Genomic DNA, 144,179 nt, shown 5'->3' with positions numbered 1-144,179 from the left:
CATATAACCACTACCGAGAGGAGGGTATGTCTAATCGGGTGGAGGGAGGAGAGGCCACGGCGGTATATCTCTCATTAGAGAAAGAGACTGTGTGTGTATCTTTTGACCATTCGACCGTGCACCCCGGACGCACGCGCATTACCATAAGACTTATGTGTGTGTTTACGTGTATGTACGTGTCGGTCGGTAGTATAGACCGCTTCGGCTGGGTCCTCAGACAAGTACGGTTTTTTTTCTTTACGAACCAATACATACGTTGTATATGTATATTTGCACGCCGAGTGGCTTCTCTTTCCCTCCCCCCCCCCACCATCTGTCATCCGTTCACATGGTTTGCAGTGTATACATATATATATATTTATATATATATAAATATTTCGCCGATTTTATTTATGAACGTGTTTATTGTGTCCGCGCTCTCAACAGGTGAGGCCCCTGCAATTGGAACTGGTCCAAGTGGCTTTTACAGACTTCTAGTCGTCCCGATATCCGTTCGGACATTCCACGTACACTATACACACATAAACGCGCGCGTGTGCGCGAGCGTATAATATATATCTACCGGCCATGGTATAAGCATCACCTCTTCTACATAAAACGTTATATACCTATAATATTGGTATTTACCTCCACAATAAAATGGTATGTATGTGTGTGTGTGTGTGTGTGTGGGCGCGCGCGCACGCGCGCGTTTGTAAAACCCATTCATCCGCGCGATTTCTTCGATAGTTTTTTTCCGCTCAACCGCGTGTTTTTCGGGGATGACTCACTGTAGAGCGTACACCAAAGGTCAATAACTCGTGCATGTGGGGAAGTGGTGACAGAGACGTTCGGTGGCGAATTGGCGAGTGATTGGGTAGCGGCGGGGGAGTGGGCTGGAGGGAACGAGTTGACCTTAAACCTCCTCTGCAACGGCAGCGGTCAAGCGAGCCAAGGGTCTAACCTGTTTGTGCGACGCGTTTCGTATTTTTCTCTGGAAGAAGAAGAAGACAAAAATTATGAAAAAAAATCACCGCTGGCCAAAACGAATTATAAAGTATTATATAAACATCAGCAGGGCCACCTGCGAAGATGAATACGGTGGTGATGGACCGCGGACTGTGCAGACGACGACGATTCGACCAGCTGACGTTTACGCACAGAGGACACGATAACTGCGCGAGAACGGTCGATGGATCGGCACGGCACTGTGCAAGTCGGTTGCGTGAGAAAAATGGGTTGAACACACTCCACAGAACGAGTGATGAAAAAACATAATACGCAAAACTTTATGCATTTAACATATTATTATACGCCATTCGTTTAATAAATGTCGCATTGACCCGTTATGACTTTAGAGGAGGGGACACGATACTAGTTTTATTGCACACACGCATACATTATTTATTTATTTTATCATAATATTATCATTTTAATATCATATCGTAACGTCATCCACGTATAACCTATCTGACGTTGAAGCGTGGTCATGATTGTTTTTATTATAATTACTTCAGTGCAGCGCCAAAGTTCATCAAAAACTAAAAAAGACATACTATTCTTATTTATATTTTTCATACAGTATAATATACTAACCTACGATAATCGCGCATTTTATGCGTAAATATGAAAAAATAAATTTTTAACGACATCAATTTAGCCATCATTTGAACGATCTGGCAGATTCTCCACGGCAGCTGTTTTGATAATATTTTAATGTATTGGGTACCTAACCATATAATATTTCACGGTATAAATCCATTTATAATGGCACATGCAACACTGTTTGGATTTGCATGCTGTGCATTATTTTACGTACATGCACCTGCATGAACACTAATTAAACATTTTCGAATATTACTTTTACTTTTCGAAGTTTTAAAACTATCCAAAACATGCGAAAACTAAAGTTGTAGATTATTATATGCACTGTGAGTCTGTAAAGGAATATTGTTGATGCACTAATGACTGCGCGTTGTCTGAATCGTCTTCAAACGTCTGTGGTCGAAACATGTTGAATTTAAAAGGACACCATGTCCGCATTTATTGCTTGCTGCTTGTAGAACATCAACATAGGTAGAACATTTACCATTAGCATTTCAGTTTTAGTTTCGATAGTCTTAATAGTATTAGAGGCAATAACGATCTATTATTGAATATGTATAACTAAGTATATTATGTATATACATCGATAATTTAATGATAACATATTTTTTAGAGCTTTTTAAGCTTTTTAACTTTTTCAAATTGTCAGAATAAAATAACAATAATAAAAAAAAATATAATAAATCAATCTAGTTATTTTGTTTCATCAATTTCATCAATTGATGAAATTTAGAAAAGAAATTAAGAATTACTAAAAGATATTTGTTTTTTGTTTATTGACTTGTAAATTCTTTAGAAATGAATTTTCTATTACTTAAACAAACTTATTAGGTCGGTACCTAATTAAATTACTGTATAAATATGTTTTTCTTATTAACATTTTGACCCTGAATTATTTTTATATTCGATTTGCCAAATAAATACATAAAATGTATTAGAATAAGGAAAACTAAAGAAGGATAAATAACAATATCTAACACCTGAAAAAGTGATTGTTGTGTAAGAAATAGACATCAAGTATGTGGAGCTGCTTCAAAGATACTGGATACCTACCACGTATTAATACAAAATATAATTACTTCAAACTTCAACACACAATTGTAAGAATAATTTCAAATACTCTATACCTACCTAGTTTAACAGAAACAGGACAATCTACAGTGACTTCTAAATTTATACTATCAAAAACTACCAAAAATTACAACAAAATATTAACAAATCAATAAAGTTTCAAATCGGTTTATTATTTACTTAATTTTATTTAGTGCCATATATTAATGCAATTATATAATAATTACTTATGATTCTCTTATAATACGGCCCGTATTAATCTCTTCTATGGAAATGCGGTTTATGGGTTGTCTACCCGATTCATAATATTATAATAACATTTTTATTCTTGCTCTCTCCTCCAACCGTGGTGGATTATAATTTATGATGATGCGACTGTTCAGAAATTGTGTACGTGAATTAATGTGTATAATATTATTGTCCACCACGCCGTTCCCACGTTAGAAAATATCGTATTATTAAAGCTATCGATGGTACTGATTATTTTATATTTTCAACGCCGATACATAACTATTTACTATACATTATATTCCCACGCGCTAGGAAACCCAAGATTTTGGCTCAATCGAGACAATTTGTCAATCGGTTATTTGATTATATTATACACCTTATCACGGCGACCTTCTCCTCCGTTTGCATACATGTTTCCGGGATGAATCATGTAGCCTGAGTGGGGATGATAATGATGTATGGTGGAGTGACAAGGGAGACGACAACGTGGACACGGGTAAACGCGAAATCATCGATTTTATCATTTATTTATATTTTTTCTTAATGTACAAAAAAAAAATGGACTTGTATTGAACAAAAACTAAAATACGTATATTTTGACGAAATGCCAACAATTTATAATTATTACGATAACGCACTTCCACCACATATAGTGGTGTATTAATATATTACGATAGCCTTGAACGGACATGCATTGAGTCGGCATTATATTATAAATATATTTATGGCGGTGTAAGTATATTCGACGGTAAAATATTATATATTTTTTTTATATAAATGCATATAATATACAATAAACTATATACCTGCATAATATTATTTAACATACACATAACGGAGACCGCCAGAGAAGTCTATAATGATAACTGATAGATACACTGTTATCTGCACGACGATACGATTTTAAGCCTGTGCCCTATGCCTGTACCCTACACCCTATACACACAAATATATATATTTTTTTTTTTTTTTTTTTATAAATTATGGCGTTTATTGAGAATTTACAATCTGTACATTATATACAATAAGTAAATATGATATAAGAATAAAATAAAGACTTTGAGTGACATGAAGGAAGACTCGCAGTCGAGTCACCTTTTACAATGAGTTTAAAATATTTTTTTTATGACTTATATAAGTGTATTTTAATGGTTAAGCAGGTCTCTGCACCAGTTGCGTTTGAGACGTCTTGTGGGGTTGTCTGGAAGAGTTTTTGAGGCCAGTTGAGAGATGAGGTGGTTGTGGTTCATGAGGAGTTTCCCATGAAATCTTTTGTAGAAATTGGTGGCTGTGTCGTGGACAGTTTTGATTTGGAGGTCATCGTGGAGTAATTTGTTCGTTACGTACCATGGAGCTTTGGCAATATATATATTTATATAATATAGTATATACGTATTCCTCCACGTACACGGTGTAGGTAACAGTATTAATGCGTCAGGAAGTTCGGCCAAAATTTATTTTTTTCTAAAAAGAGTAGATACGGTAAAAAGCTATACTACTTAATTGTTTTTATGAAGTTCCTTAATCCGTATACTTGTAAACTTATTAGAGAGTACCTATATACGAGGTATATAATTGTCACTATACCATACTAATGATATGTTTTCAAAATATCAATCGTGTCGAAGGACTAATCAAATAGTAGGCAAGTACCATATAAATTTATCCGATATTATAACCTGCCTTATTGAGAAAAAGCAGGTTTAATTTTGTACAACTATAGGTACCTATCTCATTATTAAAAAAAAATTTAAAAAAAATAGTTGTTATGGCTTATTATTGATAGAATTATTATAATTTTTAATTTGCTGTGTATAATTCTATAATACATTACATATTTAATTTAACAATTGCGTGTCTTTGTTATTTTATATTTAAGTTATTTTGTCTAAAAATGACTATTTAATGTTGACTGTTGTTGGTTCCCTTTATAGTTTATAGTCTCATAGATAACACATGCATTTTTGTTTTAAGACAATACCCTAGTGCTAAAATATAAAAAGATTTTGTAATTTGTTTACGAAACAGGTAGATAAAATGCCGACTGCCCTCTCGGTATTTAAATTCAGGTGTATCGGTGTATGTCAATTGCGCCAGAAATCACAGGCAAGGAAAAAAATAATTTGGGATTCTAAAAGGTAATACATCGACTGCGCTGGACGATATTGAGGTCCAAAAAAGATTATGCCATTATATATTAATTACACCGGCCATATTGCGCTGGAGTACAAATAATTGTTTGATATCAATATCGATATTTTATAATTTGTAAAAATGTACTTTAATATTTTACGATTTTGTATTGTTAAAGTTCAATTACAATTTTTTCTGTTTTTGATAGTGACTTATAATGTTAACGTAAACACGCCTTATTAAAATTACATATATAAAAATAATTATATTTTTCTGATGCAATCGATGTGCACCTAATTAGTTTGTGATAAATCCGCCGGTGAAAAAGATGTATAGATTTCAGGTAATCTAGAAAAATTGGCACAATTGACGAACATCGCTAGATTTGACAATCTTTTTCACAGAACAACGTGAAAATTTTCCATCTATGCCAACTGGTACCTATTTGATATAAATGTTAGACAAAACGTATAAATACGTTCAAATATGTTGATCTGATTTCCATAGTAACTTATCCAATTGCTGTGTAGCGGGATATAAACTTGTCCATCGTGGCATCGTCGCCAGACGGGAAAATTTACCTATATTTATCTTTCCTCTGAACGGAAAAAGATAATTTTTTAATGGATTAAAATTAAACTTTCAGTGCAAATGTGACAACAAATTATTTTACCTTATTATGTAGTTGGTGTGAAATATTCGTATTTTTATGCAATAAATAAAACTGTTTGGTAGCACTTTTAAAATTAAAATTGTTGTAAACTTTGAGTAGTGTTATTAATAATAGTTGGCGCGTTTTAGAAATTTATGCTCGAAGCAAAGAGGATTTCAGCTGCAGGAAATTCTCAAGGTAATTTTTTGGCAACCTCAACTGTAATAAAAATTGATCGTAATGTACTTAAAAGTTCCTTTTTAATTAGATTGTGCATTGATGCGAAATACAAACTCTACATTATTCAAACAGGGCGCAGAATGGTGGCTAAAATATTCCTCATGTACCATAATATTGCATTAAACCTAAACTATTCGTCTGCAAGTTTAAACATTATAAATATGTAAACGTGCTTTTTTAAATTTTAAACATGACAGTTTTAACCCATAGACAATCATTTTTCTTAATGTTTTTATTGTAAATAATTTATAGCTCCCCGTTAGGGATTGAATTTCCAAAAATCCTTTATTAACGGATACCTATGTTATAATAGCTATCTGCATTCTAAATTTAAGATCCAAGGTTAAAAAACCTAGAGGTTTGAAATGTGCGCTGATAGGATGATGATAGATCAGTCACGTTATCTTTTACATAAATAGCATAGATATAGATGAAAATTACGTTACTTATTGACTTATATATATGTTTTATTCAACCCCCGTGTAATATTGTCGCATGTATTTATTTAAATTATTTGAATGGTGTATTATTATTACTATTATACTCGTCGATTCTGGAGCTTAAGATTTTTTTCCTTATTTTATTTGCCGACAGTTCAAAAAATAAAATGAAAACTGGCTATTTAAACGTTTACGAGTTAAAGGAGTAATCAACAATGATATAAATTATACCTGTATAAATGGCTGTACAATAGTCTATATCGAGCGTTATATTATATTTTATTGTTGGGTGTTTCCAACCCTTCTTCGCCGGGTCATTGTGTGTATTAAAAATAAATAATAATTTCCATATTCTCTTCCTTAATATTTCTTTAACAAAATATGTAAATATCAATTATATAATGTATATTATGGTTGATTTCATAAAGTTTATTAATCATATTTCGTATTTCCCGTATACCTTTTCATATATATAATATATTGTATGACTAAATTACCACCCACTAATTCAATCATGGCAAACAGTTATAGTAATAATCATTATTTAGTATTATAATACAACATTGACTAAGCAATATTCTAATTATTTGATTTTAATACCAAATGCAATAAAATACATTATATAACGACTAAACGTCTTCAACGTGTAATTCCTGTTTTACGTTGTCATTTTTAAAATATTCATCCTAGTCCAAATGTAAATAATAACATCATCTTTTACCAGTTTCTCACTAATCGAATGTTAATTTACATAAACGCGAATCCGCTTTTACGTGTTTCACTGAAAGAATAATGGCCGCAAAAGTGGTCAATTAACTTTTTATTCGCAATATACATATACGCATGCTAATATCACCCGAACAGCAGTCGTATATACTTACAATGTATTATTAATTGTGAATTAATTTAACTTGTGGAATAGTCTTTTTCTATTCGACGCTACAAAGGAGCAAAAAAGCTCTCTAGTCCGGTTTTTTTTTCATTTTCCATTTACAATAATTTATTATTGTAATGTATTATGAAATCAAACAAGTTTTTAAAAATAAATTAAAACAATAAATATTTTAACATTAAAACCTAAACCTTATTTTATAGTTAAAATAGTATAATACCTTTTATACATTACCTATAATATTTTATCTCAGTATGAATGGTAAAAAAAAAATCTCCTTATTTTATCCGACGCTACGATAGCAATATAGACGTATTAGTGTGTTACTGACCTACGTGTTACTTAAATAGCAAAAGTAATGATTGTGCGATAATATCAGTGAATTTCTCATGAACATCATATAGTCTACTGGTCCGTGAAGATAACCACACAAATTCAAAATCTTAACATATCATATAATATATAGTTTTGGCCTATACAACGATTTTTCTGACCGTTATAGCTCCCTTAGCAACCAAACTAACAAAAAAATAACAGATATAATCGATATTCAGTATACGATTATACTATATTATACTATATTATACGATATTATTTTTAGTTAACGGTTTAAGATGTCTCTTAAATCGTATACCTTGAACCGTGGTTAGGTATATCAATAAATCGTTGTGTAGGTTTATAAGATTATATTGATTATTTTCATTAACGATTTCGCACGTCTAGCCAATAACAGAGATCACCTGCAAAATCATATGCAACGAGCATATGAATTTTCTTGCACTGAAAAATATTTTTTTTTTAATTCAAGTTCTCCCAATAATTAGTACTTACAGTAAAATGGAATTAGGTACTTAAAATCACTGAATGGAATATTACATCCACAAGAGTTTATCGCGGCTATAGGTATTATATTTTTTTTGAAACCTGACAGTCTTGTCATTTTTGACGCTTCCGAAGTACACAGAGCAGTTAACAAGAAAGTAAACAATGCTAAAATAATTAAATAATAAAAATATAAAAAGTATAGAACATAATATAAAACTCAATAATCACACTGTGCAACTCAGTACGCAGATTCTTACTAAAACTGCAGCATAGAACCTGAAATCCTTGGTTGGATTTAAGGAAGTTGGGCAACTTGTAAAATATTGTGCACATTTTGAAGTTTATATGTAAACACAAATTAAAGACTTGTAATACAAACACACCCTTCAATTAAAGAATAAACATAAACGAATTTCGATAGCCAATTTTTTGTTTACTATTATATAGAATTGATCAATTTTTTTTTTTTACTTCCCTAAGGGATCTTTGATTTAACAACCAGAGATCTTTATATAAATACAATACTTAAGGTTGTTGAATTATAGCGTATACATGATTATCAGCTAATAATATATAATATATTTAGGGTTATACCTTTAAATACAGTATTATAGGAAGTGGATCTACATCCTTTCATTAGCCTAAGTTACTTAAAATAAGTCGTATGACTTCAAGCGTTTGAGGCATCTCATATCTTGAGAGTGGTTAAGAATATGTTTAATATGTTATAAAACGTAAAGTGGTTATTTATCACTAACAAAGCAGTATAAGAAGAAATTTTTAAGTTTTTTACGAAGAGTGAATAAATGCTTGTTTTTCATCTAACTACATCATAAACAACGAAATGTTTGTTTTATCCAGTAGTTTGATGTTCGGATTTGTCCGATCGATTTTGATATATGAAAATCATTTGTAGATTGGTTTTTATAGAACTTTCAAATATTACAAGCTGTAAAACCATTTTAAAAAAAAAATTTAATATTCTCCCAAAAATATATATTGATTTGAAAATTTTGATAACTGATAAGCAATTAACTTACAAAGAAATTTGTATTTTTCACATTTATTGGAGTTACAATAATGAGTTGCACACAAAATTTAAAATTCCTGCTCAAAAACTCGATGGTGACAAAATGGCCATGTTTCAAAGATGTTAGACTTTATTTAAACTTGTGCTGATAATTAAAAACGGCTCAACATACAGATTACGAATATACAGCTTACTTAATGTAATGTTTGATAAAACTTCTGAGTTTAATCGCTCGTTTAAGTCTCTCAATAATGTAGATATTATATTGCATTGCTGCAACCGATGTTCCAGATTATAGAATGGAGTACAAAATATAGTATAATATAGCAGCTGACTATATAAAATATTCGATATTCGATGGCTATAGTAGCGATAACTGTTATAAGTTTAAAAATAACAAATTATTATAACACTTGAACTGAGTAATTACCTATATTGTCTATCTAAAAATTGTTTCCGTTACCTTGAATTTTTTAGCAAGCTCGTATATCATATGCTACCTTAACGTAAACACATCACAACCCCCTGCATCACCTGTAATTTGATGTGCAGATAAAATGTAGCTCTATTTTAACATCGTTTTTATATTTTTTTTCTTCGGTGTTAGAAATACTTAATAATACTGCAAGCTAATGTCAAACATAATATTGTGTTGCAGCTGTAAGTTAAATATTTATGTAGGCTCTATAATTATAACTGTAATAATTATATATGGTTTGTTAGGTGAGTCACAATAAAAAAAAAAATCAATAATAAATAGTCACATATTAACCACTTTACTAGAATATAGTTTTGTACGAAGTATACTATAGTATAGCTAGTATGCAGTATTGTAAGTTAGGTTAAACTCCATTGTTACTATCAAAATTCAAAAACCAAATCCCTATAACACTGGGGCCATAAAGTATAGTTACTATAAATATATAACTACATAAAACAATATATTCCAATAGAAATAAATGTATTCATGAGTGTTTAGTAATTTAAAATTGTTTTTCTTCATGAATAAGTCACAGAACAAAATATAAGATTGTCAATAGTAGACCTAAAAATCAGCAACAATATACTAAGAAAATATTACTAGAAAACCCGTTTTAATTTATCTTCTAATCATATTGCGCACATAAATATTATGTGGAGTGACTTTAATCTCAGTACGTCCATAATAAACAACATTTACGAATTTTTGAAACAGTATCAACTTTCGACGATGATGAGTCACGCGCGTACCTTAGATTATTATAATATACATATATATATATTATATTATATGTCTATATAGTATCACACTACCACCGCGACGACGTATAAATTATAATAAAACCAACCGACTGCAGCCTATACACGAGCGCACGACTACCATTAGAATTCCATGACATTGAGTCGGTGTCGCACAAATTCACACACACACACACGTTTACAACCAATGACCGGTTGAACGTTTGCCAAAGCGAAGTCTGCAGCGTATAGAGGTACGTGTGCGTTGATAACGATCGTACGAGACCGGCGTATGGTTTAATAATAATAATAATAATCTTCGCGGGCCAATAGGATTTTACGACTTAAACTGCAGTATACCTACTAGTATATTATTATTATATACAATATATTCATGTACATTTTATATTGTATCTAGCCTTTTCGCGGGCGACGAACAAAATATAGGGGTCGGACCCGGTCGAATGAGTATTGAGTTTCGTCGCGCCCAACAGGTTTCGCGCAGGAAATTAGTGCGTGTGCGTTCGTAGTACGTCGTTTTTTATGCATACGGTTTAAAATATCTTGTCGCCAATGATACTTGGATAACACGACGTTTGAGAATACGAAAACGATTTCGAGTGACAAATGCCCATCGTGTCCCCAGCGAGTATTGACATCGACGACGAAGACGATTGACTCCGACACTCCGCCATCACCATTTATCATAAAATATTATTTTTTTACTTAGATTTTAACATTAAAATTATAAAATCTCAACACTTAAATATCATAATCAATACATATAATAATATGTGTTTTCCCGTATTCTGTTTCAAAAAATATTCGATAAAAATAATTTACTAACTGATACAACTTTCCTGGTACCCTAAAATAAGTTGTACTATTTATATAGACAGCCTCGACGACCATAGACCTACGCTTAGAAGCGTTGATCACTTTGAAAATCTATAGTCAATTATTTATGATATTATAATATATAACCTGACTCAAAGTCGTTGATTTTTGACTTTGCCTAATCAAAAATTAATCACCAACCCACCCAACCTTGATTTTTAGACGTTCGTCTGGTTGTACACAAAATACGAATATCGCTTTAATAACAGCTTCTATATAGCTACAGCGGCTATTAATATTATAATTTTATGCGTGTCGGACAATAATTATTACGAAACCGCCGACCGGATGGGACGTCATTACAATAATATTATTATTATTATTATTATTATTATAACCTGTTGTCCGCTAGATATATACTTTATACACTGTATTAGATATCATGTTAAACTCAGATGTTTGGTTTTCATTAATGCAACAAAGCTTACTGCAGATTATAACGCACATACGTCGACGTCTGTCAGCGGACTCACATTTTACCACGAATAATATTATTATTTAATAAGATGTCGCAATACATACATGTATGATCTATGCCGATCGAATATTTATGCGTCGCACGTGTGATGAATGCAGTGTGTTCATTTTAATGGCAAACACGGCACATCGTCGACGTTTTGACAACTTTTGATTTATCAGACGCAAAATTATTACGTTCATAGTCTGATAAATACAAAATAAAATATCGTTTTTATTTAAAAACATTTAAATTTAAATTAAGGGTGTGTGAAAATGCAAGACAAGTACCTCTCGAAATGTGTATTTCACTTTTTTATTTTATTTCATTTATAAACCTATGGAGGGATTAAATGTTTGAAAAACAAGGGTAGAATAAAATATCAGGAATGCATATTTAGTATAGATATATATTATAATTTATTATTAATTAGTATGCCAGCAAATATTAAAAAAAAAAATTCGAAGAGTTATAGGTCTGGTCAAAATGTAAAACACTAAGAATTTAAGACTTTTCAAATTAATAACGAGTGTTTTTATTAAAATAACTAGTTGAACCTCTGCAATTCGTATCCCGTTAAAAATTCTACCTCTTGTATGTCTCAAACTGTGTGTTAAATTCTTAAATTCTTTATTTTTGGTATTATTTATTATTATTATTATTATTATTATTATTATTCATTATTTATCACTTTTTAACTTAGCATATCTCCTGCCCATAGTTCTAATATATCTGTGTATCAAATTTCGTAGCAATCGGTCTAGCCGTTTGGGAATGCATTAAGGACAAACTGCAGACAGACTGAAATCCATATTTTTGTATATAAATAATCACTCTGTGAACATATCATTTATATACACGTATTCATGTGTGCCTTTATCGAATAAGTAACTCGAGTGTTTAACCTTTAATTTTCGGTATACTATATAAATGTAAAACCACAGTGACTTATCCATAGCTCATAAGTTATGTTATATAATAATTAAATTGCCTATATTGTCTGTTAGTAAGATAAATATTTTTTTCAACTCAACTATAGCCCTTAATGTTATTAAACATAATATACATAATATTCACCGACCACATTATCTTTAATAATTATATTGTACTTGCGATATATGGTTCCTATATTATGATCGTTATTGTCTGGTTCTATGCAAAATCCCGCCATTATACCATCGATTTCGTCAGTATCGACTCCATAAGTGAACGTAATTGTTTTAAGACTTAGAAGAATAAAAGATATTTCATAAAATATGTGATTAAATATATTTCAAATAAAATTAACTTTAACTTTTTACGATAAATATGAGTAGTAATTAATTGCAATATTAAACTACGAACCTACACAAATGTGTAGGTTTATTTTTAAGATTTTAAAATGGTTTAAAATTATGTTTTTATTGAAAACGTAATCATGTTTGTATACAGATTTAATTTTAACAATAAAAAGTTGTAAAAATTATAAAAAAAGATCCAGGTTTTTAGAGGTTCCGAAAAAACCTGCACATTTGTGTAGGATCGTTTTAAAACTGATCACTGTATGATTTTAGATTAGTTTTTAATTAGGCATTCGCTAACCTACACAAATGTGTGTATTCGTCGTGAAAGGGCTATACTAGTCAAATCGTTATACCAACCTTATCCCTTAGGGTCTAGACCATAATCGTAAAATGAGGTCTGACAGAATCAATGAAATTCTGTAAAAATATATCACATATAAAGTAAAATGAGAAAAAAAATTCGACCTATAGTAAAAAGCAAGCTTAACTAGTTACAAAATCAAACTCAATTCTGACGATTAAGAATAACTATTTAAAAAATACATTGATACTACTGCAATTAAACTAAAAAATGTACCTAATCATTTTTTAAATTGTTCAATGATTTTATCACATTTTTCAATTTCAGTTACATAATTAAGTAATTACTCACTATAAATATATATATAATATAATTTTTTAAATTCTTGAATATAATGTGGTATTTTTAATATACTTACCAGTTACCGTTTTATTTATATTATAATATTTTGTGCTTTGAAATGAAATGATATGTTGTTAAAATGTTATAATCCGATGCGATTATTTTCAATTATTTTATTATTAACGACAATTCAATATTTTTTCAATATTACAATAGAACATATGACGTGATATTTGTAATTATTTATTTTATATACTTTTGTATTGTATATATTATGTAGAATGTGTATTCAAACGATTATAATATTATACTGTTGCAACAATTTTATATTTTTATATTAATATACTTTCGATGTCTGTACTACTAACTTACGGATATTTTGCTGCAACATGATATATACAGTGTCATTATGACGGCATATCAGTCGCTGCAGGGGTGAGATTTAATAAGTCTCTTTTTCGAGCATGACTTTCATAAAAAATGTTTATTTGTTAGTTAAGTCCATCAAATACTTGCTTCATGATAGACGTAAACAATTCGCTTTTATTATAAAATATTTTAATTAAAATAGTGAATTGAAAAAATAAAATAATATTATTTAAATGGTTATACGATTTTTACTATGAATGCATAGGCGCAAACGACCAGGGTAAATCAACTTATTTCTAGCAAGCTAGTTGAGAACATATTTCTAAGTTTGTCGTCTTATTGCGTCATATATTTGTTATATGTATGTATATATATTTATATATATTTGTATACATGTAATATCCAATGAGTATGATAATTAAAAATACCACATTCGAAATTAGTTTTTAGCCTCTGACCGTGCAGTCGGTATTTTTTACGACATCCGTCACTGTGTATATTTGAGCTAATCGAGTTAAATTAATCAAAATTAATTTAAATTAATCGAAATTAATTTAAATTAACCGAAATTAATTTAAATTAACCCAATTGAGTGTTTCTATACGATTATAAGGAAATAGTTTTTACTAATTTATATATTATTCGTAAGATTGGATACTTTTGTTTACAATATTACAATACTATACATATACATGTAACATGTTATACCTGATGTCATAACACAGCAGATTCTTATTATGTTTAACGTCGCTATCTCAAATTTTTCGTTATATCGAATTACATTAAATTCCTCTTGAAATTATATCATTACACACAATAGAATTTTGCTCTCGATAATTCAAAATGAAATTAGTCGTTTTTCGTTATCTTGAGTACAAAAATAATATTTTTATAACGTTAAGAATAGAAAATTGTCGAATCAGAAACGATCGAAATTCCAGTGTTAATGAAGACGAAACATAAGATGAGGAGTAAGTCATTTTTAAAGTTAGACTTTAATAAGCTAAACATGCATTAAAAACATTAAGGAATTTTGTTGAGACTACAGGTATGAAAGATAAGGCTTTTTCTGCATTATCTAATTTGAAAGACGTCATGATAGACAGAAATAATATTAAGCAATACAATTTAATGACAGATTTTTTTTTAAATTTTTATTCAGTTATTCAGTAATCTTAATTATTTCATTATTTTAATTATTCAAATTATGTATTTTAAGCATTCGTATTATTTATTATTCATATTATATATATATATATATATATATATATATATATATATATATTTTAATAAAAATCGATGCCTTGAACTTTTTCCTGTTCATAATAAACATAATGAAAATCTACTGTATCATGTTTTTAAGGAGCAAGAATATAATTTCTTAAATGAAAAAAAAAACAGGATCTAAATAGAACAGAATTTGGTAACAATGATATTATATCAAATTGATGAAAATCCATGTTTCGTGAATAGTTAAAATATGGTATGATGGTTAAAAAAAAAAATTGAACTTATGAATCAATTATTCTAGGTCACGTATTAACGTGACATCGTTATTACTCAGCTAGTAATTTTATTTTCTATCATCAATCACGAACTTGGTTAAATTCATAATATTTGCTTAACAATATTCAATGTCAAACGTCACCTTAATGGAAAAGATAATGGTTGTCATAAATACGCATGTAATAATACCTATATAATATTCTATGCTATATACATACGCACATATATGTATTACATGCGAAAGGTATACATTATTGTAAATTTTATGAACAGTGCAAATATTAATGTCAGAATAATAGACGCAAATAATAAAATATTGTTATAACTAGTCATCTAGGAAGTTATCTAAGTAAGTCATTAAATTGTATGATCGTTTTGAGTTTATGTTTTGTAATGATATGCTCACACATCATGATTGTATGTTGTTTAAATACTCAATAAAATAAATAACAGTCAAGTTGTCGCACGCAGATAACAATTAAAATCCAACAAAAAAAAACACCATTGTCCACTGATGAAAGGAACGATTTGTATTATTTAATCACATGGGAACTTATACGTAGTTGTGACTATCTGGCACAACACGTGTGAGCTATTTCGTGTGCCACCAGAGCAGGGGATGGTCCAATGAGGATCTCTGTTGCCAAAGACAATGCTAAGTCTTTGGAAACGCAGAGGCCTTTGGGGGAGCCACCTACAACCCTGGCTGGCTGGACCACGTCGTCTCCTTCTATCAGTGCATGAGCACCACTCTCAAGTGCATGAGCACCACTCTACAGTGCATGAGCACCACCCAAAACTAAAACAACCTCAAGAGTGCAGGAGCACCTAAAAACTTTTCAACACCAGACATTGCGAGCGACAGCTGGACCGTTTCTTTTTTAAAATCGAAATTTAACAGTGTTGTTTTTCTTTAATCTGAGTGTTTAATAAAAAACCTTTATTTATTTTATTACGTCAACTGCATATCAAAGACAGCTGCGAATAAGGTAAGGTGCATGCGCATCTATATTCATATATTTATATAATTTCATATATTATATTGTATTTATTAAATTTTTATAATTTAATAATTAATATTTTATTACTACGGTGTACTTGATCGTTCTCGAATCACGACCTCGAGAACCCTCCGACGATTAGGAGGAAGGTAATAGCGCAATCTTAATATTTATATCTAGTAATATATAACTATTGGCAGGAGCCTTAGTTATATAACAGTTATATTTAACTTAATTATTTTAGTCAAATTATTACTCATTCTAGAGTTTTATTTTTATTTATTTTAATTTCTTTTCTTTTATTTTTGCGTTATTACAAAGTGGCGCCCAACATAAGTTCAGTTTATTTAGATAAATAAACTGAGAATTGATCAAGTACACTTCATATAAAATAAACAATATTATTTTATACATCATATCACTTTACACTAGTAAAAAAAAAAAAAAAAAAGGCATATATAAATAATATATTGCTAATTAAAAACGGGATATAATTAAATTAAATTATAAGGAAATTTTATTTTATCCTTTATTTTAACCCGTAAATAAAACAAGAAAATTTTTTTTGTAAATCTTAGAAGATTCACAATTAATATTAAAAACCAAAACAAGGATATTTATATGTGCCTGCGTATATATATATATATGTATACTTTATAACCAGAATACATAATATTAATACTGAATATTCTAACATATTTTTAATTATTTAATAATTGAAATAATTACTGAATATCAGAGAAATACATATACTATTATTATTTAGAATATTACGTTGATAATACACATATAATTTATATATATTATAAAAGTAACAGCAAATACTTTAGTACTAAGGTAATACATATTTGTCTTTATTACGGTTTTTGCTTTTACCATATAAAAAATATTTATATATATATATATTTATATATTCAATAATAATAATAATAAAAAACAAACATAATAAATATAAAAAATAATTGTTTGTCACGATTAAATATTATTGCAGAACACAATATATCCACAAAAATTTTTTTTAAATTAAAAAAAAAAAAAAAAAAATTTATTAAAATATTGTTTCTTAGAAAACAAATTAATATAATAAAATAAGAAATAAAAAAAAAAAACCACCAAACTGACACATGCAAAATTTAGAAAAAAATCAGTTAGATAATAATTATAAATTCCCAGACATAGATTTTAATAAAATCTCAACAGGGTGGATTAACAAACTTAACAAAGAAAAATTAATAACAGAATTGTCAAGAAGACAATTATTAACATCTGGTCTAGTTCCAGACTTAAAAAGTAGGCTCCATAAATATCTAAAAGGAGAATCTACCCCTGACGATTTCGAAAAACAAATAGATAACATAAAATTTATTTCAGAACCAATTACTAATTCTGTCAATAACACAATAAAAAACAATATGACTGACAACAAAAAACCATATTTCAAACCAACAAATTTCTCAGGTTCCATTTCAGAAAATATTGATTCGTTTTTAAAAAAATATAACAGAGCAGCCATCATAAATGGTTGGTCTGAATCTGAAAAGGTTCAATATATCCCTGTATTCTTAGAAGGCTCCGCTCTTACATTTTATGACAATATTGTAGATAGCGGAGAAGATATTAAATGGCCTGACTTAGAAAAGAAACTTAGATTAGAATTTGAACCAATAGCTCAAACGGACATGCTCCGTCTAATGTTGGAAAAACGCAAACAATTACCGGATGAACCTACAGTATCATATATTAACGAAGCTGAATCTTTATGTAGGCGTATTGATAATAATATGTCTCAAGAAGAGATGGTTCGTAATATCATGAAAGGCTTAAACCCCTCCATAGCACGATATATAGGAATAATGGGCAACCAAAATTTATCAGAATTAAAAAACAATGTACGTAAATATGAAATGATCGAATTCATGATCGCAGGTGAAACACCTAAATCTTCATTTGATTTCGAAACAGAAATAATAAAATCAAAAATTCAACAAATAAACACTAATAAAAATAGTAAAGAAAATGAAATTGACAAATTACGTGATGAAATAAAAGACATGAAAGCTATGTTTAGCCAACTCTTAAAAGATAATAATAATGATATACGTCAGAATAATATAGAACAAAAAGATCCCTATAAACTTAATAAACAATTAAATCAAAATGACTTTAACAACCAACAGTGGCAGACGCAAATGCCGCAAACTTATAACTCACCATATAACAATTGGAACGCAGGTCCAACACATTATAACCAACCATATTTTCCACAAAATCCGATAAATAATAATATGCAACAAACAAATCAATCCGCATATAAAAATAAAGTCCCTAATACTCAAAGAAAAAAATGCTCTTTTTGCTCTAAAACTAATCATTCAGAAGAAAAATGCTTTTTCAAAAATAAATCAAGCTTAACCACTTGTCAAATTTGTAATAAATTCGGACACACGGCCAATAATTGTAATTTGTACGTTAACAAGCCAAAAAACTAAATATAAGGTTAAACACAGCTGATAATTGTTCACCTTCCATTACAGCATCACCTATACAAAAAATTAATAAAATTAACTCTACACCCGACGCACTCTTTATTGAAGCTAAATTCAATAATACTATCTTACCAATAACAATTGACACGGGCGCAAACATATGCTGTATTAGACAAGAACTATTACCTAATAATTATACTATAACACCTACCACAGTACAACTATCAGGACCGGACAATAAACCGTTATGCGTAACGGGTATAAGTAAAATAAAAATCCAAATTGAAAATAATTACTTCGATATAAACACCCATGTAGTAAAAAATTTATCTAGCACAATTATACTCGGGAATGATTTTCTAATAAAAAACAATGCTCTAATTGATTTTAAAGACAACATCATTATCTTAAACAATAATATAAATGTCCAACTAAAAATAAATAATACAAACGCGTTAAATTGTATAAATAATACAAACAATATTAAGGAAATAAAAGGTAGCATATTTAACTGCCCAGACAACTTTGCAATAGCTCACTATACATCTTCAGATCTAAAAATGAACAAAGGCATAACAAACCTAATATACAAAGTGTATGGTAATACTAGACCACAACTTTCATTACAAAAAATAAATGTAGGAAACACCATACCCACAAATAATAATAATAAAACTATATTTCATCTAATAACAAAAGAATTACATTATAATAGACCTAAATACGAAGATCTAAAAGCCTCTATCCATAACCTAAAACTTCAAGCTATGAAATTAAATATTTTAAAAATTGCTATGCCCACTTTTGATTCAGAACCACACAAATTTAACTGGTCAATAGTAAAACAACTAATATATTCAGAATTTCAAAATACCAATATTGAAATACATATATATTATAAAGATAAAAAAAACGTAACACACAAATCAAAAGAATTCACTGACATAATTAATAACATCCATACATACTGTAACAATAATGATAATGATAATGATAATGATAATAAAACCAAAATAAAAATAATTGACACACAAACACAGCATATTATAACCAAAAGTCAAGCCTATAATATATTTTCTAAATACAAACCGGGAGAAAACGTTCTCAGCGATGGGAATTGTGGGCTCTATGCCATTTGTAATGCATTAAATGACAATAAAAAAAATAAAATAACTTCAATTTTAGAGCTATTAGAATTGTTAGGGTTGAACGAATTACCAAACCATTGGTGGTCTGACGAAGAGTTAGCCGCAATAGCACATTATTACAACCATGACACTTACATATATAACGATAACAATAATACGGGTATAACATACGGGGACGGCAATAGATCGCCTATAGTATTATATAATGTAAACAAAAATACTCATTGGATCCCAGGCACACTTACAACAACAAAATCAAATAAAATCCCTAGCAACATTATTCACATACGAGAAACACCAAAAATTAACTTACAAACACACAATTTAAATATCAAGGACACGAGAAACGGTGACATAGACACAATTAATAATATACAAATAATACAAAACGAAAACTATATGAAAAAGAATAATGAAATAAAAATGACCACTAAAAAAACGAGTTCCTTGCAGCATCTAAACATGGCATCTAGTAACGATAACGACAAACAAACGCATCCCAATACATTATTATACACTAAAGTACCACCACATGCTGAATCAATAGAAATCACTGATAATAAAGAAACCGATTTCCAAACAAAAAATATTACAGCCACAGATCTAATAAACAAGGTCACAAAACAATTTCTAACAGATTCTGAAGGCACACCCTTCTCAATTTCACACAAATTAAGCATAATAGAACACAACAAAACTATTCAGCTGTTAACTGAATACATACACATTTTCACAACGGATACTTCTAATATAAAAGCTGCCAATGTAAAACCTTGCGAGATTAAAATGAAACCAAATTACAAAGAACCAAAATTTAATGCACCCCATAGAGTATCACCACAGCAGAGACAAGAATTAGAAACTCAAATTAATAAACTAATAAAAGCAAACATAGTAAAACCAGTAAGTTCAAAATTTGCCGCACCGGCATTCCTTGTAAAGAAAAAAGAAATAGGCTCATATCGCTTAGTAGTATCTTACAAAGAACTTAATGACAGAGTAGAATGTGATCAATACCCAATACCTCGTACTGCAGACTTGTTCAGAGCTTTAGAAGGATCAAAATACTTTAGCTCTCTCGACTTAAACAGTGGATTTTTTCAAATTTCGGTTGCAGAAAAAGATCAATTTAAATTAGCGTTCACCTCCGCATTAGGATTATTAACTTTCACAAGACTTCCACAAGGTTTTAAAAATAGTAGTGCAATATTTCAGAGAGAATTAAATAAGGCATTTTCAAATATATTATACAAATCAATTATAATTTACATTGATGATTTAGTATCCTATGGAAATAATTTTGAACAAGCAATAATTAATTTACGGAAGGCATTTGAAATTATTGATAAAATGAATTTTTCTCTAAAAACAAAAAAATGTAATTTCTTTTTTGATAAAATAGAACTATTAGGCCATAAAATATCAACCACTGGCATACAACCTTTAGACACAAACACTAAAGCAATTATTGAATTTAAACGACCTAAAACAATAAAAGACGTTAGATCATTTATCGGCATGTGTTCATACTATAGGAAACATATCAAAGACTTTGCCAAAATTGCACACCCACTTAGTGAATTAATAAAAACAGGAACAAATAAAATAACATGGCTTGACCAACATGAGGAATCATTTAATAAATTAAAAAAATGTTTAATATCAGAACCATTACTAATACACTTTGATGATAATAAACACGTATATTTGACAATAGATGCGTCTATAATGGGTTTAGGCGCATGTATTGAGCAACCCGACGACACGAATACACTACACCCCGTAGGATATGCATCTAGAAAACTCCTAGACTCAGAAAAAACTTATTCTTCCACCACTCTTGAATTACTTGGACTTTGTTTTGGTATTCAATATTTTCGAGAATATTTATGGGGACGTAAATTTACTGTATTTTGTGACAATATAAGTTTACAATATTATAACAGTTTAAAAATACCCTCCGCTAGGATAGCCAGATTAACATTAAAATTATTAGATTTTGATTTTGAAATAATATATAAAAAGGGTAAAGAAAATAAAGTCGCTGATTCACTTTCACGAAATGCAATTAACAATATTAAAAGCATAAATATATTTAACGACAATATCGATTTATTGACCAATTTACACGACATAAAAATACAACAAAAAATGACCAATTTTGCAACAATATAATAAAAGCATTAAAAAATGAAGAAGTACCCACCAACATAAAAAGAAAATCTGGGTTATTCTCGAACGTTACACACCACCTGATGCATAACAAACATAATAAACAATACAAATCTAAAAATTCAGAACATAAAATAATTGAATTGAAAAAACAAAACAAAAATAATAAAGCACCAATAATTATTTACAATAGAAGACTCTCAGTATAAAAAAAAAAAAAAAAAGGACAAAGATAATTATACTTCTCTTAACAAAAAAAATAAAAATAAAAACTAAATAAATAACCAATGTTAAGTTAGAAAGTTAAGTTAATGTGCTAATATGTCTGTACAAAAAAAAATACTGTCAAAAAATAATTTAAGTTAAGCCAATATGTTAATATATATGTACACAAAAAAAAAAAATATATACTGTAAAAAAAAAGAATAATTAAAGTTAAGTTAATATGTTAATATGTCTGTAAAAAAAAAAAAAAAAAAAAACATAAGTTAAGTCAAATCGATAAGTCATAATTGTTTGTACAACAATGCAAAAAAAAAATACTGTAAAAATAATTTAAGTTAAGTCAATATGTTAATATATATGTACACAAAAAAAAATATATACTGTAAAAAAAAAAAATAATTAAAGTTAAGTTAATATGCTAATATGTCTGTATAAAAAAAAAAAATACTGTAAAAAAATAATTTAAGTTAAGTCAATATGTTAATATATATGTACACAAAGAAAAAAAAAAAATATACTGTAAAAAAAAAAATAGTTAAAGTTAAGTTAATATGTTAATATGTCTGTAAAAAAAAAAAAAATACTGTAAAAAATAATATAAGTTAAGTCAATATGTTAATATATATGTACACAAAAAAAAAATATATATATACTGTAAAAAATAATTAAAGTCAAGTTAATATGTTAATATGTCTGTACATCAATGCAAAAAAAAAATACTGTAAAAATAATTTAAGTTAAAAATAATTAAATTATATACGTAAGACAACAAATGTTAAAGCAAATAAGTGCACAGAATAAGTAATAAAATATCTAGAGTAATTAACCCAATCTAAACCTATATGTAAGAATATGAATGTTAAAGCAAGTAAAAAAAAAAAAAATAATGTGAAACACTAACACACTCTAAATAAGAACATTTCCAATGTATACAAAACAATAAACTAAGTTATGATTGCTGTTACATCATCATCAAAAAAAAAAAAAAAAAAACCAACTGTAAAAAAAGAAATATAGTCATAACCTTAGTTAAGTTTATATAATTTAATTTATAATAATCCTCTGTGTACTATTGCATAATAAAAAAAAAAAAAAAAATTAACCTAAGTTAAGTTAATATAAGTATAAAAAATAAATAAATAAATAAAATATTTATTTATTCAAAAAACAGTCAAAAATAAATAACACTAAAATAAACAAATAAACAACAAATAAAATAATAAAATACTATATAAAAAAAAAGGGGGGGAAGTTTAAATAAGACAAACCCTATAGAGATAAAAAAAAAATTAATTAAGTACAAAATACAATTAAGTAGTTATAAGTCAAACATTACCAACTCTAGCTAATAGTTAATAAGAAATAATATGTAAAATTAGAAACTAAGCAAACAATATGTCATTACATACAAAAATGTTAAAACTTAATAAATTGTAAAGTAATCATTATCATCCACCAGTTAGGAATCTTAAATCTAAAAATAAAATAGTAACATTAATACAAATAGAGCAACAATGGAATAGGAGTGGAAGAAGACTCAAGCTTCAGTCCTGCACACATACTATTCCTATATTATATGTAAGCTCAAATCATATTACACTCGACCCTTCAATTTTGTATAAAAAAAATTACCCGGTTACATTGTATTCAAACTTTTAGAACTTTCAGCTTTCAACTTTCAACTTTCAACTTAAAACTTTCTCAACGTCACACTTGATGTATCACGCTGACACTCACCTGTGAGTGGTATTGTGAGGGCACAATACAAAAAAGCGTAGGGTGGATGTAATGATATGCTCACACATCATGATTGTATGTTGTTTAAATACTCAATAAAATAAATAACAGTCAAGTTGTCGCACGCAGATAACAATTAAAATCCAACAAAAAAAAACACCATTGTCCACTGATGAAAGGAACGATTTGTATTATTTAATCACATGGGAACTTATACGTAGTTGTGACTATCTGGCACAACACGTGTGAGCTATTTCGTGTGCCACCAGAGCAGGGGATGGTCCAATGAGGATCTCTGTTGCCAAAGACAATGCTAAGTCTTTGGAAACGCAGAGGCCTTTGGGGGAGCCACCTACAACCCTGGCTGGCTGGACCACGTCGTCTCCTTCTATCAGTGCATGAGCACCACTCTCAAGTGCATGAGCACCACTCTACAGTGCATGAGCACCACCCAAAACTAAAACAACCTCAAGAGTGCAGGAGCACCTAAAAACTTTTCAACACCAGACATTGCGAGCGACAGCTGGACCGTTTCTTTTTTAAAATCGAAATTTAACAGTGTTGTTTTTCTTTAATCTGAGTGTTTAATAAAAAACCTTTATTTATTTTATTACGTCAACTGCATATCAAAGACAGCTGCGAATAAGGTAAGGTGCATGCGCATCTATATTCATATATTTATATAATTTCATATATTATATTGTATTTATTAAATTTTTATAATTTAATAATTAATATTTTATTACTACGGTGTACTTGATCGTTCTCGAATCACGACCTCGAGAACCCTCCGACGATTAGGAGGAAGGTAATAGCGCAATCTTAATATTTATATCTAGTAATATATAACTATTGGCAGGAGCCTTAGTTATATAACAGTTATATTTAACTTAATTATTTTAGTCAAATTATTACTCATTCTAGAGTTTTATTTTTATTTATTATAATTTCTTTTCTTTTATTTTTGCGTTATTACAGTTTATAATTTAAAAAACAAATTTAATATTCGGCTCTGAACAAAGGTTAAAATTAAAATTAATTAATTTTGACGTTTGACAATTAATTAATTTTATTATTATTGTATACGATTGTTGCGTAAATGATTTCCAATATTATACGAGATGGTTGGTGGTATGCTATAGCCACGGGAGGTCGGATATACGTGGTCACAGAAGAAAATTATTATCCATCTTCATCCGATTACTCGGATATTATAATTTGAATACCTAATTTTTATAATAATAATAATAATTTGGAATTGGAATTGTGGAATACAAATCTAATGCCGACGGTTTACCATATACGACGCGAGCGTATTTCCAATTACGTCACGGAATTCAAATACCTTTGTGTATATGATATCACTATGTATTTAGTACGCAACTATCGAAGTAAATTGTTTTAATCTTCAAATTGAATACCTATATGAATAATTTTTTTGGGAAACACATTTTTTTTATATAGATAGACAATGAGACATTTTTAGTAATTGCGTCGCTTGCGAAAATATAAATATTCACCTCGGCGAACTGTAAAACCGGATTTTTATCAAAGGTGATTAAATATTTTTATACATGTAGTCTATAGGCTACTGGAGGAGGCTATAGGTCGTTTATTGTATACCTATTAAGACTATTTCACCCAGACACTGTATTATTGTTTTATTAGTGTTGTAAATTAATTATCAACTGGTTTTTTAGTTCAAAAAACCAATAAAATTATACACGAAATTATATTGACGATAAAGCGAACAAATATGTGCCGCATGTAAATAATGTTTAGGAATAATATCCATAATATTCTATGTGTAAATTCCATAACTCATGCTCGACGATTTATCGGACTTTCGTAAGAAAAGTACGCGAAATGCCGAGGATACACGCGAATAGTATTGATATAAATTAATATTATACCACCATGGGGTCAGTAATATCACATATTATATAATTATAATTACTCGTATATAATTTATATAATCTGTGGTAATATAGTCTGGTGAAAATGTTCCATGTATCTATAACAATTGTTATTAATTTATTAATATTATAACGATATTATAATGAAAAAAGGTGTGTACGAAGTAACGTATATTATGTAGAGCAAGGGTGACCAACTTTTGGCTCGCGTCTTATTTGAAAAAAAACTAATATTTACTTATTAACGATAAAATTATAAAATGTATTTTGGCTCTTGATATCATTGTACTTATCTATCTACTATCTATATGGACGCATTCATGTTGGCCACCCCTGATATAGAGTAAACTTAAGTTACAACTGCAGTCTTCATTAAAATATATATTAATATATAGATAGACAGCTGTAATAGAGGTACAGGTGATAAAATGTAATATTGTGTTAGTTTTAAAACAATTATGGTGAATTATTATATATTTGACATAGCGTATATTATTATTGAAAATATACAAATTTGTGATATAAATATTACAATATTGCGTATAAAAATATATAATATAGAACATAATATTATGATGGTGTTACGCTAAACCACTGGATGATCCATAATTTTGTCGTTGAAAAAATTTTTGATTCTATTCCAAATTTTAAACGAACGCATGGTAACTGCTGTTATATTATAATAAACGGTTATGCAAATTTACGCTTTAATAAAAACGATTCGCAATTAAAAGACGGCAAACGCGCAGAAAAAGTTAGAAGAAGAAGATGAAGAACAATTTAGTAAAACGCGTTGTCGCTGGTTTGACGTATTGGCAACTATGATGGTCTGTAGGGGATAGGAGAAAAAAATCTGAATCCAATGCCAAATGCACATGGCATAATAATATATGATTATACGACTGCTAGTTTACTATAATAATATAGGTTTGTATAATCGTATTAGTACCGCTCCGTCTAGGAACGACAAGTAGGAACGTATATATTAGTATGATTATTATTATGGCAAAAGTGAAATTTTGTGTCGTATTAAATTACTGTTGACAAGCAATTAACAATAATACGCACTATATTTCATTGCTATTGACCTCGTAGAACATAATGTATATATAGTATAACAGACATATTTTCTTAACCAATTTACATTAGAAATGAAGATTTCCAAGAGAGACGAACAAAACGACCAAAACTAGTTATGATATTCTACTCTTAAGTCACCGTTAGGTATAGCCGTATAGCTATAAGTACCTATACCTATGTACGTTTACGAATATAAATATTACTGACGTTAATTTTTTGTCACAAGTGCGTTAAAAACTGCGTTTGTAGTAATAGTTTGTATAATATAATGTTGTACCGAATTCTTGAAACAAGTGTGTTCGCACTTCCAACATAAAAACATTGGTTCAATTGTATTCAAACGATTAATAATAATAAACTACATTCTAAAAGTTTTTAGCTGTTTCGTGTTAATTTAAATTTGTTTGTCGGCCATAAACTATATTATATTTAATTATATACATAAACCTACAACCTACTGAGCTAAAATTGTTTACTTGCATAAAAATTATATTTCCATAGCATATTATTATGATAAAACTAAACAATTCGATAAAAATAGTTTCAGAGTTTTGTTAAAAATAATAAAACTAATTGATTAAAAAACTGCAAGCTAGACCAATAAAAAATATTCTTCAGTCGCAGGACCTATCACTACTCCGTGGTTAAATAAAACTATTAAAATACAAATTAAGTATATTCCTACGGCGCAGGCATAAGCTAAAATATAATAATTAAATTAATTTATCTAAATTAAATATTTTATAAACTAAATATTATTATAATAGCTAATAATAAGAGTTTAATATTTTTAAATAATGGACTATGGTAACTATAATAATAATATGGTGAAATAGTATAATCATTATTATGAGACCAATATATTGTATTGTAATAAAAAAAAAAATAATAATGTAACCATTATAAAAAAACAATAATATTCTAAGAAAGGGTTATTCACTATGTTAAAAACTAACAGATTAGTGAGTATTAGTAAGTAAAAGTGAATGGGCAGGTGGCGAAAAGGAATAGAAAGTGAGGAATGAGGAAAGGTAAATTAAATATATTATTTTGTTTGTTCAAATAATATAATCATTTAACCATCATAATCAGTTATTATATTTTTGATTTGATACTTTAAAGTTTAAATACTATCAATGCATAAAATAGATATCCACTACAATTTTTAGTTAATTTAATGCTTTTTTATAACGTTCTTGTGGAAAAATCGGTTATCAAACGTCTTATAAAATCGCGGTAGAAAGATTAGAAATGTAAAATATAATTTAACATTTGTTTTAAATGTTTTTATTTTCTATTTTGCAATTATTTCAATAATAAACGATTGTAGATGTACGATGCACCTACACTACAATATTATAACCGTATAAACCTTATTTTTTCATAAAGTTTTCTACAGTGTACTGAATTACCAATTTACCATTATAGTAAAATAAAGCATTGAGTAATACATTAATATGTACACTGCATCTAGCATTATACACCTACAATAATATAACACAAATTGATTTTTATATATTCTCACCCACTCACCCATATTATGTATCTGTACATTTTTCAATATCCGATTATCATTTTAATCTTTATCTGTCGAATTCCCTGCACTAATTAATTTATCTTTATTTATAATATTGCGTTAAAACTATAATAATTTCTAATGCCAATCCCGATGCGTATACACAATATATGTAGCTTCTCCACGTGTATACTGTAGTAGTATAAAACTATGCAAATAATATATTTCATAAACCAATTGAGATCGCAACGGGCAGCGACAGCGTTGGTGAAATTTAATGATTTGTTTATTTCAAATGTCACACTCCAGGGGAATTAGCAATTAAGAATTCAGTGATAAATCGTTTACAACATTTAGCTGCGATGAATGATGATGATGTGCAAAATGGATTTAGTAAATCAGTCAGTGTAATAGATAATAGGTATGTCGTACTATACCCGTACTTATATTGTTTCGCTTACGACGGGCTAATCATCGTTTCTTCGCGTTAATAATAAATAATATGAATAAAATATAATAACTCTTACATAACACAATATTCACTCTATCCATAGGAATATTCTTCATTACAGCCGTAACCATTATTTTTGCATAAGTTTTTTTTATGTTTAAAACTTCATTGCATTAATTATGACTATTAATTTATACATAGCTACAGGTAGCCGCGTATAATATTATTGACTGTGGTCTGCGTATGAACAATTTTACAATAAAATGTCTTATCATTAACATAACACTATCTGTAGCTAACCACTGTAATAAACCTCGATATTTCGTAAAGTCTATACTATAAAAATATTAATAACGAGTACCTTACCTGAGTTACCTGATCCGTAATGCGTAGGATGGATTTTCGTATTACTGTAAATCACAAAGCGTTATATTATAATACCTATATTGACAACGCCAGTTTCGTTTCCCCATAGTAACTATTAGACGCATTTTTTAGTGCCTACTGGTCGTAATAATAATATAATAGTCATCTCTTTCCGCGCTTGGCAATCGTGAACGAATGAAAAACGCTTGTATAATATTATGTAAGCTATTTATTATTATTATATTATTGTCTAACTCCCCGCCGCAGCTGTGATAATTTTTGATATTAAAATCTGCAGCGATCATTATTTTAGTAGTTTGTAGGTAGATAATGCTTTTTTTGTTTAATATTATGACACGGTACTACGGACACTACGGTAGTCGCGACACCTGGCGAAAGTCGTAGTGATAGTAGTGATAGTACCATATTATGTTATTGTAAAATGATGATAAATTATCTGGTAAATAGTATTGACCAGTAATTTTTACATGACTTTGTATCCATCATGCACATGGATTTCTGACAGACGAAAATATGGTTTAAAATACGATAGTCAACAATAATTCGTTAACATAATTCATTCGTGTGTTTAATATATTTACGTAATATCTTGCCTCTCGCACATCGCGATAAAGACAGTTAATTATACGTATAATATACATAACAGTTGGGGTATTATATATATAATAATATATTATACAAATGCCACCGAAATGATTTCAATACAATTACAACCATAAAATCGATACGAAGGGAACATTATATTATAACTGAATATAAATTAATTACAAACAAATTTACTATACAAATTATAAAATAAATAGAACTCGTGAACTCGTCGATGGTAGGTAGTAAAACAATAATTATAATAATAATAAATCGTATAGGTATACTATAACAATTATAATCATAATATATGTATATACTGTTTAATTTATTTCTATCCCTCCCTTTAGGTAAGTACGCCCCCAATCGAGATCCAATCCGCAGACGTTGTACAATGTCTACTTGTAAAATAAATGTGAACAAATAATATATATATTAAATAATCTATATAAGGCTCTAAAATACAACATACAATTATAGAAGTTTAGAACTGACTGACTCTCTCCCTTCACAAAAGACGGAATTACGAGATGATATTATCATGGTTTGTAGTATTCACATAATATTATTGCGGACGCAAGCGTACATCTTATCACGACAATTTATATATCTTTTACCGAGATCGAAAAATATCCAAACCTCACCTGCAACATAGTAATAAATACATAATATGCCAAACTACATTCTGCACTTATCAATTTATTATTATATAAGACGCAAACATGACATTGAAGAATAACTTCATTGTATATATAAACACGCACTCGCCAGCGTCGAATAGTTGAATTTCTTTGCACAATTCGCAACCAATAAAATTAAAATCTGAGTACAATATTTATGATATCAACCGTATAATATATATGATTAAAATATTTGCTTCTTTATCATGCGTTTGTATCTGCTATCTACTTCTAACTGTGGTGAATGTGAAAAAATAAAATAGACAATATTATGATAATTATATGTGTGCGATTGATCGCGATTTTTCGCTGAAATCGTACTGCAGAAATCGTGAAAAAATCGCAATGGCAGTCGTCCAATATTTATAATATCATATCAGATATGGACAACAGACGATCGGATAAAACGATATTGTAATAATTATTTTGTATACATTGAGGTTGTCCTCTGAGAGACGGTCGCAATCCGGAGACGCGTCTACAGCTCAACGGACGAAACCGATGTACGAGAATACAACCCTCTCCTCCACCACCCACTTCATATTATCATTCGAATTAACATGCGTCCAACATGGACGTGGCAAGATTTTCAACAAAGATAGCAGTAATACATCTTTCGTTATTATTCGTTCGCAGTGGTCACTGATCGAAAGCAGTCAGTATACACTTGCACACGTCGAGGATTTAATACGTAGTTGCAGACTGCAGTTACCGTTTTAAATTTTAAATAATATAAAATTAAGTTTTCTGAGACAATTTGATTACAAAATATATGGTGTAATGAATCATGCCCATTCCGCCATCACAACTCTATATAACAAATATATATGTTTGTTTGTACATACAGCCATACAGGGGAAGACGGGACACTTAATAAGTTAAATTCCCTATATTTAATAAAGTTTTTATTTTATCAAAAAGGAGAGTTATAGTATAAAGTTAATATAAAAATCATAATTAATATATTTGTTTATAAAACATTTAGTTTAGTATACCAGGTAGTAGGTAGTAGGTAGGTACCTATATTCATTGAACAAAATAAGCATTAAGTATATTTTAAAACTTCAAAAAAACAAATTATGACAAGAGTCATGGTTCTTGTCGACTTGTCTTATTAACAATAAGTTTTAATTGTATTTAACATGTCTATTATTTTAAAATTAAAATAAACTCTACTAAAGTCACATTAATCGAAACCTAACAAAACTAACCATTAAAAGTTATACGTATGTATATTAGTAATTAAGAATAAACAATTATTTAATTACTTATATTTATTATTTGATGTTCGAAAAATATTACATCACATATTGGCGTTAAATACAACAGACCCGTGTCTGTGCATCGTGCACATTATCGTGAATTATTTATTGATATGAAAAATGTCATTGTAGTGTGATCAACAAACTAAATTTCTTGTTTAAAAATTTTTTTATAAAACCTAATAGCTTCAGTGATACAACGATATCCCATCTTACCTCTTTTCCTCGTCTAAACCAGGTTTCTCCTATACCTATATATATTATGCCCATATGCCCAAATAGGAGGGCTGGGGGCTGGGGGTATTAGCACCCCAATTTTAAAATTAGCACCCTAAAATAATGTATCAAAAACTTCTTCTCTCAAAAAAAAAAAAAAAACTAAAATGACAAAATGCATAGTATAAGCATCCTTAGTTTTTTTTATTAAAATTGCACCTATGATTATGCCCTTCTCAAAATGTTTGAATCTTTTAATAATTTAAATCTTTGACAAAAAATTAAATCCCTCTAACCTAGTACTAAGTGGTGTACCTATACTTATATTATTTTTAAAATGAACAATAATTTTGGTTACTAATTTTTAAATAGTATATATAACCAAATAAGAATTTTAGTCACAGAATGACTGAAAAGAGAACTTTTCAGTTTATAAGATGACAAAAATTGGTCTTTTGAGACAAAACAAAATTTTTTAAAGAAAATAGGTACAATAGAGAGACTATAATATATGAGTAGTTGAGAGGTAAACTTGTAACACTCAATGAACTATCACGATACTGCATTTCCTGTACCTATATAAAGAAGATAAGTAACTGTCCTATATAAATAATATAACTATATGCGTTACCTATTAAATTGTGCCCTGGGCTTGGGGAAAAAATAATTATGAAATACGCAACCGGCTGCCGGCTGAACATGCGTATTATAATAATAATAATATATACTGTATATGCATGAACATAATATTTTATAGGTTGTTGTAGTTACAGCGACCCAAATTTCTCAAAAATTAGCACGTGATCGTATTCTACGTCATATATTATTATTATTTAATTGTAGTTGTAGTGTATTACCCATAATTCCGATCGAACATATATAGCTTGAAACTATTTAGCGAGTGTTATATAATTCCGTTAATATTACGACGACGTCGTTATAATATGGGTTCAACAATAAAATCGAACATAATCATAATAATATGTAACGTTCACATAATAACATCGGTCGACCACAATCGAGTAATCGACAAATATTATTATACATATAGGCGTACGCGATTTCGTGTACGTTATTTTTGCACTTTGTAGATGAAAGTAGTATAGATAATAATATTTTCGTGATTTTTTTACTGTAGCTAGGCACCTATAATACAGTAAGTATAATATTACACCTTTTATCAAGTTTGTAATAACCATAACGCTTGTTCATCAAGACACATTCGGTTTTGAACTTTATTTCGACCCCATAATAATTGAGTTCCCCGTGTGTTAAGTTTCTTTTCGAGTACCTACAAATCGATATTTCTCCTGTACCGTAAAATTATCTGAATTCCACCGACTTCAGTTTATTTTTCAAAAATTTAAGATAATAATATTAAGATGTCCATGATTTAAGAAGTTAATACTATGTATTATGTATATATTATCTAAACGATACTATTAATATAGATTCTAAAATTCAGACAATCCATTTAGTAAGTTCAAGGTATTTACGAGTATTTTCAAGTTAAAAAAGTTCAAGCTAACCAAGTTCGACTGTATTTTGTGATCGCTGCAGTCTTAGAAATGCGAAGAACTATTTACGAATTCGTATTGGTACTTATATTATTACTCGAGCAATGCAAAGGTAAGTTTAGACGGGTTTTCAATCGATTTTCCTCAATATTATTAATACGTTTAGAAATAATCTAAATAATAAAAATGAAATTACGTTATTTATTGGTACGAGTATGACTCAACTGATTTGACTAATTTTTTCAAATATTCCAAATGAGGTTTTTACGGGAAAAAATAAGCTGCCGAAAAAATTGGAAGATTTGGTGAAAATTGAAAGGCCTAACCCGCATAGATTTTTCCAAGGTTAATAGACTCGACCAATACTGGATCTTTTTCAATACAGAGTACCTATACAAAGTAATTCCATTAATTGCATATTACATTAACATAGGTAATATAATTAAATTATCTCAAATATGGTTTAAACATTTTTCTTACAAATATATTTATGAAAAAAAAAAAAACAAATCATCTGGGCCGGGCAACGACAGATGGGACAACAGCAAAATATAATATTGTTTTTATAATAACTATTATATATTTATAACATTATATACGTTTATAAATACACCACTACTGCACGTGCGACGTGCAACACGTTTCAAGTTTCTATACGAGTTTTCGTGCAAATAGCAATTGTTTATTTACAAACTATACTATTGTATAGGTAATTGTAGGTATATAATTATTATATTTCCACTGAAAACTGTCTGTCGGTGTGTTGAGTAAGTGACATTCTTTTAACGTTACCATAATATAATATTACGTAGTCTTAGGTTCGTAATATTATGAGCAATGGGTAAGTACCTATATATAGGTACAAAGTATAATGCATTAAATTTACTCAATGGAACTTTAATGCAATTATAATTGTGGAATGTGGATATTGCGTTTATTATAAATTATCATTATTTATAACGAGCTAAATAGTTTTGGCATAAATTAAAATTTTTAAATTTATAATAGTTACTAGTAGTAACTATAGATTGCAGCTTACAATTTGATACATAGTTTTTAAAAGTAATAAATCTGTGGTATTTTCCAGTTTTTATAATAATTTAGTAAAAACTAAAACTAATGACCTATAATAAACTGTCGATGGGAGAACGAAAATGTTTTTATGACATCAGTTTTTGATAAACCACAAAACCATCATTTTTTCGTACGTCGTCGTAATTTAGAAGAAATGAAGAACAACTGTATATACTCATTAATTTCAACCAAATATCCATGTTAAAATTTTTTACACAAATTGAAATATTAAGCTATTTATGAGATTTTCAAATGTTTTAATTTTAGATTCTTAGTGGAGCTCTACATTTATTGATTTTACAATAATTTTTACATTAACCCAAAGGTAATAATGGACCAACAGCCACCTGATTTTCATTCAGAAAAGTTGACATTTCATTTCAATCTCTCAAATCCAATGTCAAATATTTTTTGAAACAATTATTACAACATACTGTTGGACAAATACCGAAAATTCAACGATATATAGCCGTATATTATAAAACAAAATAAAATGTTTGCCGGCGTACAGATCTGGCATTAAACGTCAATTTCAAACGATGTTGCTGTGACTTCTCCGAAATATGTCATCTGCAAGATGTGTACGATTGAGGGCAATAACTTACTGATAAGATTATTCGATTATTGCGGCAAGCACCACAAAATATCAGAATTCGGAATATTCACCAAAAAAATGAATTCATCCACGTTCACGTTCTTCGAAAGGATAAATGTATTATTATTCATTGGATGATTCATTTAATTTAAAATTTTTTTTTTTATAAAATGAAAATATCATTATATTATTATATAAATTATAATTATAATCAATATATTTTAAACATATATTTATTAAATGGTAAATAAATTGAGCGTCTTAAAAATTGTTCAAATTCAAATAAACGTTGTTCGTGTTCTAAAAAAAAAACGAGTGACGTTCTCACTAAACACAAACGATAACGTGTGATCGTGTATTCATAAGCGACGTTCTTTCTAGACACTGCAAATGACGTTTGTTTCTTTGTACAGTGCGAATGCGATACCCTGCAATTTCCGTGTTCCGTACTTTTTTTTTGTTTTTATATTAATTTGTTTCGACTCCTTGAGCAACAGTAATTCATGATTTATAATAAAGTTTTCCGTCGAGCGCCGGCCATTGCAGATCTCAAAAGAATTCATGAAGATAATATGGCGTGATATTAACGCGGAGAAAACAATCGATGACCACTGCAGTTTTGTACCTTCGAGACCGAAAACCTATTGCGATTAACCACGTTTGCTAGTGACCCGATTCCTCGATGACTGCGGTCCATATACTACGTTGCTGATTTTTCTCACCGGACAATATAATACCAATAAAACATGACTGACGCTGAAATGTTATTTTTGTGCCTGTCGCAATTGTTTACTATAAGTCTTTAAAATCAGATTCACAGCTACGTGGTGTCTCGTGCCGTGGTAACTATGTGATTATAAATTATAATATAGGTAACCACATTTGTTTAAAAGTTTAGCTATTTTTTTTTATTATTAATAAATAAAGTTTAAAAGTTTAGCTGTATTCAATTCTTGGTACACTCGGTTACAACATGATTATTATACGATACCAAATAAGTAGCATTCAATCACAATATAACATGACACACGACTTATATAATAGCTTGAAATGTACTTTAAGTTAACTATGTATTTATGACACGGGAAACAATATTATAATTATAATAAATTATCACTGCTAAATGATTTAAGTATGTAAGGATTGACAGTATAAATTATACGTACAATACATACAATACATACATATTATAGAAGGTATAGTGCATTATTATTATATAAACTCTTCAAGTATTGAAACTGTGAAATTCCATGTAATTAAAGATTAAAATTGTGTCCCTTCCTAAATAAATATGAGTAAGATATAACATATTTTGTCATTTTTGAACCATTTGGCATTCATTCATATTATGTGAATCGTGTATTTTGGATTATACCATTAAACATTAAGTGTAGAATATTATCAAAAATATGAATAAATAAGCACCTGCACATACCACAACAGATAAGAGTGCAACATTGTGTTGGGCCCCCAATCAAATTTAAGTATTATTGACTTCAATTTAACTATATAATTTAATTTCAGTTAAATGTAGTTATATCGTAAACAAAATGTAAATATAATTTAATATGACTTTAGACAACAATTTTATTTATATCAAAAAAAAAAAAAAAAAAACAAATATATTATGTGCAAAATTTTATTTGTACCTAATTCTATTTGAATGAAATAAACGATAAACATCCACAAATGATAATAGAGTTCATTAAACGGATGGTGAACACAACAGAAACAATGAGAAAAAACTTAAACTCAATGGCATATATTATTATCGTTACCTGTTTGATATGTTTTTATAACATCAACAATGTGCGTTACAATAATTATGTCAATTGTCAACAATATTATTCGAATCAAGTCATTACTGCAACAAGTGTAATTCAATATTATTATGACCCACGTGATTAGACTCGAGGATATTGCCTACAACTCATCTTGTACGAGTACGTTGCATATATGACCTTCAACGAGGGACAGTACCAATACATCACTTGAATTTTGCGAATGTCGTCAAACAACGATGGCGGTCGGCACGACGGTCGGATTTCACCTAAACAGCACTTATTATAATATTATCATTATTCCGTTTCTCGTAAATGCAAAGATGACCGAATAAAGACGACTGCATAATAGGATCAATCGTTCTCCATCGTCAAACGGAGTAATGCTCGCTGATGGCGCGTTAATGGCTAAAGCAGCCCGAATTAAATGTATATAGACTTACATAATAATAATTATCCACCGTATACGACAGTGCATATAAGGTCTGTATGTTTTTACTTTTTACAGCTAAAGTCAAGTTTTACGTTCGTGCTAACTGCTAAGTATCTAAAACCAAATTCGCTATGACAAGTTTCAGACTACAATATAATATTAGTAAATCTATAGTGAGAGTGCCGATAGACTGCAATATAGTTGACAGCTGAAACGCAACATTCTTCTGCATGCAGATAGGGGCGAATACAGTCACGAAACCACCTGAAACACTTCTTTATAAACATAATATTATGCGTTACTCCGATGTGGCTTCAGACTTTACTTTACAACTTTGATCTACGTGGAAACTTACGAATTTAAGGTAAGAACTCAAATTATATTTTTGTTATTGCGTATTTATGATCGACTGAGATCATTTTACTAATGCTCAATGGTTCTATGCTATTTAAAAAAAAAGTTTTTAATGCATTATTGTTTATTCTTATTTTTTCAACAAAGAATAAATATCTTCATATTTTCAATCAAAAAACACTCCGAACCTATATCCAGTTGTTGCTTTTAGTATTTATTGCATTGAAATTTTTTGGTCCATGTGGCACGTAAAAGTATAGCTCGGCTAAAAAAAAAATTTCATAGCTATATATGTAAGATCAATTATCGTGAAGTAGCATTTATAAATATTCAATAAATGTTATCGAGAAACTATCACCTTTTTGCTTTCGAATTTAATTTCAGAGAATTATTATTATTACTATTATTCGCATAATGTTATTATTACATAAACATCTTATAGAACTATAAAAGTAACACGTATGACGTATGTATTAGTTGTATAGTTGTATTATATTTTCGTTCATTGAATAGACGATTTTTACTAACCAATATTATTACGACAATGATTTATTTCATGTTTATGTACCTATAATAGATACCACAATAAACCTATTATATTATATTTGCATAATGTATGCTGTCTTATTAAATTATCCATTTAATTAATTTAATAATTCATTAGATTTAACTGGAACAAAAGGGATTTCAAATTTTTTTTTAAATTCGTATTCATTTGATCATTTCATTCTCCAAATGTATACGTTACAATTTATAACATACCTACACGTGTTTATTCATTTAATTGAATAATTATTTTTCGATTTAACGCATTGTATAGTCTCTCTATATAGGTATTTACTATTTCGAATTTACTATATTTCAACAATAAGTATCGATTCATATAATAGTCATGTAGATCGTAGGACATAGGTGTACTTTAACCTGTGACTTATAACAATGATAAATACCAAAATACATAAACTATGGTCTATATATAGCATAAGGAATTCTTTGGATACTTATAAATGCTTTATTATGTTTGATAATTACAGTAATTTTTTGCAACATAAAACACTGCAAGGTAAAGGGAATATAATTATTAGAATAAACCGTGTGATTAGTATTTCACGTAAGGTTGACGTGTGATACTTTGTAGTTTGTACTACAGTGCATTTGTTTCGAAGTAACAATAATCTCATACAAAATGTATTATTGGAGAAAACAATAATTTTAAGTTTTTTTCCATTTCAGTTGTATATATACGCACCATGTATTTATTATTTTAATTATACACGACTTAAGCGCTGAAAGTGAACAACACGCGCCTATTATTGGTACATTTTAGATAAATTTATTTTTAAGTTTATGTTTGTATAGGTATAAAACTACAGTAATTAATTTTTTTTAACTCGAATGTATATTAATACAATTTATGTTTTAGTTTAATTCGGAAGAAATTCTTACTGTATATTTTATCAAAGGTCATTAGCGTGCAATATATGAGCGTCGTGACATCAGGAAATAATACAAAATTGAAATTTGTAAAAATCAAAAATCATTAAAAGAGTCACCCTGCAGACACTTCACCGGTCCGCGCTTCTATAAATTCGAATACAACTGCAGGTGGAGTATAATCGTTGAAATCGTTAAACCGTCAGCGAATATAATATTATATGATGAGATGGACAGTCGTGTTCGCAGACGAAAAATGTCTCGTAACGCGGATTATAATATGGGTAGGTATAAACACCTATATAAAAACCCACGGTCGCGTTTTCATAACTACAATAATTACTTATAATGCAGATAATAGCGTAATGTCGTTAATCTATCGAATTTGATGGACCGCGGAAAAATTGCGAATATTCGCCGAGAGCGGCGCGTGACTTACGTACAGAATACCTACAATACTGCACGCGCTTAATGCAATAAGGCGCTTTCCGCGGTGGGAGTTGTGCAAGAGTAGGAGAAACGGACGATAGGGCGTTAGGGGGAGAGAAAGAACGCGCGAGTGAGCGAGTGAGAGGAGAGTGGGAGAGACCGATGACCACGCGAGCACGCCGTGCGCGGACGGGGCAACAACAGCAGCCCGAGCAGCAGCGGCAGCAACCGCGGCGGCTGTAGCAGTAGGGTCGTCGAGAGAACACGACACGGACGAGCGCGACGCCCGGGGGACCTCACATCGATATATCATTGTACCGGCGGCACGGTCAGTAGCCATCGCGAGTTGACGACGAGTGGTGCTCGTCGAATCCCCGACTATAGATTTACAGGCAATTTATCAAACATAGCGATTGCCGACAATAATAATTATATATTAATACTTCGCATACACTAGAGCACCAAATTTAAACCGACGAAATACGTGAATATTTAAGTGTCCGAAGAACAGTGAAAGCGGTCCACACGGTGCGTACAACAGTCATATCGCGTTGTTCGTGAATTTTTTTTTTTAATAATTTGAAATTTTTACGTTTGGTCTTTCTGGATTACCCTCGACCGTGCAGAGCGTAACACAGACAACGGTCGCGCGACCGCGACAAAGCGCTGAAGTTTTTTTTTGTTTTAAAGCGTCATCTTAAGTCCTCGTCGAAACTTTCCTTCGTTCACCGTCCTGTGTTTTGTTTTTCGAGTCAACGACGGTTCCTGTCGTTTCGGATTTCGTTCCTGTTTCACCGCGGCCACAGTGAAACGAGTAAGTACCATTTTATATCCACAATCCGCTGCAGCGCACAAACGCGATCCGAAATGTTTTTAATAGCATTTTCCTGTGTAGTGTTTTGAGTGCAGTCGGAACAGTCAGTATATTTTTTATAATTTAGTATTGATACACATATATATGTTTGTGATATCGTCTGTACGAGCGAAATCGAAACCGATCGCAATATAATATTATACGACGTACCTACATATATTATTATTATACTAGTTTTCAGACGAGTTTTACGTAACGACTGTGTGGCGCAAAAGTTGTTGTTTCGAACGTATATAGAAAGGCGCGCGCAATGATTTTTTTCCCCGTACGTGAAATATGAAAGTGAATTTACACGTGTACGCCGTATACGTAAGCGCCGCCCGACAAGCAACGCGGTCGCTCATCTTGCACACGACTTTTTCCTCTAACCTCCGGGCCGCCCTAGGAAACGTACATGGCGTAAAATATTAATGACAAAGTTTTATAGGACCGAATTACTCTACCAAAGTTGTGTGTGCACGAGATCTATGCTGATAAAATATGTTTTGGTGTTTTACGAAAATCGTTTTTTTTTTTTGGACTTTTAGCGAAGAAATAGGCGTTAAACCGTAGGGATTTCATTGGGCAAAAACGTATCTGTCGGAGATTCATTGACAAACGTTATTTGAAGGGTGATAAAAAAATAAGCTACTTTAGATTCACCTTATGGTTATGATTTTATAGATCCAAATGAGCTAGAACTATAATTCACAAAGTATAAAAACCATCACAATCCTTTACATTTTACTATTTTAGCAAAACTATGGAAAACCACGTCGGGTGGTGAATAATTGTTTACTCTGATAGATCGCGACAAGACTATAATCAACAGTGTTAGTAATAATATCATAAAATAAATATCGAAATATTAAATAACCAACTAGGCGCCCGGTGTGTGTCAATATATAGGTATTAGGTATATATACTGTTGAACGTGTCGACAAAACCATTCGGAAGAAAGTAAACATGGTGGGCGAACAAGGAAATAATAATATATACGATAAATATACAGTGTGGGAGAAAATGTATCAACGGTCATTGTGGTCGGACAAAGCGGAGAAATCATATTTGTATTTGGTAAAAAATTATAATGATAATAATAATAATATTTCGTAACGACTATAGCTACTAAAAACGATAATGCCACGAGTGCCGTTCAATAAAAATAAAGAATAATGACAACTGAAAACGTCGCCACCGTATGTGGAACCAACGCCGGAATTTGTCATTAATTTCAGTTACGCACGTTTAAGTCTAATCTCGCGACGATATAACAATAATTATTATAACATAATATTATTATGGGAGATGTAATTACCTACGCAATTCTGCTTAGTCTTCAGACGTTATCAGTTAGAAACATTTAGGGGCTTCGCGGTTATTGTGATTATTTTACCCTGCGATAAGACGCGATAAAAAACACTTTTTTTCGGAGATGATTCGTGGATAAGTATATATCTGCAGGATTTGCCACTTGGTGCTGCGGCGTTTAATGGGCAACCGAATTTCTCGGACCATATATAATATTAACCTGCAGGTCTTCAGATCTTTTATATCGGTGGATTGAATTTTACGCGACGACTCGTATTATAATTATATAGTACCTACGGCAATTATATCATTTGCATACACACGTAGGTATATGTATATAATATAATATATAGACATACGTCACACGCACGAAAACGGCCGGTGAAAACGTCTTATCGGGAAAGTCGCATATATATACGGTTTATTCGGCAGCTATATCGAAATCGGATCGGACACAAATTTAATTATCTCCACCGAACTGTAGTTGTTACTTTAATGCGCGTTTAAGCCACCGTCGCGCACCGAGGGAAAGTAAATCGGAATTATAATAATAATATATAAAAGTGGATTTTAGGTGGATACCTAGCTATAGTGTTCGAATTTATCACATGCGCGAACGTCATTTCCTCGAAAGAAAAAACAAACAAACAATAAGTAGAAAAAAGCAAATAATTCATTTTTTGCGTATGAACTAGGTACTTATAATATACTACCTATCTATAACATTATAATATTATGCGGATTGCACATAATCACCGTCACGTCGTAGTTTTAACGGTTGATCGCCGATCCGCGGTCATCCGGATTGAGTCGCACACCGTATTACGCACCTATATACATTGCATTATTGTTATTATTATTATTATTATAATTTTCTGGTTAATGGTGTAAAAAAGCGAACGGCGCTGCGCGTCAGTTGCGGACGCGTGGCGTGTTATGAAATCGCTGCTGCAGGAGCATAGATAGAATTTTAAAAAACTGTTCGTTCTACGTCGCCGTGTCCGAAAATTTCGCAACTCTCAATGCAGGAAGTCCCGGCGTGGAAGTGTGTTCAAAATATTATTATACTTTAGGTCCGTATAACGGACGGGAGTAAAGGGAGGGGAGGGCGGTCAGCGATCACGACGATGACCGTTCACCTTGATCCAAATAAAGTAATCGGACTGCTGCGGACATATTAATATATAGGTGGTTTAATATACCAGTATAGTATATAATATAATATTATGTGATAAATATGTAGGTTTACTCAGACATTCCTGTATATTATTGCCGTGTGCTAACGATTTCGCAATAGATTTGGTGTTGTGTCCGACGAATTATTATGCGATAATTGTTTGGTCGCCGGTTATATATATATATACGCTATTATTGTGTCTGAAAAATAATCGAAAAATAATATATAATATCCGTTTATATATAAATAATGCCCATGTCTATAATATACATTTTTGTCGATCTGTCAATACGCATGTACCGGGCCAACTGTTTTGACACACCATGTAAAATCCATTACCATTATTATTATACTTTTAAAGTTATGGAATATTATATAATTTACGTTTGCAGCCGCGCAACATCATTGCTTGTTGCGGTTTATATTGTATCGTATATAACATAACATTCACGCGTTTATAATAATCTTAACTGTATTGTAGAGTTGTGTACGCTGAACAAAACGGACATGCACGGTTAGCGTGCAATAATTTTACATTTTATTTCTAAAAAAAATTTTCGAAATTAATTTCTCATAATTCGTTCGGCTTACAACTCTCGATTACAAAACTGCAGAACCATGTAGGTCCGTCCCTGGCACTGTCCTCGGTAAATTAACGTAAAAACTAAAAATCACACACGAAAAATACATTATTATATATTTATATCATATTATATCATATTATATCATAGCTTTTATACAGTCAAATCGAAATAATTATAATAGGTAGTAGGTACCTAATATAATATGTCAATCCGGACGAACGCTTAAAATATTATTACCGTCAGACTACGTGACGACGGCGGATATAATGATTATGTGCTTACACAATGCGATTATTATTATTATCATTATTACCATTGTATAATATGATATATATCTGTGCACAGTCGTCGCTTGGACTTAACGAGAGCGGCCCCGGCCCGTTACCTACACGCTCACAATTATCTATGAATTATTATTATATATAAATTTGTCGCGAAGGATTGTCGACTGCACGGAGCCGAACGCTGTCGTAATTTACAACCCAAATACCTAGCCAACCTTAGACCGCTGCCGCAGCGGATAAATACCGAATATCCTCCCGGGGGTCATTCGAGTGTTACGATACCAAAACCAAAGGTTAGCTTGCCAAGCGCATTTACGCGGATCGACAGCGTTGTTATGTGATCAGCTGTTGCTGCTATACACAGGCAATCGCATATGGTTCCAGCACGCAGACGAGTAGTAAACGCCGAAAATTAAGTAATATTTAGTAATTATCACATGATTATAATAATATACGGCGTGATCCCCATTGCAACCCACTATTAAATACATTTGAATTCTTACGTATACTGGTTTAACGTTTTTAATTTCAAACAAACTCGTGTAAAACTTTTACACGTCTCCAGACATTTTGCAATTTTTTTACATCTTTGTTCACAGTACAAACCTTACTTTGCAATAACATAAGACTATAGGAAAGTTGTCTGCCCTAAGAGCAAAAATATATAAAACTTTTATTTCGAATCTTTGTTGTTATTCAGCATTTCGTTATTTGTCTATTGCATCGTTAAATAAAGTTTTGAAATGGCATTTGTCTTATTTTTTAGAGCATTAAAATCCGTGCCCTAATTATTATATAATGTTATATTATTATTTATTATTACATCGTGATGTCCGTGGCACGCGCCATGTTACAACTGTAGACAACGCGGTGAACCTTTTTATTTTATTTTGTCACGTTACTATTAAATGTTTACTTTTTATCTCATTGCACATAATATATGGTACTACTTAAAAGAAATTTAAAACTTTTGGGTAAATTCAATCGTTTAATGGTAATAAAATGAAATAAAAACGGTTTTTAGTAAGTTGCAAGTGCATACAACTAAAAACAGTATGAACTGCTTAAATATTTTATTTTTATATTTACATCAAAATTATCATAAATCAAGTTGAAAATTCGGACTTTTCCAACAAACATAATAATTGAGGGTGACAACAGTAACGACTGCATAAATGTATAATGTATAAATGCCGGAATCACATTTTGTAACCTCTATAAACATTTAAAAAATTAAATTTCATAACTTTTTTAAATATCGCTAACCTATTATAATTATTATAATACACCGTGATGATAGTGTAATCTATTTATTATGTCGTGAGCTTTGGCGAGGATAAAGTGGGCAAAAATGTTGTTTGCGCCACCGCCGCGGCCCGCGGGTGTGGATTTAATAATGTGTGTCAACCACAATGATGTCCGGTGGCGGTGGTTTCTAATAATAATAGCATTGTGCACTGGCGGATCTGTATTACTTCATAATTATATTATTTATATTATTATTTTATTTTTACGTACTCTTGTGACCGCGTCCGAGATAGCCCGCAGAGTTGCGCAGGTTACGAGTCAGCGGCTGCAATGCACACAGACGGATATCGGCGCGGATGTCCAACGATGCAATTGTTTTTTTTTTAAATTGTTTTCAATACAAATAATGTTTTTATAACGAAACTAATTATATTGTTTGTCAACCACTTGATCATTCATACAATATCAAACGCAACAGCGAAATCAAAACTAAAGATAACTAATTATTTGCTGGAGATATAACTATTATAATATAATATATTATAAATTGTACTATTTACATTGATCTTCAGACAATAATAGTTAGTATACAGTCAAATACTACACAGCTGGTTACACCACGATTGATTTTATTTTCATCTGGATTCTGACAATTTGCAGTTTACAAACATATAATAAGAAAAGTGGATTTCAGAGATTTTCTAAACTTATTCTAAATACCTACTATATTCGTTACGTTTTTTTTTTCCATCAGTCAATCAGTATTTATAAAATTATACTAGGAAGATGAGTAATCTTTTGAGAATTGTGTATATAATATTGTGTAATAGCTAGATGAGTATTTGTATGATATAGTCTACATCATTAAGTTTATATACATAGTACACCACAGTATTTTAATTTTACTTCTGCTCCTCTAAAATAACAAATTTTAAATAATTGCTTTTAAATAATTATTGATTAAATCCAATTTTCAACTTTTTATATATTTTTTTAAACGTTAGAACTATTTGAAAATGTTTTTTATTAAAAAAGTTTATTTTTGTATACCTAAATATAAAAAATTATAGCAATCAAAATAATAGTGAATCATTTTAAAACTGTACAATTATTAATAGATGGCAAAACAATATTTCGTCATACTAATATTACAGGTAAGGTACCTATAATATAATGAAGAGCTAAGGCAAAAACCGAAATCAAATTTATTAACATAGTGCCATCTACGGATAATCGTTGGATCGTGATCAAAGCAAAATATGTATCACCATATATAGTATAATAAAAACTTTGTTTACCTATATATTTTTTTATGTCGTTAATCCAATATCACAAATGGTTTTTCACGGATCAAATCGTACACTTCATAATTCATAATATATTCTCCAACCAGTCATTAATAAATATAGGTCTGTATAATAATATGCAACAGCTGAGTGTAAAACAATAATAAATAATTTATTATGGCTGTTCGAAAAATCATTTATAAGTAGAAGTACTTTCTAATACAATTTATATAAAAGTTATATACTATATAGCTATTATCCGACGCGGTACAACTGGTTTTGCGGCCGTTTCCAACATAGGTACTATAATCATCGCGTTAAATAATAATCAGCTGACGGTCAACAAATACACATATGACATGTATACACTTTGTTTTGCTGCGCTCGTGTTTATAATAATATTAGCACAACATCGTTACCGTTTTTTTTTCTAACTGCTGTAATCCAAGCGTATAAACTGGGTACTATTGTGTTGTCGAATTTATTATATTATATTTATTATAAAAAAACACGGTGTGTCCTATACCAGATCCCTACATATCTCACGTGTATTAAAAGTTCTAAAACCCTCGATGGCCAAGGCACCGTGAGTCAAACATATGATAATAATATTATAATGCGCATATAATACGGTGTCTATATGCTTATATAGCGTAGTTATATGTGTATAGTTACTGTTGCGGTGTTGTGTAACGATAGCGTTGTAAGGGTCAGTGTTTTATCGGCATTTTCAGTCGAGGGGAACGGTTTACTTTTTTATTTTCCCCGTTCGTGTATGTCCGTCCGTTTAACCTTGCCGACGAAAGCCGAACAATGTACAATACAACGGCGGTGCCGCAGTTGTGTACAACAATAATATTATTGTGTGCGAACTCGACCGGTAGCTTGTGTACCGATATAATTACAGGGCAATTAATAGCCGTATCATGCCTAAGAATGGTTTTGTATTTACCATAGAGTATAATATAGATACGAGCGTTGTGCGAAAGGTCTGTGGCCACCTTGTCCTTGTGGGAAACGACCTTAGGCCGGCGCGACTGCTGCCAGGAGCTATATGGCGTTTCACGGTTGATAATACGATATCCTTTGTATTGTCCGCCGAAATAATAACAACAGCGATAATATAATGATAATAATATGACATTTCGCGGCTAGAGTTGTGTAGTTGTACAAAGCGAAAATGGGCCGCCGACCTCGCAGCCCATGAGACGCGTATAATACCCCCACGTCGAACTGCAAAACACAATACAGTAGGTATATTATTTAATGTATACATACTATCGAGCTTATATACTTTGATTGCTGGAGTCGACGTATAATTTCAACTGTCAGCTGCAGTTACATCAACAATAATAATGTAGGATATTATTCGTCTTGTCCCGCGACTCGATGACTCCTGTGTCGGATTTCGTCACCTATAGCTAGGTCGTAGTCGTCCATCTGAATTTGTGATTTTCGTGATCCCCCCTCCCATGCAGTTCGTGGTTTATTATAATACATAACATGTATAATTTATGCATGCTGTACGCGCAGATAAATCTTTATGATTAATACCTACATACCATGTAATTATATAGTCTATATATAACGGAGGGTCGTATAAATTGTCGTGGAGTCGGCACAGCAGTATATATATTGTACTTATAAACCACGCAACGTATGTTATATATAGGTATATGCACAGCGTTAATCAAATAAATATACATACCTATATACTTCAGTAATGGTATGTGCAATGTGTATAATGATATATATATATATCTAAATATGCACTCGGGACTGTAAAAAATTAAGCAAACGCACAACGTTCTTGCTACGACCACCACCACGGTTCGCACAAACAGTTACAGTTTAAGCGAGGACCATATAGGTACGAATGGTACAATGACAGTAAATCCGACCGCAGAACGGACCGCAGAAATGGAATTATGAATTTCAAATATCTATTCAGCCTAGACAGGCTTTCTGTATGCGCGCATTTTGTTTCATTTTGTATGTCGAGATTACCTATCAATGATTTTCAGTTATAAATCGTTGTCAATTTAAAGCTTATAACATTATGTTGTAATACGACGCTATAATAGAACACCGCCTGATCATGTTATTTTTATAAATACAACTCACTCGCTCATATTTCGCTCATTTGTTTTCCATAAAAAAAATAGAGACTTGTATAAGTCGTCGGTGAGAGACCGCAGATATTTATTGCGGACGAGAACTGAAATACTAAAATTCATCGAGAAGATAGTGTCTGATTATAATGAACATTGTCTTGATTGTTGTTTTTTTGTATTCACACGCATTTTAAGATTTTACAAGCAAATTTGAATCTCCGCGCGCGTGGCTTTCACCTCGACCATCGAAGACGCGCGAGAAACGCAAAACTGCACTTTTGCGTATATCTACACATCTAACGTCCATCGAAGCGATTTGACAGGAGTATTTTACGTAGTGCCTAATAACATTATTACAACGTTTACAATAACGTTCTGGAATATGATCATCTGTTGCAGCATCATTGCGCGATCCGATCGAAAACGATTTCGGATATAGCATGATAAAGAAGTATATATATTATACACATTATTATAATATTGCGCTACTGCGTGCTGCAATTATTTTAGTTTATTGGCGCCAAGATTCAACGTGCACTAATTATATTTACCGCACTTATTGCAGCTGAAAGGCGTTTTTCACTCCGGACATCCTACATGCACTCGCGCTCATAATATTTAGATCACTAATTATAATGTTATATTTACAAACGAAAAAACTGCGCGTTCGACCACGGTGTATGTTAAAATGTTATGTTTTACACATTAATAATTATTAAGAACGTGAATAATATTGTATACGGTGTTCTGCGCATGCGTATTCAGAGAACGCACAATGATATAATATCGACTGTGATGACGACACTTAATTATAGGTTCAACTTATACAGTTTCAACCGTGCGGATTTCGATTTCAACCGCTATACGTATTTTCTCTTTAAAGTAATAAAAAAAAAAAAAAACAATCACCAATCGAATATAATGAAGTGTCGTCTGAACTTTGAAACAAGAATTGTCTTCCAGTTTTCATTACCGGTTACCATTTCAGTACGTTTTTTTTTTCGTTTATTAACAAATCCAGTTTTGAGCGTTTGTCACGAAAGAGAATTTCTACGAAATGTTCGTCGAGATATCAGATATGTTTCGCGGTATAATAAATGTATACAAATCGTGGTGTATAAATTCCGCGCCACAACGATCTCATTACGCATGGCGATTGACGACGACCATTACGAAGAATCTTCTACCTCTGTCGGGTCCTATACACATCTCGTAATATGCATGAAAAGTGGTTAATTTTACGCGGGCCCTCTCCGACATAATCCACTCGTTCTTCTGGACCGAGCCCGAAAAACAAACAGAGATAAATATCGTCGCATACGTCTGTACACGTATTATAAGTGTATACAACAGGGGTGTGTTTGTGGTTATTTTTCAAAGTCTTAACTTCTTCAGTACCAAATACAGTAAGTGATTTGCTGTTGAAAATCCGAATTCATGTAGGTACCAACTTTTTTGTCCCCATATCACGTTGGATCGCGGGAGATAAAAAAGATTTCGAGAACTCGATATTGTTTGAGTACCCTTTTTTTTCAAAAATTGTTTGCCGTACAACTATTATCGATATAATTGTGTCTTTCCAGCAATTCCTAGCAATTCGTTTTGTTGTCGCTCAGTCATCTATTATTTTAAGCAGTGGAAACGGCAACGCCCGCGTGTCACAATTCTCGAACGCTTCTAATAATTCTTTATTTAGCTCGGTGCTGGCTGTAGCCTCAGTCTTCGGCGGCGCGGCGGTGGTGAAACTACAAGAAAACGGCTCACTGATGCTTCTGCTGTTGCCTGTTGGTACATTATAATACGCATTACAGTATAATTCATTCGCTGCAGTGAGAAAAACGGACGACTTGCATGAGAAAGACAAGAGCATAAAAATAATAGGCGTTATGTACATGTAAACGCACATAAACACGAGTGTAGTACGTTTTATAACAATATCCGGACACGACGACGAGACCGACCGGTTTGCCGCGATGGTTTTCAGATATGTATTGTAACAATGTCCCAGATGAAATGCTTCTCGGCCAGTTTTGCACGATCGATGGGGTTGTGACATGTTTTCCGCAGTGGGTTTCTCATCGCGAACAGCCGACGCCCCCGAAACTGAAAACAATCGACCCGTCATGGTGCATGTTATTATTATTGGGTACCTATATTAATAACGGCCGTCGTCGTCCGGGAAGAAATTCTATACCGTCGCCGGCGTGGGTCAAATAGTTACGAAATCGGAAGTGCCACGCACATTTCTCTATTCGCGGTATGGCTGCAGCGTCGTGTGCAGTGCGCATATACGTGTGTGTGTGTGTGTCCATACCTATAGTTAAAGATATATATCGCGGTGCGGTGGGACGACCTTGAAGGCGATCGTGATGGTCAAAAGCGTGTGTGCCCTCCAGACGGCTATAACGCTGCTGCTATAATACGATATTATGTTATTGTATTATTATATAGCGGCTAGAAAGTAAAAACGTCGACAACTGTATATAATATACATTTCTCGCGTATACAGGAATAAGCGCGCGCCACGGCAGGCTAAGGCGTCGACGGCGCGAGAGAGTGAAAGCAACAGGTGGACGGACGAAAAAAACGCACGCGCCACATATTATATTATGGTCATGACTGTTGTGATTATTCGTGTGTACAACTGATATTATAATAATAATGTAATTATAATATCGCGTCTTATATGCCAGCTATTATATAGGTATATAAGCTATATACACGCATATATTATATACTGGCTGCTGCAGTTGTAAATGGTATTGTGTATAAATTATATCAACACAAAGATAAAGTTGACGACACGGAGTTTGTGTAATACGGTTTTCGAATTCGTGAGCCGCTGGTGGTGTGTGTGTCGGCTTAAAGGGCGTCGCCGCAACGCGTTGAAGTGTAATACGTGAGCAGCAGGCTATTATATAGGTACGCGTATACCTATTCGTGTCTCGCCACCGATTTTCGAGCCTTTCTGTCGGCCGTAGCGTTATATACTATTATTATTGTTGTTGGTGGTGTTGTTTTATATCACAAACCTCATCTATATACCTAGTACACAGTCGATCAGTCGGAAAAACGAATTATTTTTTGTCCTTCCCCCACGATTTTTCGTTCATTCATGTCAATTTCTCTTCGTGGTCCGTCCAAATTCAATCGACGCCGTATCGATACGATTAGATTACAGAGAGAGAGATCGTTTATCCGTATCACACGTGCAGTCCGCGCGTTGAAATTATATCGCATTATTATCCAATCGTACAAAAAAAATATAACAATAATGTCATTTCGTCATCTTTTTTGTATGGCACTTGATCAGCAACGCACACTCTACCACGCTGTCAGAGATTCATACCATGGCATCCATACGATATAATATATTATTAAATAAAATATTGGTGGCAGTAGGTACTGTTTAGTTTATCAAAAAAAATAAAAATAAAACGTTATACCAATTGTTTTTTTACGTAGTAACACACTATTCGTATGTCGAATTGACGCTGCACGACTAAAATAAATCTCTTATATACCTATTTATATATTGTATAGGACTTACCACTTACATAATATACATATTGTACACTTACGCTTCATACATATAATACATCGATACATTTTTATTTATATGAAACAAATCAAAACAACTTCTTCGAATAATCGTATGGATATATTTGCGCGTAATATATGTTCATAAAATACAAGCATTGCATGCGTTGATATAATATCTGCAAAGCTAAATTTCTTTTTTAATAATAATTACAATTTATTGGCCACGATTATTTCATTTTGAATAATAAAATTTTAATTGTCTACCCAGACCAGTTCGATATTTTCCATCTCCACCTTTTAAAGCAAAATTTGACATTACAAATACAATAACTCTTCGTCTTTACCGATATTTATATAATTTTTCTAACATTCTAACTTCAACTTTTTTTTTACATTTTACTCCACTCAAAGGAAACGCATGATGACATAATGATGCTTTAGTGACGTGCCAGTGAAATTTTGAAATTTTGAAATTACGGTCGTCTTCTTTATATGCACCAATGAATAATGATAATAAGTCGATTATACAGCGATTGATAATACGTTGCAATACTTGCATTTTAATAACGTAATAATAATAATTGACGAGCGAATCACCTCGCATGCGATTCCTTGACCAATTTGATAATATAGTTAAACATTAAGCAACACATAACCACGCGTATTTATAGTAGGTACCTACTTTATATTTATATATAATATGTATATTGTATATATAGGTAATCGTTAGTAGTACACACGCACTGGCCGTTAATCGTTATTTTTTGTTCATTTATTCATCTCTTTCGTGATGATAATTGCGGCTACATCACGAAAGGATTTCTTTAGATTCGACTATTGCCAATCAGACGTTTTTTTATATACTAACACAATAATAATGGCTATAAACTAATTAGTATCGACTTAAAAAAAAAAAATGTTAATATAATTTATCGAATTTCGTACGTTGTGAATGCAATACTACATTAGGTACTACACTTAAAAAAACGCACACACAACTTTCACGTTTTATACAACCTACAGTAGGGATAGATAATATAATAAAAGTAAAACTCTGCGATCCATTTTTGTGTAAAAACAAACTGCCTGATTTAATTAGAAAGTTTAAGTGGGTAATGCAGGATCTATGCGATTTGAATATTATTACATTTTTTTACCAATTTATTAATTACGCTGATTCTGACCGTCACCGTCACAAAAATATAATAAACTATAAGGTAATAAACTTTTACTATGTAAAATCACGACAAAACCTGCCGTAGTTTTCGATGGCTGCAATAAATTAACTTGTAACATTACACATGAGAGTTATTCGCGATTTGTTTTTTTGACATTATTTAGTTAATTTTTATTACAATGAATACGATACGCAGTAAAATCATATTATTATAACGATAATTTCAAATGATACTTACCTAGTCATTTGTTTTAATATGTAATAACGTGTCTTAAAATGTGTTACATCGAAACGAACAATCACAATATGTAATGTTTGCGGTCAATCGGTGAAAGATTTCCATTGTTTGGAATATAAATCACTGTAAATTGAAAATCATTTTTTACTTTTGCTAAACAGTAAACACGATTAATCAGCCGGTAATAATATTTTCACCATTTGCCAATGAAACACATTTTTCCGGCCATTGCAGTCGTAATTGTTGGTCTATAAATACTTATATATAATATTCACATGTATATATAAATACCGCTGATCTACAACACTATTGTTACTGCTAATGAAAGCATTCATCATCCGAAAACGTATACAATGAGACCGGAGGTGATTAAGTAATTTATAAATTACTTTTAATAAATATATATAATACGGGAGGAAAATTATAATTGGAGCTCACGGACACTAGGTCACCGTCTATAGTTAATGTGCATGATGATGAAGTCTGAAATGGAAATCTAACCACCTTTTGTGTGCTCCGACGCTGAAACAGTTTCGTAAAACCTCATGGAAAACGTATTATTATTATTTTAATGTCGATATTCGTGGGGTATTAATATAATAACCACACCGATGTCGTTTTTACATTTGGAATGAGATACGACGCACAAGAATCTGTATGTAAATATTTTGAGATGATTGCGTGTTTACAGGTTGTCTATTATGATTGTCCTCGTATATCTAGCTAGTATAACCACTTAATAAATCCCCGTTTACGGCAAATCGTCAAATCCAACAATATTATAACATATACCATCTGCTATATTACACTCATGTCTAAAGTTGTACCGAAGTTTTTTCGGGCTATATCAACATTTAAGAAACGTGAAACAAATACATATTTATAAAAAATTACTTTTTTTTAAATTTGGAACAGCAGGAGAGAACAACCTGCAAAAAAAATTCATATCATACAAAAAATACTTGAGACGTTGGAGGATCACCGCAATAATATAAATACAAAATTTTGAAATTAACAATAACAATCATGCAACATCATACAGCAGCTGGTAGACCACGTGCGGGCACAAACATGTGAATTTACAGGATATAATAATATATATAATAGTATGTGTAAGTACAGGCGGTACAGCATCAGTGGGCACGCAATTTGTCCGCCGATTGATCGTTGCATATACGGCGATGTAAAAACCATAATTTCTTTCGTGAAGATACTTAACATACATATACGTGTATTATAAACCATGTCGTGAGTATAATATTGCGTGTGTCGTATGTACAAACGTTTAAGTCACCGTGCGCGGCTGCTGCAGACATCGGAGACGGAAGGTCGAGCGGACCGGCGGACGAACAGTGCGACGCACGGGATCCCGATAAAAACGTGTTAAACGAAAAATACACGTCTGCGGGCTTGGACCTAGTCCAAAATAATAATATTACAACGTCGGCAGAACGTCGTTTATAATATTATTGTGTATACAGGTAGGTTTTGTACTTTTTCGTTTTGGTTCTGTGCCAGCAGTGGCAGCAGCAGAGCAAACAGACAACGGTGACGCGATGTATACGAATACCGGTGCCGCTGCTGTATTATATTATTATATTATATGTATCGAGTCACACGGTCGTCGATTTTGACTACCGAATTCGTACCTATACATAATATAATAGTGGATATTAATAAAATAATCGTTAAGTTATGATTATATAAGGTCTCGCACCGGCCGTGAATCTCGCCGAGTTCGTTGCATCTATATAGAATCACTGGCGACTAGCATGAGTAGCATGCGTCCAAGTATATCAGTATAATAGGCATTGTACATGAATATCTGCGCCAGAAATGTGTGCTTTCGGCGATCGCGTCCGAACACTGTATATACGTATTTGTAACTTGCAGAAACCAACTAGAAGTTCGATATCGGACGTTTCCCCCCGCCATGTGATGTGATGGACGATATCCACGCCGCATTGCGATTTCCATAAAAAATCAAACGAAAAATTGAGAAAACTATCGGTCAGTCATTATAGGCACTGAACCAGCAAATATAAAAAAATAAATAAATAAAACATCATGTAAGTAGGAGGTAGATGATACTTGAAGAAATTACTAACGGGTCCCATGCACCATGCACTGACGGGTTTAACGGTGAGTGTGTCACGCGTTTCACTATAGAATATAATGGGTTCAAGTTAAGAAATGTCAGATATTATGTGTTTATACGATGATTATAATTATATAGGTATTGAACTATGTTATCATTAGGTATTATTTATTACGTCACACAATCAATGTGATGCGTGTGTGTGTGTGTGTGTGTGCTGTATGATAAAATTGTAATAATTATATACGTGCACCCTTGAAACGTGTATGCATTTGTGTGTGAAGACTGGACTGAAGATCCTATTATATATTATGCCATGATGTGTGTTCGAAAAATTATGAAGTACCTAACCCGAAGCCTATATACCTATGTGTGTAATAATTTATAATGTATAAAGAGCATATTATCTGTTCATTGTCCTTTACGAGTCATTGTTTCCATATCATATTATTATTATGTTTATCGAGCACACGCACACAGAGCGGTAGCAGGTTTTAAAACGAAAACAGTATATGTATATAATGTGCGTGAATACTACAAAGCATATTTGAATTTGATACGCTTTAATAATAATAATAATAACAGCCCGTTCTCATAATTACTGATTTTTCTTACAAGGCGAACACTTTTCGAAACGTCTTTGCCGAGTATATTTATAGTATTAACCATATAAGGTGAGTACGCGGGAGGCGGGTAGTAAGGATTTCTGATCGTTTTACGTAGATAAATATATAGTAATGCTCTAATATGTGTATTTGGAACGCCGTGGTTTATTGTCAAAAATCGAACAATAACATTATTATTATGACATATTTTCATAGTTATACATAATTATTTATTGCCGGTAATCGTTAGTGCATAATATTATATTCAATATTTACCGACAATATTTTTTGTACATACATAATGTTATAGTAAGTATATGGACATATGGTATGGTATCGTCGTGACATATAAATTAAGAAAGATAAATCATTGCCATAGTACATTATTGTGTTATCATAGTAAAACAGTATACTGTAAACATCATAACATATAATAATTTATTGTTGTGTTGTGATGTTTACAGTGATTTCAACTATTGCAATCGCATGTTTTTCCGAGTTACTTGACATTCATCGAGGTTTTAGTTACCATAATTAAAATTAGGAATATACATAGGATGCAAAGTTAATCGTCCTTTCCTAGTCCAATTTTTACTAGTCCAACGCGCATTTACCGTATTCATCTTTATATTGTAAACATAACATTTCGTTTTATTCACGATAAAATCATCAATTTTATAATCTCGAACTTGTGAAGAATCATTAGACATTTGGCCATGTTCGAATTTATTCACTCGTTGTTTTATTGGTCTCTCGTATATAATATATGAACTCCATCGAATATCATATAATATATATAATACGCAGATAATCCAAAAATCGGATTGTCTGTATACACGAATGCAACATTCACGCCCACTGCAGATCAGTCAACATGTCAAACCAAAATACGCTTTTCAACATCCGAAAAGCGAAAGTATACGACACCTTGTGTACAGAACGTTATATTAACAATAATAATTACACCTATCGAGTCAGCAAGAATAAAAGGATATCTATAGCGAATGGAAACGTTAAAACGTATATCCGCGTGTGTGTGCACGAAGCGTGGAATATAATATTCATCCATATTTATATGATTACGATTATACGCCTTGTTATACTTATGTGTGTGTATGTGTGTGTGTGTGTGTGTGTGTGTGTGTGTGTGTGTGTGTGTGTGTGTGTGTGTGTGTGTGCATAAATATATATATATATACTCGTATATATACACACCTTTACTGGTGATAGGACGTACGCGAAACTCTTCTTCCGGTTGTAATAATAATAATATGTTTTTGCCACATACATTTTATATAATATCATAAACAATACAGATGCAAACGCGTGAGTAGAGATACGGTAGTCGCATATAGCGATAATACCTACGTTATTAAATTATACTCAAACCCGTGCAAATTACACACGGAAAAATGTATGTTATCGTTCAATTATAACGCACATAATATTGTATATTGTAGGTGCAGGTAGGTCGTATAGGTATAAGTACATGGTAATATATAAAACGTATTACTATTGCACCACGTTATATACCTGAGACCTAACTATGTATACGCCACCATGTGTTATAATAGTAATTATAATAATAATATAAAGCTACATTTACGCGCCTATCGTCTTTATATATAATACACTAAACAGTGCCATATCGTACACTTACTTCCGCGTGACGTGTGCAACAGCTGCTGCTGTGAATTATTACATGTCGAAGTTATATTATATGTTAAGTTAAAATATAAGCTCGCAATAGGTGTACAATTGACGCGCAACGTGTGTATATAAGCGTGTAACAGTCACGTTTAGTTACTAATCATATTGAAATATAATAACCTTAATATTTCGTTTGTAATTATTTCAGCCTGGCGACGACAACGGTGCCCGTTTATCCCGGATGACCGGCGACCACAGAAGACGTCTGTAACGCGCCGTCAACCCACAACACCCACCACCGCGGGTCAGGCCTCGAATTGTCGCCATGGTAATATTATCGACATGGAGTTTCATCAGCATCATAGCGTTCGCGTCTCAAATATTTGCCAACACGGTAATTATTATTTATTACAAAAACGTAATGTAAAAAGTATAGATTATTAATTAGGAATGCTATAATATATTATTACTCGTAATAGTAGGTATGTCTTTGTAATATTATTAGATGTTGGATTTACTATTTCGCGAACGGTTATATATTATGATATTGTTTTCAGTATAGTATTTTTTCATATTTTATTCTATCGTTATTATGCGTATGGTCAAATCAAGAAGTCTCTGCACCGTTTTATTTTCAGTCGCCAGAATGGTTGTCGGATATTATGTAACGGTTGACATTTTTCTACAGTTTAAAATGGCGGATCTTCAGATGTCTGTTATAATAATCTGTGAAATATTTTTGAAATTTGATTTGAATGTTGGTTGATCGACGTTTGTGATTTTCCCTAAGATTCCTAAACAATCATTTCATTAGTATTGTTGGTTGTGATTAAAAATACGGATATCATTATTTAGCACACAATTTTACAGTTTTGGACAGTCGCATGACTTGTCGGTATTTTAAACTTTTTAATACATAAGCATCTTAAATTGTGTATAATATACATTAATATCCCTTATTATATTTACTTACGAATATAATATGCAACCGAGAAAAAACTTTTTTTTTAAATCCATAAACATTTTTACATGATCTCATAACTACTGTCTACTAACCTGCAGAGTGACAAAGTATAATATATTATACACGTGCGTAGTCGATCACAATTCACAAGGGGCGTCGGTGGTCGTCTCCTTTGTCCCTTCTTCGCAGGTTACATAGTTAACGTATATTATGTGTTGCGTGTACCTATTATATACTAGTTGGACCAAAGCGACAACCCATATAGTTAGTTCGTACTACAAAAATTGGTTCATATCGCGCCGCAGGTGTCTTTAGCTATATAATGTAATATTATTATATTAATTGTACAATGTGCATCGTAAAACAACGCTTTTTTTACTATATAATTATAATATAACGCCACTACCGCCTCCCGTGATATTATGGAGTGTGTGTGTACAATGTGCGTGCGCCGCCGATCGGGTTTTTAAATGGTTTTTTACGCAAGTGTCAATATCAATAGTGAACTACTTTGGGATAGGTACTCATGATAACAATATTATCATTATGCGCACGCGTGGCGGAATAATACCACAGGTATACATAATACATACAACCATTATACACATAAATTGTAAAACGATGTAATCGCAACCGATTCGATCGAGATATCTTATTATAATGCATTAATGCATATACCTAACACATAATATTATCATAATATTATAAATAGGTATGGCCGGTATGGGTATAAAACACACGACGTCGAAAATGAAACTGGGCTCGCCGCGTAGATACCTGGTCGTTGTAAGCGGGCAGGGCGATTGCGTCAAACCCCGCGCATTTATCGCGTACACCATAATAATAATAATATATAATACGCGTATATATTATATATTGTGTATAATATATAACATTATACACCTTTAGGTACCTATACACCTGCAGCGGTCGTGACTCGCGAGTTCGTAGTATATATCATATTGGCGAAAACGAAAAAAAAACCAATTCCAATCTAATAACTATATAATAACAATAATATATCATTTTGTGTTTTATGTATTGCAGTACACCCACGTGTCAGTAGGTAAAATTATTATGTTGCCAAACGTCCACCCGCCAGTCCCGATCGGGACACGCGACACGCGAACAATAACAATTCGAAACGAAACAAAATTCCAACGTTGCGGTAAATATTCGTCGATCGTTTTGTCACGATTGACGGCCTCCCGTGGCACTGCCACCGCATTGACACCATCTAGGTCGATTGCTTTATTGTTTCAAGGATTGTGTGCGCACGCCGCGTTATCGTCATTCGATTATGTTATTGATTGTACATATAAAGGTATACTAAACCTGCTATTGTAGTTTTTACCGGCATGACAGCGTTTACGTTATTAAAAAAAAATTATTTTCTATTTCGTTTATCGTACATTATCGGCAACAGCCACCAAAAGGTCGACTACGGCTGGGGTGTGTCTTATTATTAATAATTGGCATTGTTTTAGAATTTAGATCGATTCAGGTAATCGGGTTTATGTAAAATATGTGCCTAAGTAGATACCTTAAGTATATATACACCGATTGGCTAACAAAAACCAACCTATATACGTCGAACTACATAATAATAATATGTATACACTCGATTCCGCTTAATAAGAGACAACGGTTAATAAGGACGATCGTTTAATCGGGACAATTCTTCAATTTTATTACAAAAACAAATATATACTTGTAGTGAAAACGTTTGCCCCTTATTTCGGGCACGAATCCGGATAATCGGGACATATTATTCATCCCATTATTCTGTACAGCATATATACTTTTTTATGAGATATATTTTTTTTAAATAAGATAAAAGAAATAAAAAAATATTCTAATAAGTATGTACGAATTTTCATCAATAATTATTCTATAGGTACCATAATTTTTCTTGTACTAACAAATACTTTATATAATATGTATGAATACATCAATTTGTAATCAGTAATCACTAATTTGTAACAGTATAAATCAGTTTTCCAACAAATTTGTATGTTATTTTTTTATTCGGTTCATTGGGACAACCACTTAATTGCGACATAATAACACAAACCAATGTGTCCCAATAAAGCGGAGTCGACTGTATGCCACATTGCCACGGTGGTGTCTCTCTCACTATCTCTGTTTCAAAGTGTGTAAAACGTTAAATGTTTTCAAAATAATGCTAACATTTCGGTAGTTTTCTCTTTTTCATTTATTTAACTTTTAACGTATCAGTTTTAAATCACAAGAACAATTTAAATAATTAATTTATAATAATATAACGTTTCAACCTCAAATTAAATTTGTTTTAATGTAATATTCTACACGGAAGATGATTCATGATAATTTTATTGAAGGCCTTGTTTGGTTACGATTCACGATTATTATCTATAAAATTAATCCATAAAAGAATAAAAAAACAAATAATTACAATCGCGACGTATATTTTATTATCCCACAATGTGGCGATATATGTTACTTAAGAGTTGTGTACACGCGTGATATTATAATATATGATTGCTTCCATCGACCAGTGAGTAAGTGAGTAAGTACCTAATCGTTTTATAACTTCTACGTCGATCGTAAGACAATGAGAGTGTTTAATAGCAATACATGGATTTCCATAAAATTGGTCGATGTATTATCGACTAGTAATATTAATATTTTTTTTAAATTCGTGGTGCCAAGCTTTCACCAAACGGTTAATAATCCGAATCGTTATCATATATACTTCCCGACAACGTGGGTGAGTTTGCGCTTTCTGCGGTGTCGTTGGCGCAATATACGCAGCTGAATGCAATAAAAGACATGCACACGCTAATCAGAGACGCTTCTCAAGGCAGACGGAAATCCTTGCGGTCACGATACGAGTCGGGGTCCTGGTGCAGTTATCAGCTCTTCTGGAGCGGGCTATACACGATATTATAATAAATTCATTATATTATCTTGTCAGTTTTTGTAAGTCCTTGGGATCCCGCCGCTCCGTAGTATATGTATAGTGCCTACATCCTAAGACATATACACGCATGCGCGTGCGCGCTTGCTGCTATAGACTTATTAATAATTATCATAGAAACGGACACGGGACGCGACGTCAGCCACAGCTGGCATCTATACGTAGTGGTTCTCGACCTTCTATACGGGACTACGAGGTCGGTCTCTGCGTTTTCGGCCGTAATCCGTCACTCCACTGCGGCTAAACGAAATAATGCTTCCTCTCATTGTCCTGGTTTTTTGTGTTATCGTGATAACAAATAATAATATTATTATTCCGTGTAGTTTGTCGACCGTATAATGCGACGGTGGCAACAGATATCCACCCCAAACAATAGGCTGCCATTGGGGCTAACGAACCTATATATATATATCGTTACATACGCATATATATATGCAGCATTGACGATGACGCATTGTACATACGCGTGTGTGTGTGTGTGCATGGTTTCGTGTACTCTAGATACGTCTCTGCCTATAGAAGACGTTAGGTAATAATATATATTTTAATGACATGTTATTGTACGCGCGGTCCGAATGTTTGATGTCACATTGTCCGAACGGCACGGCTGCCGGTGGCTTTTATTGAGAGACTCGTCGTGATATGTACCTTATATTATATGCTCCGTATACCTACTATACAAACGGAAAACTCGATCATATGGTATTGAGTTTATCGATTTCCATACGGCCGTGAACTCGTGCACCGTCACTGAGTTACCTATATAGGCTATAATATAGTCCATATTTTTTGCAAAACATCTTAATACATTTTTATAACGAGATAATATTATTAATTGTAACAGGCGATTCGAGGAGGAGGCAATATGGGTGCTCCAGAGCCGGATTGGGTAGTCTCAGCCCTTTGAGAAATATTTTTCTATCAGCCCGTTATTTGCTATAGTCAGTGGCGAAACGAACCTAAAATAACCCATAAGCAAACTTACAATTTAAACACCTACCCACCCAACCACCGAATTACCCGCTATAGGTATCTATTATATATTATAGCCACGGCACCCACCCACCCCCAAACCTTAAAAAATCAAGAAGCAATCGCTTCTCAAAGACTACGGTCGTTTCGCCACTGGCTATAGTAGCTCATGTTGGACAAATTTTTAATATCAATAAATAATAATAATGATCTTATCACGTTAGCTGACTGTATACTATTATATAGCTGTCGTTAAAATCGTAACTTATTGGGCATTGTGGCAAATTTATTATACCAGTCCAAAATGTTAGCGGCCCTTTGAGATTTTCTCGAATGCTTGACTGGCCTTTCCGGGCCTGGGGTACTCTGACAATCCCCGTGATCAAGTATAACCGTAATAAAATAAATTATCTAATACAATATAAGATATTTAAAGTAAAAAAGTAAAGCCAATAAATTTTGAGTACCCCTTGTTAAAATTTTCTGGATCCACGTCTGTATGAATTATACTTTATAGAGTTGACTAATTCTAGAGTTGCGACCGAGAACTTTTTTCTACAAGAAATAAAAAAAGTTCGTTTACCACGCATACATATGCGCTATAGGCCTACACTCACAGAATTAGTGATTTTTACATTTGTTTCTCTTTATTCGAATAGAATGTATTAATTACTATATTTTGTAATGATATTATCTCCGCCTAACGTTACGCAATCGCTGTTTCACATCGTGCGGCTAGATATTTTTTAACACTTTAGATTGCACTGATATTGGTTAGGGTGCCTACGTGTTCTCGTGTTGAGTCAATCGTGTACGAGACAAACCAAACGTCTGGCATTCTGGCTAGAACACACGTGTTATATTTAATATTAAACGTGCAAATATCTATCGGGGGTTTCAAATTTTGACCATCAATCGATCGATACACCGGACCATCATGATCTATGCGTATACCTATACTTGCTAATCGCGAGATGGTATTACTATAGCGTACGTGATTCCGGTCGAAACGAGTACATTCACTAACGAGAGATTAAAATATATCAATACTATTCTTATGTAAATAATAAACATTATATTTTTTGATTTCAGTTACACGAGCATATGGACGTAGATGGCCTGAGGACCTTATTTCACGTGGAACACCATTCAGAAGGTACAATACTATCTCTTATATTAAAATACTATATCTAGACTTTATTTCAATTGACACTGATCGTAAAACATTATAGCCTACGTTGGGTGAATATTAATATATAATATATTATTTAGCTGATATGATGTTATCAGCATACTTACTATAATACACACTATTTGCAATAGACAGTATAGGCAGTGTAATAGGTAGTACGTACTAGGTTTATTAATTATTACTATTCCAATGGTATTATGCACGCGTGGAGATGTTAATCGTCGAATGTTTTCGGGAGCATATTAGTTTTGTTTTTCATAAAATATTATGAATTTAAAATACGCTACTCTGGTTTACACTGTCTAGTCGGGGTGGATATTAACGCAAAGCCGCAATACTACGGTATATTAAAGCTCTGAGCTAATACCGAGTAGATCGTTATAACTACTATTCAGAGACACTATTACTAATACAAGAAATTTCCGACTGTAACATATTTTTACTAAACAGCAACACCAATATCCACACGGCACATTTTTATTTTATTCTAATTACTACGAGATGTGGGTAAACTGGCAAACGACGCGAATCGATCATCCCACTTCATCTTGTTACGCAGTTATAAAGTACCTACCAGTCTATAACCCGTTATTGTAAGTCATTCTCATTATGTACTCTTCGCACAGATGATATCAAAATATCACCAATGTTTTTGTCTTATGGTTTTCTATTCCTGTAGATTTTTTCGTGATTTTTATTACAAGTACAGAGTTATTCTTTATTTAAACGATATCAAATACTAACATAAATTAATAAATATATCGATAGGTATGCAATTACTATAATATACCTATTTAACTAAATTGTATTATTACTTAACTATGCAATTGACCATCGTACAAACTATGTACCTATCGTTGAATCATACAATATATGAATGTAATAAAGCACTTTTCACCACCATCATACTGGAGGCCGTATATTAACAATTAAGGCCGAAAAATCGATAAATTTATTTATATTTATTTATCACAAGAACTCATTAGTTAGCTTATAGTGTGTGCAACATAAATTTAAAATATAAAATTATCATAAATCTTATCTCCATCCAAAATTAAGACGCTAATTATTGCCAGACGTTTAATCAACGCATAGTGTATAAATTGCATGATAATCAAATTGATAAAAGTTTAAGTGTTAATATCTATTGTTTTGTTCACAGTTCCTGTTTACGAGGTGATCAGTCTGCACTCGGTTGTCAAACGGAATGCGGACGGAGCGCACAAGGTTCGACTGAAGGCGTTCGGAGAACATCACGACTTGCAGTTAGAGCCGTCGGATCGTCTTTTTACGGGCGACAAGTTGCGTGCCTGGACGGCACATCATAATGCAACCACGGACACGGTGCACTACACCGAACTACCAAACGACGTAAGCCCTGAAAAATATTTTATAAAATATTAATTAATTTTTTTTTTTTTTTTTTGCTTTACCTATATTATACTATATTCTCATTGATGCGTCAAGTACCTGCTGGCATCTAAATGTGCTAATTGTGCTCCATAAAGTATTTCTAATAAACGGCAAAAAATAAAATAAAACTTTCATGGGTACTATTCCATAAAATAACTAGAAACAAACAGCATGATTATGATGCGATATAAATGACAAATTAGACACGAGTTTTTTTTAACTTTTTAAATTCCCTGACATCGATGATCGATCGTGTATTAAATCGGCTATAGCATAATAAATATTATACAGTGACTGATTCCTAGTACTTGGTAGAAAATGTAATGTAGCCGGTGTTTGGTATATTATCTCTGATAAATGCGATAAAAATAATTGATATTATTATATCATAGAATACTCACTATAATAAAAAAAAGAATAAAATAAATATATTCAACCATACCATAAAAACACTATAATATGACGGAGAGTAACGAGAAAGGCATTCTGCAGTATAATATACGAGTTATGTTTTAGATTTTGGCGAATATGTTATTTTCCTCTTTTTTTAATAGACGATTTGTATTCCAAAAATGTATCACGATGCATTTTAATATTTTATTGTATTGATTACTATTTACGATTTGACGTCTAAAAACGTACCTAATACCTATGCGTATATAAAGTATTATCTACGTCATCGTCGTAATTTTACGGGTTTAACGGTTGTACAATAATTATACACCTTACTGATTATCATACTTTCATACTGAAAAATAATTTTTAAAACGAAAACCTAATTTCAACTTACTTTAATTCCTCTACTTTAATTATGACATCATATTCATAGATAATATAACGAATAATTTAAACTTTAAAGAATGTTTAGCGAGTTCAGCAGATTAGTTTCAACGTTTCTGCATATATCTTAATTTCACTAAATTCGTAATATTTTTATTCAATCGATGATTTTTGACGATGGTCCTTTACATATTTTAAATTTTTTACGTGTACGAATAATAATAACATAACATTTATTATTTTGATGAACAAACTAGGTTATACGAATCTAGAAATGGTGTATAATGTGCATAGGTAGTGGAAACTATATCATGTAATGCCATTTAAAATTCAAAGTAATATTAATGTTAATTTAAATGTTTTAACGAATTTTAAATGATCACATTTGCATACATTCCTGATGGATATTTTACATTTATTACCGATGATATAATTCATTGATTATTTTATTTATAATTACTAATTAGTAGACAGCAAGTATCATAATTAAGTCGATAAAAAACGTTAAATTAAGTCGTTTTAAAAACTATATAAAAAACAAAAATATTACATTTTTCTAATCCTAATGTTTTTTAAATATTTGTTATTGATAAAAATAGCTGCGTTTATAATAATATTATTCATGTGCCTATTCATGTATGCCAAATGATTTCCACATCGTCAATGGTATTATAGAAAATCATAAGAATATAAAGCATGATTTATTCAATATCTTCGGTTGGAAAAAAATATTAGGTACATTAATATCTTATATACACTAATAATAATGTATTCACTATGGTGTAGAGATATGCTTTATTTCATTATTTGGATGAATATGTGTGGAGGAAGGGGAAATTTATTTATACAAGAAAATTGGAGTATATATGATGCCCTAGCTGATTGCATAAGTGTTTTGTTTGCATAATTGTTATTTTTATAATTGTTGAGCTATAATTGTTAAGCTACAAAAAGGTAATACAAAATAAAATAAATTGCCCTAGAAAAATACAGCCATAAATATATAAAAACATAATTTTTGGCGGTCGTTAACCTCAAAATTATCATATTGTCCGAGTGTAAGGTAAGAAAAAATTAAGCCATAGAAGAACTGACCCCATCCCCTTTACATCAACATATGTGTTCGTTCGTGGAAACACAATATAAAATATAACATAGTATATAATGTAATAGTGAGAAGGATATAGTACGAATTATTTTTGTTTTTTGAATAACCTGGTTATTCAAAGGTTATACTGTTAATACAGTCGTCTCTACTTTATAGAGACAGTGCCTGCCACCTGGGATACATTGGTTTGTGTTATTTTGTCCCAATTAAGAGGTTGTCCTAATAAATTGAATAAAATAAGGACATGCAAATTTGTTGAAAAATTATATTAATGTATAGATAAATATTACATAAACTATTTATTAATACAAAAAAAAATATTGTATACCAACACCAATTATTTATAAAAATATGTAAATAGATCTTAATAAAATATTTTTTTATTTTATTGTTTTTTTTTTTATCTTATTTAAAAAAAAGTATATAGGTATGGTATAAAATAGGATGAATATTGAATATGTCCCGATTATCCGGATTCGTGGCCCAAATAAGCGGTGAACGTTTACACTACAACTATATATTTGCTTTCGTAATTAAAGAATTGTCCCGATTAAGCTGTTGTCTTTATTAACCAGTGTCTCTAATAAGCGGAATCGGCTGTAATAAATTATTGTTAAATTATTTAATATTATTATTATTTAATTGATAATACAATTTTTAAATTGAATTTCAAAATAAACAAACTCATTGTTACTTTCTCCCAATTTTATTATACCTATTCGTTGCAATGATAATATATATGTCAGGACATTTTTTTCAAAGTTCAAACCGGTTTCCAACTTTTTGCTCATAAACGATAACGCTTATCGTCAGTTTCCTGTTTTTACCCTAACAAAAACCTAGCGTGGGTAACGGTTGTATGTGAGCGTGTATATACTATATAGTATTGTAGTACCTATTATGTTAGTACTCGTATATACAATTCATGTTTATTCGTTGTGTTATTTACGCATTGTGATGTCACTCGTCGAGGTTACTATTCAATAATAATAATGGAAACGTTAGATAATGAATTAAGACATATACATGGCAAGATAATAAATGAATAAAACATTGACAATACCTATATATACGCGTTACGGCCGTTTACCATTCTAAAATAAAATAAAATTACACAGGTGATTATTTTATAGCGTTGAACTCATTGATTCATTGACAAACATTGTCTTGGTCAACTTTTATTTTTTTTTTTTTATATATTTTTTTTTAGAATAATTAATAAAAGCCTATATAACCTAATATAACAATAATTTAATATTTAAGTACAAATAATTTTATATTTTATCTGATATTTATATTTTTATAAATTTCGAGTTTCAAAATGATCATATAAAAGTTCAATAATAATTGTGCTTTAGGATATAATGATATAAAGTAAACACTTAAAATTGTATAAAAACTCAAATATTTTATGGGATTTAGTGGAATGATGAGTATTTTTAAGAAAACAATAATTTATTTTTGGTGAGGTAGGTATAGATAATAATACGAATATATAAAACACATTTTTATTTTATAATAACGCTAATATGGCAATCTTTGTAAATAAAAAAAAAAAGTGGATAATCCGGGGGTAAAAGTGTACCAATTTTTCTGCGTACACTTTACAGTAAGGCATTAAACCCACAATATTTAAAATGAAAAAAAAATAATAATGATCCGATTTTAATAAATTTATACTCTCCTCCTCGAATACACAGTGATTTTGGCAACGTTTCAAATATTCAAATCTCATATTATAACGATGACAAGTATTAGCTGCATGTATAAGTGTGCTTGACAATTAGCTAGTTTTTGCATTAGTTAGATATTTTTTTCTTTCGCCAGCTGCAGACCAGCTTGACAGCCGACAGGTATTATGAATTATTATTATATGCGACTATGTGTTAAGAACCGCAAAAGATTTTTCAACTCTGGATTTCTGCGTAAGTCTTAAAATTGATTACGAGAATTTTCAGTTATTATAATGGAGTTTGTAGAGATTTTTTTATATTATATTTATATAAATTTAAAAAAGGTACAAATGTTCGCGGAATTTTTTCTTTACTTAAAATTTAGGTGTTAACATTTTTAACTTAACATTATTGGTTAGTAAAATATTTTTCTACAAACTTTGAATTATAAAATATATTTGGTGTTATTTTATCTTGAATCAATATTCAATTGTCAATTGTTATATCGAGATTTTTCGCACAAATAACATAATATATTTATATTTCATATCCTAGAAGACATGCATAATACTAATTCTTAGTATACCAACGTCCTACATAGCCACATAGGTATCGTGAAAACTGTTTAACCTAAGATTACATGATGTCGATCTTATTGTCAACGTCTAGTTATCGTGTCTGTTATACCAAAACAACTTCAGCATTATTAGGTACTAAAGGTAGACCTATTATAGCTCCGCCAAGACTTGTTTTAACTCGTAAAAAATATATAGAGCTATAAAATATAAATTATAACATATATGTTTTACTTATACATATATACACATAATATGCATAATGAATACGTTGTACGAAACGTTAGGACTGTTATGAGTCAATGAAATTGTTTTTTTTTTTTTAATACTTAATCCAGTTAATCCGCGCACATTCATCTATGCGCGCGTTGTACAAAATAATACATAAATATATTGGTCTATCCTATTATACAATAACCGATATGAATATTCAAATAAAAATTGTTATTGTGTATATGTATGGACGTGTATTATTATTATTATATAGTTCCTGCACACTTGCATATTTCACACACAAGCGTGTTATATAATAATAAACACCCACACATGAGTCTATCACTCCCGATGAGGTGTGGTACCTACAGTATTTTCAACGGCCAATACGCATTTTAAGTATACACGATTTAATATATACACCTATATATTATCATTATATACCAACTAAACATGTGATTTCTCCCGTCTCTGTGAAATGATTACTAATAAAATTACCGAATAAAACCAACAGGCTCATTTTGCGCACACTATGCACACGTATGATACATAATACTATAATATTCCATTTTTCTATCGTTAATAATGTGTGATAACTGATAATAATATGATATATAAATGCGTATCCCGTACAAAGAGCTCGCGTATATGGATAATAATATAATGGAAACGTACAAAATACGACGTGTACCTACCGTACCTACATGCTACATATTACATATAACATCATTATGTAACTGCCAGCCGCCCAGGGTTCAAACCGATCGAGTTGTTTTCATTCATATATTTGTTACTCACATAAAAATACCTATTAAAGCATTATAGTTGGTCAAGAAAACGAATTGGAGAGAAAGAACTCGCTTAAAACGACTTAACGTCGTAATGTTTACTTATATACATGTGTTTCAGATGCGGTACCTTACATATATATATTATTAATCTAAAACCCCTGTCGTATGGAGTTGTGGTTAATACGATTTATATGATTGGTTCAAACTGCACGTGTACATGTGATTAGGATTTGCCACTAAGAACCCCCGAGTGGTCACCCATCCAGGAAGTAGTGATCCCGGCCGGTATCGGTAGTCAGAACACTTTTTTGATCTGAAGTATACGTTAAGCTACATCACATATTAACTATTAACATTATACTAGAAAAAGTCGAATAACAGGATGCGAGTTTAAATATAATTAACATTTTGAAATTCGACATATTAATATGTTTGTACAATTTGTAAATAATCACATAATTCATAATTAGTTAATTACCAACCTCTTATGGACGATGAATACGGATCCTGATGATCTATATAAAATATAGGTACACATATACACATAGAATTATGCATTATACCTAATTTATAATTTCCGTTTAAATATTATGATCAAATTTTATACATTACATAATTCGATGTGCCATTTTGCGTGAAATAGGTTAACTAGCATAAATCAATGAAACTTGCATCAATAAATTGTATTTCCAAAAAAAAAAATAAAAAAATACTTCACCACGGCCAATTATTATGTCGTTAATACACGAGTGTACACTTATATTATTATAATACCATATAATAATATTATATGTACAAAAGTAGAACCATAACTATGATAGCTTGCAACTTCGCGTTATAGTGTCAATAATACCGTTAGAGCTTTAGTTTTAGGAGGCCTATACGAGGACGTAGCTAGGTGACACACACCTTTCACCACTCCTTTTCATGTACCTATATTAATTATTTTTAAATAACAGTGACAAAAAAATTAAAAAATTCTTATTGATTAAATCAATTTTCTATTTTTCTCATTATCTATTACGTATTCCTAGGGCCAAGAAACTATATTTTAACAGCTTTTAACATTCCTTGTGAAAAAATTTAAAAAATATAGCAAAACTTATTACATAGAAATACTTACATAGTTACATCTATAGAGATTGTTTTCATTAAATTAAAAATCAAATGTAATATTTTGAACGATAATATATCAATGCATAGTATTATTCTGATATTATAAGCTTCCAATGATTCATATAATATGACGAATATTTTAAAAATCTATTTGTTAGGTTAGGTTTTATTTAGGTTCTATTATTTTCCTAACCATATAATACAACGATATCTTTGTGAAGAGAACAAAATACATTATAGGTACGCGTATATCTTTCTACGATATTTTGATTCCTTTACGTTATTTCATCGTTGAATATTCTATTCTATGTATTATATAATTATCATTCATATGCACCCATAATATGATAGTTATTTTTTAACGAGTTTTTTCGTTTGCCTTTTGCAGGAACACATCGGAGTGCCGTATCAGGACGTTGGTAAACGGGCGGCGGTCATATTACACAACGACCACGAGGACGGAACGATTCTTATGGTAAGTCTGTCGCGTCTCACTAAGTGACAAGGCCATGTCAAAACTATAATATGACAACGTTATAATAATAGTAGATAATATAATATAATATATATATAAAAATATAATGGACCAAAAGACGAGTAGTCGTAATCAATGTAAACCCAATGACCGCTATAACGCTACGTTGACAAACATGATGGTTAATGCGACATGCGTCTTCCTTTAATGTGTAATAACTATTGTATATGATTAAGTTTAGGGGAATAAATAACGCATATCTTAAATATTGTATAATATATTATATATTATGCGCAACGAGGCGACGAAATAAGGTCGCTTGGACGTATATAAATAGACGTACATAAACATAGTGGAACGGTTTTTTTTTAACTTAGTCTTCTTCTTTGATTAATGAATTGGCACGAACACCGCGCACTACAGCAGTTGCAATATTGGGTCATTGAACAATATACATAATTGAAAAAAATTATTATTATTACTATCATTATATTCTTCGGGAGCTGTTGCACAACCAGATTTCGATTATAACAATATAAAAATATAAATGGAACAACGAAACAATAATAAACGAATAACTACAATAATGTGATGGTATATAATATATCTATAACGCCATCATATTAATTCATAGATGATCAGACCTGTGAAACCGCCACCGGGACTGATTAGGAATCGCGATGGATCCCACGACAGAGAAGTATCGCGTCGTATTGTTGTAAATCGCCTGCAAATATCGAACATGGGCGCGACAGATAATATAATAATATTACGGATTGTTCACATCGTACGGTGGATTGGAGTGATTGGACACGGAATTCGTTCCGGTTACGCGTGGTATCTGACCCCTAGACGAGGTTACATAATATTATGTCTAATACCGTAGTCGTTTACAGATCTGATTGCATGATTGCAGGAGTACAGACAGATGATGTAAATTGATTAAAAAATCAAAATAATAATTAATACATAATATTGTATTACATAGTAGTATTAGTAGTAGTTAATAGTTATACATATACCTGCAGCTTAGATATGATGTATAAATACATTTTATACCTAATATATAATATTATTCATATGTCAAAAAGAATGTTATATAAGTATACGTACTTGTGTACGCACACACAATATACATAATATTGGTGTCATTCAAGTACGTTCGTCGAAAAGTTTGCAATTTGTATTTATATTATAATGCGCCGGCTCAAGGTTTGAACAGAAAACAATAATGTTCAGATGCAGAGTCTACTATTCTGCCGCCCATCCTAAGCGTATATTACACGAGGTTACCTACATACGTATACCTATTGCATTATATATACATATATACATATATACATATACATATATATATATATATATATAGTGTTATATAATATAATTAAACATAATATATATAATAGGACGTGTGTCCAAATGCTGTATTTAGATTTTCTTAGAAATTAGTTGTTAAGCATAATAATTATGTCAAACGTCGACTGTGTCTCATCGGCGTATAGATCTGTAGATTTTAGGTATACTTATACTAGTTGGAATACTATACTTGTTGGTATACGAATTTACAATCGGTAATTCATCAATGTTGATCTGAGAGCTCTACAGAAAATACAAAATTAAAATTAAATTTAAATGTAATAATAATATTATTTATGTTTAGGTATAGCGTATAGATATATTATGTGCAGAAAATTGTTTTGAATTCCAACCTATTGTTTTACATATATGTTCTTAGTGTTCTTACCTATACTGTAAACGAATATCATATAATATGGTGGAATAATAATAAATATTAAATATAATAAGACTGCTTAAATACGATAACATAATCGTTATAATACTTAGTATATAACACTATAACTAGATATAATAATATTATTATAAATTACAATCTATATCAGAAAACAACAATAAAGTGAGAGGAAGACTTTAACGCACGGACTGACGTAATAATGCCGAGGATAATTTTGGATCTAATACAATATTATATATTCCTAATATAAAACAATGGAGAAATTAATCGAAAAATCTAAAACCAATATGGACATGTGTGCGTTTTCTAAGTCAACGGGATATCGATTTCTACAAATGTAAAATTCAAACTTTTATTCGGTAATCTGTGATATCTATAATAACCAATATATTATATCTAATATTTTTGAAACATTTTTATTGAGCGGAGGAATCCTAACTATAATAATTACTTAACTATATATTTATAAACATGTAGAAGCCAAAATCGTTTGTTGGTATAATGATATTCCTCAAACACGAAAATACTCGTAACTTTAGAGCGTGTATTTAATATAAATATAAATATATTTAATATTAATTTATTATTTATATTTATTAATATATTAAAATACATACATGGATTTTTTTTTAAGTATACGTATTATGGATAGGTATCGATAATTATACTATGCATAAAATACATTTGGCAATAAAGATATTATTAAGACTTAGACATTAGGCATCATCATATTAAATACATTTACTTCGTATTGAATGGTTCATACACTATTTAACAGACTCTACTTCTAAAATGTTTCTATACAGGTATACATTGTAAACACTAAGGAATCTAAATTATTGTATCAGATAACACACATTACACAGTCATAATTTTAATTTATTTTTTGCATAGTTTTAGCAAAAAATCTAAGTTACTATTAATTATACCTAACATGATTTTATTAAATTTTAAATTAAGTCTAAGTGGGTTTCTTTTCATGAAACCACCAATGCACCAACAATAAATAAACTGTATTAATACTAGTCCAGTAAAAATGTTAACCTTGAAACATATACCTAATAGATAACATTAAAAAAAAAATCATTTTAATATTGTTTTATATTATTATATTCCCACGGAAACTTAACAAAACAACCTACTCTTTCTTTTCTTGTGAAAACCATTATTGTAATGAAACTATATATTATCATAATCATAACGTTTTGTTCAAATATTTTGGCCATAGAAATAAAACGTTTGATTAATATTTATTAACGAGCGCCTACCTACCTATACATGAGTGTTACCTTTTGCATGCGGTGTATAAATAATATTATGTACCTATTGTACCTATATTATAACTAGGTATATACAATAATTTAAATAACAGTAATGAAGAATGATTATGATAACTTATACTGTAGGTATTATATTGTCAATATTTGTAAAACAACTTATTTATACTGCCGCACGCCGCATGAGAAATATTATAATTAGTTTTAATTAAATAATATAATAAATATTTCGATTTTATAACCAGTTTTGGGTGCGCCTATTAGGCAATAATATATATCTTGTAATTTTCATCAGATAACAATTTGTTTACAAAACGCAAGCGTTTGAATTTGTTAACACCTGCAGCGAATCCATTATGTTTTATTATTACTTATAAATATACTAGTGTATGCAGTCAATAACGACGATGCGCCGCTAGTTGTTTTAAAAAAAATTAATAAAAATTATCGATCTCGAATATCCGTATGACACATTTATCGAACGGTGATATATATTTTTTAGGTTGTTTTTCGTCCTTAAACGTCTAAAATGTTTATTTATAACCTGCGTGCCATACAAAAATGGCTGCAACGGTAGATACAATATACGTAACAGGTACAGCAATCAATAATAGTTTATGACCACGGGTAGTTCACAAGTTCCAAAAAAAAAAAAACGCAAACTTGTATGATTGAAATCATATAACGAATATAATACATCTGATAGATAGATTCAGGCAGAAATAAAAATAAAAAATACTTTTGAATGATTTGTTTAAATATTATATTGTCTAAATAAAGGTTTTGGAAAATGTTATGAATCTCTGCGCCCTCAATGACTACTTCTATTATTGATATACTACTAATCATAAGCTCTACAGGTCATAGTGGCGTAGTGGCTCTTGGCTTCCAAAGAAATTCTTCCCAATTCATCGCAGAACATTTCTCAGTTCCATACATTCGTTTATTTTCGATCTTTCTTTACTTCATCTATCCATATCTAGCCTTCCGGTTACTTCCATTCTTGCAAGCATTAAGCGTTTGGGAATTTTTCTTTCTACGTGATCAAACCATATATTATGATCTTGCATAATTTTGTGTATTTCCCTATTAATTCATTTTCTAAAATCTGCTCCAAATGTGTAGTGCAGGCGTCGACAACCCGCGGCCCTCGGAACTTTTTGCTACGGTCCTCCAAAGACATTTCACGGTGTTTAAAATTTCAATTTTATAGCTTAAATTGTTATAAGTAATATTTAATCATGACTATATTATGTAACAATGCGAGAACAAAGCTATGAGTGATATCGTAATCTAATTGTATATAATGTATATATCGTCGATTACGACAAATACGTATCCGGAAATGGCTTTAGTGCAGTTCGTTTCGAAACATTCCAACGTGAAGTTTAAATTTCAACCGTTTTATAATAACCTATCAATTCAATGTCAAAAAAACGTAAAATTAGTGATGAAAATCGTACATTCAACGAATCATGGATGGATTTGTATTTTTTTTATCAAAAATAAAGGTAAACTGTTATGTTTAATTTTCAAAGAACCATTTTATCTGTAAAAGAGTATACCTAATGTTAAACATCACTATGAAACAGAACAAAAATTGCTTTTAAAGAAAGTTATGACCTAAAAATATTTTATTAAGTCTTCCTGAAATATATTTTAAAGGGATTAAAAGTTTTCCTAAAAAAAAATATGTTTACTGCTTTCGGTAGCACATATATTTGTGAGCAGACATCCTCAATACTTAAATTTCGAAAAATTAAATATTGTTCACGATTAAGCGATAAACACTTGAATGCTGTTTTAAGGATATCCTGCAACATCAAATATAAAAGCGGATAAAAACGAATTGGCGGGAAAAATTCATCCTCAAAAATCACACTAGTAACTTAATATTGATACATTAAAATGTACTCAAGAATTGACACTGTAGTGATTAGCAGGTGATCTACTAATCTGATAAGTTAGGAATTTGCAGTCTACTGATTTATACTCACTGATTTAGTGATATATTCTGAATTATATCTATGGCACATTGGCTCCTGTCTATAATATTTTAACAGTTTTAAATGTTTTATTGATCATGTTTCAATTCTATATAAAAATAACAGCGGATAAATATTTTTTAATAATTATGTTGTAATATTTAAATCGAAATGATTTGATTTGAATTCTTTTAAAAAATGTGCCAATCAAAACCGGTCCTAACTCCTAATGCTTATGCAATACATATACGTTTTTTCATATTGAAATATAAATTATTTTTTTAATTAAGGGCGTAAAAATTTCAATATAGATAAATACCACCCTCTGTAGGGCTATATTGTGTACATGGAAACTCCTGCACAGTGATACGCAGTGGGGTGGTGAACGACGTTTACCTAATGCAACTGTTTAGCCCTAGAACAAATATTGAAAATTTGCAGTATACAGAAAATTATACTTTTATGGGGGGGAGGTCATTGCATAAATAATTTGCTTTGGTTTGAAAGATGTTCACCACGCCACTATATATGCGATGATATTTCATTTATTATTATATCACAACCCAAAGGCCAAAGTTAAATATTTTATACGTATTATAATCGGTCTCATGACTGTGAGGGGGGTTGTGGTGTTTAGGTGTTCGTTATTGCAGTAAGACGGTTTGCCGCTTGCTTGTTTGTTCACGAGACACGGGCGCTTATTATTCAAAACAATACCCAGTTAGTAGTTACTATATAATAATTTATACTTTATATACTAATTACATTAAATATATCATAGCGATAGTGTATTCCATATACAGCGTCAAGTTTATTAAAGGACATACCTAACTATACATGCACATCACTAACGTGTATATATTTGCTTATGTTAAACGGCGGAAACTTCGTTGTTAAATATAATATTATGTATAATATTGTGAAATACGATGATAGCCAACAGTAGATCGTTATTTATGCGTTTAACACTCGATCATTATTTTGTGTTTCCAATAAATAAATATTTTTATAATGTTATTATTTGGCTTACAAAGTTACAACTATCTACTCATTCTCGAGTCTCGACACACGCCAAGTCCAGTGTTCTTACTAATATTAATGCAAACAAATCTCGCACGGTTGTTATGAATGATGATTTTTTTATGACTCTGCAGATGATGAATTTCGAAGAATTAGACAGGAGATATCTGTCACAAAATTTTGATGCAATATATTTTACTTATATTTATGACTTATGTGTCCTAAATACTCATCATCAATAATTCTCATTTGTTTGAAACGCTTTCATAAACATATTTAACTCCAAAGTTAATAACACAAACAATTTACATTGAAAAAAGTATAATGCTCAAAAAATACCATCATAAAAATAATCAAAAAATGCATTATATAAGAGATATCGAAACATATTTTCAAAACAAAACTATTGACAACTGATATGAGTGTTTGCAGTTGCAATGATTGTATATTTTATGTTACATAATATCAAATTATAATATGTGTTTTATGTAAAGGTTTATACATCTACGAATTTTTACTTTATTTTAAAACTCCGATATCAAATTAAATTAAATTATGTTGTAACCAAATCACATTTTCAAAAAAAAAAAAATTTAACCACAACATAAGTAATAGTAGTTGATATTCTAAATTATACCTACTCTGAAATGATTTTTGTGATTCTACAAGATCGTGTATAGGCAATATTTACATAAAAACTGCAGTTCACTTAGTAATATAGCATCAACGTAATATACCAATAATAATATCTAGTAGGTATATATTATATGAAATACACCAATAGTGTCCACCGGACGCATATCATTATTACCTACCATACCTGATGCAGATGATACATGCAGGTACGCAAGGAAACGCAAGACTATGGTCTTTTTGTTTCTACTCCTTTTTTTTTCGTTTCTTGGCTTCGGCTCAAAAATTAATTTTTTTTTTCGACATTAGAACGAACGCTTAGCATCCGTCCGTGTTTTTTTTTTTTCTAGCCATCGATACACATGTATATTACGTGTATATATAACATGTTTATTTTACGTTTCTTTCATTGCTCAAAATTAAAATAGTATATGTTATAAAAATGTACATAACCCTACCTTTTTCTACCCATCGTCTTACCCGATTTTATTAATTTTTTATGTTTTCTTGTTAACACTCGGTCGTCTTCGTCGGTTATCTGCACTACTCAAACGAATTATTTTACGACACGTTTGCAATGTTAATATTACCGACCAGACGCCATAGAATAAAATTACGTTATGGCCATATTAAGAGGCAGATACCAACAAAACGTTTACACGGTGCACATAATTACGTGTTTACTTTTGTCGTTTAGTTATGCATTTTTGTTTTTTGTTTATCTTTTAAACTGTGGAATATTGCGGGACGTGTCTTTTATACATTGAAACCATCATATTATTATTAGGTAGGTAGGCATATTATTATTTACTTTACCTTGTGCCATTGACATCGCCCAAAACCTAATGGAACCTACAATAATCTATGCACGCACACAATATGTTATATTGTATTCAATGGAATTTAATTCAGAAAAGAAATCATTTTTTTTTTTTTTATTCAGAACTCTGCCTATTGTTGTTTAATAGTACTGCAATGCCAAGCCTTATAAGACACGTCATTATTATTAATATCGTACTTTAAATGTGCTTCGACGCTTATAATAATTATTAAAGAAGTTATTAATTTATACTAGTATTTCACAAACGCAATAAAACTAATAGTATTTTTGATGTATATAATATATATCTACGAATTTATATTAATTTTAATGAACTTCGAATATATATAACAACATAGTTTGCCAAAAACCACTAGCTAGGAAACTTCGTTAATATGCTTTAATTCGCTATAAAATTGTCTGATTAAAACATGTAAGTACTTATAGTAAGATGTTTTATGATCTTAGAATCGAGTTTAGGTACCTATATCTTATTGATTTTAAATTCATAATGTATTAGGTAACTACCAATTCGTTTACATTTTTATTTACTTACCCGACACACGCATATGAGATTTGCATTATTATTATTTAACCTATGAAATTATAATTCGATTTTTGTCGATTGCGATATTATATGTACTTTGTCGAGATGTGCAATGTATGTGTAAACATATCCGAACTATTACCCGTTACCGAAGTCTTGCATAATATACGATTGCCGTGTCAAAATCACTGATTTTTAAAAAAAAATTAAGAAATGATATCTTATCCAGGCCCCCCACAAGGTCAGAAGAACCAGTGGTAAGATGATTGGACTTCCGAGGGGCTCGGCGTTCATGCAAATAATTACTTCAACATATCTGTACTAGAAAAATGTTTTGATATTAATTGTTATTTAAGAGGGGCAGTATTAATAATGATACATACGTCCATATACATAAAGAGTTATCGAACAGGAACTCGGGGTAAACGTTAGATCGTTAGAAGATACCTATAGTCGGTTTTATAACTATAGATACAGAGATATTCTTTTACACGTTCGACGCTGCAGAGGATGTCGTCGCGGCTGTAAGATATGTCATCCACGCTAGTATATGCGTTGCACTAAATTATTTTTACAGAGGTTTGGGACGCAAAGCAACTTTCGCGGAATCGTTAGATACGGTGCGATGAGGGCGAGAAAAATAAAATCACCAAATACGTGTTTCCGCCATAAACCAATATATATTATCGTACATACGTGAATCTAAATAACATAATAATATATTATTACGGTTTGTCGCGTGAAAAAATATTAAATTATGTCTATTTGTCTGCGCAGCAACCGGTTTCCACGTCATGAGTCATGACAGTCTCCCCATAATATAATCCAGGATAGTCGAATTGCACTTATTACCTACAAACAAATGGTCGAATTGCACTTGGGTTTAAAAAAGGTAATGGTCGAACTGCACTCGGGTAAAAAACAGGTAGACCAAGTGCGGTTCGACCACTACCTGTTTTTTACCCGAGTGCAGTTCGACCATTACCTTTTTTAAATCCAAGTGCAATTCGACTAAAATAAGTGCAATTCGACCATACCCATGTAATCGTATCCTGCAATGCCAAACTTTGTCGTATTATATATACTTATTACATACCGCGGTATATAAATAATATTAAACTGCATATGGCAATAAGTATTGGGTTTAATCAACCGAGTAGACTAATTTTTTGAAAAGCGTTAATCGGATTAAATCTCACGTCCCATTCGTTTTCTACAGGAAGGTACCATCGGGGATCATTTGGTGGTGAAACCCGTCCCAACCGTGTACAGGAAACACGTACAGTCCACCACCCCAGACGACGAGATGTTCTTGGATCAAGAGTCCCGAGACGGCGAAAACGAGGTGTCCGACCAGGGTTTTCCGCTCAAGTCACAAAAATACGTGGCACATCACAAGCACGTAGTGTACAGGAGGAATCCCGAAACTGACCGGACAGTGGGAGATTATGGTAAGATGACGCCCCGGTACCGACACATAATATATTAAAACCATTATTTGTAACAAATTGTATTGTCGGAAATTCGAAATCCTTTCGTTTTCAGCGCTAATGGAACCGGACGCGTTGCCGAGGAGTAGGAGGAAAAGATCGATCTCCAAGCGGGAAGCGCCATACGCCATTTACCCGGAAATAATGGTCATCGTCGACTATGACGGTTACAGGTACACGCGCCGTCGTATAATTTAGATTTAACGGATCACGACGATGATAATAAAATATATTGAACACGATTTAACGCTACACGATATGCTAACATAATAATGTTTATTCATACATAATAGCTTTGTAGCACATTTTAATAATAATAAATAAAAAACATTTTTCGATTTGTATATACAGGTTGCACGGGGGAGACAACGTACAAATTAAACGTTACTTTGTGTCATTCTGGAACGGCGTAGACCTGAGGTACAGACTACTGAAGGGCCCGAAAATACGTATAAGCATCGCGGGCATCATTATATCGCGGGTAAACAAAGTATAAGTATTAAAGACATAAAAATAATAATAATAATTTTAACGCGCAACGAGGACAGTCATCAAAGCGCCGGCATGCCGACGCTCTCGTCGGTTTCGATTCCGATTTCTTCGAAAAGAGCTTTCTTTGGTTTCGGGCAGTTCTCCAAGATCGAGTCCAATATGTCCATGCACATGCGTTTGCGTTTCCTGTATTCTTTGGTGACCATTTCGTATTTCTTCTTCACTTGTTCTTTATCCTTTGATGACACTACGTCGCCACTTGTTTTCGAAATTTGATTCAATTGCGATTTTAGTTCGGATACGGTTTTTTCCATTTCGGCCACTTTTTGCTTTACTTCCTCGGTGCTGTAGGTGCCCTGGAGCGCTTTCACTTCAACCTCGGATTCTTTGTACTTGCGCTCGACTTCGCGCAACGCCTCGTTAGTTTTCACCAACTCCTCATCAATCGACTGAATTTCATTTTGGTCTTCCACCGTCGAGTCCGGTTGAACTACACAGTAAATCTTCTGCTTGCCATTCATCTTCATGAAGATCTTGTTCTCCTTTACCAACTGATCGAGAGCTTTTTCCACGGCCGACTTTCCGATACCATTACGCTGTAGATTTGAAAACACATCGTTGCTACTGAACGGTCTGTTGACTTTCACCATGAACTCATAAACGCTTTTCTTTTCCGATCCCATGTTTGCTGCTGCAAAAAAAAAACAATCTATTAAAAAATCTATTCATAAAATGCGATTTTTAGGCGAGAGATGCAACACCGTATTTGGAGAGGAATAGAGTCGGTAGAGACGCCATTGACTCGGCGGCTGCACTCACGGATATGGGTAAATACCTGTTCAAAGAACGAAGACTGCCAGTATACGATATCGCCGTAGCCGTCACCAAGTAAGCTGGTTCTGAATCTGAATAGTCTATGAATTCATAAAGAAAAAAAAAAAACATTAAATACAAATCAGTTTTTATTTTTTAACATCTCGAGTAAAAATAGATTTATTGCTTTTACTCCGAGACCCTACAAATTGATATTTGTGTGATAATATAATATGGGACATTATAACCGACAACCAATGCATTTAGGTACGACATGTGCAGACGTCGAAAAGGAGGCCGTTGCACAAAAGGAACGGCTGGTATGTGGTAAATAAAAATAAGAGGGGAAAAGTGCTTGGTAGGGTGATAAGGGAGAATTTGTACATACTGCAAATTGTCGGCCTAAGAACGACACTTATACTAAACATCCTTCTGGGTTCGATGGGGATAGAGTATGTTATTATTGTGGTACTTATTGACGGAGCTTCTAACGTGTGTAGATGGTAGATAATTAATACTCAATACTATAATCTATATAACTATCTATTATATAATTAAACTGTAAAAATATATCATGTGTTATATAATACTTATACAATATACAAAATATCATATTTAAACCACTTCGTATTAGCGGACCGAGAGAGACGTGATTGAGTCCAGAGCAATGTAATAAATGACAATTCAGTACGGACTAAATAGCATATATAATGTTTCATTTTCAGATTAGACATGTGCAGGCGACAATACCCACACGATACATGCAACAGGGGTACCGCAGGTATGTCCCTGAAAATCCAAAACATAACAGTGCACTTGTAATTTGTTCGGCCCCCGGATATCATTTCGTTTCTCGCTCAAATAAATCGCACTTACAATTAAACATTGTATTATTATTATTTTTTTTTTTGTTTTTTTGGCAAACAAAGGTTGCAGCAATCTTGATTCATTCACTGTCTGGCACTGAAATTCTGAAATTACCTGGAAATTATGTATTTAAGGTCACCATTATATCTTCTTTTACACTGTTATATATATATTATCATAAAAATTGTCACGTGTCTATTTTTAAACACTATCAGCAGAAAAAGCTGTGAAATGTTTTTTTTAGCATTTCATGACAGACATACACACACCAAACACACAGCGCGCGCTATCACTCGTATACACTGGACACACGCAAACTCGTGACATGTGGTTATACTGGTGCGAAACTGGTTAGCTATTAATGGGTTATGCAAAGCTTTCTTTACGGTGATTTTTTCCTGAATAATAAAAATCAAATATAATTACTTATATTTGTGTATGCTTTTCTAACAAATATTCTATGAGTACATGCATGTATATAATATAAATTATATAAATAAATATATTATAAACTTATATCAGCTGCTCTGAACCGGTGTATCTAACATTATATACAAGGTAAAATGTTTAACAACATTACACGCTTTCCACTCGAGTGTGTTGGATTAACAGTTATATATAGTTGCACTTCATCGACGGACTGTCCGCCGGTAAAAATTGCTACCTAATTAATAATAGTAATAATATTTTTTTTTCACAACACTTGCGTTTGGGTATTGATTGGGAAAAAACGAAACGACTTTTTTTTTGTTCAAAAAACAATCGCGTTTGCTAATCTCCGTGTTCACTTGTATATAGGATTTGCGTACGTAGGCGGTGCTTGTGTAGTGAACAAACGTCTCGAGAAAGTCAATAGCGTCGCGATCATCGAGGACACTGGTGGCTTTTCGGGCATCATCGTAGCGGCGCACGAAGTCGGTCATCTGTAAGTCCAATCGCCACCATCAACCAAAATATATGATAAGCCACAAGATTTGTAAATCGCTGCAGGTTTTATTCTTAGCAGTGGCGCACAAGTCTTGCGTGTTTGACCGCGATTAGTAACCATGTGTGTGTGTGCATATCGTTTTAGGTTGGGTGCGGTTCACGACGGTTCGCCACCGCCGACCTACCTGGGCGGACCAGGAGCGGAGAAATGTCGCTGGGAAGACGGATACATCATGAGCGATCTGCGGCACACGGAAAAAGGATTCCGGTGGTCACCGTGCAGCGTGTCATCTTTCCATCATTTCTTAAAGTTTGTACAACATATTCTATAGTCGATAAATTAAGTCTATTATGGGACATGATGGATGCTTGTAAATAATTATATTATGTTCGGTCTAAGACGCCAATGTGGGGTAAAGTGACTTAAACGCTCCGGGAAATGTCCCTGCGTCACTTGGAAGTAACGAAACCGTTGCCCGGCTGACTGTTGACGTCATTGATTATAAGCTATTGATCATGAACCGAATAGACATATAATGATATATATTGACAGTGAATTAAATATTTAAATAATAATAAAATAATTTTTCCGTAGTGGTGACACGGCTACGTGTCTGTTCAATTCGCCGCACGAAGACGAGTCACTACCAAGGATGTTGCCAGGAAAACTGTTGACTCTGGACGCCCAGTGCAGAAAAGACCGAGGGACCAGCGCCTGTTTCGTGAGTTATAACATCAAACGCATTGTATTGATATCATAAAAAAATAACATTTATATTTTGTTTGTCTTGCAGAAAGATGATCGGGTGTGCGCTCAGCTGTTCTGCTTTGACGCAGGTTCGGGTTACTGCGTGGCGTACAGACCCGCGGCCGAAGGATCACCTTGCGGAGATGGACAAGTGAGTGCTTAAACCAACGTTTGAATAAAAATGTTTTTTTTTGTACCTATTCGTATCGGAAATTGTACAAGAAAGGGGGGAGACGTGCGTGAATATTTGAGCAGATAATTAACACATAATATCATTATTAGGCGGTTTTCTGATAACATAAACACACTATGATTGGTATGTAATACTCATAGAATAATAGGCTATGAATTATAGACTCAAAAACTAGTCAGCTAATTTTGACGATAAACTTAGTGATTATCCAATATCCATAGAGATAAGTACCGTGGAAGTTTAGTTTGAACCACGTTCTATATGAAATAATTGTAATGTATAATGTTGCTACTGTTATAAGTTTTGGTTGATGTTGATGAATCGAAACTTATTCATTCGGTAAATTCAAATCAAAAAATTAATCATTGTCGTCACTCTGTTGAAACTTGTAGCATTGCACCAACGGCAAGTGCATAACGGAACACGAGAACATAATACCGGACTTTTCGCAAAACACGCCAGCTTATCTGCGCCGGTTGGGAGACGAAGGAGAAGCGACTCAAGACTGGCCGCAGTTTTTGACTCCTAACGTCACGACACAGAGGTAAAATCAAAAACAAAAACGCACTGGTTGCAAACAACTCGTAGGTACGACGATTCCGGTGACAGTCGTAGTGTATAATCGATCGTCTTTAATAATATCCCATATATAAGACGCACGATCGACGACGATCAGTGAAAGTGTGTGTTGTCTATACCAGCGTTTCCCAACCTTTTTGCAATGGCGACCCATAAATTTAATCTTTATTAGGTACGCGACCCCCTCCCCTTAAAAAAAAATATGCCTTAAATAAATAAGATTTTTAGTATAATCCATTTTATCATTGAGTTTTTTTATAAAATACAATAAGAATACAATATACTGAATAATAATAACTTAATTAATAAATAAATAAAATAAATAATACAAAAATACAAAAATTAGTATAATAGAAAATTTAGTGTGAACATCGACTAGTCACTAGTCATTAGCACATTTACCGATAAGATAAAAAAAATTCCATAATCATAATAACTTTACGTCATTTATTCTACAATACTAGTTATTTAAACTATTTATCAATTTACGACTAAAATAACTGTAATCGTAACCGCGAGTCGCGACCCATCAAAAAAATGCGACCCATGGTTTGGGAAACGCTGGTCTATACTATGATATACTGTAATTAGATCAGGGGTGGGCAAACTTATTTAACGGAGGGCCAACAAGTAAGCCCATCCCCGATTTAGATTGTTCGTTACTTTTACATTGGTGCCGGTATCGATGCGACGACAATATTATTATTTTTGTATACCTGAAAATAACACTGATGTGCTGCAGTATAGATACAAGGCATCTTGTACTTGGATGTTTTTTTTAAATCGATTAAGTATTTCTTGATTCGTTGACTCAGATTCTTAAACAACACGAAAAAAATGTATTTTTATTATGTTGAGCTAACAGTTCAAGTTTTTTTTAAATCAAAAACAACAAAAACATGCAACTGTTACTAACGTATTTATATCTATACAGGTGCAATAAAAACGCACAAGGGATGATAAATTTATGTTATTAACAGGTAATAATATAATTTGTCGTTGCAACGTACCCATAGCGGTACGCACTACGCACACGCTTGTGATGTATTTGTTTATAAATTTATAATATGCGGTGTTAATATATAAAATGCGTGTTTTCGACTAAAAATCGATATGGCAGTTGAGATATTAGTATACCGTAGATAAGTAAAATTCGTCAAATAATATTGTGATAGGTGTAGATTTTAAAGAAATGTCGATAACATTTACAACTTACATTTTTTTTTAGAAAAATATGATCTTAAGGGTGTCAGTGCCAGTTTTTCCAATGTTCCGCAATATTCCAAAACATTTGGAAATTATATTTAATATTTTAGTTACCTACTACTTTAATTGTAACACTTAATCCATTAATCCGCTTCCAATACCTATTTAAAAGGGAAGGGGGTTGTACAATGATTATACCAACGAAAATGACTTCACTGCAGGAAAAACCTCTCATTGATATATCGAACTTTGATCACTTTTTTTAAATCTAATTTTTTCAGGTCTGATCAAAGCCTATATTTTCATTTTACTTTAATTAGTGCTAAAAAATACGTTTGAAGAAGAATAAATATTATGCATTATTCATATGTAGGTATATTTTAATTTCTATAATAAATTATAATTTTGAAGATTTAGATATGTACCAACCTGATAAATGTTATCTTATTTTAAATAAAAAATAAATAAATCCGATTTCATAATGATTGAAAATGGTCGTGAGAGTTTTTCCTGTAAGACATGTTTTTTTACTAAATGACATAACGGCTCAGACGCCCTTAAGCGACGGTAAATCAAACATTTAAAAACTGATAAGCTATAGATTGGGTATGAATTGAACGTGAAATCACAAATCCAGGGCTTTGGCCTTTTCGAATAAACCTATATTTTTTCAAGATGAACTCATAAGTCAGAATCTTAGAGTCAGCCACTGATTTTCGGTCGAAAACGCGCGTTTGGTACATATTTTTTTGTTTGTGATGAATGTTGTATGTGTATCATATTTGTATATTATTTACTGTATAACTACACCATAATTTCACATATTATATAATAATATATTTTATATTACATATAATACATACAGGGTGTAAAACCATATATGTCCAATGGACATTGTCCATGGATCTAACACAGGGAAATATAAATACACTATAGTAGCCCACCCTAATGCCCTATAATAATATTATCAAACCTATATAATATATATTATTAAAGTACTAATGACTATAGATACTAGATATGTACGCACTTACTCCAATATTAGGTTATTTTATTTAGGCAATCTGAGTTGGATATGGTCTTAGGTCAGATGTCAGAGATGAACAACTACAACTGGTGGCATGCGTACCACTTTTATTTGGTCATTGCTTCATTTTCAAATATATAATATACAAAGTTTAAAAATTAAAATTGCTTCAAAGAATGTCGGAGAAATATTTATCTGCTGTATTTTAATACTACGTTTTTCGTATAAAACGTAAATATTTATTTTTATCTATTATTGAGCTGCAACTAAATTACTAAATGTATTCATAAATATCACGATAAGTAATAGTTTTTATTTTATTGTTTCAATATTCAATACCATTCTACTATCCATTATGACGTCACGATGTCATAGTTTTATTATTAATATTTGATTTGTAGTGCTTAAAAAATGTCAGTAAAATATTTACTCTGCTGGCTAGCTAGACTTTAAATTTTAAGTTGCCTATCCTTGCTACAGTTTTACAAGTATATAAGACTTTAAAATCCAAAATAAATTTCAGAACTTTACAGATTTTGGTTTTAGATTTTCAAAATCAATATTATGATTTCAAATTGTAATTATCGTGTATATGTGTATAATAAAATGTAATATTAAAATAGTCAATAATGTATCATTATATTTACATAAACTGTGTTTTTAAATGTACAATTATAAGACAATACTAGCTGTATTACCCGGCGTTTTCTGTGGATTAATAAGACCTGCAAGTAGCATCAGAATAGAAGCAGGACTTGTATTCAAAATAAAAATCCAGAATTTGAAAAAAAAAACTATTAATTTTTACATAAACTGAAATCTGTAGATTTTTTTTAATGGAAATTTTAACTTTGATTTTTCGTAACTCATTTTTTTTTTTTTTAACACTCCCCCAAGATTATATCCCAACGGCGATTATGTATTATAATATGTTATCATTATTGTACAAATTTTCCTTCTACCCCCTCCTTCTGTATTACAATAGCAATGAAGAATGAACCATATATATATTATATATATAGGGATCGCTAAACATATTAAATTTAATATTAGAAAATTTGGCGGCGTTTTAGGTCAGTGTGGAATGACTATTGGAGGACAACCCAAAAGACTATTGCCACCACCACTAGTACTAGTAACAATCAGCACCCCCGACCGCAAAACATGTACGCTCCAAACCCTTACCAACAACCTCCACAGATAACCAAGACTAACGGCGACGTTCATGACGCGCGATTACCTACATACAAACAACTACTACTACAACAACAACAACTACAACAACAACAACAACCCCAAACTAAACAACAACTATCACTAGGTAACGGCGACAAAAACGAAGACCCGTTGGCCGCGTTGCTTAAAAACAAATACTACCACTCGGGGCCGCAAGAGTTGAAAACCGTCGATCGACCTCAGTCGTCGTCCAACAGTAACGGCGGCGGCCCGTACGGTAAGTGATCGAGTTTGCGTGAAAGCGCTGCAAAACAAATTGGGGGGGGCCCACCCACACATCACATTCGATCACAATATCATCATCATCATCATTTCATTGTTATTTTTTTATCTTTTTTTTTATTGATCTTTATATATATAACTCGGCAGCAAGGGCCATTAGTTAATCTCTTAAGTACTAATTATTGTTATTTATATCATTGCGCATACAACAACAACGAAAAAATAATAATAATTATGTACTGGCTGGAACGAAACCACTTCACTATCTGTCTTTATTTACGCCGATGATCTTCATCGTCTAATATAATATCACACTCGTGTACACTCATACATTATATAATAACAATATAATATTATAACATTATTATAAAACGGAACACTGCACGGACGACGACTGCGTACCTACACGTCGTAGTCATGTCGCACGTGTATCATATAGACGGTACAGGTATTGTATATTGTATGGTACACACAACATTACAATAATTTAATGCGTACGCGTATATAACATTATATTATTTATCGTAATAATGAATGCATCGTATAATATCATATACACGGGCTGCAGGCATGGGCGGATAGGCCATTTTTGGCTCACCGGAAAATGTTAAATAGGGGCCTCCACGTGAATACAATTTAATAATATATGATATTAAAGGGCCCCATGACCGAAATACGAAGGGGGGCCAACCGGAAAATGGCCGATTGCCCGGTAGGCCTATAAGCCTATGGCTGCTGCAGGGTGGTCCGGATTCCGCGTTACAAAAACATGTTCGGACGGATACAGCTATATGACGTGCGGGATATTCCACTAGCTCGGTGTACACCCGTAGAGGAGTAAATTACCATACACCATATTATAAGTATTCCGAAATCGAGTCGACTCCCTACAAAGATGGCGCAAGACGCGGGCGATCCAATATTTTATTATTAAATTACGATACAGTAAAACCTCTCTATAACGGACCCTCCATTAAACGGAAAATGTCAATAGTCCCAGAGCAAATAGTATATATAATTTCTACCTCTCTATGACGGAAAACGCTTTGTAACGGAAAAATGTTTGGTTCCAAGCGATTCCGTTGTAGAGGTTTCACTGTATATAAATATGCCCGAAAGTCGTATGGGTATGCCTACCTAACAAAACTCCGTAAAATATTTTGTCAACGACATCTTTACACGTTGTTCGTCTATATGCATTTACAAGCCGCTTGCACGGTGGCAACCATACAATCATTCCGCTATATAAACACTACTTATGCTAGTCACGAGGCGCTCCATTTTTCTCTTGTCCTTGTATTATATAGACGCGATCTTTTTTCTCGATCGACCAATCCTCCCTCGGGTTGTACACATAGAGAGGAAAGAAATTAATAACTCATTAGTCATTATATACTATACTTTAGAAAAAAATTGAAGAAAACGAAAATTCTATGTATTATTGTAATATGCCGTGAAAAAAGATTGCGCCCTATGCCGTTGCTAACAGTTCGGAGTAATACCGCAATGTCCGCAATGTTACACCTCGAACGTTTAACCAAATCAAATTATATGAATAAAAAAACAACTAATTGCGGGTAAAGTATACTCGAATAACACACGCTTCTTGCACTCACGCTAATCCCGCCGCAGTGATGATGACGACGTCATTATTATCACTTATCGACCGCTCATCGTCCATCAACCGCCTGTGATGACTAAAAGCTGGCACAATCTCGCATACATCATTAACACAGCTTGAGTAGCATAGTTTAACATTATACTGCGCGCTTATTGCATGCCTAACGTAATACATAACATTATGCATTAATATTAATTATTAATTCATTATTATACCTAACCTAACCGTTAAATTTTACAGGGCGATTATTTAAGAATGTGGAACATTGGAACCCTTACCACCCCGATTAATTTTCGTTTAGATCTGAATGGAATATTTATGTTTTATAAATAGTTACCAAAAATAAAACGTATAATCAGCCAATAGATGCCCACTTAAACCTTCACAGTACATTTTTACAGTTTTGACGAGACAATCATACCTAGCTGATTACAACTTTTTTTTTGGATAAGTTTTAGAAGGCAGATTGTCTTTTGTTCACAAAGCAAAATATCACACTGTATACCTAATTCCCCATTGTTTATTATTATTAAGAATGTTTCTTTGAATAAAATAAGAAATTGAACATTTTAGGGGTATACAGACCTGAGCAATTAAATACTAATTACTATAACATCAGCAGTTTATCAAAGCCCAAAATCTATCTGAGAATGAAATTGAAAAATCGCCCTGCGTTATCTTCACCATACTTAATAAATAATATTAATAAACATGATTGGAACCAAACACTTGTTACCTCGAAAAATATAGATGATTTTGGAAGTATTCTGCGTATACAAATCCTAATTTGAAATGATTAGAAAACAATATTTTTTTAAATATCTAATTAAATATTATCATATTTTTTAACGTTATCGTTTGAGTTGATTACTTTTTTTGAAAGACAGTATACATTTTTCACTTAATATTTAAAGCAGAACGTTTTTCAAAGAATAAATAATTGTGCTTAAAGTTCAGGCGACGAAAATAATGATTGCGCGTTCCAAACGTCCAACAGTTTTTCGAGTAAACGAGCGTTGGTGTGATATACCTAACCTCATATTAAAATAATTGCCTTGTGCCCACTATTATGGTTATCTGAAAATACATATCACAAAATTAATCGTTTGCCGTTTCACCCACAGCTGACGAGTGCGTGGACCGAGCCGGAGCCATGGACATGCTGGGAGCCGTGTCCTGTTACGACTACTTGACTAGGTACGGCATGGGACATTGTTCGAACCCGTACATCCGGGAAAACTGTTGCGCCGCTGTCAAGTACGTGTGCAACGGCGGCGGCCCGTCGCGACAACTGCAATTGCAACAGTTCGGCTGAGCGATCAAGTGCAGCATATTACACGCAATGCTCGACGCGCAGATGCAGTTTTTACCCGTTCCCGTCCCACCAGCCAGCCAGCTAACCCGCCCGCACGTACCTATCGTCAAGTTTTACGATATATATATATATATATATATATATATATACATATTATATATAGATAAAAACAAAAAAACAAAAAAAAACTATATACAATCTCTGTGAGATCAATCTATTATTAATATTATTATTATTATTATTTATGCCTCGTTATACATATTATACATATTATATTATATTCTTTTAGAAAAAAATATTTGTTAAAATTAAAACAAAAACCACTTATAAGCTACAACTCCAACGTTGTGTGGCGGACCTATGCGCAAACTTACATTATAGCCGCAGTCAAACAATATATACATCACACACACACACAGGAATACAATATTATTATTTATTGCTACCATATTATTATGTGTACGGTTTTTCTGTTTTATTTATTAGTTGTGGCGTGACTCAACGACAAAATAATCTCAACGAAAACCACATACATTGTCTATATAATACTCATTCTCGATTGAGATATTTTTTTATTGTGATAAGCCGCCCTATATAATATTATATAACAACAATATGTATTACGTTCTCGTGTTTTGGAATCTTTTTTTATCCGATTCAAATAATATTGTTCCTCGACAACTCTAGGATAAAACTGGACTGAAAAAGATTTCAAAACTACGACATTTATGTGATTCAAAATTTATTTTTGTGTATTTTTATTTGTAATTATTGAGTGGGCAAATACAACTTTTCTGCCTATGATATTTTATTTTTAACTGATTAAGATGTTGTTTAGTCTAAGTTTTTTGTGACAGGAATGTACATACAAAAAATATATGATAAATAAGTTAAACGAGTGTTCTAGTTTTTATTTTTTATTTAAAAAAAAAAAAAAAAATATTTGTATAAAGCGGTAATCATAAATAACAGTAAAAATGACCCAAACCACCAAAAATTACAATTAAAATATCATTTAACTTTAAGCTTTCTAATTTGATATTTAGCAGTTTTAACTAAGAGCTGTAAAATTAATACAATCCTGGAGGTAGGAACTTAAAGACAAATGTAATGATTTTCAAACAATTGCATTATTGCCCTCTAATAATTCGTTTGGCTCTCTATTTTGCTCTTGTATAACATTTTGAACTGATAGTGATGGTTGTTGTTGATGTTGTTGTACTTCAGTGTTTTCTCCAGGATTGTCTATTCGTTTTTTGCCGACCAAACAATAACTTGTCTAGCGCCCAATCTGATCACCATGGCCAAACTAAATAACAATAAAGAATCACACATGAACATATATGATTTTTATAAGTATTTATAACTAAAACAAAATCCATACCTATAAAAATTGTTAGATTATAAAAATAAAAAATAATTGTATTCAGTTTATAAAATATTCTATCATTTCATTTTCAGCAGGTAAAAAAAGGCTAACAGGTAAGTACTAACATCCAAGATAAATTAACCAACATTGTGCAATTTAAAAAATATACTAGATTTACCTGTCAGAGCACAATTTACAATTTTAAAAGATAATATTGAAAATAACAATAAATATTTAATTCTTATAAACCTATTAACTATATGGTATATTTTCTGACTCGTATATATTTATATATAAAGGTACAGTAAATAATAACTTTTTTTTTCGTGATATCAACAACGCTGCCAGAACTACATTAAATAATACCTAACTATGCAATAACATCATTATAAGTGCAATTACATCTATTTGTTCATAGTTTCCGTCTTAAGCTTTCAGTTAAATATATGACACCAATGCTATTTTTATTTATAAGAACAAATAATATTGGGTCATTTTAAATACTCGAAAGTATATACATATCTTATTAGTCATTCATTGTTACTCAATAGGTATTTAGGTAGATATATAATTTTGTTTGATAAGAAAGATTAAGTAATATGCTAAAAATAATCAATTGTCGAGTGTCAGTGACCTCAAAACGTATGATTAAAATATAATAATCGAATATCTAATACTGAGGTCTGATTACTTAGTTATTTAATTTTTATGGAAGAATTCAAGTATAAAATTTCATATTTACATTATAATTAATAAAATTGTTTTATAACCACAGTCATTTAGTTTATTTTAAATATAAAATAATAATAGTACCTATGCAATAACTTTATAATGAGCAAAGTCATACTCTATTTAGGTTATAATTTGTAAATTCTATTCTATTAATTTGTATAAGTACATAATATAATACAATTTTTTAATAACATGATATAATTATTATGTTATACTTCTCTACAAAATTAATATTCATAACTAAATTCAATTGTTAAAAGACTTAATACAACCTACAAAATATTAATGTTTGTTCTATAGGTGGAATTTGAGGAGGGAACATGATGGGACAGTTGCCCCTCCCCCAGGAAAAATATAAAGAGGGCAAACTTGTCATTTTTCCTCGCTGCTAAGTTAAAAATTATTTAAGAAATTTTTAATTCTATAAAATATTAGTAAGAGTGACTAAACTCTTACAAATTTTTTAGCATTTTTTTTTATCATTAAAGCATTAAGATCAGTTAATTTAATAGATTTAATAGCTATTGTTGATACTTTACCAGAAATATCAGAAAATTATGTAGAATCAGAAGCTTCCGCTTTGCTTAGATGCATACAAATATTTGAATCTGTATTCTTTCTCATTTTATTGGAAGATGTTTTAAAAAATACCAATGTTATATCTAAATACTTTCACTCTTTATCATTAAATTATACTTTGATAATTTAAATAGTCAAAGAATATATTAACAATATTGTAAAGAACGGAAGAATATTTTCAACAACTTTTGCAAAAAGCTGTAATATTTTAGGAAACAATGATTTCAGTGAAGCTAAGCAACCACAAATAAAATTTGTATCCTTATAATTAGGTTAAAGTAAAACAGTACATAGGTACTGTGGATTATCATTTTTGAATAAATGATTATTTCAATATTTTAGATAGTGTAATTATGTGCATGAATAATAAGTTCAACAAAATGATGTCCTCATTAAATTCTTTGTTTTATGTATTATTCAACAAAAATCTTACATACAAGTCCATAAATAATTTTAAATTAACTAAATAGTACAATTTGTACTAATTAGCACAATAAGCGTATGGTCAAAGAACAAAAATACAATGATTAATGAAAATGGAATCAAAAGCTACCCATTAGAGGCACTTGACTGAGAAATTATATAAAAGTATAGGAATGTGAAATATTATCTGTTCTTATTTAGATAGTGAGTAAGTAAAAAATTAAGTGAAATGTATTAGATTAGTTGAATATGAGAATATTTTTAAATGGGTCAGTAAATTGTGATTAAGTTTTGCCTCCTCCCTTTCAACAATTAGAGAAAATGATGCCGCCTATGATTTTTTCTAAAGTCTCCAAAGAGATCTAACTTATCTAACTAACAAATAATTTTGAACATCTTCAAATAAGAATAATGTTCTATAAATATTCTGTAGATATCAAATTTAATTTAACTCATAAATAAATTAAATAATAAAACTAAATCCAAAACTTTGTTTTTTAGTTTAAGAAAAACTTTTGAAGAATCTAATCTAAATCTTAAATTTTCAAATATAAAGAATAGAAATTTAAGTTTCACACATTTTTAACCATAAAATAAATTATGAATTAAAAGATTCATTAAAATATTAACTTCAAATTTTTACAGACAATTTAAGTAAACCTAACTAGTTTTTTTTTCAATTTCAAAAATCGCAAATTATCAAAAAAAAAAATTATTTCTAGAAAAATTTTCTTTTTTTCTAATAAAACAACTTCTTTAGAAACTAATTAATTAATTGAGGAGAAGTATTGGCAACATAGTTCCTTCTCCGGTCCTCGATACCATAAGGAAAAAAAAAAAAAAAAAAGAAACTAATTAATTGCATTGATATTTTTAACAGTAGGTTTTACTTTATAAGTTTTTTTAGTTATTATTTTCATATAAGTATTCAATTAGGTAATATGGTATTACTTTTTATTCATTTTACTGTACATTTTTAACGAGAGATTTTTTCTAATAAGTAAACTTTATTTAATTATTGTAGGTAATAGAAATTTAAGACAATCTGATGCATAGCTGCTATTTACAACAATTTGAATTTTTATTTTATTCTTCTACGCCATAACACTTCAAAATCTTACCCATTTTTCTTTAAAATTCTAACAGATTTCAAGGATTCACTGGATTTCTAATTATAAGTGAATACATTACCAACAGAAATTGATGTATTTCATGTAAATATTATGTGTTATATTTCATTATATTTTCTAAAAGCGTTTACTCATCGATTTAAATAAACAAATCATCACTTTATTAATGAACCAAATACAATGTAGTTTAATGTTATTAATTCAAAAATGTACCTTAAAGCTGCCAGTATACCAGCCGGCATGATCTTTCCGCTATTAAGATAACGAACACCCATTATTCCTCCTAGAACTGCACTTGTACCCAATGAAAGGGCTAAGTTATTGGGATTTTTGGTCGTTTGATATGCACCATAACCAAGTAGTGATCCAAACAACAAACCTGCTGACAGACTTGGAATACTAGCTAAAAACAAAAATATCAAATCAATTTCAAAGTACAAATGGTCTCACACGAGTCTCAATTTTAAACTAAAACAAGAAAAAACAAGACCCTTTTAAATGTCTTGGAAAAAGGTAACGCACATGTTGCAATGCTAAAAAGTTGGTAATATTTTTTAAAATCTTTATTGTTGTGAATCACGGTCAAGGTAGTTGAACCATGTATATCACAGAATAATATCATATGTTTAGGTGTTTTAGGGATATTATGATTTATAGGTACTATTTATTATAAATAAAAGCATCATACCTGCTTTTGCGTAACCGATGATGCCTCCGGCTGCCACCGTTGCGGCGTACGCAAATCCAACATAATCAATGGGCATACTGAATGGAATGCCGGTCTTGTGGTACAGTGACGATAAATTTTCCGATAAAAAACTTGTGATTATGTATATGCTTGAAATAAACACGAGAATGGATAACGACAACGTAACAACTTTTTACTAGGATATTTAACCACTCGTAGACGTTTATTGTTTACTCTTATTCTAATCTTATCGTCGGCGCCTCGGTGCCCGGTGGCGATAGTATTATTATTACTTCTTAGTTATTAGGTAATATAATGAATTGCTGCTCGAAGTTGCGTGTTTTCCGCATGTAGTATGTATATCGTATATGACTAATATAGTAATATGTATTATTGTATATATTATGAAAATGAGTTGGCGTGTAAAAAATAATGATAATAATAATAAATAATAATGACCATGTGATATTGTGTGCGCAGATACATACAACAGTTGTATTCTCGTGGATGACCTTGGAATTGATAACAGAAATTGCGCTACTATATAGGACGTCAGGATAATCATTTCCTTTTTACTTCGATTGTGTGTGGCGTGCATGCACGACCTAGGTACGAATTCGAACGTTTTGCTCAAGAATTATCCGTCACAACGTTTTCGTTATTAGCTTAGAAAATCGATTTACAATGCCATACGACATTCCGAAAAATGTTTCAAAAATTTATATTCATACTGGAAATGTGTTGAATGCTAATGAATTGACACAAAAGGCTGGTCAAAATGCAACTGAAGAGGTAACAATAATTATTAAGTTTATAATAATATATTAATATAACTAAATAATATCATATATTTAACTCGTTTCCTCTACTTGATTTTAGGTAGTTGAATGTTTAAACATTTGTCTGTCCAAATATCCATCACCATTTGCATTGAACGAAAAAAATGTACATTTAAGATGCGATGAGTGCTACAATAATGACAACGAAGAAGATTTAGCTCTCAAAACAAGTGTCAAGATTTTTCTTACCACAAATGAAGTGGATATTTTGGAAGATTCATTAAAAAATCGTGAGATACTGATTTATTATTTACAATTATGTCCTGTATTTAATAGAATTAATCTATTGTTTTAGTTTTTAAAGAATTGAATGAAGAAGTCGTAGATTCTGTAATTTTAGCATTTAATCATGGTAAAGATACTTTGTTAGCTGATTTATTAACTCTGTGGTCTATACTTGAAGGATATGTTAACAAACAGAAAATCACACGTATCGGTGTGAGTGATATTGACACAGATCTGTTCATTTCTCTGTACAATAACTCAATTGTAAGTTCATTGTATTCTATTTTGTATATCAAATATTAATTAAATGCATTGATCTCAGATTAAGCCGACAATTGTTCAAATTAATTTGAAATCTTGTTGTGTTGTACCAGAAGCCCTTCAAGAGTTTACTAAAGATAATGAAATACAGTTATTGACACACAGTGATTCAAAAGGTATTTTTAGTGCACATCTACATAAATATAAATATTATACATACTTTATAAAATGGTGTTGAATTTATATTTAAAAATTGAGTAAGAAGCTTATCAATTTAATGCATAAGTATATAGATAGAATCAATGAAATCATTGTGTTTTTGAAATGTTTATACAAATATTTATATTTATATACATATTATTTTATTTTAGAAATTTTACCCCAATCGTGCTTAGCTGAAGTTTTTGGAGACCAAACTGAACTAAAACAAAAAATACCTAAACTTGAATGGATGATAAGATACCTGACTCATGTTAAATGCAGAGGAGTCTTAGCCAGTAAAGGATATATTGTATGTCTTAAAAGATCATAGAATAAATCAATCCATGTATCTAAGGCAAATTAAAATGTAAACACACCTTTTTTTATTATTAAAAAGTTTATGAATTTTTTACTTTCTTCGAACAAACTTAAATTGTTACTAAACAAACTTAAATAAATTGTTATCATAATATTTTTATACTCTTGTGAAGGCATTTTAAGTCTATAACTTATACAAATATTTGTAACTTTGTTGAAATTGTGATAGTTACATCATTTTATAAATTATATAACTATCCTAACTACTAATAAACTAAACATAAAAGTGAATAAATAATTATTTAATTTTATATTTAATATATTAACACAGAATTAACATTGCATACATTTTTAATTACAAATAAATCACTAATTAGGACAATTAGGTAATATTATAGACTCTTAATATTACTTTATTGAAATTGTTCCAAACTGTTTTAAATATACTCAACACAAATTGATTAAATGTTTTTTAATGAATTAATTTGATACTGACCAGATACCATTAAGCACAAAGATATATAATGTGTTTATTTGTATTCTTCTGATTAGGTACTATATTTAACACAATATATAATGAATATTATTAATTTCCAAAATATCAACTGGCTTTACTTAAATTAAAAACATTTAAATGAAATACTTTAACAGTATATTCAATTTTTTATTTCAAATTTGTTTTCAAGGTTATGCATATAATTAATTTTGCTCGAATAACTCAAAAATGCCTTCATAAAATTTATGTTTGAATGTTAATCATTGTTACTTTCACAAAAGCTTACTTGTGTGATAATATCTCAACTTAATAGTGTTGGCACATATATTTTGGTCAATAATATTACAATCCACACATTGTAAAACTTTATTTGTATTTGACCAATATATTATTATACAATCGTATACTCCTTTAAGTATTTTATGATATGAAAACATTTCTTAAGGAGACCATAAGATATTATGTATCACGAAAGAAGATCTATTTATATAACTTAAATTAAAAAATATGGTGAATAGCATGTTAATTTAAGATCAATAACATAATACAATATGTTAACTACCTATATGGATTTGTTGAATTAATAAAATTTTAGACACGTTTAAATATAAATGAATTCATTTGTGTATATTTTGATAATACATTTAAAAACATATATATTTTATGTCTCACTGATATATTAAATGTATGGGTAGTATGGAATTTTTTTTGCCGCATTCCTATACAATTTTCCACAACACCATCCTTAAGTATGGTATATTATAGTGTTGTATAATAATACCTAGAATAATACCTAATTGCTTATTTCAACTTGTATTTAATAAGCAGACATTATACAATGATGAGTATAGTTGATTAATAAATATAATAAATATTACTTACATATTATTAATGATTAACGATCTATAAATGAGAAACCCTTCTTTAATTTTAAATAAAATAATTGTATCTATCGGTCAGACCAAACATCTCAATGAATTGAGTTTTGTAGTTAGAGGTCAAAAAATTACTTATATTTATACCATATTTATACTTGCAAAATACAAACTCAAGCTAGGTAGTTGTTAGAATGATAAAATAATGCTTCAGAGAGCGCGTTGATATCGCCATTAACAGAATCTTACCATATGAGGTATATCAAACAGATCAAACACAGAAGAATATTTTAGGATAATAAAAAATAACAACCAACAAACTTAGGTACATGCAAAAAAACATATTCCGTGAAAAAATTTCTAATATACCTACATTAGGTCATCAATTTTACACTCATTTATACAAATTTAAATAAATTATAACTTTGTTTGTAATTATCAGGGCTCGGGACTTATAGCATTTAAAATCATTAAAATAATCACTTAAAAACATCATTATAAGCATTTAAAAAACTTAAGTTTTTGAAAAAATATTTATCAAAAAACAAAAAACTAAAAAATCAAACACAATAAAAATAAATCTTTATCTTTATATTATAAAATAGATTAAACTTCACTTTCGAGACTTTAAGGATTTTCTGAAAAATAAAATGCAAACAATATTTATAATAGTTGAAAACATTATAAAAACATAGAAATACTGATCAAATAAACAAAAAAAATCAGAAAAACATGAAATACCTAAGCATTATTTTTTTGAAAAACCTCTGAAACAAGCGAAAAAAAACACTTTAAAACTTTATAATCAAACATACTTTAACATGAAATACATTTACTAGCACTATGCTACATTTTAAGTCAATCCATAAAAATAAGCAAATGCTTTAAGTCTCGAGCCCTGGTAATTATATAAATTGATGATATAACTACTAGAACTCAACTTCATTATTTTTTTTACTATAGGAATTTCTAAATATTAGTTATTTATAAATTATAAGTATAAACTTTAAACTAAAAATTTAATGAAGATGATGATAATAATCAATAATCAGGGCCGTATTGAGGGGGAGCTACAGGGTAGGTACCGTTGCCCTGGTCGGTTGAGTAGGAGAGGACGGCTAATTTTTTTATAATTTAAATTTGTATTTTGTATAATGATTAATGAGGCGTATTTTTTTTGTTGCCCAAGGTGTCAAATTCCTAAATACGGCCCTGTCAATAATAATTGAATAACAATTATAATAGGTATATCTATATGAATTTATTAATTAAAAAAATAGTTAAGCATTTAAGATTTAACGTAGGTAGTAGCTAACCTATCTATAGCAAAAAAATTATTCTTAAAATTTTTGGATTTCTTAAATTATCTTTTATCTAGGTAGGTAATCCAGCAACAATTTTTATTTCACGGCACATAATTAATGGGAACATTCATCATTAGGAACTATGTGCAGAATGTAAATATATATTACTTAAATACTTTTAGATTAAATAAATATCAATTTTTATAAATATTTTAAATATTATAGCCATCAAGTTTTTTTTTTTTTTTGAGATGGGGGCATAGGGGGTAGATATTACATCCCAGAATCCTCAAAGTAAAATAGATAATTTAAATAATGAATAATGAGTAGTAACCTAACAATAGGTACTATATGTGTTACTATACACATTTCCTAATGACTCACTACTGACAATCATACAATAAAAATTGTTTATGTTGCTCAATATTTATTAATTTTTACATTTAAATTCTTAAGTACCAACGAGAAATGAGTAGGTGAGTGGTAAGTACTTACTTCTAATTTCTGTAAGTTTTCACTTGAGCGCGTTCATAATAGGAAATGAGGGAAACAAACGACTTCAGAAATAGATAATTGCTTTAAAACTTTCGTCGAACACAGGTCAAAAAATCAAAAACTGAGCAAAAATTACAGAAGACAAAATTCTTAAACCACAACACAGATGTTTTACATTTACGAACATTTATATTTTATAGGCACATTACATCGGACTTCCGTTTTAAGATTTTATATTTATGCCAATTGCCAATAGACGAACTTCGAAAAGTTTGAACAAAGACTTGAAAGTTATCAACAAAGATCAGACTAATTAGTAATTAGTAATAATTAGTAATATTACTTTTTACTTTATATTTTACTATAAAAAAAATAATGGGTTTAATTGTTTAATATTATCATTTATCAAAATCCCCGGTTTTGGCGCGATAATTACAAAACAAAAATGGTTGCCATGTTATTTTCATGTTCCGAATCATGAAATCGCTTGCAGTCCACTGATAATAAAAATAAATTTCCACTTCTAAAATAGAAATACATTCGAAAATTTCGTCAAGAATACCAGTTGATGATGAAAACGACTTTTTGGAAATATTTCGGTTTTTATTCATGGGCATAACGTTATTTCCCCAAAAGGAATTTGTTACGATGTTGCCAAATTTAAACATACGATTGATCCACAACAACATTGTAAAATAGGTATTTTGTTTGATATCATTTTTAGACTTTTTGTGTTCGCTTGTACATTGATATTCTTCTCAGTGTTATTAATTTATTATTTATTTTTATTTTTAGACACTACCATAATACCTAGTACCTACTAATTAGTATTAATTTATGATGTGTGCAATGTATTATTATTTAATATTTATGCTCTCCTTGTCAGTTTAAGTTAGAGTAACTTACTTGACACTTGTTTAAAGGTTGGTGCCAGGTACGCCAGACGCGCGCTTTAGCGCTTGTTGTTGGCCCTCGGCAATCGTATTGAACCATTTGACTTCCTTTAAATTTAAATTATAATATTATACGACCTATAACTAATTTAACGCAATTTGAATGAATCGACAGGCAACGACAATAGATTAATTAAATTTTAAACCAAAAACGAGTGAGTATTTGACTTGTCTCAACAATTATTTAAATGTCTGATACAGTGGCGTGTTTACTGGCTAGGCCCTTTCCAATGGCCTGCCTAATTTTTATTTGACTGTTTATTTTTTTTTCATCACTAGTAAAAATGTCATTATTGATATAGGTAATTAATATTAAATATACGAATATCCTTAACTCTATACATTAATATTATTTTTATTTTATTATACTGTAAATGTTTTAATTGTTTTCTCTTAATAGACTTTAAAGAATTAAGACTGAAGTTATATTCCTAATATTTTACTCTGAGTATTTAATGAATGTTGTTAGCAATTGTTTGCTTTTTTATATTCTCAAAATAGAAAAATAAACCATATCACAGAAATGAAATTCAAAGGATAACATCTTAAACTTAAAACCCAAAATTCACTTCCCATGTTCCATGTGATAGGACAAATCTCTCTTAATAGTTACAAACACAACAGAAAATATAGGTCTACCCACTTATTTTGTGTTGGACACGCCACTGTGTCGGATAAAACGCATGGCATGCACAAGTTATATAATATATATATAGACATTTTATTTAAAAACAGTTATAGTTTAAAATTATGAATTCAAGTATATCTCAAAGCTGAAACGTACATAAAACTAATATATATATAGAATGTTACAGAATTGAGAATATCAATTTTCAAATAACTTAGTATTTTTAGATATATCTTGTTGAGGTTGAGTAAGCTTTACATTTTTTTCTTATCTTTAAATTAATTAATTGAATAACATGTTAAATTGAAGTGTACACATTTTTAATTTATATTTTATTTCTACATCAATATATTATATAATAAATAGATTTTTTTTTTTGTACATCCAATTATAAAAATAAGTACATTTTTCTTTGTCATAAACATAATTATTATATTTTATCTAATAAATATAATGTATGTCAGAATAAATGATTAGAATAATTATTTACCCAATTAATTGTATAAAACTACACCAGTATACAAACTATAAACTGTAAGTTTATTGGGTATCTAAATATTTCATAAAGCAAATTCTTTTTTTCATCCCTTTTTATCTAATTAGGTAATTAATTTTCTTTGATTAAATCTACTTATATTATTTTATAATTGTTTAGAAGTATGGCTGAGCTGGAAAGTGAAGATAGTTCAGATGGTACATTAGTTATCGATGAACCCAACTATGATAATCAAACAATTGAAATATTAAATAATTCAGATTCAGACATCGAAGTTGTTGAATTAGATGATGATACAGAAGATAACTCAGATGTGGAAATTGTTGAAATCGACAATCACATAAAGAATACTTCTACTTCATTGAATCCTCCAGATTTATCCACAAAACACAGTTTAACATGTAAGCAATGCTCTAGAATATTTACTACTAACAATGCACTACTAAATCACATCAGAAAGTTTAAAGGAAGGATAGGAGGTTGTACTTATATCGCAAATAATGCAATAAAAAAAAGAAAAACCACCGATTCTGAGCACTTGGTTATTAAAAAGAAACAGGGGAGGCCACCAAAAAAAAATGATGTTAATGGACCTGAGTTTCCTGTACCTGTTCTTAAACCTGTTCCTAAAACTATTCCCCTTAGTCGTCCTTCAATACCAGAATTAATACCAATAGTCTTCAAGTCTGTCAAACCTACTACTGCAAAAAATAATATTTTACCATCTTTACGACAAATGTTAGTCGATGAAATTGAACCAGAATATCCTTGTACAATATGTGGTGAAACATTTCGTCATAATATTGCCCTTATATGTCATTTGGATACTGATCACAATAATGATACAACTAATAAAGAAGACCCAAATAAAGAAAAAAAATCATCAACAAAATTGGGTATAAAAAAGCAAATTATAAAAAAAAATCTTATAAATGAAAATAAGCAGATAGAAAATTATGAGCCCAAATCAGATACTGTTGATTTAACACTACTGCCAGATTTTAAAAAAGACAGCTTGATGAATAAAATGAAATCCTATGTATATAGTACAAACAAAAACCAAGCAATTTGTCTTTTATGCAATATAGACTTCAAGAATGCTAAAAAAGCATTATCTCATGTCGAAGATAAACATATATTGGATAAAATAGAATGTGGATATTGTAATATGAAATTTGTGTATGAACTAAAACTAAGAAGTCATATGGCAAAAAGACATAAAATAATTGGTGTTTATAAATGTAATAAATGTTTAAAGATGATAAATAAAGAAGAATGTGATTCACATACTGAAAAATGTGAAGGAAAAGTGAACCCAATAATAATCAAAAGAGAAGATAAATCTAACAGCTTATAAATTAAAAATATATAGTAGTAAGTAAAATGTTAATCTATACCAAAGTAAAGACATTATAAAAAGTAATTATTTAAAATATATAGCCATAGTACTTGAGAAAAATTATAACTAAACACTAATGCTCTAATGCATCTAAGTCCAGCAGCATAAATTTCCCACGTAATAATAAGTTCGTTCACAACTTATTGTTACCAAAAAAAAAAAAAAAAATAGAGCTAGTATATCCTCTTTTGGAACAGAATATATATTTATATGTATATAAAATATAAATACAGTGAAACCTTAGGGTAAAGTCCTAAGAGAAACATTTATAATCATAATTATATACATATACTGTGTTGGATGAAAATTAAAAGTTTATTTAAGTTTTAAGGGAAGTAAAGTATGTAGTTAGTTGCTTAAAGTTTTCTTTTTTTTATTGAAAGTCAACATTTTAATCACGAAAACCTCAAATTAGAAATTCTATGAAAGTGAAAATAAAAGATACCCATTTTTTAATGGGAAAGATAAAATACCTGGTTTTTTGGATAAATTTAAATTTAAAATAAAGTATTCAAATATAGATATGTGTATTGGTGAGAGTGGTTTGTTTATTGAACATAAGTGTTTTACAATATTTTATTGTAAGATAAATATTTATATTGATTTAACTAATCATCCAATCAGCATAACCCAGTGTCTAAATAATAACAATAAGGTAGTCTAACTTAAGTTAAATTAATTGAAATTTTTTTTATAATGTATGTGATTTAAAATAATATTAATTTTATCTAGTATCTACATAGATATTGACTTCAGGTCTTAGTCAATACTAATAATTACTTAGCATGGTTAGGTAACTAAAATTTTGCTGATCATTCTACTCAATTTCAATTTCATTATTAAATATTTACATAACTTTGTAAATACCTGCACAAAAATTGTAAAAACTATAGTTGAACTACAAAAAATTCTTACATATTTGGTTGTAAAGGAGTATCATATAAAATATTTAAACTAAAACTTTTATATTATTTAATTATTTAAGATATGATATGAGTCATGATACATTTAGGATGTGTTTTTGTGATAACTTTTTGGGATAACTTTAAATATAGGGTACTTTCCTGTTATACGAGACTACGGCTATTATCGCGACTACCATCCAAGACTACCTCCGTTATTGCAACTACCGCTCTTGTTTTGTGAAACATCACAATCCTCTTATCTAAGACTACCAACATTTGCATAATGTTTAATTCTTTTATTTTGTTTTATTTTTATTTTAATAATATGTAAGTACTAGATATTGTGAGGATAAATAATGGCAATAATAACAATAATGCCTCTTACAAATTATATAATATAAAAAAATTGAATAATATAGGTTGGTATAAAAATGGTAAATTCATAAATAAAATAAAATAAATAATTTTTACTAATAATTATAATAATGGAGGAAATTGAATTTTTATTGTTTTTAAAATTTCGGTGAACTTACTTTCTTTTACGTTTTGCCCCCACATGAATTCAGCTAAATATGATTTAAGATGATGACGCGCAGTGCCACAATGTTTTTTGTTCTGCCATTTTGCTGATCCCCAGAGACGTTCTACACTTTGCATATGTGCTCCACTTTCAGGATCAACATAGTTTTTGCTGTGGTTTACAGTTAAATGTTTATAAGCAGCTTAATTAGTAGGAAGCAGTAGAAAAATACCATTTTGGTAGTCTTATATAACAGGATTGTGATGTTAAAAAACAATGTAGTCTTGTATAACAGGAAAGTACCAAATATAGTAGTCCATCTAGTAGATAACTAGATTAAATTAGAAAATAATTAAGAAAAACATTCTTTGTTACAACTTGCTGTCATATTTTAAACAAACTAAATAAATTGTGTGTTGGTAATAATAGTTTTATGAAATTTGCTAAAGAATTTATATAATCCAACTTTTTTTAGATCTTATGGGTAATGTTACTTTTAGTGCTCAAATTTTAGATATTTCATTAGCAATAGATAAGTTACTCAAAACCTTAAAAATGTTAAATTACAAATATTTGGAAACAAGACATTGTTACTTGAACAATCACAATGTTTCACGTTTGGTAAAATGATATACAATATTTTTCAAAACAAGAAAATAATTTAGTTTTTAATTTTTTATTAATTTAAAAAAATTAATAGTTATTTCATAAATATAAGAATCTAATTTAAACTCAATTATTTAACCTCATAGAAAAATAATATTACTGTATAACCTTTAGTGAAAAGACACCATTGTGTATTATTTTAGTTTTTATTAATGTTCTACTAATATATGTTCCTAATGCATTTATTTTTTTTATCATACACGTATTTGTGATTTAATGAGTTAATTAAAATAAGTAGAAGTTAACAAAATTATCAGTTAAAACAATTTCAGTAAATTGTTGATGCTTAATTTTATTTAAATAATGAGAATTTGTATTTGTATGGAATAAAGCATATTTAAGAAACTAATAAATGTGGCCATAAAAATAATCTTAAAAATCTATTATTTATCAAGTGAGATTTAGGTAGTGACATTTATTTTTAATTAGTTGTTTTACTATTAATAATGTTTAAAAGTTTGTATACCTTTATAAAAAAAAATACTTCCAATTGAAACATTTTGAAATACATTTTTTAATTTCAATAATAATAGAAATAATGGCTCAACGATAATGATAATGATAATAACAATATTATATATATTATTTATATTGAACATTGTGCTGTGTTACCTACGTTATAATCCTGCCAGCCACCAGGGCAACATAAAAAATGTCAAAATTAGGTCATTTGTTCAAGATAGGCAATTGTTTTCTCAAGTGTAGTATTAAAAAATTGCTATTTTGAACTAATATTTGATTATATTGATTTAAAAATAATATTCCGTTGTAGAAAATTGCTCACAATGAGGCATTAATTAAATTATTATCTATTGTTCGTATTAAATTAATTTCCTAAAAGTTATGTTAACCTGCTTTAATAAGTGTATTAATAATATACAAATAACCCCTCCTCCCCCAAATATATATATATATTATGTAAATAAATAATATATAATACAACCATATAAAACTTGACAGCATTTGTCATTGATATTTTTTGTTACCAGATTATTGTATTCAATATTTTGATGTAATTTTAGAGTATTGAATGGTTTTTTGATAATTTAATTGCACAAAATAATTTTTTTTTCCAAATCTGTCTAGTGAGAAGTTTTTTCTTTGATATAATGTTTTATTTATTTTTAAGTTATGTATATATTCACTTAAGTAGGTAATAAAACAAAAATTAAAATTAAATACATTTTAGGCATGCATGTTATTTGTAAATTCAACTTTTTAGTTATTATATAACAATTAAACAATAACAATTGATAAATTTAAAATATATGAATAAACATAAAAACTATTTAATTATTCATGACCAAGTAATTAATTAATACTTCAACAAAAAGACTAGTAGCAATGAATGTATTTATTTTATTTTAATTAGTCAAATATTTAGACTGATGTAATAGTTATTGTAATGCTTTTTATTTATTGTATTGTATTACATGTGTATTTAAATTGTTTTATTTTGTTAAAGCTTACACGTATAATATACCTAATTTATATATACTCCTATCTTCGATATTGTACACCTAGTCACATTAATTTGTTATTTTTATTTTTTAAAACAATACTTATTTGTTGTACCTATTTCATTTGTCTGAATAAAAACAATTTTAAATAACATTTTACGCACCCATGTGTACCAAGTTTATCCGTGTTAAAAAAAAATTGATCACAATAAATAATAAATGGTTTCTTATATTTTTTTATCTATGATTAAACAAAAAATACCAAATAGTAGAAATAGTATTCCAACCATTGTTCCTGTAAATAAAATATTATAATGTAGGCAAAAAAATACAAATACAAATTTTAAAAGTTTAATATTAATCACAAATATTTAATTGATTAATTAAAAAATTCCTTTAAAATTTGATTTTTTTTTTTTAATTTCCAAAATTATGTTTATGAAATTATTGTACTTAACACGTTCGTGGACAACTACTGGTATAGCAATAATTTTAAAAGTTGATGTACATATATCACTACTGCTATGGCAGTAGAATATAAACTGTTAAAATAAACACAGTACTGCTATAGCAGTAATAATTTCAATGGTTTCATATGAAAGAGCATGTTTTACAGTCCCATTGCAATACTTCAGAATATTGGGCACTGTATTATATATGTCTTATTTTTAGATTTATTTATCGTTCCTTTTTCTTGGGTATTTTCATGAACCCTATATTCGATATCATTATCATTATGGCTTTACAATGTTACAATAAAATAGTATACAATTGTCTACGCCATATTATATTTGAACCATAATCCATAGATACGAATTGTTGTCAATAAAATATTCAGTTCGAATAATTCGAAACATCGTACGTTGTCGGTGTCGTGTGCGATTGAATATGTCACGTAATAGTATATGTAGATGTAAAGCTTGCAATGTTCCACTGTGTCCCGGTTTATGTTTTGAAGACTTTCACAAAAATATGTCATAAAAAAATTATATCATTATTTTATTCAATTTCAATTTATATAAGACTAAATTTTCATTTTTTTTTTTAAATTTAATAATATTCTTTTTCAAAATTTGTTATACAAAATAAACCAGGTTGAGTTGAATTATTATTTTTATTTTATTATTTAAAAAATATAAATTATACTGCTATAGCAGTGCAGTGATGTACATAGTTGTAAATAGCAATGTAGAGGGACAGTTTTTTCCCCTTTCGAGAATTTCAAATGTCCACGAATGTTATAACTTATAAATGTTATATTACATTTTAAAAGTGTATAAATCAATTAAATTTGTTTTGATAAGACATAATCAATAAAATTTGTGTATGACAATATTATGTAATGTTAATTGAAAAATAAACTTACGCAATTTTGGCTTTTCTTCTCCAATCAAAGTGCCTACGATTGATGTACTTACTAATGAAACTCCATTTGCAATAGGAACAGCTAACGATATGTCTATAAGAAGTTAATAAGTGTTTTATGTTTGAACTATACATAATACTGACTAAACTGCGTGATTAAATGTCAAAAATTAAACTTTTAAGTTATTTTTTTCTTTTTACCTGAGTATTTAAGGGTGACATAGAACAATAGAGAACCACATTGGTTGATAAGAAATGGTATCAAGTACTAAAATAAATCATAATTTAATTACCACGGATTTGTTGTATTTAATTAAATCAAGTGTAATATATTATATAGATTATACTTACTTGCCAATTGGTTAAATGATCAGTGACCTCTGAAATTAAATTATATGTCTTATTTCTTTTAACTTTAGTGGTCGCAGCTTTCAGAAGTGGATTTGTACATCCCCATAAAATGCCGACAATAAATAGTTGAAATATTGAGTCTATAACAAATTGTATTTTTGTATTTTATTACGAATTATTGTTTGAGTAAGAAATAAGTTAAAATAACTCAATTTCACCAATAAATAATACTAATATAATAAGCTAGGTACATCAGGCTCTCATACCTCAGTATGCGCCTAAACATTTTTCATATTTAAGTATCGATATTATATCAATGCATTTGTTCAAATTTAGATTATAATCAACAGAATGTTAAATTAGTCAAATTGAAATAATTTTCAATCTCTTAAGAACTAGAAATTATAGGCATTTGTCAAATATTTTACATTTTGAAATGTATTTTTGCAATAGATGTTCTGATTGTACAAATTATAAATAGTTATATTTTTTGAAACTTGTAGGTATCTATACACTGCCTATCTGCTATACAATATTATAATGCCTATATGATCTAAGACTATCTGCATGGCTTCACGACTGCATGACTCATGATAATATTATATTATAGCAAGTCACTTTATAAGTTGAAATCATACTGTTGTCTGTCAATATCGTATTAATATAATCTGTCGAGCATTTATGTTTCAGACAAATTTCCGTCAATCAGGGGTGTCGTTTGGTGGGGGCAGGGCGTACAACGGCACCGTTAAGGCGTTAACTTAAAATATGTTAATAATTGGAACGCCATTAGTACTCCAATGCGGCGTTTTAATTGATATTTGATACGATTTCAATGATAAAAACACACAAAAATAACCACTGCTTCGAATGAAAGATTTTTTTTCATTTCTCAAAAGAGTAAAAACATATTTAACAACCGTGGGCGACAAAAGATTAAATTATCTAATGATTATTGCAGTTGAGAATAAAAAAGCAAGTAATATACGAGAGGCTGTAAATGATTTTGCGTATATTAAAACCCGTCGATTTTCACTTATTTCAATTTTAAAATGAAGTATGAACGTATTTTATATTATATGGTACGTCAGCTAAATTTTTAATGGCATGCAAAATATTTTTAAATCATCAATTTTATCCTAATCCAAAATCATCGTGATTAAATAATAGGCTGATGATATAGGTATCTAATAACAGATTTGCCTAATAAATAACCCTGTAATAAAAATGATTTGTAAGTAATAAAGTATAAATTTGTAATACAATGTCAATAATATATAAATAAAAATATGATATGTTACTATATGTCACTGTACCTATAGTTATTGTATATCTGATCGATATGACAGGCAGACCGTGCTCTTAATCGTTTTTATCGTAGGTATACAATAATTTATCATTGAATAAAAAATTAATATTATTTGTGGGAACATAACAATAAAATTGTATGTAGGGGTGATAGGACAATAGGTATTTTATACATTTTGTATCGATTTGAGATTAATTTACAAAATCTCATATTATGGGGTTATTTTTTCGCGGTACCACAATAATAAATCAAGTACTCAAGTCTCCAGAAAGCAACAAAATAAATACTCCGTAAAAAACACCAAATTCCTTATTAAAATATATACTGTATTTGAATATATTTTGTTATGTACGTCTGTACGTGTGTTTTTTACGGATAACTCGCATGCTTTTGATCGTGTTTGGCACGATAAATGGCCAACGGCCTTCTGTAGATTGTATTATAAGCTCCAAGAGATTCCTAACAGAACGTAATATTTTCAAATTCGCTATGGATCTAAACACTCTGGCATAACGACAGTAAGTTATAACCGCCAAAGTTCTACATGCATATTATTATGTTGTCCTATTTAGATTTCTGAGTGTAGCTCTACAACAGTAGCTGGACTACGCTGATGACAAAGCAATAGTGTTCCCGAAAAAAAAAAAATAACAAAAAGGAAGTATAATTTTGGCGTCTTCACACTTGAATACCTAATAGATCGTACTGCAGTGGCAATATGACCTTGCCGGTTACTCCAATGCATACGAGTATCATAATGTCTAGGAACTTTAAAAAGAAAAAAAACAACGCATTGTCATGGAAGTTTGCCGATTTATACACATTATAATAATATAGTTGCAGAACGGCAAACAAATAAATTATGTATATTTGTACAACAACAATAACGTTGGAAATTACAGGTAAATGGGACATTTAACAACGGTCGACTACAAAAAAGGCAGCTACGGTACAACGCGGTCATCGCAGATCACCGGATCTTTTTCTCGGGGTCCTTTTCTCCGGCCAATTTTGCCCGCCTCTCGTGGTCGGCCGCTTTCTGCGCGCCCACCACTTCGCCGAACTCTCGGTAGTTGGTGGTGATCAGCTCGCTTTGCTCATCCGCGTCCAGCCACACGTCGGTGACCGGTACGTCCTCGCCGTACAGGTGGATGTGGCGCGTGTTAGCCGTGATCGCGTCGTCGTCCATCGCCGGTATGAACCGCGGCGGTATGAACGCACCGGCCACATGCCGACCCTCACTGATGACGAAGTTGTACGTGGCCAGTGCCGCGTCCACCGGCAGCACCTCGACGGTGCACCCGTATTGCCGTGCCGCGGCCAACACCACTTTGTCCAACTGACGCCGGTTCAGCTGCAGCTGGCGGTAATCATCGTCGCGGCGACTCCGCTGCGACCCGTTGCCCAGGCCCAGCACGATGACGGAGGGCGCGGGTTCCAGGTGGAACAGCATCGACAGTGAGTCGACGTTTACGTCCCGATCGTCGTTTACGCGCCAAGCCATTATCGAGTTGGCAAAGCACACGATCGGCCCGAGCACCGCGAACCCGTTGTTCAACCGGAAGCCGTACTGGCTGTAAGCGGATATCATGATGCCGTCCCGGATGTTGTTGTTATTTAACATGGACACGTACGTCTTGCCGTCGTTTTCATATGCGCCGACGGACCGTCGAGGCTGATGTTGCGGCGACGGCGGAGCAAGACCGGAGCTGAAGATCCGTGGACGCGACGGCAGCAGCTTCCGGGCGATGTTTCTCAACGACATGACAGTCGATCGATCGCGAAACGATAGGTGAGACAAAATAAAATACTCTAAAAATATTATAGACAGTCAATGATCGTACCTTCCATTGCTGGGTGACGAAGGGGTCACAGCCCCGTTAAGAATGTTAAGATGAAAGCGGGTTTCAATGGCTGCTTCGTAGGATCTTTTGACTCCGTGTATCTAGGCGAAGACAGTCTTTACTGTCTTTGGAAGTCTAGAACTCAGTGTCTCAGTTTTTACTAGTGACTAGTCCCTACCCTTAAAACTGTAAAAAAGTTATTTTTTTTCCAATTTTGAATATTGTGATTTTTCTCCTAATCAGTTACCACTCACCAATAAATAGATCTTATCAGTTATCACTACAATACTGATACCAACTAGTGTGACCGGATGGATCAGCTTGCTTTGAGGTAAGGTTTCAAACAAAATAATACAAAATAAAAATGTGGTTATCACTGCTCAGTGCTCACATTGTTGATATGAATAAGAAAAACAAATTTCTTTATTATCATTTATCAATCATTATTCATTAATAGACTAAAAACTTGAAACTACTATAATGTTCACGTTTCACATGTGGCTTTTGATTTTATAAGTTACATTGTTTCGCAAATTATTTATTAATACTAAACGGTGATTGTGAACGTCCACAACACACCACTAACTCAGACATTTCAGTAACTTAAATCCTCTGCGAAAGTGATTACTAAAAATCAAAATGGTAAGTTGATTTGTATTTCTAGTTTTAATACCTACCTCACAACTATAATCGTTTATTTTCACTAAACTTTAGTTAACTCAGAATGTAATTATGATTATTAAAATAGGTAGACAAATGTGTAGTATAACTATTATAATTTATCAATATTAATACACTGTGTAAGAACTATTGGGTTGTATTATAAAATTACACTAACTTAATTGTTAATTTTGAATAAATAATTGTCTAACAATATATTTTTTTCAATGAAAATTGCATCAACTATTTGTGAGACATACATACTCATCATTCATCAATGTCCTATTTTAATATAACAGGATATTGGTGTACTAAGAGGCGGTTTGAATGTATTATACTTAGTGGTGCAAGACAATATATAGACACCCACCCCCCCCCCCACCACCATCATAATATAAATTACAAATAAATATTTTTTAATAAGTTTATAGTTTATAATTATAAGGCCCTTATATTCTTAACTCGACGCTTTCAACAGTTTCAGCCACGATTATCATTTATCATATGTCATTGATTAGGTACTTTATTACTTTTTTCATTTATTAAACATTAAAATTAAACATTGCGGTCAGCACATGCTCAACCAAGACCACCCACCCCCCTAACATTGGTGGTGCAGTGCACCAAAAATAGTATACTCAAACCGCCTCTGACTAAGAGTATATTATTTATATATTTTAAATGATTTTTGTTATACCTAAATATTTAAATTTATATTATGTTAAATATTGTTGAAGTTAATGGTCAGCTTAAAATTGTAAATTAAGTCATTTATTGAGTAGAATAATTTATTTTCAGTTAAGAAAGTTAAATAATAAAAATTTAATAGTATTATTTAATTTTACTTTTTAAATTTTAACAGCCAAAGAACAAAAGGAAGTTTATTGAAAAGAAAAATTCTGTAACTTTCCATGTGGTACACAGAAGTCAGCATGATCCGCTTGTTACTGATGAAACAGCACCACAAAATGTTTTGGTGCCTCAACAGCCTACTCAATCAAAAGGAGTAAGCTTCTTTATATATATTTTTGTATTTTTCAATTTTATGAAATTTAATTCCTTTTCTTTTTAGAAAAAAAACAAAGATGAAGAAGCTAAATATGGGATATATTTTGATGATGATTATGATTATTTACAACATCTTAAAGAATGTCGATCCAATGATTTTATATTATTGCCTGCTCCTGCCAACCATAATAATGAAAAGGTATGAGCAATTTTTTTATATACCTAATACAATTTTATATTAAAATAAATTTTTCTTTTTAAATTTTATAATAAAGAAAGAAAAACCTAAAGTTATGTTACCCTCTTCAATATTTGAGTCTGAAGTTGAAGAAAAAGTGGGCTTATTAAATAAAGCCGCTCCTCAATCTGGTAACTTTCAATAAATCAGTAGAATATGATTAATAGATTAATTATAAAATAAATAAAATTCTATAGGTCTACGTTTGGATTTGGACCCAGACATTGTTGCTGCAATGGACGATGATTTTAATTTTGAAGATCCAGATAATGAATTGGAAGATGATTTTGTGATCATGGCAAATCAGCCTGGGTAAGTTATCTTATTGGTATATTTAAATTAAACACATTTATTCAATGATTATTGGTCTTCAGATCAGATGACGATATCAATGAACTAGAAGACATAAATGAAGAAAGTGATAGTTATGATAGTGAAGCATACGATGATATTGGTAGCTTAAACAATGAAGATACCAAATCTCGTTTTACAGATTACTCAATGTCCAGTTCTATTATTAGACGAAATGATAATTTAAAATTAATAGATGAACAATTTGAACAAGTATTAACTTTATTTTTTTTTAAGAACACAATAACTAAAAAAATTGAAAATTAATGTTCTTTGTCATTAGATGTTTGCTGCATATGATGATGCAGATATTGGTGCATTAGAAACTGAAGAAATTGAAGGTACATTGACAATGGAATCTGATATGTTGAAAAAAGCTACTGAAGAATTTGAATTAAATTCGAAAAGGGTAAAATAATATAAAATTTTTTGTTAAAAATAAATTTTAGTTTTTTAATTCTTATGTATTTTAGGATGAAATACCTACTGATAGAACAGCTGCTTTGATATTTGACAGCGATTCTGATCAAGAAGAACCTACTTACAAACTACCTGTTGAAAACCAAGATGTAAAAAAATGGGATTGTCAAAGCATTATTTCTACATATTCTAATATTTACAATCGTCCTGCTCTTATCAAAGACCCACCAGTATGTTAAACACTTGAAACATATTTATTATCAAATATTACACTTTGTTAGAAATATTTACTCTTCAACCGATAACATTTTAATAATAAATATATATTTATTATTAAATTTTTATGACTTTAATTTAGATTCAGAGAATAAGAATAAATCCTAAAACCGGTGTTCCAATATTACAACAAAGGCTTACAGCACATGCATTAAAATCCTTAGACAATAAAGATGCGCCAAAATCTGAATCTAGATCAGTAATATCAGCTCTATCTATGTTGTCAATAAGGCCAAAAGATGAAACACCCGAAGAAAAACTAAAGAGGAAAAAAGCTCTCAAAGAATTTAGACAGGTATGTTTCTTTACTAATCTTAAAAATAATATTTATTTAAAGAAATATATATTATTTTGGTTATATATTTAGGAAAGAAGAGTAGAAAGAAAAGCTAACAGTTTGGCATTTAAAGAACAGAAGAAAAAGATGGAAAAAGAATTGATCAATAAAAATGTTAACAAAACTGTACGTGTAATATAAAAATTAAAAATAATATTCTGAGAAGTTTCTTATCTGTTAATGTATGTATAAAATAAAAATTTGTAAACCCTTTACAAGTAGTTTATTAATTTATTTGGAAAAACACATTAATAGTGCAGAGTGATTAGAACATTTGTTATATTTTAAATGCCTTAAAGCAGTTGAAGCTGAAATGTTGAAAAATAAAAGTCTAATAAAGTTTTTTATACTTTTTAATCTCAATAGTCTAGATGAAAAATCCATAAATCTCAACAGTTACTTAACATAATTTTAATTTTAATATTTAAATAAAATATATAAATAAATAACTTACATTTTATGATTAATTAAATTACCACTAACAATTCAGTTTTAAAATTTTAAACCAGTATGGTGGAAGATAATTAAATATGGACAAAACAAATGAAATAGAAATTGAGAGATATAAATATAACTATGTATCACTGTTGTTACTTTGAAATAAGGGGGGGGGGGAATCAGTATTCATTTTTTTTTTTTTAAGTTTCCATATCTAAATACAAATAATACGTTTATGCAGACTTTTGGCCTTTTACAATTTTTAAGTAAATGCATGATTTCCAAGTAGATTCAAATTGGATGAGCCAGTCTTCAATCTAGACTTCAGTCATTGTTTTATTGAATATATCATGACAAATAAGATTATTTGTTATTCTATTTGTCATGGAATATATCCAGCGTTTCTCAACCAGGGGGTCGTGAACTCCTCGATTTGGGGTCGCGTAGGTCAAAAATAATAAAATGCTGATTTAAAATTGATAATGATAATGATAGGATATTTTTAATGTTCAAATTTTTACCTAATATAATTGGGGAAAGAGGTCACGAAGTGATTGACCATATTCTATACCTATTTTGGGGGTCAAGACACTAAAAAGGTTGAGAAATGATGTATTAAAGTTTACTGCCATAAAGTAAATATGGCTATCTTGCTTTGAAAATTAAATAATTCAGCACTAACACATATTTCTAGTGGCTATATGAAAAATTATATTGAATGTTGCATTCTTAATATTAAAGTTATTTTTTCACTATTTGAAGGTATTTATAATTCGCATTTGACAAATTTTAAGTTCTGGCGGGTTAGTTTTTTGTGCAAATTTGTAGTGTAAACTGTTAGTTTCATCAAGGTGTAAAAGTGAAAGAATAAAGTTTCAACAAAAATTTTAAATTTTGAGATTATTTTATTTAAGTTTAAATAAATATCCTAAAATTGTATGGTTACTGGAAAATGATAATATTATGAAACACATAAATGTAATAGTAAGTCTGGAGAAGTAAAAGATTTAAATGAAAATTTTAACTTCTATAATAATGGACAAAAAACATTTTAACACTAAATAAGAAATAAAGAAATTAATCTTTTCTACGACGTTTGTCACGGTCTTGTTGTTGTGGCTGAGATCTTTTAGATGCATGCTTGGCTTGAGTTAAGAACTGATCCAAACCAAATGGATCTTCTTCTTGCTGATGTTTTTCAAATTGAACAGGTCCAGATCGACCACTGGCTTTAGGATCACGATCTGTTCCACTAAATTCTTTGTTTGGCACAAACCTAAATAAAAACAAAAATAATAATTACTTAAACATTTTTTTTTATAAAAGATAGATATTACAAGTTGTATTGTTTTTCCAACAATCAAAATTATTTTTCTGTGGAAATACACAACCCATAAAATAAACTAAACTATCTAACAGCTTTGAATTATTCTATTTTTCTATTTCTTAAATTAGAGCTTTATTCAATTTATCCAATAATAATAATAATAATAATACAAATTAATTATTCCAACTTTATAATATCAAACTTACCTATTTGTCTTAGCAATTTTGTCTAAATCATCACCATACACTTCTTTATCAATATTAGCAGATGGACGGTAAATATGTTGAGCCAAAGAGCTATTTCCACGCCAAGGTTTATCATACACATTATATTCTTCATCATCTCCAAATCCGGTATCCATACCTGCTGTTGTATTAAGCAAACGTTGATCGTACTGAGTATCACCAGTTTTTCTAGTGATTGCTGGGAGTCCAAGAGCAATTTGTTCACTAATATCTCGATCTCGCAATACTTTGTTTTTACGACTGTCAGCATTTCTAGCAAGATTACGATCACGAGCTCTATCTTTTTGTCGTTCCAAACGCAATTGATCACGTTCACGAGATTCATCATTTTTAGCGGATCCAGGAAGCCGAATACCTGCTCTTTCTTCCCTGGCTTTTTGAGCCATGGCTCTAAGATGTTCCTCTTTCTTTTCCTTTTCTTTTTGTGCCATTTTCTTTTCCAGCTGAGCCCTCATTTCAACAGCTTCTCTAGCTTTTCGATCTGCTATGTATAAGGATTCGGCCAGTTTAGCGAATTTTTCATTTATATGATTTTGTTGTAAACCTCGACCATCAGCAGCTAATCTCTTATCTAATGGAATTGTATAACCTTTAGCATTTTTCCAATTGGATATACATGGAGGAATTTTCCATTCTTTTTGTTCTTTAACAGATGTCTTTCTGGTAGGAGAATGCATTAAAGGTGCAGGAGGTGATGGAGGACCCCGAGGAATTTTTTTATTGATTTTAAATTTTGGAGGTTCCATGGGATCTTTCTGAGCCTCCACTAATCTTACTACACGCTGTTTTGATCCAGAATTATATTCTTTTCCTTGTTCAGTAGGGGTATAGCGGAACCATTGAACAGGAGCCTAATAAACATTTTCAATTTAAAAGTACATATAAAAATAAATTTATTGATTAAAATTAAGAACATTGTAACTTACAGGTTTATCTGCTGCTCGTACTGGTAATGCAGCCGAAACTTTAGAATTAGTCAATTTTTCGAGTGCTGCTCTTGTTTTTTCAGTGAGATCTGCAACTTCTTCTAAATCAGGCTTTTGCAAAGAAGGATCATCTTCATTGATCACCTCAGATGGAAGCATGTCAGATAATTTTGAATAAATCACTTTATCTTTTCTTTGACCTTGGCGAGCAATCACATCATATTTAACTTTACCATCAGAAGTTAACTGCAATGCAAGAGCATTTGAAACAGATTCTTTATTTTCTTTTCCCATATTCAATGGATACTGTGCAACTTGGATTTCCGGAAAAGCGCCACCATCCCCAAAATCCTGTAAAAAAAAGTAGCTTAATTTTAACAAAAGAATATTAATTATAAAATTTTAAAAATGATCTCAATTAGAAAAAAAATAGCCCAACTGTCAGTGGTTCTGGGTTCATGAACTGGAAAAACAATAAAAAACACTTTTTACAACAAAATCTAATAAATTAAAAAATACATTTCTGAATTATATTTCAAAATTTTTAAAAAAAATTGAATATTTTACTACTACTTTACTAATTACTACCAAAATTAAAACAAAAGCAGTTCGCAATAGTTGGATGTATAAAAATCATTTTTAAAATACAAACATTGACCACCAAGTTCCAAGTAACTCGTGAGTGTTATTTGGTAAAAAATGTTGTCCACATATAATCATTTAAATATATTTTAAACAATCCATACTATTTAAAGTAGGTACTATTCAATAGAAAATGTTTAATCCAAAACTTGTGTTGATTTTATTGTTTATTGGACAATAAACTATAATATAGTATAAACGTGTCGACTGCAATGCGACTACCAGAAAAATTGTCAGAAATGAAAATGAATTGACGAAACTTATTAGTCCGTGGTTTGACAGAACTGGAAGAAAAGTGGTTATCACCTAATGTTAGTCTCGTTTAAGACATAAGATTAGATAAAGATTAATTAAAAGACCATGTTGCGCTATGTTAAAAATGAATGTGTTGTAGAAACAAGGTTTATCTGATTACCTAGTTACTTGAGCAAAACATTACTCTCATTTATAATCAATTAAATTAGACAATAATATAATATCAAATAACAATATCTAGATTTACTTCAACAGTCCTTGGTACCCATCCATTTCTATTCCCATACGGTGGGATTTTAACAGCATACACTTCATATGTATTGGTTTTCTCAGCAAGCGTTTCATTTGATTCGTCATCTTCTTCCAAATCCTGAAGAAATTGTGTAGGGGCTGGTAATACACTGAGAAATCATAAATTATTATATTAAAACATCTACAACAGGTTATTGAACAATAAGCTTGAGTTTAACTTACCTAAATAGAGACATGGTGTAATCTAATGTTTTGTCAAATAAAAATAATTAATATGACAAGTTTAACAAGAAAATGAAGATCAAATTATGACTCAAAGCTCAAGCGGAACTTGATAACAATAATTTTGAAAATTTGACTCATTTGAGTCATATGACATATACACGAATCAAGATATTATATAATAATATGATTTAAAGATTTTCTAAGACGTATAATATTATCTTAATTCTTGATCCTATGCTATCATTATTATTTTTTATCAATAGAAAATAATTAAAAACTATTATATTCAGTAATATGGTAATATGTACTGATGTTATGTGGTACTATGGATTCGTAGTTTCTATAATAAATCTATAGCATTTGTCAATTGACTTGAAATACTAAATTACTAAATTAAGGTTACTCTTACTAAGTACTAAACAGTACCTGGTCTAAATTTAAATAGTTTAATCTACTGTAAGATAATTATTATTAATTATTATTAATAATTAATATTTACTGTTTACTAAATAGTATTTACCATTTACTGGCTTATCAGTGTGACCACCCCACCACGAAAGTGTATCCAAATTAAGTGCGCTATAATTTTATCACAGAATAAAGCGACCCATAGACTATAAGCCATAAGGGACGGCAGGGGTTGGTATGTTGGTAAGTAATTTCTATTGGAGTTGGAGTCCAGAAGACTAGATTAATAAATAATTGAGGCCCAGAGAAGAAAATGTTTGTCAAATCCTTACCACTGTGACTGTGTCCTTGCATTGTTATAATAGTATGATATAAAGACAAAACAATTGCAAGATACTCGAATATTGACGGAATCCGAATTCGGACCGCGATCCAGTTAGTAGTTGCCGATCGTTGCCATAGACCATTGCTGACGTGGACATTATATTATATAAACAATAAACAATAATATGTGTCAACGATACTTGTCAATCAATACCATTGATCATGTATTGACTATTGATTATATTGAAAATATCAAAACCATTTTGATATATTTTATTAACTTGTTAGTTGTTAAATCAACAACTAGTTATTAATTATATCATCTTAAAATATGATGAGTGACGCTAGTCTTTCAGTAACTATACGCCAAGACCTATATATATATATATCTTTATAGATTATATATCTTGACTGTACGCCTGCATATTATGTCGGCTGACTTGATTCTTGGTACAGTGCACTGATGACTGATAGCTATTGTTCTGTCTTCTGTGGATAATATATGTAAACATATTAAAAACATTTAATTATGTATTGTTCTATGCAGTGCCGCAGCCAGGATTATTTTCAGGGGGTAGTGCTTAAGCCCTTAATCAGCTTAACCACCCAACTACAGCACTGGCTCTGTGATTATATATCCTAATCTGAATGTCTAATACCTGAGGGCTGATACATATATTATGAATTTATGACTGTTGTGACATATTGAATTGCTTACAATTTATTTTCTCCAAATTGTTTATTAATAATTTACAAAAGCTTAATTATTAAATTTTTGCTTAATTTATTTTAAACATTACTGACACTTCCTAAGTATTTATTGTTTATTATTATAGTAGTACAGTTAGTACTTGTCGTGTAAAATAGACATTATATTATTATGTATATTTTGTTAAATCGTACCATGCATTATAAATATTTAAAATACTATAGTATTTATAATCAATGATGTTAATAAATATAATATCTAAAAATTTACTACAATTTCTACGGGTTTTTATAACATATTGTGATTTTTCATCATTTTTTAAATTCACTTAAAGGCTTTTTTTAATAAATAATAACTAATAACTGTATATAGTTATATAAGCTGGCGTTGTTTGAGGGTCATGTTCACGCGGTGGGTGGGTGAGGGTGTCATATACTCATATCCCCTCTTTTTTCATATTTTTGTCTTATAAGTTTTCCATGATAAAGCAATAATAGTACCTAGTTATATTTAATATTCACAACAATTATTGATCTAACGGTCTAAGAATTATTGTGTCAGTCATATCCTATCAGCACCGGTGGGGCGGTGAAAGGTCAGAAGTGGCAGCTGCCCCGGGCCCCGCTAAATATGTTTCCGGCGGTGTCTGAGCACGTCACCACTGGTATGACTGTGTTAGCATAGACGTAAATCGCAGGTGGGCTTAACCCCCCCCCCCCCAAAAAAAAAAAAAAAAATTATTAGTGTTCCACAAACTATTAAAAACTCAATGTATAAATAGTCAGGAATTAGGACCCCCCCCCAAATTGAACCAATTTACGCCTATGTGTGTTCGGTAGTTTATTTACACAAGAACACGTTGAATTAACATTATTAATATTGTAGTAATTTATAATAAATAATAAATTATTTTCTTGTGCCGTATATAATTAAAGCAGATGACTTTGTTGATCTTGATATATATTTATTAGTTTTCTATAGATGTCTCGGGAGTGGGTGCAAGTATCGCATACAGCTATACAGGAAATCCACTGGTAATTTCGGTTTGATGCCTACTTGTTTGATATTAAATATTAATTAACCCGCGGCAACATGAGCCATTTGGTGACGATGATGCGTGCTTATTTCATTCTACTGAAATTTGCATTCGAGAATCATGTGTTTGACCTTCCATAAGTAGGACTAAGGCATGGGGTGGGCCTTAACTCTAAATTGGCCATGTAATGGCGAGGAATTGCGGAAAAAAAATCCCCGGGAAAAAAAATCCCCGCACTAGGAAAAAAAATCCCCAGTAGTACCGTACTATTAGGTATGTTATAAATTATATAATATAAGTAAAATTAATATTGTATATTATTTTAAAAGTTGTCATTTTATAAAAAATTGGTAATATAAATAAATATTGTATATTAGGTACCGTAAAAAGTAATGTAATTATAATATTACCTAGTCATTACAGCGCTTTCTGATGTTATGAGCAATCGCTTTTAGGAAGTCTTCAACATTTATTTCATCATTTTGGATTCGTGTACATAGTTCTTTCAATCTTTTTTCGGTAGTTTGGGTCAACCCTAATTTTTTTCTTTTATTGAATGGCTCACCTACATCATTTAAAGCCAACTTTGCTAGATCTGCAGCTACTTCATTTTTAATTTTTCTAATTAACTTCCATATTGTTGGATGTTTTTGACCGACTAAATGTGCAAAGCGATTGTTCCATCCTTCAGTAAGATTGTTTGTCCTGTGGCTACCATGAAGGGTTGTATCATGAACATTCCAAGTATTAGGTGGAAACATAGGTTGTAGTCTTCGAAGACGCACATTAACATTAACTCCAGCTGCATTCCCAATTCGTTTGTAAGCGCCATTTACATAATAAGCCTCAAAATAAATTAATAAATCATCTGCTTCATTTGGTATGTTTTGCTTTAAACACTCCATCCCCTCTTTTACGTTATTTAATGGTAAGAAAGCTAAACTGTCAATCATTGCACAAAACAATCGAAAACCTTCATCTTCTTGATATCTGTTTGACAAACCTAGTTCTTGAACTTTTCTGTAAGTTGATTGACAGAGGTGGTAAAAAAATCCTCGAATGTTTATGTCATTTCCAAAAATTAACTTCGCTGCATTTATGACAGCTGATTCGAAATCTAAATTTAAATTTAAAGGATCAGGGTATATTTTTTTTCCGGAGATTTTTTTCCCAACTATAATACTACAACTATTATACCAGTGGCGAGTGTGAGTGTGTCCCATTCGGAGACGGCCAAATATAATCTCATATTGATTTTAATTCTAAATTATAATCCTTGTTTTAAATATAAATTGTTATTTTAGATTCGTAGTGGATCAATGAATGTATTGAATTTCAATGACGAGTGTTTTTTTTTTTTTTTGTGACTGTGTACTACACGGCAAGTTGTCGAAATAATCAACTTCAGTAGCTTTTCCGGTTGTAAATTGAATCTAGTTGGTACATTAGGGAGGGCAAATTTTGAAATTCTCAGTAGTTTTCAAAAGCACAGGGAAAAACAAAAAATAAATTAAGAAAAACTGGAATTTTAAGCGAAATCAATTTTTGAGAAAATCGAATTATAGATATGGTGTAACTCTAAAACAAATTATCGTAGATACATGACATTTTTACCTACTATTAATACTAGTATGTTCTATACTTGATAACATTCTCAAAACATTTCAAACTTTTTTAAGTTAACATTTGAAATTTTCAATCTTTTTAGTTTATTTTATAGTTATTTTTAAGTTCAAATTCGGATGAAATTACACATTAAATAATCAAGAATAACCATTTTAGTTACATTGTTGTGATTTAAAAATAATATTTGTGATAGGTACTTGAAATTTCTAGAGTAAACTTTATATAATCTAATTTTAATAGTTTATGTCGTTAATGACATATTAATACTTTATATTGTATATACCTTCCTATGAATGACTGAGTAAGTAGTTTATATAATGAATCTGATTTGATTAATTTTATAGGTACCGACATTTTTTGTTGAATTAATAACAATATAATTAATATAGTAATAGTATAATATATATCCTAGAATGACAAACCGTCTTCACTGCAATTGTTTTTTGTATATAATGATATTTCATTGAATTAAAATTTAATACCATCCTTTACAGTAACCCACTTGTAACCTACTGTACGGCAGAGCAACATTTTTTATCATTTCAAATAGACAATGATCAAAAATATTTTTTATTAATAGAAATATTCGGAATTTAGTTTGTCTAAAAAAAGTAACATCAAAACTCTCATATTAAAATACTTTTAAGAAATATGGACTAAAGGGGGACTTCATAAGCTTTATAAAATGTTGAACTAAACTGAAAATAATCAAAAGGGAATTGTCGATGGTGCCCATAGACTAAAATAAGTCAATATCATTTTTTCTTATTCCAGAAATTAATGCTCAATGCTCAATATTTTAACACACATTCTTTAATCAAATATATTATCATGTCTTCAAAAGTTCAAACATAGATGCTAGTTGTGTTAGATATTTATGTTGTAAAATTTATTGGCCATTGGGTAAAATCATTGCATTCCTTGTGTAATTGTACACTTAGAACATATTTATTATTTAATGTTTCCCCTTTATGCAATTGAGTGTGAGTAGCATTTCAGTCATCATAGAAAAATTATTTAGTGGGTAAACTTATAATTTTAAATGCATCAATATTTGTGATTAGAGCTAAGTACCACCTAAAATATTTTTTAAATATTTATGGTGTACATATTAAAATATAAATATAATAAATCCCGGTATACTGTCACAAAAACTGAAAATAATATTAATAATATATAATTTATTATGTAATTAAAATTATTTAAGTAATTATTAAAAATAACATAAATTAACTATTTCCAAGAATTGGCCTTGTGTTTAGGTAGAAAATGAAATCTATCAGGTACTGGTCCAAGTAACATTTTACTTATTTCAATCCAATCAGCACAATTTCCACTAGCCATTAATGTCTCTAAATCATCTCTTCCTTTGTAATTGGGTGGTCTTTCATTTACTTTTTGAGGAACACGTTCTAAAATTCCTACAGGAATGTATCGGTAACAAAATGACAGCCATTCCAATAAAAACTTTCTTGTTGTTTCCACACCTCGAGTATCACTACCCCAATGTTCAAGACCATATTTAACAAATCTTTTTAAAATTTCCAATCGTTCATTACTACTTATATCCCAATGACGATTTTCTTTTAGCTCTTTAAATATCCAAGGCTTTATCAAAGCTCCACGGCCAATCATAGCACCAGTTATGTCTGGAAATTGCAGTTTTGAATCAATATAATCTTCATAAGACATTATATCTCCACTGCTAAATACTTGTACTGGACTTGCTATTTTTGCGCATTCATTAACATAATTCCAATCAGCCAGTTTAGTGTATCTTTGGTCTCTTGATCTTCCATGAATTGTTATAAGGGAAACTCCACTATCTTTGAACATTGGTATTAAATCATGAACAACATTTTGATCTTTATTAACACCTGAGCGAGTTTTTACTGTAAGAGGTACATCAAGGATCGTTCTCATACTTTTCAGACATACTTCTAATTTCTTACTTCTAAGTAATAATCCACTACCAGCGCCTTGTTTATAAATTTGATCTAACGGACATCCTAAATTCAAGTCTAAGAAATCCATATCAACATTTTCTTGTAGGACTTGTGCACTTTTAGATAACATGTATGGATTATTACCACATACTTGAATACCAAATATATCTTCTGTTTCATGTCTTTTAGTTAATGCCCATTCTTGATTGTGTCCTTGTAACAAACTTGATGATAGAACCATTTCACTACAGGTTATATCAGCCCCAAATTCTTTACAAATTCTACGAAAAGGTAAATTACCAACTGTAGTTAAAGGGGCCAAGTATAGTTTATTTTTCCAATTTATCTTTTTAGAACTTTCTTCAATTAAAGGTCCCAAGTCTTTATCCTTATCAATTTTTTTAACTGCTTCTTCACTTTTTGTAAAATCGTATAATTTTTTTCGTAATTTTAACATATTTTCTTTACTTAATGTTTTATAACTAATTTCATTTTTAATCCACGTTTCATATTTAATTTGGTCTATAACATTTTTACCACTTTCAATATGGCTACTTCCAAATCTACAGGTCAGTCCTCTAGGACAACGGCCCTTAATAGAATAAACATAACATGTTTGGCCAATATCATCAGGTTTTTTTTCTAAGTACTCAGTGATATTGTGTAAGAATTTACATTTATCATGTAAACAAGAATCTTTTTCTGAACCATCAACAAGATTTGAGCATAAATGTTCTTGTGGAATCTGATAATAAGTACTATTTCTAGATTTATTTTGACCTTTTAATACACTTTTAGAACATTTCTGTTTTTTAGAAGGGGGTTCATCTTCATTTAGTTGGTTTTTATCTGATTCAGAAATACAATTTATGGCCAACTTAGGTACATGTCTTTCAATGATATATTCTTTTTTTATACATGCGATTCCCTTATTTTCTTCTTTTACAATTGATGTAACAATAGTATCAACTATAGTATTTGTTTCTTTATTTAAACTCAATAGGTCTTCATTGGCGGATGACATTTTAAAATATCTGAAAAAAATACACAAATTCAAAATTATTCAAAATTGAATGTATTATAATTTTGGTATTAAAATTCTTGCATAGCCCATAGTACTTACTTAACTAAAATTATTTAAAATATTGAATATAAAAGCAATTCATGTCTTGACTTTGTAATTTAAAAACTAAGTTATACATTATTTAATAGTTGGGTATTAAATGCCAAAATTGAGGTAATCATTAGTATACTTTAATTATTGATACACATCATAGTTCATACCATGAAGATTAGAATATTATAGTCTTCTTATTGGTTTATACATTTACATTTCGCTCAATAAAATATGTAAATTAGTTATGAAACAACTTAATTCAGAAGAAAAATAAATAACTTGGTATAATAAGGTGTAACAGATAGAAAAATAACTGACTTTTGGACTAACTTTTTTCACATTAATATTTTTCATTTTTTTTTATTCATTAAGTGAACATATTCTACATGTATAATACATTTTTATGTTGTATTTTTTTGTACTGAAAATAAGAAAATGTTGAATAAATTCAAAATAGCCTATATATTTGTGAATCTGATTATAAGAACAATTTTGATGGAAAAAATATTTATCTAAGTCAAGTAGTTTAGAATTTTTTTTTAAATTCAATATTGTTTTGGTTAAATTAATTTGGAACACATTAACTCTTTAAAAAATATGATTTATGAGATTTACTGACATGAGTATATTTCTTATATTATTTTTTTATCATATAATAATTATAATATAATATAATTTTATCATATAATATTCAAAAAAAAAATGTGTCATACGATGAATTGGCATATATTTTTTTTTTTTTTTGCTAGGTCTTTCTGTTACATCCTGTATATACAAATAAATATATTATAATATTTTGAACAGAAAAAAAATATATTCTCAGCATTATACCAAAATAAATAATTGTAGTTAAAATTAACCCTTTGGAGAGTGAGTTGGGATTTATTAGTTTACACACAATAAAACTTAATAGTTACCTGTTAAACTTGTGAGGACTGTAAATTATTTGTTTTAAGTATATTAAATTATTAATAGAAAAATTCAAATGTCAATCGGTTGTAATGTTGTAGAATACTAAAATACTGTAATTTGTGGATTTCTGAAACTCTGAACTCAGAAAATGTAGGTATTTTACTATTTTAGTTTTTAAACGTAACCAACAAATTAAATAACCTGTAAGGCTGTAAATGATAAATTGTCAATGATAATGTATTGATTTTTGTTTTTTAAACTCATAGATAATATATATTATCTATGTTAAACTGTTTGTTTGATAACGATTTGTTTTTAAAGCATCACTGTATAGCGTTTGTGAAATGTTATTGGTGCACCTGGCGATAATGTGGAATTTAAACTGGGAAATGTTTTCCTCCGCGATTTTTACGAAATATATAAATTTACAAATCATTTCTTTTTTGAATCTTCATTATTATTTCCATTACGTACATCCGTTGCTTGCTATTTATTTCATCATTGTACTACATTAACCATGGAATTAACGTAAGTACAATTAAACTACTTGGATAATTGACATTTCGGAACGTTATAGAATCAATTCAAACGACAATTGATTCAGTTGTTTGCGCCATTTCCTTTCAAACACTAATTCGTTCAAATAATATATTGATGAACACTGAACTTAAATGTTTCTCTTGTTCATACTTAATACCAATTCTAATAACCGATAACGAGTTATATGATATCACTATATCAGTTGAAAAAAACTTATACGGTTTGAACATTGAATTGGTAAGTGTTTCTGATTCATCCTTTTTCATAATAACTTTCAATTTTCACCAAAAACTTACAAGACATTGGTTCACGGTTCTCTATAGTTTTGTTTGTATTGTGAAATTGAAAATTAAATCGCATATATAAAAGCATAATTTTACAAATTATAATTTTATACGTAGAATTTGACCTGATTATAATACTAATGTCATGTTTATGACTTATTAGATTTGCAAAGTTTCGAATATAATATTGGTATTTCATGCCATATAGTATGAATCATACAAATTATTTTATTTTATCGTTGAATTATAAACTAATATTCATTAGAATGCCTTGATTTTTCTAATTAGATTGTTAATATTTTTATTTTATTTTATATAATGTATTCAAACTAATTGTTGTGATTACTTTGATGATAATATCTAATTTCAAAGTAAACTAGATTCTAAACTTGTATAATACATTTAATTAATGGATTATGTAACTTCAAAAGAATTTTTGTCACCCATATTCCTTATGATTGAAATAAAGTCACCTCATTGTTTTTATCGTAAATTTGTTTTTATGTGAATTAATTTCATATGCTATATTTTTAAATGTTTTGTCATGTTTCTATTTAATTCTATTTTACGACTTTATTTTTTAAACAATGGAAATTTTTTTTATGTTAAAGTAAGAAATTATTAATTAAATTTTTTTTTACATTTTTAGCCTTTGCCCTAGCTATATTCTGTTCAGATATGAAAATGTACATGTTTAAGTAAATTTATGTATATATTGGTCTTTAGAAATCGTTGTCATTAAAAATATAAAATAGTTTAAAAACTGGGTAGAATATAATTTAATGTAAATATTGACTTGTAAATATTTATAATTTGTATCTTCTCCAAACATTTGTTATTTTTATAAAACAATAATTAATACTCATGATTCTGGTTTTGCAATTATTTGGATAAAAAAATGTTTATTTTTTAACAATGAAACACTTATATTTAAAAGTGTTATAAGTTTTAACATATATGATAAAATATTTATATTTGTGTATACTTAAATAGTTTGAGGAATAAAATTAACTGATTAAATGTTGTAACATACATGTTTTTGCAACTACAAATATTCATTAATTTCTATAAAATGTATGAAATTTATTGCCCATATAAGTATAAGGCGTACCTTAGGTAAAATATTCATCTTATAGGTTTTATAGCTACTTTAATATTATTTGTGTGGTTGTCTTAATTTCTTATTTCTCAAAACATCTTCACCAAAAATTGAAAAATATCTAACACTTTTATTTTTTTTTTTTCAGGTTATTAAGGGAATACTGCAGTTTGTTCAGCTGTCGATGCATATTCATTTGAAAAATATTCCTTGATACATAACTTAAATAACCACAGTATTTATATTAAATTTAACTATTTGTTAATAGTTATTAAATTTATCAAAAATGGATTCAGATAGTAGTGATATGGAAATGGAAGACGAGAGTCGTCTAACAAAATTGTGTCCAGCTGTTTTAGGTTTGCAGCCTGTAAATAAAAGAAATACTCCTAAAATAATAGAATCGTCAAATTCGGGTAAAGACAAATTAAACAGAAGGGGTATGCCTGCTCGTATAAGGAAAAAAAATAAATTATTTTTTGACGAAGAAGTATTCAACACCTCTAAAAATCCATCCGTCAAACAGGAACGCATGATGTACGTAAATTCTCCAAAAAAACAAACACCAAAAAAAATTATTGAACCCAAAATTGAACCAAAAACACCAAAAACACCTAAACAAGAAAAAATTCCCAATCAAAAATTACAAACTCCAAAAGTTGCTGTCAAGACAACACCTACAATCAAACTTAAAACTCCCAACGTGAAAACTCCCGTAAAAAGTGCTTCTAAAAAGTCAACAGAAAACGGTGTAGCTAAACCAAAAGCTATAAAACTTGAAACTCCTAAAAACATAGTGTCAACATCCAAACCAAAATCTGACTCTTTGGAACGTAAGCGTTGTCAAAATGTTGGATTACGACTTAGAAAAATTTTTCAATTACCAAAAGCTAAGAACTGGATATATTACGAGTGGTTTTATAGCAATATAGATAAACCTCTTTTATATGAATCTGATTTTATGATGTGTGTACAAGACTTCTTTCCATCATTTAAAATTAAAACGATGACCAGAACTGAATGGTGTATGTTACGGCGGATGATGGGTAAACCTCGAAGATGTTCTCAGAATTTCTTCGACGAAGAAATAAGAGAGTTAGATAGGAGAAGAAAAAAAATAAGATTGCTACAACAAAGTAAAGCAAGAGATGAATTGTTATTTAAAGATATACCAGATGAAATACCTTTACAACTTACTGTTGGTACAAAAGTAACAGCAATGTTAAGAAGTAGTAACACTGAAGATGGTCTATTTAATGGAACTATTGAAGCTTTGGATGTATCCAACAATACTTATCGAATACATTTTGATAAGGCTGGTTTGGGTACACATTCAGTTCTTGATTATGAAGTATGTTCTAACCAACCACCAGAAACTATTTCAAAAAATGTATTGCTACAAATGTGTCGACCACGTGTACCTTACCATAACCGTTCAATATCACCTGAAACTAAAGTGGACATACTTAAAACCGATCAGAATACAACTGCACAATATTCTATGAAACTTTTAGAATCTACTGTAAAATTCAGAAAAATTTTGACAGCAAAAAAACAATATGTACAAACATTACGTAACATGAATTCTGAAGCTGAAAGAATGGTTTTATACAATGAAGATATAACATCAGAATTTCAGAGTCGGTATGCCAAAATTGTTTTGGATTTGGATAACTTAAATCTACATTTAACATCAGTTATGTGTGTGCTTAGTGAAGAAATTAAAATATTAGCACCCGAAGAAGCAGAAACGTGGCCATTAATCACAGATTATTTACAAAATCAATCATTTGATGAAGCTGAACAGATGATTGAGCATAACAAAGAAGTAACTGACTCCCGTTTTATGTCTGATGATCAGCCCATGTTAGCTTTAATTAAAGATTTATTAGCTTTAATGCTTCAAGTGAAAACATTGACTGAAAATGAACCTACTGCTTATGAATTGGATGCTTTAAAAAGAACTATGGTTGAAATAAAACTTAAACTTAGTCAATCTAATCAAAAATCTTTTGAAAATTGTGTGGAAATTCATATGCAACAAATTCAATCTAGTTTAGATACTTTTCATACTTTATCCTCATCTAATAGAAAATAACATGAAAAGTTTGAAACTTTTGTTAATTTATACTTAGCAAAAATATATTTTAAAAGGTGTAAAAAATAATGTTATGAATACTAAGGAGATTGATTATTGATATATATATAGAAAGAGAGAGATTTGAATGAAAATATCAACATTTAAAAGAATAATTGATTAAGCTATCATAACTAATGTTTTAAGTACCTATATTTTAATAAATGTAACATAACCTAGAATTTTAAATTATTTATAAATAAATAAAATAATTAACATATTAATATCAATGCGGTCTTATTTTATCCAAATCGAAAAATTAAATTTTATTCAAAGAAAATAATAGAAATCTTCATTATTGATCATTCTCAATTTTCTTAATGAGATAACAAATCGTGTGTCATGTAAAATATATAATGTTTAATTTAAGTAAATTAGGTTTGTAATGTTTTTGATTATTGGTTAATGATTCTTCAAAATGCTTGCAGTTTTTATAATTTATAATTAAAATATCTTATCATTGGGAAATAAATTTGTTACAAATTGTTGATCTCCTTTTAATTAATAACATTATTTTGAATGTAAAATGTAATTGTGTATATTTTTTTTTACTGTGTTATTAAATTAATATGGAAAATAATGCATCTTTTTTATTTATCTTCATAACAATTTATTTTATTTTAAACCAATCAGCGTCTACTTAAGATTCATTCTGTCTGTAAAGTATGTATTCAGAAACATTTATCTATACTTAAATTTAAATTATGAGTTATTTATTCACATAATGGTACATAACATCTTATTAATTATAAATCATAGTTTGTGATTAATTTGATTTATCTAATTATAGAGTAGATTGCACTGTATTGTGAGACAATTATTCTTAGGTTTAATTGTAAATGTAATTGTGAAAATTGTAGAAACTGGTAGAATTATATTATGTTATATATGTTAATTTTATTAGTGAATATTATTACTATTTTACTTTTAAAATCCAAAAAATGTAGATATAATTTATTAATAATAATAGATACAATTCTTAAAGAACTGAACAATTGAATGATGTGCATTGTATTATTTACTTTTTTTTTAAATGCCTACTTGCAATATTGAGCACATTTGAAAATATTTTAATAAAGAAATTTTTCATATTATATATTTTTATTCAAACAAATTATTTAAATTTATTATTTATGAAAATCATTATTTTTAATGTTTTGATTGTTCGAAATTATTTATTCACAAAAACTGATTTTACTGTATTTTTCCTAGATTTAATAATGTGTGTTGTTAATATAGGTAAGAGATTAATTGTGTAAATTTATGTATTTTAATTATAATTTTTATGAATTGGTATATTGTTCATACGGCCTGTATTATATAATTCTATTATCGATTAAAATGTTTAAAATATACAAATATATAATTTTCAACTAGCAAAATACTATCCTTATGATTGGGTAAGATTTTAGCTCAATATATATACCATAAATGTATGTGGTATTATAAATATATACTAAACATAATTATACATATTAAAATTATAAACATATTGTGTGAATAAAAATTATATATAATATACATAAATATTTGATGATTTAGTAATTCAATGTTCTTCTTTTTGTCATCTATTACCAGTGACGCCGAAGTCCTAAAAGTCTAGTAGAGCGAAAAATATTTCAAGAGGCCCATCATCTTAATATCGGAAAAAATGGCATACCGTGGAGAGGAAAATGGTCAATATGAAGCAGCCCTATCTTAAATTTTAAAATATGTCGGGCCATGGCCCAGCCTTAACATAGGGTTTGGCGCCACTGTCTATTACCATTATAGTATTGCCTTTTAAATTGAAATCTGTTATCTAGTGTTATTGATACAATCTGCAGAATAATGTGTGCATACAATAGAATTAAAATTAGAACCATTGAATCATTTCTTTCTTCTATATAACATAGTACTCGTAATATGGCAGTAATAATATATATATATATATGTTTACTGTATTAGAAATTAAAATTTGTCATATAAAATATATGTTATCATTCTTTTAGAGACTATATATTATTTATTTAACAATATGAAGGTAATATATATAAATTATGTATTGAATGTGAAAAGGAGTAGAGTTGATCTTACTTTCACTGATTTTTATTTATTTACTTTAAGAAGATCATTATTATACAAATCTTTATTAACATAATATGGTAAATTGTACTTTGTTTTAGGTAACTATACTAACTAATTATTTTAATTTTGTTATTTTACACCCTTTGAAATATGAAAAATAGATTTGTTATTTTTAAAACTAAACATTGCCATAGTAACCAATATGAATGTGGGTACTATATGCACCATAAACTTATATAATATTAATAATATTATCAAGATTTAAGTGTGTATATGGTCATATATTTACTCAATATTTCCTTTACTTAAAGAAAATTCAATGTCTGAATCTAAAATATATAATATTGAAATGGATAATTATGAATTAAGAGACAAACAAAAAACATTGGGAATTGATAATAGTGTTGAAAATATTCAAAGAGATGACATGTGCATTGAAAATCCACTTGAAGTTACATCAAATATACATGAATTTCAAGATAATAATAAAAGAGTCGATCTTATGGGTGAGTACTAATTGTAAGACACAATTAATATAACTGCACTTTGCACTAACGTCTGAATTTAGATACATTCAACTAGAGCATCGATCAGATAAATTCTATTGTAAATTAACAAAATATATTGATTAAAAAACTTTAATAAAGTTTCGAGCTGATTTAAAAAAAATTAATACTATTTCAGCTAAAGAACAACTTGAAAATGTATCGAATCATCAAACTAATGTAATGGATCCAATTTTATATACAGACTTAATAGGTTTAGAAGATATATCATCTGAATTAGAAAATCTAGTTAATAATTATTCTTCTAGTGTCCTAGAGACTGAATTAGAAACAAGAAAAAATAGTTTAGATGATATATCGTTAGGGTTTGAAAGCATAACTAGTGAGATGACACATGTAAACCTTACATCCATTGAGAAAGAAATGTATAATAATCAACTAATTATACTAGAACCAAATAATCCTGTAATGGTAAGATTTCAGAAGACACTGAAATTACATTTATTAAAACAAAGAGAAAACATCCAAAGAGAATTACAAACTCTTGTAAGTAGATTAATTTACTATTAAAATAATACTCTTTGATTGGAAATTAATTTAAAAAATATTTTTTGTAGGATGGCTCAATTAGATCTAAACAAAACGAAAAATCTTTATTTAGAAATGAAATAAATAATGTAACTTGTCGAGTTGAAACTCAGCATAGATTATTAAATGAATTCCATAGAATGAAACTGGAATTAGAAATAACAAAAGAACAAGTGGAAAAATGTATTAACCAAGGAAAACAACGCTTCACCGAAATTCAAACAAAATCAACAATTGAATCAAAAAAATGTACAATATTTTTATTTTTTTTTCATTATGAATCTATTTATTATTGTTATATTAATATACATATTATTATTTTATTTTTTAACTTTTAAGCTTCAGCTTTAAAAAGACAACTAGATTGTGGTCAGGGACTTTTAAAAGAACTATTAAAGTATGAAAAAGAACAAGAAATCACATTTAATGTTTGTAATCAAAAAAAATCCGAAGCTAAACAATACAAAAAAAAATTATTAAATGAACAACAAAAGCAGGTAATTTTTATATTATAATAAACTTAATTTGGAACTTTTTTTATTCATGTAGTCAACTTTAGATAACTTCACTTTCACATAATAACGTGTATTGAAATTTTTGAACAATCAAGAATTTAGGGTTCACAAAATACATAAATTTTATGATAGTCTGAAATGGATTTTTAGGTTTCAGGGATTTCAAATTATTGTTAATTTATTCTATATAAATTATAAAAAAATGTGTCATTTCTAGGATTTGTTATTATTGTCGTTAACCCAGGAAATTCTTCGATTGGAAGATCGCATGAAACAATTAGGTGAACAAGCAGAGACTAAGTATAATGAAAGAGAATTTTTGAGACAAAAAGTTATGGACAACTCAACAGAACTTGATGCTATTAATGAAGATAATGCTAAGATTACATTATTATGGAATGATGTTTTAATTAGTATTCAACAACGTAATAGATCTTTTCTAAGGACAAAAAATGATTTTCAGTAATTATTGCATATAATCATATTATTATAAAATATATTTATTGATTTGAATCACTTTTTTCTTATTTTATTAACATTTGTTGTTTAAAAATAAAAATATTTGTTAATTGTTGAAATGTTTAATTAGGTATTTATAGTTATAACTTAACTTCATTTATTTTTTTTTTCACAAAATATTTATGAACAGTAAAATATAATCTAAAATATTAATCCAATAAGACAATATTTATATTTTATATAATTGGAATCATTCAAAAAATATTCTTCTTCAATATATATACAATAAACAACACATTTTTATAGTATAATTCCATACCTAATAACAGTCACTAAGATAAAAAAATTTTTTTTAAACTATGTTTTAAAACTTATTACTAATTTAAAATGAAAGTTTAACTTATTAGCACATTAAATAGATGACCTGTATAAAATATATTTCACATGTGTTTTCAGAGAAGCAAAAAATAAATATAAAACTTTATTAATAGAAACCAACAGTTACAAACGTAGCGCCCAAGATGAATTTCATAAAAATAAAGATCTATTCAATTATTTGAATAAATTAACAAGAGAACAAAATAACTTACAAAATAATTTTCAAACATATTTAGATAAATTCAACTGCTTGAAAGAAGAATATTCTAAGCTTACACAAATAACAGAATTTCAACACCAAAACTTAGATCAAGTTACACTGGTACATATGTTCTATAACTAAATACCTATATTAACACAAATTAAAAACTAAATTTTAATCGCAGGATCAGAAATCTATAACAAATGAAAAAAATACTTTATTACATTTTTTAAACAAATTATCAAATCAAAAATTAAAATATGAAGAAGATATTTTAGATGAAATAAAAAAACAGTTATATTCAAATAATTATTGTGTTCAGATAAATAACAAAATATCAGAAATTAAAGTTCAAAACAAAGAGCAAGTATGGTGTATTATATTTTCTTTTCCCATAAAGAAAATTACTTATTTAATATTGAATTTAGGAATTATTATTAGTTGGAGTTGAAAACAATTTATCTAAGGCTTTATTAAAACTAGAACAATGCCGTACAACAAGTTTTAATTTAGAACAAGATATAGTAGAAAAAACTAAATATCTAAATGATCAAGGATTAGCATTGTCTGCATTAGATACTGAATTGAAAAAATTGTATACTGAGATTCAAAATAAAACAAAACACATTGATTTAGAAAACAAACAATTGGAAATAGAAAAAAAATTATATAACGCAAGTCGAAAAAATTTATTAATAATTAATGACTAGGTACTTGATATTTACCTTTTATTTGATTTTAATTAAATTTTAGGAAGGTTATATCTTGACTCGTCAAATGCAAATCGATCAAGTTAGAAATAAAATTGATGAAGTAGTCAAAAAGACTAATATCATCAAACAATCTTGGATTGAAAAACAAAATAAAAATGTACAATTATTAGCTCAACTTAATTATCAGTTTAATGAACTAGTAAAAGTACGCAAATGTAAGTATATTTATATAATTATCAATTGATAATCAAAATTTATAAAATATAGTATTGTATTGTTATTAATACTATAAGTATATATTATGATTGTTGTAATACTGATTAAATGCAATACCTACTCAAAATTACTATTTTATTTTCATATTATTTTTAAAAGGCATTTATAATATTATATAAATATATAATATTAGTTTAAGGGTTAGAACAATGTATGTATGCATTTTAACACAGATAAATTATTCTGTACAAATAATTACTTATTATGTATATTGTCTTTATTGAGGTACCTAATTTCATAATAATATATTTCAGATGGCTTGGTAATGGATACAAAAAATAAAAAGCTAGAAAAAGAAATTGTGTCTTTATCCAAAGAAGTTTATCAGTATAAACAAATACTGACAAATATGAGAAATACAATTTTGAAACTTAATGAACAATTTAGTCAAAATAAAGGGAAAAGTAGTATGCTTTTGAATGAAAATGAATGGATACAGAGTTCCTATTTATCTGAATTAAAGGTTGATGTGAACATTGGAATAAGTAATGTTTAGCCTAATTATAAACCCAAACAAATATACAGTTAATCAATGTTAATATAGTGAAACCACAGAATAATATGTTCTGTGGTGAAACATGCATTGAAAAATTATTTTTTTAGTTACTTAACTTAATAAGTTTAATTAATTTCTAAAAAATGTAAACTTACCTATATGTATTAGAATAAAAATGTTTACCTACCTATCATTGTACCATTTAATTTATTTTAGGAAAATGAGAAACTGTGTTTAGAATACATGGATCAATTAAAGTTATTGAAAAACGAGTTGAATGAATTAAAAAATGTATACATGGAAAAACAACGTGAAAGCAAATCATGGGATACCAAACTTCTATTAATTGTTGAAATTAAAAAAGAAATTAAGAACAAAGAAGGTGATTTAGCTGATATTGATATTATGAAAAATGAAATTCATAGAATGCAGGTAAAAATAATAATTAATAGATAGTTTTTAATAGATTTATATAGGTATATCATATGTATTTTTACTTTTTTTTATAGATAAGAGAATGTCAATTGAAAAAAATATTGGAAAAAATAATGTTAGATTTAGAAGTATGCATATCAAGACGTGAAACAATTTACAATAAAGTTGCAGCTAAGGATATTCGTTTAAAGGGAAAAAATGAAGCTAAACAAAAATTTCTGAAGAAGCTTGACTATCTGCGAATAAATATTAAAAAAATTAAAACAGTAAATATACTAATTTATTATTATTTAACTTGAATTATTAAATATTAATAAAATATTTAATGATAACATAATAATGACCTAAATTTTACTATTAGGACTGTATCAAATTATAATGAATATATTATGTATTTGTTATATGTCTTAATTTAATTTAATTCTTGAAATCTATGATTTATCATACCAAATATATCTTTATATTTGCTATTTTTCATTTAATCTTTTTTTTTTTTAATTAGTAACATGTCAAAATACTATAAATAGTTTATTTTTAAGTAAAATTATAAAAAAGCAGATTCCTAGTTGCCACTTGGTAAACAATGAAAATTTCATTTTATTAACATAAATATATATCAATTAAAAAATAAAGGATATAATAAAATATATATAAATAAATATTATTGTAACAATAAACAAATATAATGATTTATTCTCTTTTACAGGAATGCAAAAAGTTGGATACAAATATAAATGCTTTAGAAAATGATAAAATTACACTGGAGAATAAACTTGCACACTTAAATGATAGTATGATTAATATTCAAAAAAGTATTAATGACATCTTAAAAACCATTGAAGTTATTGGAGCTACAAAAATTAAAGTTTGTATTTTACTTAAAATTTGTCTTATATAGCTTAATTATATAATTATATAAATTTATAGCTTAGTTTCATCTAGATATTTGATTCCTAAAATATATCTGTACATTATACATAGTTTGAGCTTTACTAACTTAAGTGATGGAACTATTTACCATGCCGTGGTTTCAAACCTATTTTTCAGAGGTGGGAGACTGACGCTTGTGAAAAAAAAAAGAATGATTGTGGGGGCAACAACTTTATTATGTTACTACTTATTATAATATATATGTTCAATACTATGTACCTATCCATATTACTCACTCACTTGATATTAGTATAATATAATACTGGATATTACTTACTTTATATGGTGCAATTGCCAATTGCACAAAATACTAATTAAAATGTGCTGGTTTTACCAAAACCTTACCTGGTTTTTTCTGTTAAAATCTATTTCTGTGTCATTTGAATTTTGAGGTGTATTTTAATTTGTAAACAATTTGTAATTTTAATTTAAAATCCACATAACTATGAGTATGACTAAAAGTAAGCGCCCAATACCCAAACAGTATACAGGTCAATGGTCAATTATTATAATTGCTCTTAAATGTTCCTCGGCCATCACCACTGTATCTCTATGCCATTAGGCAGTGGCGCACACGTAGGGTACCAAGTGGTGCAATTGCACTGGTTTCTCGTAGGTCCCGCGGGGCCTACATACATTCGGTGGCCCCACTCTGCAGGTCTCTTGATTAGACACTATAAATACATAACATCTGGTCCATCTGAATATTTAGATCGTTGAATAAAGCGTAAAGAGTTGGTAGTGCCAAATATGCAAACGAATAAATTTGGGGGCCCTATAGTTATAACTGCACTGGTTCGTGGAAAACCTGTGGGCGCCACTGCCATTAGGCATTATTATTGTATTTAGACACTAAATTCAAATATACATATATGGAAAAAGAATCAAAACAAATAATGATTTTACCTAAACTAGGTATTTTTTTTGTTTTTTTAAAGTGTACTAATTATAATTGTGTTTTTTTTATTCTAGAACATTCATATTTTAAGCTACAAACAAAACTATGCCAAATTTTTGGACACGGTTAAAAAAGGACACTATCGTTTGCAGATAAAAAGTGAATTTAAAATGAATGATGAATTTTCGGATCAGTGGAAGAGAAATTCTGATTTAATAAGCGTCGTAGAAGCTTTAAAAAATGATTTTCCATTTTTGGATTTTCAAATTACACGTTTATTATATACTTTAAAGTCTATTGACAATAAGTCATAGGAAATAGTAATTTATAAAAAAAATCTTTTCAACAAACAACCGTAATCTGTAACTTTGGGGTCTTTAATCTTTTTATAGACAGTGGACCACCTAATATTTTAAATTAATCTCAAGGAGACAGGAGTCAAAGTCATATTTGTATAGCCTCGTAGGTAATAAAAATTTGTATTAAATTATTTTAAAAAATAAGTGTTATGTTGCTATCAGGGAGCCTCAAATACAAAATAGGCTATGAATAAAGACAATATTTAAAGCGATATTTTGTTTTTTTTCTCAAACCTACGCAATACAGATAAAAAGAATTTGTGTAAAATCATTTTGTTTTCATACATTTTTAAACATAAAAATGATTTTGGGTGAATGCATAATATCAATATATTGCACGTAGATCTGAGAGAGTTATAACAAAACAGAGTGTGCTTATGACTGATGTCCTAGCTGTTAATAACATAGCCATTTATTATTTAACTTGAATGATATTTAAGTAATTAAATAAATTATATGTTACACCTGGGTACATTTTGCACACTAACACCTTCATCATTATTAAATGTACATTTTGGTATTGTCCTTATTTTAAATCATAAATGTTTGATTAATATAAACCTATAAACAATACCTACTTTATATATTTTATATTTTTTATGTTGCCTATTCATACAAACTACCTGTTAACAAATATTCATTTGCTGTATAAATGTCGTATAATTATA

At 30.0% G+C, this 144,179-nt stretch overlaps 12 protein-coding genes across 14 annotated transcripts; 6 read left to right on the top strand and 6 right to left on the bottom strand.

Annotated features, from left to right (window-relative positions):
* The first annotated feature begins 40,181 nt into the window (after nt 1–40,181).
* On the top strand, nt 40,182–94,015 carry sona (sol narae metalloprotease). 2 transcript variants are annotated; one of them, XM_089222169.1, is made up of 17 exons: nt 40,182–40,764; nt 58,327–58,512; nt 64,106–64,169; nt 65,368–65,576; nt 72,263–72,349; nt 81,604–81,835; nt 81,930–82,047; nt 82,226–82,355; nt 83,112–83,254; nt 83,905–83,960; nt 84,845–84,971; nt 85,119–85,283; nt 85,569–85,695; nt 85,768–85,872; nt 86,307–86,458; nt 89,800–90,179; nt 92,930–94,015. In XM_089222169.1, exons 2-17 carry the CDS (start codon nt 58,444–58,446, stop codon nt 93,118–93,120), a joined length of 2,355 nt encoding a protein of 784 aa, XP_089078295.1. In that variant the 5' UTR covers nt 40,182–40,764; nt 58,327–58,443; the 3' UTR covers nt 93,121–94,015. The 2 variants fall into 2 exon arrangements, with proteins under 2 accessions (XP_089078295.1, XP_089078296.1); XM_089222170.1 differs by lacking the exon at nt 83,905–83,960 and adding an exon at nt 83,447–83,499.
* Nucleotides 82,134–103,411, bottom strand: LOC107162743 (homologous-pairing protein 2 homolog). Its single transcript, XM_015509755.2, has 3 exons — nt 103,056–103,411; nt 83,202–83,280; nt 82,134–83,057 (listed from the first exon to the last, which is right to left on the bottom strand). The coding sequence occupies exon 3, from the start codon at nt 83,047–83,049 to the stop codon at nt 82,426–82,428; it is 624 nt and encodes a 207-aa protein (XP_015365241.1). The 5' UTR covers nt 83,050–83,057; nt 83,202–83,280; nt 103,056–103,411; the 3' UTR covers nt 82,134–82,425.
* LOC149057663 (transmembrane protein 14C) lies at nt 94,022–98,467 on the bottom strand. Its single transcript, XM_089222176.1, has 3 exons — nt 98,042–98,467; nt 97,567–97,756; nt 94,022–94,429 (listed from the first exon to the last, which is right to left on the bottom strand). The coding sequence occupies exons 1-3, from the start codon at nt 98,115–98,117 to the stop codon at nt 94,366–94,368; spliced, it is 330 nt and encodes a 109-aa protein (XP_089078302.1). The 5' UTR covers nt 98,118–98,467; the 3' UTR covers nt 94,022–94,365.
* Nucleotides 98,583–100,997, top strand: Gclm (Glutamate-cysteine ligase modifier subunit). The gene is made up of 5 exons (XM_089222173.1): nt 98,583–98,833; nt 98,921–99,110; nt 99,176–99,369; nt 99,428–99,542; nt 99,738–100,997. The coding sequence occupies exons 1-5, from the start codon at nt 98,726–98,728 to the stop codon at nt 99,896–99,898; spliced, it is 768 nt and encodes a 255-aa protein (XP_089078299.1). The 5' UTR covers nt 98,583–98,725; the 3' UTR covers nt 99,899–100,997.
* Nucleotides 103,412–103,615: 204 nt separating the features above from the next.
* LOC107162727 (uncharacterized) lies at nt 103,616–116,617 on the top strand. Of its 2 annotated transcripts, XR_016190731.1 has the most exons (3): nt 103,782–104,163; nt 105,292–114,899; nt 116,474–116,617. XR_016190731.1 is itself a non-coding variant. In XM_089222172.1 (2 exons), the coding sequence occupies exon 2, from the start codon at nt 105,296–105,298 to the stop codon at nt 106,487–106,489; it is 1,194 nt and encodes a 397-aa protein (XP_089078298.1). In that variant the 5' UTR covers nt 103,616–103,754; nt 105,292–105,295; the 3' UTR covers nt 106,490–106,591. The 2 variants fall into 2 exon arrangements, 1 of the variants encoding a protein (XP_089078298.1); XM_089222172.1 differs by lacking the exons at nt 103,782–104,163; nt 116,474–116,617 and adding an exon at nt 103,616–103,754 and having other exon boundaries at nt 105,292–106,591.
* LOC107162736 (transmembrane protein 234) lies at nt 110,292–115,093 on the bottom strand. The gene is made up of 5 exons (XM_089222175.1): nt 114,952–115,093; nt 111,799–111,938; nt 111,649–111,715; nt 111,449–111,541; nt 110,292–110,377 (listed from the first exon to the last, which is right to left on the bottom strand). Exons 1-5 carry the CDS (start codon nt 114,956–114,958, stop codon nt 110,310–110,312), a joined length of 375 nt encoding a protein of 124 aa, XP_089078301.1. The 5' UTR covers nt 114,959–115,093; the 3' UTR covers nt 110,292–110,309.
* LOC107162735 (NADH dehydrogenase [ubiquinone] 1 alpha subcomplex assembly factor 3) lies at nt 113,901–114,872 on the bottom strand. Its single transcript, XM_015509748.2, has one exon. It carries the CDS (start codon nt 114,870–114,872, stop codon nt 114,078–114,080), a length of 795 nt encoding a protein of 264 aa, XP_015365234.1. The 3' UTR covers nt 113,901–114,077.
* On the top strand, nt 115,425–118,459 carry LTV1 (LTV1 ribosome biogenesis factor). Its single transcript, XM_089222171.1, has 10 exons — nt 115,425–115,593; nt 116,474–116,617; nt 116,684–116,818; nt 116,895–116,988; nt 117,055–117,169; nt 117,232–117,421; nt 117,492–117,617; nt 117,682–117,858; nt 117,987–118,199; nt 118,272–118,459. Exons 1-10 carry the CDS (start codon nt 115,591–115,593, stop codon nt 118,380–118,382), a joined length of 1,308 nt encoding a protein of 435 aa, XP_089078297.1. The 5' UTR covers nt 115,425–115,590; the 3' UTR covers nt 118,383–118,459.
* A 1,105-nt stretch (nt 118,460–119,564) lies between these two features.
* LOC107162733 (SNW domain-containing protein 1-like) lies at nt 119,565–122,967 on the bottom strand. Its single transcript, XM_015509744.2, has 5 exons — nt 122,549–122,967; nt 122,322–122,475; nt 121,178–121,528; nt 120,213–121,102; nt 119,565–119,955 (listed from the first exon to the last, which is right to left on the bottom strand). The coding sequence occupies exons 1-5, from the start codon at nt 122,560–122,562 to the stop codon at nt 119,757–119,759; spliced, it is 1,608 nt and encodes a 535-aa protein (XP_015365230.1). The 5' UTR covers nt 122,563–122,967; the 3' UTR covers nt 119,565–119,756.
* A 4,848-nt stretch (nt 122,968–127,815) lies between these two features.
* Nucleotides 127,816–130,823, bottom strand: Dus3 (Dihydrouridine synthase 3). Its single transcript, XM_089224289.1, has 2 exons — nt 130,635–130,823; nt 127,816–129,634 (listed from the first exon to the last, which is right to left on the bottom strand). The coding sequence occupies exon 2, from the start codon at nt 129,622–129,624 to the stop codon at nt 127,888–127,890; it is 1,737 nt and encodes a 578-aa protein (XP_089080415.1). The 5' UTR covers nt 129,625–129,634; nt 130,635–130,823; the 3' UTR covers nt 127,816–127,887.
* A 175-nt stretch (nt 130,824–130,998) lies between these two features.
* LOC107162728 (protein lin-9 homolog) lies at nt 130,999–136,234 on the top strand. Its single transcript, XM_089224242.1, has 2 exons — nt 130,999–131,157; nt 132,701–136,234. Exon 2 carries the CDS (start codon nt 132,839–132,841, stop codon nt 134,648–134,650), a length of 1,812 nt encoding a protein of 603 aa, XP_089080368.1. The 5' UTR covers nt 130,999–131,157; nt 132,701–132,838; the 3' UTR covers nt 134,651–136,234.
* Nucleotides 136,235–137,052: 818 nt separating this feature from the next.
* Nucleotides 137,053–143,915, top strand: LOC149057661 (coiled-coil domain-containing protein 40-like). Its single transcript, XM_089222969.1, has 14 exons — nt 137,053–137,262; nt 137,441–137,808; nt 137,880–138,099; nt 138,190–138,347; nt 138,583–138,827; nt 139,281–139,524; nt 139,589–139,771; nt 139,833–140,078; nt 140,158–140,332; nt 140,648–140,856; nt 141,106–141,321; nt 141,399–141,590; nt 142,031–142,189; nt 143,227–143,915. Exons 1-14 carry the CDS (start codon nt 137,076–137,078, stop codon nt 143,464–143,466), a joined length of 3,042 nt encoding a protein of 1,013 aa, XP_089079095.1. The 5' UTR covers nt 137,053–137,075; the 3' UTR covers nt 143,467–143,915.
* Nucleotides 143,916–144,179: the final 264 nt, after the last annotated feature.

Source organism: Diuraphis noxia, unplaced genomic scaffold, assembly GCF_037042655.1.
Source record: "Diuraphis noxia isolate RWA-SAM2 unplaced genomic scaffold, SU_Dnox_SAM2 contig0003, whole genome shotgun sequence".
Classification (NCBI taxonomy): Eukaryota; Metazoa; Arthropoda; class Insecta; order Hemiptera; family Aphididae; genus Diuraphis; species Diuraphis noxia.
This window is presented reverse-complemented; position numbering and strand designations above follow the sequence as displayed.

Bases quoted from the DNA above. Each gene is read 5' to 3' on its own strand.
- sona (XM_089222169.1), top strand. From the start codon at position 58,444: ATGGTAATATTATCGACATGGAGTTTCATCAGCATCATAGCGTTCGCG. The intron at 72,350-81,603 runs GTAAGTCTGTCG...CGTTTTCTACAG, and splicing joins AGGACGGAACGATTCTTATG to GAAGGTACCATCGGGGATCA. The intron at 85,873-86,306 runs GTGAGTGCTTAA...TGAAACTTGTAG, and splicing joins CACCTTGCGGAGATGGACAA to CATTGCACCAACGGCAAGTG.
- LOC107162743 (XM_015509755.2), bottom strand. From the start codon at position 83,049: ATGGGATCGGAAAAGAAAAGCGTTTATGAGTTCATGGTGAAAGTCAAC.
- LOC149057663 (XM_089222176.1), bottom strand. From the start codon at position 98,117: ATGCCCATTGATTATGTTGGATTTGCGTACGCCGCAACGGTGGCAGCC. The intron at 97,757-98,041 runs GTATGATGCTTT...TTTTGTTTTTAG, and splicing joins CATCGGTTACGCAAAAGCAG to CTAGTATTCCAAGTCTGTCA. The intron at 94,430-97,566 runs GTACATTTTTGA...ATTGTTATTTAG, and splicing joins GGTATACTGGCAGCTTTAAG to TTTGGCCATGGTGATCAGAT.
- Gclm (XM_089222173.1), top strand. From the start codon at position 98,726: ATGCCATACGACATTCCGAAAAATGTTTCAAAAATTTATATTCATACT. The intron at 98,834-98,920 runs GTAACAATAATT...ACTTGATTTTAG, and splicing joins GTCAAAATGCAACTGAAGAG to GTAGTTGAATGTTTAAACAT. The intron at 99,111-99,175 runs GTGAGATACTGA...CTATTGTTTTAG, and splicing joins GGAAGATTCATTAAAAAATC to TTTTTAAAGAATTGAATGAA.
- LOC107162727 (XM_089222172.1), top strand. From the start codon at position 105,296: ATGGCTGAGCTGGAAAGTGAAGATAGTTCAGATGGTACATTAGTTATC.
- LOC107162735 (XM_015509748.2), bottom strand. From the start codon at position 114,872: ATGTCGTTGAGAAACATCGCCCGGAAGCTGCTGCCGTCGCGTCCACGG.
- LOC107162736 (XM_089222175.1), bottom strand. The intron at 111,716-111,798 runs GTAAGTATAATC...GATTTATTTTAG, and splicing joins ATCATTTAACCAATTGGCAA to TACTTGATACCATTTCTTAT. The intron at 110,378-111,448 runs GTAAGTTTATTT...TTTTATTTACAG, and splicing joins AGAAGAAAAGCCAAAATTGC to GAACAATGGTTGGAATACTA.
- LTV1 (XM_089222171.1), top strand. The intron at 116,618-116,683 runs GTAAGCTTCTTT...TTTTCTTTTTAG, and splicing joins AGCCTACTCAATCAAAAGGA to AAAAAAAACAAAGATGAAGA. The intron at 117,422-117,491 runs GTATTAACTTTA...CTTTGTCATTAG, and splicing joins TAGATGAACAATTTGAACAA to ATGTTTGCTGCATATGATGA.
- LOC107162733 (XM_015509744.2), bottom strand. The intron at 121,529-122,321 runs GTAAATCTAGAT...TTTTTTTTACAG, and splicing joins GGGTACCAAGGACTGTTGAA to GATTTTGGGGATGGTGGCGC. The intron at 121,103-121,177 runs GTAAGTTACAAT...AATGTTTATTAG, and splicing joins TACGAGCAGCAGATAAACCT to GCTCCTGTTCAATGGTTCCG.
- Dus3 (XM_089224289.1), bottom strand. From the start codon at position 129,624: ATGTCATCCGCCAATGAAGACCTATTGAGTTTAAATAAAGAAACAAAT.
- LOC107162728 (XM_089224242.1), top strand. From the start codon at position 132,839: ATGGATTCAGATAGTAGTGATATGGAAATGGAAGACGAGAGTCGTCTA.
- LOC149057661 (XM_089222969.1), top strand. From the start codon at position 137,076: ATGTCTGAATCTAAAATATATAATATTGAAATGGATAATTATGAATTA. The intron at 139,772-139,832 runs GTATGGTGTATT...TATTGAATTTAG, and splicing joins AAGTTCAAAACAAAGAGCAA to GAATTATTATTAGTTGGAGT. The intron at 140,079-140,157 runs GCAAGTCGAAAA...ATTAAATTTTAG, and splicing joins TAGAAAAAAAATTATATAAC to GAAGGTTATATCTTGACTCG.